Source organism: Eucyclogobius newberryi, unplaced genomic scaffold (genome assembly GCF_026437365.1).
Source record: "Eucyclogobius newberryi isolate DKJ021-1_F unplaced genomic scaffold, fEucNew1.0.hap1 SCAF_10, whole genome shotgun sequence".
Taxonomy (NCBI): Eukaryota; Metazoa; Chordata; class Actinopteri; order Gobiiformes; family Gobiidae; genus Eucyclogobius; species Eucyclogobius newberryi.
The window spans coordinates 16,087,700-16,231,878 of NW_027315724.1; the positions used below are offsets into that span (position 1 = coordinate 16,087,700).

A 144,179-nucleotide genomic window follows, 5' to 3' on the forward strand; every position below is an offset into this window, starting at 1 on the left:
GGTTCTCCTGTTTTTCTAATTCGAAATTAGTTTGGTGGTATAGAACCTGTGGTAAATATGGATCATACTTTTACATCCGTGAAGTTGCAGTTTGTGACGACGTTTAGAAAAATAAATGTTTAAAATGACTGGAAGTAGTGCTTAGTTCTAAACCGTAATCCCTCTGTGATGTCATCAATATGCGACGTGCCATTGAAAACAATTTGCACTTAACTAACACAATTTTTTGACAGTTCAAATGATTGTTCAATAAAATAAAGGTGCTATATGGTATTCTTGTTTTTCAAATCATAACTATTGTGTAATTTATATGGATTTTGGCTTTTGTTTTGGAATTTAGTTGTGGAATTACCTCAACCGGTATGTCATATTTGCTGCCCATGTTCAACCAGGGAGTACTATTATAAATGCTACAAAAATGGTCAAACTGGGGACAAATAAGCTGAATTTTAATTAAAATTTCATATAGTCAGTTCACTACATTTTAGTGAAATATGTAGTCTAACCTCTCATATGCACTTTAAGTTGATTTTTTCCAAAAATTGTACCTTTACGTTTACTTAAATAGCAAAATTGTCAGTACTACATTCAAAACTGAACTTAAGACAAGGCAACTTGTAGGAAGTGTACCATATATTTGCGCCCAATTTTCAAAAATGTCATTTCTTTGAACAAACTATATGCAATGCTGAGGTTGTGTTCCCTCTCTGTAAAACTTGCGGTGTTGGAGATGAATGGGGCGCAGGAGCAGGAGATGCGGAGGCTGCAGTGAAAGGCCGGGGAGGGACTCTGGCCGGTGCTATTGTCCCGTCTGTCAGTGGCTGCAGGGGGAACAAAGAGCTGCAGAGCTGTGCTGGATCACATGTCCGTCTGCTTCAGCCTGGCTCTCTCATTCTCTGTGTGGCTCTGCGGCATGAGTCCCTGCTTTTAACTTCTTCAACCCATTCACCCTCATTCTCTCTAAGCATGGCTGTTTTTCTCTGTCTGTATTTGCAGGCAACAACTGCTCTCACAATGTATAAATGTATCAATAGCAACAATTGTATTTAGTTCATACCATCTGTAATTGATGTTGAAATAATTTGTAATATGTTTAGGTTTAGGTATGGATTTTATGATGTTTTTGATGTTGTGTTTATGCTGCCTGCCGGTCTGTGCTGTTAAATTTGAAATTGAAATGATCTATATTTTAGTTCAGTGTTTCTCAAACTGCGCTATGTGTACCACCGGTGTTACGCATCTGGTGGTATGCCAGGTCTGATTTTAATTTAGTTCAGAAATTAATCTTTGTATAATTCTGTCCTACTTTGGTTTAAATGTGGTTTAAAACTATGTCACTTATGTTTTAGACTTGGATTAGCCTTAGTTAAGGTTTAGTATTGTTCTTTTATTGTGCTTTTTGAAAATTATAGAGGAACTTTGTGTGAAACAATTGAGAGCCACTACTGATTCCTAGTTAATGCGTTAATAAGAAAAAACAGCTTAACGAAACATTGGTTAAATCTAATAGGTAATGATGAATTGTGCTCAAATGCAGGTGGGGATTTGGCAGTTGGTTGATGGAAAGAGAACAGTGAGCACCTGGAGGTAGAGGAGGTCGCTGTGAGGCCAATCCACCCCACACCTGTCCCATAATGCCAGGGAGGAGGCCTAATTGAATGCAGATATGCCGAGTGGCACACCTGTCCCCCAGGGAAGAGACCACTGCTGCAGTAAGGGAGGCAGAGCGGAGATGGTGAGGATGGAGGAACATAAATGTGACCTCTGAACTTTAAGGTAGCTACTATGTGTAATTAGATCTAGACTCAAATAAAGAGCTTACTACTGGAGGTGATAGAGTGCATATCTGTAACATAATATGTACCATAATTTAAGCTTTATACCTCAAATAAATCTATATTTGAGCACTGGTTGCCATCTCACTGGTGAAAGCCCCTTGGACTCAGTATATGCATAAGAGATTACAAAGTAGTATTAAAGTATTTTCCTGTAACTTGGCCAATGCTGGGAATTGAACGCTGCATGATGCATATGTTGCCCCTCTTTCCATCTGGATCGTACCAGCTGTAAACTCACAAACTGTAATGTAAATACTCCCAAATGATGTGCTATCACTCAATGTCACTTTTAATTATTTTTAAGATGTGTTGCAGTTTAAACCTCTTGCAAATAAATACCATAAACTATAGTTTGCCTTTTGTAAACAATATAGACAAACATTCCTCTGGAGTGTGGCTACCTCCTAAAAACCCACTTGAACCCTTTGGTCTGAACTGGATCTGTTTAACGCACTCTTTGTTATTGTGACTAATTACTCCTTGGTGACCAAGGATTTCATCTATTACGCATGTCCTTTGTCTTTAGTAGCACTCTTAGGAATGAACCGGACTTTATGTGGAAATCCCCTCAAAGGTTAGCCCGACACATTCATGGTTTAAAGGTTAGAAACCGGTCTCTTCTTTGGTTGTGCTAAACTCCATTAAATTCTTTGTGGGAACATTTTCCCCTGTAAAGTTGAGGAAACATTTGTTGCTTCCAGAAACAGTCCAATAAAAGCAGACCTCTGCCTCGCAATCTGTCATCTCTTCCCCGTGCTTTCTTCTTCACTTTCCCCCTCTGTCTCTCCGGCTCATTTTGTATTATCTTACAGTTGCTTTGGCTTTTACAGCTTGTCATCACTTTATACAGAGCAGAGCAATTTACCCATGTCCAGAGTGAGCCAAAGTGCCTCAAGATAGGGACGTCCAAAAGGAAAAGTTTGGGATGGGACTCGCACCAAAGGCACGTTTCAACTGGCCCTGGTACCCTGACTGGTTTCCCTTGGGGTGTTTTTGCACACTTTGGACCTCACCAACGGCCTGGTTCACAGCTGGTTTACTGAAACAGTTGTCTTTTGGACCGCACCTATTCAAAGCAAATCAATGGAAACAAGGCTAAAATGCACTGGGAACACACATAATTCTAGGAAGAGTAGACCTTTTGTATTGTATTGTATTGATTATTATGAAAATAGTTGCCCGGTGATCGAGTGGTTGGGTCGTAGAGCACGCATGTGCAGCCGGCCGCGGTATAGTGGGTTCTGCTTCTGACTCCCAACAATCTCATTCCCTATCTCACCCTGTCCTCTCCTGTCTAGTAAAGCGTACGGGCAACAAATAAAAAAAAAAAAAAACTAAAATAACATCAAGTTTATCACCTACAATACAAAAAACGACTTTAAATGTATTCTTTCAATAGAGACTGGAGACACACTTAATTATCCTCATAGATAATCCTCTGCATTTGACCTGCATCCTTCAATGCATCTGAGGCCACCGCTCAGGAACAGTGTTCAACAGATTTCCAGATGTTGAAAGAGGCTTGGTCAGGACTACGTCAGGACTACCTAGCTTGATCATTCACCTATTGTGGATGTTTTAGGTTGATGGGGAAACCAAAGTCCACAGAGGAAGCCCTTCCAGACAAAGGGAGATCATGCAGCTCCACATTGGGACGCACCACACGGCCTGGGTATCAAACTCGGGACCTTCTTGCTATGAGGTGCAGGGCTAGTCACTCAGCTACAGAGCATTGATGATGACGGACACAAAAGTTATAGATTCAACACATTTTGCTCGTGTCGAAATCCAAACATGCTGGAAACATGTTGTGTATGCAGTGGAGGATTACTACTCTCTCATATCTGGTCTGTCTTTGAGGATCAGAGCAGTTCTTTGTCATCTTTGTCATGTAAATCCATTGATTCCTGGCACTCTATTACCGGGCTGGATCAGTCCCTAACCAGACACTACTTCCAACTTGATTAGTTAAGCCTCTTGTTTAGCCTGTATTGGACATGTGTTTGATGCAAGATCTCCGCGTTGTGCAAAGAGAGAGAGAGTGCAAGCCCTCTTGTGGTTGGAGCTTGATTTTCACTCTCTTATTCATTACACACCAATTAAATATAATTGGCCATGCAGTTAAATACCATCTACCCCCATCTAAATGCTTATTTTGTTTCTTGTTTAAGCAAAATATCTGCCTACAATGTTTATTTAGTTATAGTGGCTTTACCAAATGTAGTTAGCAAAATTATTTTTGCCCCAATACAGATTTATTGTAAAAGTAATGGGTCAAAATGAGACCGCTGTGTGCTGTCTGCATCTAATCATAAGACAAAACTCTGCTTTGGCCTGAATAATGCTTAAAGGTCTTACTCTTGAAGGTATAGGAGGCTGAAAGTGTGTTTTGAAAGCGAGAAATATGTTTGGACCGCTGCAGTTTAAAATGAGTGTTTTGGGTTTTTTTCACATATTTAATTGGTGTTAATTTTCAAACAGATAAAGTATGTATATCTTTGCAATGTACATACATACTCCCATACTAAAGCCGTAATAGATTCTCTGTGTCGCTTCCTATTTGTATTGTGTTTTTAAGGCATGCATGGATATGTTTCTTAATTCCAGTTTGAATCACACTTCTACGCAAATCCTGTTGTTTTCAGCCAGTCACGTCTCTGGCGCATACATCTCCTAAGTAGCTGAAACAAGACATTTTGAAGAATTCCTATGGCACATGTACAACGTTTTGCATGTGTAACTTATAAAGCCCACCCAGACTCCGCTCGGTCTGGTCAGCTGCCATAGGAACCATGGCTTTGGTTACGTTTCTGAGTGCAGGAATGGCTACATTTGCCTTTTGGGTGCTGGTGCTAGCTCATATTTAAACACCTTGGGGTTGAACTTTGACCTCTGGAATGGTCCGATCTGCCAACTCTGGTTCGAATGACGCCATGGAGCCTGTGGCTGATTTACAAACTGTTATATTGTATTTTGCCCATTTATTTTCATACTCATTAAATCGCAATTTGGTGGCTGAAAGGTAACATAATTGGGCTGTTTTCCTTCGCACACCCAGTCTCTGTAGAGTTTAGTTAGTGTACATTGCTTTTGGAAATGGGTGCGTGGAATCTGATCTGGTGATTTATCAGTTTGTTGTGAATAGGCAGGAAGCAGGTTGGGTGGTGGATGGAACACTAAACCTAAGGCCGCCTCTGGAGACACTGACGTTATATTTAACTTGAGGCCTTATGTTCTTGGTTTAAAGGAAGGAAGTTGTTTAGATGGGGAAAGCCCAAACAAACTCAAATGTGTGGTTATATGTTGAGGTGGTGACTCAAAATAACATGTCAACCTAAACCTCCATTTAACCATATTGATCCAACATTCAGATTGTCATGTTGCCATTTACAATTTTCCATTGCGCTTAAAAGTTGCTCCTCATCTGGAACCAATCAATTTCCCTGTTTAATCACTGTGTGGCAGTAGCCCAGTGGTTAGAGGTCAGCTTGATCCCGCTCAGACCACGTTTAATGTTTTTGTGTCCATGGGCAAGACATTTCACCCACTTGCCTGAACCTCTAGCTGGGGAGAAAAGCAACTTTGAGCATCTGGCAAAGCACTAAATACAGGTAATTAAATAGGTCATTATTTACTAAATAATAATCTTTATTTTACATTTTGTAAATTGTTAACCACAATACTGGTCTAAAATGGCTTCAAATAGAAATGGGTCCATTGACGTCCTGATCAAAACTGCAAAACATCATGATAAACCCTGCCTCTTCTTCTAAAATCTAATTGTATCAAGCATCACATTTTATTTACCGGAGTTGTTTTTATTGTTAGAAATGGCTACGTGACCATTTTGAACACTACTTGTTTGACCTGTAATCTAAATTTTAGTAGGAAGGTACAGAGGAGTGGGCGGGATAAGGGGCTAGGTGAAGACAGAACTTTCCTGAGCACTCAAACCTCAAAGGCAGAAAAGTTAATTTTACATAATATGTCCTCTTTAATATCATTAGTTATAGTAATCTGTTACGGTTGGTAACCCTAATGCTATTTGGCCTGTCCTATTTGTGTAGTTATTTTTGCCACTCATTGTAGACAGCAGTTAATTATTTAATAGCCTGATCAGTCAAAAACATTAACATACGAGCTTCATATAGAATACCTGCTAACATCATCTTTGGAGTGACTTTTTAACAGTTAGAATATTAGAAAAAAAATGAAGTAAAAAAAGACGACATCCATTTGATTTGAAAGGCAAAACTGAAATAGAATCGACCCAATGTACAGGGTTAGGTTGCCTTCACCTTATTTATGTGAGCGGGTGTGTGGGCTGTGCCAGAATGCAATGCCCCAATGCGGGAGTGCATTATAACATTCAAATCACTGTGTATATCTGTACCGGGTTTAATTTATCTTGCAAAAGTTATTTCTGGCATGGAACAATTAAGCAGCTATTGAGACTACAGGAATCTCGAGGTCATAGGGCATTCCTCCTTATTTTTTTGGCTTATACGCACACTTGCAAACATTCCTTCAGCCAATAACTCAGAGTTTGTCCCTCCAACTACAAATACTCGCCGCTACTCTTGAAATCTAAGAAAAACAAAGGAAAACGAGACACGAGAATAGCTTCTGTTGCCATAGTGACTAATCCTCCAGCCTCTGTAGTGGGAGTATGCGGTCAGCAATGGGGTCAAAGGGCTGGTCAGGGGGGCACAGTTCTGTTTGTAGTGATGCTGGGGGTGAATGAGTGAAGAGCCGAAATTGAGGGAACGTAAGACAAAAACGCAGAGGGATATCAAGCAACACATGAGATGGAGGGAAAGATTATCAGTGCTCTCAACTGTACCTCCTGCAGTGATGACAAAATACTGATACTTTTGGAAGAGGGGAGACAGGCCCAAATAAGAAACCAAGAAAGGATTAGTGAGCAGAGAAGGATGTGACAGTGGATCAAACATGTCCTACTCAAAGGCTGGGGAGGTAGAATGGGAGAGATTACAACATTAGCTGTCAGCACACAGCTTTCATCACTGTCTTGTTTTGTATCAATACATTCGGCTCAGATAATCAAATAAAGGTGGATAGGGAATAGCTAACCAGTTTAGGACCAACAGTATTTGTTGTAACTGCAGGGGTAAATGCTTTCTACCAGACACTTCTTGTCATAAATAGCAAACATAGCTTTCGAAACCTTCAATAATAGTGGGCATATCCATTGTTTAACAAATATTTCTTACATTATTATTATTATTATTTTTTTTTTCAATTTTAGATTGTTTTTTCTGTTTTAATGAATAGTAATTGTGTTGATTTTGTGTAATTGTGCTGTATTGTTTTTTTATCTTGATTTGCACTGCCCCAACATAATGAAATAAACAGTTGTTTTAAGGACTAATTCTATTGTGTTCTTACAGCAGAAAGTGATGGCTCTCACATGCTATGTTATGGTTGTACTGGGAACAGAGTTGCATTGTGCAACGTTAAAATTACACAATTACTGTGCTGTTAGAGACTAGTCAATGCAGCCTCTATGGAAACTACTTTAACAGTTGTGACTAGGAAACAGTGGAGTCAAACATTGTGTTTGAGAAGTTAATTATATCTTTCCCACTTTATCTGCTGACAGATGTCATGTCGACTGAGGCCACAGTGACTGTCCAAGTGTTGATGCATCATGCTGTCATTCTTTTCTAGACATGCACACTCCTTGTTTCCTGGAACAATAAAAATATATTGTTAATGGCCATGCATTACTATTTGAACATGTATTTGACAGGTAGTACTCCCATCAAGTCATACTTAGGTAAGTAGTCCACTTCACACAAAACTATTTTTGCCATACTCTATTACTCCTAAATTACAAAGCTATGCTTAATGGTGGGGCAACAGTGGGTCAGTAGTTATATCGCTCAACATAACATAAGGGTCAACAGTTTGAATCCGGCTCAGACCAGTGCTTATTGTAATTGAGTCCTTTGGCAAGACACTTCACCCACCTTGTCTGTGTATGCTACTACCAAGAATGAAGTAAATGAATAAGACATGAAATTGTAAAGTGACTTTGATGTGCCTGGGAGGGTGCTACTTATGCATTATTGTTGCCTTCCTTATTTATTTTATATTTCTTATGCTACAGTATAATTACTAACAGTTCAATTGAATATTACAATAAAATACATACTATTACAGCATAGAATGTGAGTAGATTCTTTGAGGTTCTGAGGTTCATCCTGTTTAGCAGCTGCTAAAGTCTTTCAGGAAGGCGGAGAAAAACTGTGTTTATTTGATTGACAATAATCCCATAAAGTAGATGTTTGTTATACTAATGCCCAGGCTTAGCTTTTAATCAGATAACTTGAATATTCAAACAGTGTGGTTGTGTATTTATTTAACCGCTAACAGCCCATGCTTTGATTTAGGCTCAGGTCACATATGCGCCGCCTTAGCTGGGATCACAGAGGATATCTTTGTTTGTGCTGATATTAAAATATCAGATTTTGGCACCTTCCATCTCTATTCAGCTTTTGTATGGCTTCCCCTGGTTTAAATCATGATGATGTGTGCGCGGAGTGAGAGGACAAAAGAAGTGTGAACGTGCACCCGGAGGATTCAAAAGAGCCAGGGTTTTGAAATGATAACTTGGTTTGTTTAGCACACGGGACGACTGTTACTAGGATTCAGATTCATACACTGACAGCAACTGGATGCAGCCCAGAGACATAGTAAACAAATGAATGAGTAAATAAGAGATGGGATAGGCTATTTCAGGTCACATACAATTCAATAACAGTCTTTTAGGATTGCACATGTAGCAATTATGTCCACTTGATTTTAAAAGCGGCTGTAACCAACCTCATATGTAAAAAGGAACAGCGCAAAATGTCAAAAAACACACCTGTACCGGTACTTTGTCTCAGAAATAGATATTATGCACTTACAAAAGTCTGGTCACCGACTTCACCTCCCCGAGCTCAGATGGATATGATTGACCAGTGGATTAGCCAATCAGGGCTATGCATGGTCTGTCCATCTATACAACTATATCTTACAAGAAAAAAGGAAGGAATTAGAAAATATCACAGGCAGACCTAAAAACATCACAGATTTATGCCGACTCAATGAGCAGAGCACTAACCGATTATCTGTGGGAAGAGAAGTTTGATGAATTTGTTGAAAATGATACATAGACGACCACTGAGCGTCTCCGTTTCCCATGTGTCAATGAAACAAACAAATAAACCGACTGCACGGTTCTATTACAATTTGGCTTAAGGTGGTGACCAGACTGAAATATTCTGAAAATATTATAAAGGGAGAATCAGTCTGGATCCCAGGCAAGCAAATAATAAGATGACCACTCAATTAGCTTCTGCACGAGACAGAAGGATAGTTAAGTTTTTGGCGCGCATGTGTGTGTACGTGTGTTTCTTTTTACTCTTACAGTACACAAGTATCACAAACATCAACACACCATAAACAGCAATTGGATAAACATAGAAGGTGGCTATTGTTGACATATTCTATTGTTCACTACTGTAAAAGAGTGAAGGAATGTGTTCCCGGCGTCTTTATGGTACGAGTTGTTAAGCAGTGAGGGCTGTGGAGCAGATTCTTTTTTAATTCTGCTTTGTGATTGGTTAAGCTCCTGGCCAAGGTGTCTGCTATGTAAGAAGATAAACTTTCATCGGATTAAATTTCAGATTAACAGATTAAGCAAGCGAACAAACACAATTAACATCAACAGTTTTTTGGCCAAGATACAAGTTACAGTAAACTCTGTGTAAATGTAAGTACAGTATTCTATAGCCTGAGGTGGTAGAATCGGAGGAGTACGAGAGCCTCCCACACACATCACCTGCAGGTAAATCTCCGCTGTCCCACTCCCATCCCCGTGTGTGCCTTGTGGCCGCTAGTGTCGTCCCAAATGTCACGTTAGAATAGGGGGGATAGAGAAGGCGTAATGCAATACATGAAAGTTAATACAGGTCTGGGTCATGGCAGTTTATCAAATGTCTGTCACAAAACAAACACTGGGCAACAGAGGCGAGAGAGAGAGAGAGAGAGAGAGAGAGAGAGAGAGAGAGAGAGAGAGAGAGAGAGAGAGAGAGAGAAAACTCAGGATTTATTATATAACAGCAGTAGTAAGATCTAATAAAAAAGTTATTTCAATCAAAGTTATAGGGTGTCTGCATTTAAAGGAGAACAACAGTATTATACTTTATCAGGTTAGTATTGAAATATCACGTCATAATTTTACAGTTTGTTCATTGTAAATTGCAATATCTTGATTTAAATGGCTCAGTAATAGACACAGATCTTCATAGTGGCATTTCACCTAAACAATTAGTGGATTTTTATTTTTTAAAAGTGTCTATGTGACTTGTGACATTTAGAACCCTACATGTGTCACTCAGAGTCTAAGTACCGGGATGTGGGCGGAGATAGGTGTAAACAGACATTATCTGAGCAGTCGAGCCAGGAGTAATGCATAAATCAATCGGAATATAACTATGAGCACACTGATGAAAACACCATAATACCTTTGCAACAAGGTTAAAAGCTCATTGAAGTTAATTTGCATAATGTGTCCACTTTCATTACCAAATTGTGTAAGTGTAACCACAGTTTGATAATAGCAAATATTTTTTGCCTTAGCTCATTCAACAGACTCTGCCTTTATCAAATGTTGGTCAAAATACAAATACCGGTACTCTTGTGCAGATCCCGTTCAATGTTTTGACATTAGGCAATATATTTGAAATTGTGTAATTTAAAACTTTGTTGTTCCCAGTTGCCAGACCGGTTTCACCCGGTCATGGTGGAAGAGATTCTCTTTTTCATGTTCTGCTCGGTTACATTGATCATTTCCATTGCGGTTCTGTTTGGGTGACAAGTAAAGTGGTGCACAAAAAGTCACGATAATATTTGTGTTGTTCTCCTGATCAACATATTCAGACAATATTATGGCAAGTGGCACATATCACGATATACTCTTCATTGTAAGATTATACTGCAAGTTTATGCTCTTTTATTTTTAATCAGAATTTTAATTATAGACAGATCTACTTAAAGGTGCATTGGGTAACCTTTTCTTGTGGGGAGTCTTTCAGTTTTGACCTTTTGATATATCTCCTCCTTCTGCAATAACAGTAAAAAAATGTCCAATACAAATCTACATACCATACTTTTGGGGCTATACAGCGCTCCTGAAGCAGCGCGCATGAAATTAATGAAGAAAATATAAATTATACATATATGGGCCACACCTGTCAATAAACCGCAGGTGCCCACGTCGTAACATAAGATATTTACACATGCACTCCACAGTAGTGATGCGTCTTTTGAACCGAGAGTCTCAAGATACACCTGCAGTCCACTGCGCTGGGGGTCTAATTAGACCAATTTCTCAGTGAATATGAGTTGGATTGTAATAAAACACAGCATTTTGAAGCTTAACAAACAGAAAACACATCTGAGCTGTCCCTACTGTCCCTTCTGTCCTCGATTACTCTGTTTGAGCTGATTTACCTGTGTCTGTGTCTTCACATCTGGTTCATCTGCTCCTGAGCTTGTACTTGTACTTGAACTTGAGTGAGTGTTATGCTGTAACATGAAATATTTACACAGAAATATGTTCCACGGTAGTGATGCAGGGTTGTCTTGACCCATGGGTCAGGTCGGGCAAGAAAGTCTCATTTTAATGCGGCATGTTCTAAACTGCAGACCACATTCACTTCCTAATTATACTAATTTCTCCGTGAATATGAGTCTGATTGTAATAAAACACAGCATTTTGAAGCTGAACTGACATCTTGTTCTAAAGTGTGTCAAACGATTGCGCTTCCTGCTAGAGTGCCCCCTGGTGGCCGTTAGCCAGTAAAAATCTATAAATTAGATGCACTGTTGTAATAACTGCAGGGTTCAAAGCGTGGGAAAAAAGTAGCGGCTTAAAGTCCGAAAAGTACGGTACCACCTATATTTAGACACATTATCATAACCATTTAGTCACTGGCAGTTTTCCAGTGATGACGCTATGATTCAGAAACGTGCTTGCGGCTTCCCTGTGATCCACTGCTACTGCTGCACTTGCGCTGACTTAACATGGCTTTAAATTAATCGGCACGTCTGTTGACAATAAGAGACACAGAATAAGAATCGACTTGCGGCGGACCCCCTGCTTTGATCACCACGACAGAATACCTCGAGTGGCTGAACGTGCGGAATAAAGCTCGAAGAGGCTCGTAAACAAAGTCAGAGGAGGACAAGAAAGGAGCCAGTAGAATTAGGGAAAGACGAGAGGGCAATGCGCTGTGGTTCCCAGGGTTGAGAGAATGGGCTGCCTGCACTCACATGGCCTGTTACAGTGTGTGTGTGTGTGTGTGTGTGTATGTGTGTGTGTGTCACCCAAGTCCCCCAGAGCGCTGACACCAAAGGGGGCTCACCATGACACCTATTATCCCCCGAAATATGACACGCCACCAGGGAGGGTGCGCAGAACCGGACAGAGGAGGTGGAGCCCAAAGAGTTCTCTGTTTGGTGGCTGCTCTTCCTTGCACATGTGGTGTTGTTTCTGCATTTTGGAAAACTCCTCTCAAATTTGTTATTCAGTGATTCATCAACTAGACGTTCACTCACGAGCCAAGAAACTACAAACTAACACATTCCCCTCTAGTTGCGATTGGCGATATTGATATTAATCCCTCTGATCAGTTGTTTTTGTATTAGAAATGTGCCCAAATGCTTTCGGTATAGGCAGTCCGCTGACCTTCAGAACCATGTATATGTGGGTCATCAAAATCCTGCCGTGAATACAATAAATGGATACCTGGAGAATAGTTCTGGGAGCAGGAAAGAAGGCCATTATAAAAACATGACTGGCACAAACTGAACCAGCAATGAAGGACTGGACACAAAATATACCGGACATTCTCAAAATGGAAAAATCACCTTTGGATTCAAGGTGAAAATGGACCTCTTTATCAGTCTTTGGACTAAATGGCACAAGTACATGCTACAGTTTGTGCCTTAAACTTTTTCAGATGTCTAAGATTTGTTTATTTGTTGTTGTCTATTTGTTCATGTTCTGGTTATTTGTTTTCTGTTTTGTTTTGTAATTTACATGTTTATATTTTTGAAAAGTGTCTACGAGACAATAACTGCAGTACAGGGGATGTGGGCGGGGATAGGAGGTAGGTGAAAACAGGAATTTTCTGAGCACTCAAGCCTCAGTTGCAGGCCAATACAGAATTACTCAAACGCAGGAATAAATCAAAATGCAAGAAAAAATTAGAGATCTCTGTGTGAAAAGCTCAAGTTTATTTGTCCCCTTTAAAATAAAATAATTGCTAATTTTCTTTTTCATATACGTATTATAGTTATAGGTTGTTGCTTTTTTTAAATACAGGCACAATCAGAATTACAATTTTGCATATTGTCAATATCTTAAAGTCTCTCAACAAGTCGCAATACAGGACAGTTGCTTGTTCTTTGCTCGCTTAACTCAGTTTTGAGTTTTTGATTCATTTATGTCTTAATTTTTAGAGCAATTATTAATGGATGCTTTTAGTTAGTTCAATTATTTCGGTCACATGTATAGATTTCGATACTACTCCAGATACGAAAACACTTGATATGCAAAAAGACCGACAATGTGTAGGTTGAAGCTTATGTTTATTAGACATTTTTGACCATTTCCAGCCAAACATTTCTCTAGGATCTTATGATACTGCTTCATCTTCCTTTACGTCTGTTTGCAGCCTGTTTTAGGCATGCACACGTGTATATATAGTGCGCCTGGCTGTGTGAAAATCTATGATCTCCTGAGTGCGTATTTGTGTAGTAGAAGGTGAAATGTAGCAGATTGCGCTCCGTGCCAGGTGTTTGCCTTGGCCACACTTCTGAGAGGCTGACGCACATTTTACACAGTCCAGAGGGAAATAGTGTAAGAGGCTTGGGAGCAGTGAGAGCCGTTTAATGCAGGAGGCCACAGTCTGAACCCTGAATTTAAATCTTCTCTTCATGATTGTCCTTAAGTCGCGGAGCTGTTGTAAGTGCAGAAAGCAACTGAACTTTTACTCCGATTGCACCTGATACTGGCAATGTAGATAATCCAGGAATGAAACTGAATTCTATTATTGCACAAGAGCAAATACTTTCCACATAAGTCCTATGTTTGTGTGATTCATTGGGAAAGGGCAGAAATAAGAAAACAGACTGACTGCTACTGCATGGGAAACTAGATCTCGAACATCTAAAATCGACTGTATAAGTTGGATTGCCATTGATTTTCACTCACATGATAGGATTATTAATTCATTATCAATTAATTTCACAAGTTAAGTAATAAACAGAAAGTCATCAAATCTAATTTTGTAAAAATCAAAATACGTGCTACATAGGATGAGTAAAGGTTATCATACGGTAAAATGTTGTTAAAATAATTTATAGAAACAATTGGGTTGTTCCAAAAGCCCAAACAGAACCCTACCACTGTTTACTGAAGAATATTATTTGTTGTCATTAATATTTTTAAAAAGAAAACCTTTATTTGTTCACCAATGAGGAGATTGGATTCTAAGTTGCAAAATAAAGAACAGTAGCAAGAGAAAAATGAGAATAATAAACAAAATAATGAAGATAGAGGGAACAAACCACAAGTTAAACCTAAAGCAACTGAAACCTAAATAAAAACAAACAAACACACACACACACACACACACACACACACACACACACACACACACACACACACACAATAAAGATATACATACAGTACATAAGCACACAGTGATTATATACATTGAGTGTAGGGAGTGACTACAGTTACAGTTGGTGGGATTATTCTCATTATAAATATTGAACAGCAGTGATTGTGGCAGAGATATTGCATTGGTGTTAACATATTGTAGTTGTTTTTTACATTTGGACGTAACTAAAAGACTCAGTGACATAAAATGAGATGACCAGTGGGTTGTTCATCACCAACTCAATATTCCTTTGCATTTTTCTACTCTAATGCAAAACAATACAAGTCACAACATATTTTTGTGCAAAGTTCCCCTTCACTGAGCCTTGGTATTCAGGTTTAGAAAACATCACCCCCCCTCCTCGGGTAGAATGCAGCAGAAGTTGATGGGTGCGGGACTGTTTGGAGGTGCTTGGGTGTCAGTATGCTGAAAGCCCAGTGGTGGGTGGGGCGGGGGGGACAAGTGTGTGTGTCCAAAAGAGGGGGGTACACTGGGTATAAGTGGAGGAGTGTTGCGCTGGTGAGGGGAGGGGGTCAACTCCAGACATTTTAAACCCAGCTACTTTCTATGGGCCTGCTCGGGTTTCCAAAAGGCTGCCAGCTATGAACCAATACACCACCGAGTCATGGGAGGGGCGCGCAGGGGGGGGGAAAGAGTACATTGAAGGTATAACGTGATAAAAAACATGGACAAAATGAAATCGGGATGAAGGAGTCCAAAAAGGGGGCCCTCAAAGTCAGCGCTGCAGTGTCTATTCTTTGCCTGCGAGCCGTCAAAATAATGGATTGTCACGCTAAATGGCCGGATACAAGAGGGCAGTGGGGCTGGCCGGGCGGGGGTGCAGCGAAGGGGGAGGGGTTTTTGAAGAGAGGTTTTGAGGGGTATTTAGTTAAATGGAAGTGCAATGAACAGATTGCCAGAAGGGGTCTGCTCCCAAGTCAATTTATTCCCCATTAAAAAGTACTAGCAAAGTCCTCAAAAAGCCTAATGTACTTTTCAATCAGATGGAGATTTTGGTTATTTCTTTCGTTAAGTTCTGGTTTGGTAAAATAACAGTAAAACAAAAAACTACATTGGATATATTTTTGATATTGAACAATGCATTTTTTGTGGTCGGCGTTGGCGGTGTAACATTACCATAAATTCAAATTCAAAGTTGAAGTTCGAAGCTGCCACGTTGTTCTTTTGAATAGAATTGATATATCTGTCATGTTTTTGCAAAATGTGTCTTGGCTGTTAGTTTGTTTTCAGTGAATTTTTCCTGGATCCTGGAGAAGTGGAATAATTTTGTGGATTTACAAAGATTTATGGAGGAACCTGAAGGCCTGAATTGAGACAATAATAGATGTGGTTGGGTTTGACAGGCAAAATGTTCAAATCATCAACTGTCTCATGCATTGACGCTTAAACAAATGCCATTTAAAAAGAAAAACTAGCATCAGTGCCAAGGTTCTTGCAATGGAAAGAGGCAGTGCTTTTATTGATATATTTTAATATAGTTTGAAAGTTTATTCAAGTTACCAAACCTCGTACAATAAAACATAACAATTTATTACAATTATAAGCCTAACCCAAACACATATTTTTGACCTTTTTAATTCTAAACCAAAACATGTCTAGCACAAAAGTTTCAGCATGATAGAAAATGATAAATACATGAAACGTGCCCTCTAAAACCATAGTCCATCCTTTGGGGGTTTATTTTCTTGTATTTCCCTTGGTTTTTCCTTTCTCTTCAAGGCGTTTCTGGCTTTGATGTATATTTAATACATCTCAACCTCCAAACTTACAAATATCTTTATTCCTATTCCTTCTGACATTACCCAATCAATAACTGACAACAAATGGATTTCTCGAGGAGAGAAAAATGCCTCTGGTGAGTCAGTGAACTCTTGAGGGAGGTGAAATGGATCGAGCCGCGGTGCATTTGCGTCATAATATCCACGATATAGATGAAGAATAATTTAATATAGATTTATTATTAGATTTAGTGGAACAGTATGTAGACTTTTTAAGTTTTAAACGCCTTCCAAAAGAGACAAAAGGGGAGATTTATTTTGCAAAGTACTTTATCATTTTATATCCAGACACTCGGCAGCTGTATTGTGAAAGAAACATCAAAAATGTGGCCGTATTGATTGACAAAGATATTCCCCAAATCCTTATTAAAAATGCTTTCTTCGCTCTGCAATGTTAAAATCTTTCCTCCGGGCATCTAATCTTCCCTGGTATGTTTGCATATAACATGATTCCAATTGATTTTGATTCACACCCAAGTCTTTGTTTGTCGGTTTGTTTATTCTCTTGACCGAATGCGTCTGCTAGATTTCAGATCCTGCTTGTGAACAGGAAGCGGAGCCCCAGTGCGTCCTATGGCTACACACTTTTTTTTTAACATGTATTCCACCTTCCAGTGCTTTGTCTCCGCGGACCTGTCGAGAAAGCCGGCCAAACATGCACGGCCTCCCTCCCCTGAGTTTGGATGTGAGAAAGATGAGATGCTGCAATACTTTTATAATGGATTGTTGTTAGTGCCTTTGGGCCTCCCAGGGTTTTTGAAATGCAACCAAACATTGGCTCTTTTTCTCTTCAAAGTTTCAAATCAAGAAAGAAGATTCTGGGCATTTATTCAAGAAAGCATTGAGAATGCAGCAGAGGATAGTCGTCATCTCATGGAACTTAGATCCATGTTTGGATGAAAACCAGTGTGAAACGGAGAACATGAATCTCATAAATTGTTCCCCTGTTGTATTGGAAAACACCTGGTTACTTGTCTTGTTTTTATACCAAAGATAATGGATTTCTGTAGCATACTTCATGGGTTTATCAGCACCTCACGGATACAGTTACTTAAATCAAATAGGGCTTAAATTGATTTATCCTCTGCTTTGTAGTGTTATTGTTTCCTTCATCTTGAATTGGTTCATAAATCAGTCTGGCATTGCTTTTTACATCGTTCTGCGCACAAATCTCTCCACTCACCTGGACTTGAGATGCGCACAGGAGTTACACCTCCTTTTGACCGTTCATTGCAGAATTGAGCTTAAACATAATTATTTTCTTATATAATTATAGCCATTTTAAGCAAACAATTCAGATGCTCAGAGCTACTAGGACCCACAATCAGGCTAAAGTAATTTACTGAACTCAAAACAGGCTCATGCTGCAAATACTCTATATATAATAGAGCTAACCAAGTCTAACTAAAGACCAGGAGATGGATCCTGAATCCACTGCAACTGACCTTAACTCAACGGTGCAGTAACTTTCCGGTAAATGCCTCTCCATGAAGATTTTATTGCTTTGCCTGGAAAGCAGTATGGGTTTATATTTATTTATCTAAATGGAGTCAAGAAAGTGATGCCACCAGTCTTAGTTACAGGTCAGATCTGGGGTGAATACATACTTTTAAAGATAGTTTGTTTGGCCCCTGTAATTTAATAAATGCAAGATAGCGATGTATAAAAACACTGTGGAACTTTCCAGACAAAGCTATAATATCTCCATGGAGACAAGCAGGTGGCGTTAGTGCACGTTAACTTTGACGTCCTCAAAGATTGTCACGTCACAAATTACATGCATATATTTAAAAATGTTTGTCAGCAACACATATTTAGCTTTTCTTAATTTGATGTTTTACCCATTCTTGCTTCTGAAAAGTCAAAGATGGCCGCATGCTGTAGATCTGGGATTATGAATCATAGTAGTTAGGCAGGGGCCCTCAAACTGCATTTTGCGTTTGGCCCCAAGAAAGCTCGAAACGGCCCTGAAAATCTCCATAAACCTCCCTGTGTCTCAATACATCAGCCCATTTCAGATAAACCCCATGAAGAAGAGCAGCTCACACAACTGCATCAACGCAGTCATGCAAACCTGAGCTTGAGCACTATATAAACAGAACCGGATTGGCTGTCGGTGTCTTTTTCCTGGACGCTCACACTTACCCAAACACAGAGGGAGGTGGGAGGCTGCCAGCTCTGTGTCCTCCCAGGGTCTATTTCGGAGGCGACGAGAAAATGATCAAAGCCCAGTGCCCACAATCCAGGAATGACCTTCTAGATGTCTCAGATGTCTCCCGTTACATTCAAATATACTGGCTCGTCTTCTGCACCCACGCGTATAGGGGTACAGGCACTCTGGAGATGTGCGCATTGGAAACAACCCTATGTCGGTTTGTCCTATAAGTGTTCAAGTGCCTAGTCTTTCCATTGGCCACTTAACATGTGTGAGATGCATTTCAACTCTGATTCTTTTAGGGAGCACAGGTGGTAAGGTATGATAATTGTGAGCTTAGTTTTTGCCGGTCTTAGAAGTCAATAGTTACACCAGTGTGCTACAACAAATGAGCAGGTGCACATATCCTTAATACACGCACGGGTATTTTTGGATTATGCCCACAGCTTTATTTAGTTTTCACAACAACATTTTGGCAAAGGAAGAATCAGTCTTGATTTATTGTGATTTCAAAAGTAAAAATGCATAGTTCAGACAATGCTAACTCATACGTACAGTACAGTAGGGTAAGGATATGTTTGTCTCAAATGGAATTTATTGTCATAGATAGTTGGTGGTCACATTAGAATGCTTCATTTAATGGTGTTTCCAAGATGTCTACCATGTCTGGATTCCCATCGAACTCCCAATGAAAAAATACACATAAACAAGCAAACATATTGGTTTGGTTTCGTTTTAAATGTCTTACACTGTTAACGTTCCGGAATTTGATGATGCCATAATTTCAGATCACGTGTAAAGGTCCATGTACTCTGGGTTATTTTTTAAAACAAATATCCATACTTATGAGCCACAAATGTTGAAGCTTATCATTGTTTCTTAGGGTTTTGTTCCACAGACTACTTCCACAAATAACAATTACGTCTTTTTAGTTGAATAATGCAAAACATTCTGAAACTGATGAGAAAAAAAAGTGTTTCCCTTTTGTTTATCTTTTTACCAGAGAAGGCATTGAACTTTGTGCCAGGTTTTGTTTCATGTGCCCAGTGTATATTAACAATAAACCAGGTCAACAATCTGTAATCTGACAGTTCAAACCTTCTGAGCCCCAAGAAGTCAGAACAAATTACACCATAAGCAAAAGGGATTCTAGAAATGTGTGACGAACGCAACCTTTTACTCATAAATAACTCTACTTGCTTAATATATCCTTCCCTTTTGGCCTCAGCGCTCTATGTTCACAGCCCCAATCCTGGAGAGGCTAAGGAAGGAGTCAAGATCTTCAATATTACACCAAAGAGCTACTTCACTCTGCATGTCGCTGCACTGGGAGGCTGGCTAATCAGGGAAATGTGAAAATAATATTTAATACAATTTAAAAATGTTTTAAATAAAATGTTTTTATTTATTTATTATGATAGTATAATAATGCAGTATGGCCATTTGATCAGAAAATTTACATCATTTTCATAATACTATTTCTATTTAGTTCCTGAAAAAATGATATTTATTTGCTTATGTCTTTATTTGCATCATTTTTGAAGTCCTAGATTGACATACCATGACTACTTTAATACATTAATCTCTCCTTAAACCCATGTAATACTGGTGTTACTTTTCAGATACCCATTGACGTTTAGTTGCACTGGTCACCTCAGGCCTTCATCCGTTCCTTTACATCCTTTGTGTTCGATTCTTTACTGGTGTTAGGGCCGGGGTCAGGGGTCAGAAAACAGAGGGGTGATAAATGCTTCCAGGTCAGCTCTCTTGTCTCGGGGAGATGGGTCGAGACTTGACAGCCACAACATGGTCAGTGAGCTGGAGAGGCAGGACTGACTGCTCCACCAGACTCTTTCTCCTCATATGCCACACATGAGGAGCACAGCTGCTACAGGCCTCTTCATATGCACAAAAGGGACACATCAAAGAAAACTAGTGGTCTATCTGGGAGGAAAGGTTGTTCTGGGATGAGAAATTAGCAAGTGTAATGAACCAATCCCAATATTGACTCTTTTGACTCTTTTTGTATGTATTTCAAAATCACTTTTATTAAAGCTTCAATTAGATTAGAACACTTGCATAGATAGAATTTCCCTGCTCAACACACTTTAGCGGACAACAGCTTTGAAGAATGATATGACACACAGTTTTGGCATCTATTGATTTATGTTATTCAATTCTGTTTTATTCGGATACCATAAAATGATAATACAACTACACCCCACAGAGCAAAAACATTGACCAAAAGACTAAAACACGTGAACAATCTGATTAAGATCCAGGGTCAAGAGTTGGAGAAGGGTCCTTGTGTTGCAGTTTCCCACCCCTCTGGACAGGTTTCCATCAGCACTGATTGAACACTTGTCCAAAACATGAAATCAGCCAAAGTGAAAACGTATTTAAGTATATAAGTGAATTAAAGGAAACATATTATGTAAATTGAATTTTTCGAGCGTTTAACCATATTATAACATTGTTCCCTCATCAAAAACATACCTAGATTTGTATTCAGCTTCATTCACACTTGATGGATAAAACCTGTTTATGGCAATTCCAATACAAATAGTGCATAATATCTGTCCATTAAAGTTGCACCACATAGTCTTTTACTTTTTATAGCCTACAATGTTCCACAATATGGCATTGCACTTCTAGCATTCATTTAATTACACGTTTTTATTGCTCAAAAATATCTTTAAAAACATGCATTCCTACTGTGAGTGGGGTCACCTCTCCACAGAGCTGACCCATAACTCTGCCTGTCTCCATGGACGGAGAGATGTTTAATGCCACGACGAATCCTTGAAAAATACTATAGCAATTAATAATATTATTCAAAAATACAAATGTCTGCACGTACCTTGGAAACACAAACTGTCCGTTCTCTAACTGGGAAATATTAGAGGATTTTGTCATTTGGTCAAAATAATAACATGTGCATGAATAGAGCAGTTAAATGATGAAGTATGTGTATTTATGTGAGGTCGCAGTGGCCCGCTGGCTCTCCCCCTCACACTGTGCTGAGCCTACATCTCCTGCTGGGCTCCTGTGCCTTGTGCTCGGGCTCCCCCATGCTAAAACTAATCAATCTGACTTTCATAACTAGTTTAATCTGATTATCATTCCCGCCGGTATGAACGCCACACAGAACAGAGTGGCAGAGGTCACACACCACAGGCTGAGAAATACCTCCGCACACAAACACTTCTATTAACAAGACCATTAGCAAAAGTCTTTATCTCATTTTTCTAAATTAGCATTTGCGTACTGTGTGTAGAGGCAATGAAAACTATAAAGACATTTTAAATTTTTTACAAACTTTTGTGCCAACTGCTTCCTTATTATTGTGAGATAGACATTTTTTGATAATGAGTAAGAACAGTCATCCCTGAACCCTTTTTCTCAGTATTTGTGTATCAAAACAGAAATGATCCATAATCTTTCTCATGAATTTAGTGATGTATTTAACTTTTTCAGTTTCCTACCACAGCCCTTGTCTTTTCCAGGATGCCTCGTCCTCTGATTGGATAATGTTTATGTTGTGCGTGTGCCTGACATGTGGAGCGTTCCTCCCACACAGCAGAGGAAAGACCGGCCTGGTTTGTTTGGGTTAGACTTAGGCAGTGGAGAAAGGACAGGGAAAAATGTGAATTTGAAGAGGGTCAATGAAGCAAAAGACACTCATTTGAATAGTTTGAGTTTACACCAAAAGAGCCAAAGATGACACATTTTTCATTACAAACTTAACCATACTTCCTGGTCGATAGCTTTTTTTTTTTTTTACTGTTTAGTAACTTGATTTACCTTTGATTCGTCCCATGCCCATATAGATATAGTTAAATAAAAATCCATAGGCGGGTAACAAAGAATGACCATTACAAGTGGCCACATTTATTTTATTTATTTATTTATTACATTTATTGCATGCATAATAGTTAAATAAAACACAACATATATCATTTGCTGCTGCACAAATGCTACCAGACAGAATATGAATATGGTCAAGTTAAAGCTGTACAATTTTGAAGTCCAAAGTGTGAGATGGAGTTGAAGAGAGGTGGTCCAGGAAGAGGGCAGGGACACAGGGGTCACATTCCTGCAGTGCATCCAGCCTGGTGCTGCTGGACTGTCCAGTGTAAACACAGCACAGAGGTAGACGGACGGCCTGTCATAGCACTTATACTGAAGACCAGAGCAACCAGGCAGGAGGCAGGACACTTGGCAGTCAACCTCCTTTTCAATTTGTTTGCCAATATGTTTTTGTTTCTCACTCTCTTTGTCATTATAAACGCACATAATTGTTTTGCTTTTTTTTTTTTTTTTTTTACAATGCAAAAAACTTGTTCTTAAGGTGAGACCCTGCAAGTGAATGACAAAAAAAAAATGGAAATCTTCTCAAAAATGAAAGAAAATAAATAAATAATTCAACTTCTCATGCAGTTTAGTCATATACATGTAAAAGAAAAAAAAGGAACAAATGAGAAAATAGTTAAAGTTTTTCATATAGAAATAAGGAATTTAAAAAGAAGGAAAGAAAGAAAGAAAGAAATAAGGCATTTTATGTGCAAAAACCACCAAGATTTCACATATTTGGGACATTTCAATCTGATAAATGAACAGAGCCAGGTTTAAATTTTGTTTCTGGACAGACTCTGCACAGCTGACTGGGTGACAGATCCGTGGGAGGAAAAACACTTAGCTGGAGATGTAAGCACAAATGAAAGCACTAAATAGCTATTTCCTCTGAGGAAATGTATGTCAGCCATGGAGCTAGTCTGACCTCTGCTGGCTAATAACAGTCAAAGCAGCTGTTCAAACAGGCAGTAAAAGAGTATGACTACAAATGAATATGTAAATTAACACATATTTTATCATTATGTTATATGATAGGATACGAACAAAAACAATCAAAACATGACATTATTCAAAGGTGTAACTTGGAGATGTTCTTGCTTTGAATGGAAGTTAATCCATATGACTTTTATAAACGTATATACAAAATTAATTTATTTTAAAACTTTGCATTATTGTGAACGCCTTTTCACAGATCTGACCTGTATCTTGGCTTGGCGGCGTCACCAGCTTAAGTACGTTTAATGCCTTGCTGTGGAACATTCCAGACAAAGTTATAACATCTACTAACCGAAACCTACAAAGAGCCTGGTTTCTGACTTTAAACAGAACTGTGGCCATAGAATAAACAAAGTGCCAAATATGCAATGTAAATTTATGCAAACTGTACGTCATTCACATTGTAACATACTTTTTAGTTATTTTTGTGGAACATATGAAGTCACGGAGGTCGTCTTGTAGGGAATGCAAATGAGTTCATATCATACCGTTGTTTTCTGCATTAGTACCACATCGCTCCCTGAAAAGTAAATTCAGACGTTAGTAAATTTAAACTGAAATATCAATAATAGTATACAAGTATTTACCTGAAGAATTGTTTTATGTTATTTTTAAATTTACACAAAACCAGCAGAATGATGATGAGCATGATTGCAACGACCACTGCTATGATTTTTACCGTTTTTTGATTCTCTGGAGCATTTTCGTGTTGACCTGTTAAAGAAAAGAAAGTTATACTAAATGATACAAAATAGAACACGTCAATCACAGTCTTAACCACTTGAGAGAATGAACTTAGTCAAAAGCTTTTCCAAGATCACTTTTCTTTTGCAATTCAGTGGTAAAAGAAAAAAACATTCACTTGTGGTTGAACGGTTAATACAAACGTGTGTAGGAAGTAAAGGCAGTGGATGAGTAAAGTAAAGCCAGAGAGGATTGTGACAGTGAATAATTTGCATTTGTTTCTCTGGTTTGAATATTTGAGTTGTTTTTGTCATCCTACTTCAAACTGAGAAAAAGTGAATACTTATAGTAAAGTATCATTGTTAGGCATTGTGGGACGCATAAAGATATGTTTTTATTTGACACTTATAAGACAAGGTAATTACAGATTTTGATATTTACCCGTCACTTTTCATAACATTGTGTTCTCTATTGAATTGTATGGGTTTTAGATGACTTCACTACATTCTATAGGACTTCATTGTTTGAAAAAGAGAGAAAAGGGGCAGGTAAAATGAATATTGTGTGTAAAAATGGAAACAAAAATATTCTCTGTATGTTCTCAAAATGACATGAGGAAAAATGAGGAAAAGGTGTAACTCACAGATGGAGAGAACAGTGGAGACGCCGCCCACAGAACAGCTGATGTTCTGCTGCTGTCCAGTGGAACAGTCAAAGGATGCCATACTGGAGACGTTGAATAACAGTGTGTTTTTGTCTTCTGTAACATTTCTCCACATCATGGCACTGGGACGCCCCTCCAATGCAGTTTCATTCCATATTATTTCATTTTTGGGATAGCCGCCATGTGAAGAGCACAGCACCAGACATGGACCCTTTTGGTCAGTACAGTTCTTGGGATGCACTGACGGTTTGCTGTAGTTGGCTGTTAAACAAATAAAGTAATCTTAAGAATAAATTGTGCTTCGTAAAGTGTGTAAAACTCTATTTTATTACTATTTTATACGGTTTCTAAAATTTGCCCATTCATATAGTTGTTTGTATTACAGTAAGGAAAATGGAATAACACTTTTTTAAAATAAATATATGGTGGAGATATAATAAATGGAAGATTGGTAGTCTAAATCTATATACTATATATACTGTCTCCTCTTCTCTCTTTGGACAACATACCTGTCATGATCAGCTCTATGTGTTTTTCCTCACTTGATCCGTCATTGAACTTGATGTAACAGGTGTACACTCCGGAGTGGGAAATGTTCAGTTTAGAGATGTAGATAACACTCTGGTTGTGGTCCACTCTGCTGTTTGGCCATGTAGAGAAGTTGCTCATGTTTTTACCTTTATAGTAGCCATTGACATAAACGTTTGCCTTTTGTAAATACAGCATGTTTAATTCCTTATATTGCTTAGCAGAGCAATTGAAAGCCACTTCTCTGCCAACTTGTCCTTGGAGCTGGATAGCCTCTTTGCACTCTGGAATAAGAGCCAAGTCATGGTGAAAAAGAAATATGAAGTACTAAATGTGTCTGCCACATCAATACGTAGGACAGGAAAGCATTTCTCTACCATTTAACCAATGTACCAACATCTTTGTGAAATATTTGTTGCACAGACACCACAGGCTCCTTGATGTAATTCAATTTGTGCTCTTTGCAGATTAAAATGCAACAAAAAATGCACCTCACTCACCCGTGACAGCAATGAAGTATGACAAAGTCAATATGGAGAGCCATACTCGGTGATGATGACCTGTCTTTTGGCTGTAATGACAATTGCAATAGCACAAAATGGTAAACCTAAATGTTCAATATTAACTTTCACGTTTGTATTTCAACACAAACTTTAGTACATGTTTTGAGGGCAGCTTTGTCAGCATCTCAATACCAGTTTTGTTTAGTTTTAACTGTTTGTAAAAGAGGACTGTGGTTACACTTACACAATGTCTTGTGGCACGCATGTCAGGGCCTGTTGAACAACAAAAAGAACGCCTTTGATTCGAATGATTTGAACAGGCCAGGTCAGTCCACTATTTAGTGTTTACTGTCTTTGGTCAAGCATGTCAATGCCAGTCTCACCCAGAGGTCACATGATCAAAAAGTGATACCAGGGTAAGTAAGTTGGGGATGGTTCACCAACTTAATCACACTTTTTTGTTACTTTTCCCACATAAAGATGACTCATCAGACATCCTCTTTGATGTGTTTCCATGTGAACCAACTTTACTGTGACTGATCCCATAATGCGTCATCTTTAGTTATTGACAATCTCATCAGGATTGTCCAATTTAGTTCATGTTTAAATGAACTCAAGTACTCAAGCATCTACTTTGCAAAGCTGATATACTTTAAAATGCATTAAATTCCATTCAGTATTTTTTTTTAACTATTCCTACCAATTTAAACATTCAAATATTTATTTTTGTTGAATCAGAATTAGAATAGTTTTACAAAATTCACACAAGACTATGCTAAAATAAGCGCACAAATAAAATGTGTAAATAGGCTTCAATAAAAAATATAGCAAGTTAAGAACAACAGTGCAAACTAACAATATATAATAAATTGTAAGTGATAAGTGATAAGTGATAGGGGTGTTGTAAAATGTTCATAGTCCAATGGCTGTAGGAAAGATTTGTTCTTGTGTGTTTAGCATAGACAAATCCGTGACATATTTTGTTAATTTTTGTATTTTTAACTCTACTTACCTATTTTTAATACCCGTTATTTATTGTCCATTGTTTTTGTATTTATTGTTCAGTGTTTGATGTTTGTGTTGCACCGAACCGCCAGGACAAGTTCCTATGTCCGTAAATCCTGTTCATTGACAAATGGCAATAATCTTTATTCTGATTCTGATTCTAATTCAATTGTAGTTTTATTTAAAGTTTATTTAAAGGATTCAAGTTCTTCCAGTATTACAAACATTGTGCAAACACCTGAAACCATTTGTATAGCCAAGCCAACGCATAACTTTCATTCATTCACTATAAACAGTGCCATTCACACTACTGTAACAATTACTCTATCCAGCACAATAGAATGAAATAAAAACAATGAATGAATAAACAAAAGACAGACAAATAAAGAAGGGAGGTTGCTTACCATGTTGCTATCCTGACGAACATAGCAAAAAGTAACTTCCTCAATGAAGTTTATCTGGGTGGAGCATAGATTCTGTTTGAAACAATTATATCATTGCTGTCACCACAGTAACAGAGTTACTATGCGCAATGCCTACTATGCAGCTACAGGCTCTTCAACAAACTGTTCATGTCACATTCATACTTAATGACGTTAATACTTGCTCCCTGACATGCAAATGTTCGATGTACCTTGGCAGGCAAATGTCTGGCTGGAGCAGAAGGCTTTAGCCTCTAAATGTGTCGAAGGAAAGTACAAGTTGATAGGCTATTGCGTCCTTACCCTAAATTAATCTTAATTCATGAGCCAAGTACAAAGTGAAAGTATGTGAGTGTGGGCGACATTTGCTCTTCTGCTAAATGTATTCTGCTTATGTGGCTCATTCGCAAAGAGCTTACACAGCCTCTTGTCCAAAGTTTGAATACATTTCTATATTTTATTTATATAAGAAGAAATTATACTGGTGGAAATGTTATCGTAAATTATTTTTGTCAAAAGAACTATCTTATAGGCATTGCTTACTTTTAAATGTCTAAGCCAGTGTTCCTCAGACTGGGGTACAGGGAGGGGGATTATTGTTAATAATAAAAAGCTATTAAAAACAGAAAAAAGTACATTTTCCAAAAGGGCCCAGGGTTCAGCAAGAGGGCCTGGGTTGGGGCTGATTATCAAATAAATAAAACCTAATGTGACACTGGTGTGCAGCAAATCCTTATTCTTTTAACTGGTTCACAGTTTAAACCTTACAGTCCTTGAAACAGTTAAGACCTCAGTCCTAGATACATGTAAGTGTAATCCCTCAGACAAGATGTACAGATACAGATTAGACCTCATACAGTCCCTAATGCATCATAGTGCAGGTTATGTATTGTTTTCTCGCAACTTTTTTGTAATTCCATTGTTTCTCATATCTTGGACTGTATGAAGTTCTTATTGGTATATTAGTGTGGTATATTATATGATTATTTAACGTAAATAACATTTAAAGGCACTTTTTTTGCACATTTGTGATGGATTGTCAAAGTATTGTCAGAGTATATCGTCAAGACTGATATTCTGAAGGCAAGTCCAGACGAATCCAGACCAGACAAGAGCGTCGAGACTCCGTGCGTAAATTGCGTACATTTTTGTCGTAGGAACCAGGTCAAATCTTGTCACGTGGTACGCTGTTTCGCAGTTGCTATGTAGCAACCACGCAAGCATAATCTTTGGGGTTACGCGAGCAACTGCTTGTGGTGGGATACATTCATGTTTCACCACAAATACACAACCCAACTCTTCACACAAGTAAGTTACGAGACAAACGTTTCTGTAGTTGTCCCGAGTAGCAGCAGTGTGGCCGAGAAGCATGTTACGGCCAGGTACGTTTGAGGGAGCTAACTATGCTAACAGCTAGCGTCATAAGAGCGAAGGCTGCAAAACCAAAACATGACGGGGTTCAGAGAAGCGTGTTGCATCTCATTTAAAACGCTCAATATTGTTCACATATTTTTAAAAAGCATTGAATTGCAAAAAAAACATGACATGTGTTGCACTCACGTAACGTTAATGATACATTTTTAAATGAAAATGGTTAATAATACAAATCCTCCTATTTTGTAGCATTGCGATAAACCTTGAAGATGCGTCACAGTTCAGAGGATGTGCGAAAGACATTTATTATAACAACAACCAGCAACTTCTTTCTACTGAAGCCTCCCTCTTCGCTGGAGAACAGCACAGAGCTCAACAGCTTCTTAGATGATGGAAATGAATTTGTACTCTCTGTCTACCAAAATGAGAATACAATTCACATGTCAAACACGGTAAACATAAATATTTGACCACTATTTGTTCCTAAGATGTTCATAAGTACTTTATTTGTATTTTTTATTTAATATTTTGCAGATTGAAGGATTGGGGAACAGCAAACAAAAAGTGTTGGTGTTCTTTAAATTGCAACCAACTGTGATCACAGAAGAAAACCTTCACCAGAGCCTCTTGGTGTCATCCATGTTGGACTCTCCCATCAATACCCTGTACCAGGCAGTTAAACAGATCTTTGCACCTGTGCTACTGAAGGTTAGATTCATAATATGAGAAAATGTTTTATAGGAAAATCTAAATGTCAATGTGGCTTTATGTTTCTAACTTATTTAAGGATGAGCACTGGCGGGCAGCCTTCGATCCAAAACTTGCAGATCTTCTGAGTGAACTTGAGCAGGGACTGGGCTCAGTGATCCGCCATCATGGAGTGCACCCTTCCTCAAAGAAGGACTGTAAGGAGGAGGATGTATTAGGTATGAATACAAGACATTTCATTTTATTCCAACATTATTTAAAAAATAATAATATTCTATCTTTCAACGAAGGTATTCTGACTCCCAATGACGAGTTTCAGTACTGGATAGATCTATCTGACAATGCAGAAAAAATCACTGTGCGAGAAAGGGCTGCACATATTGAAGAGCAGTTCAAACCTATACAAAAGGTAGATTACTGTAATAGTTAAGTTAAACAACTACCTTGTTGAACAAAATGGTGCACGTCTTGTCTTTCTGTAGGAGTATGCAGGACTAGAAGGCTTGTCTATGACAGAAGTTGGAGATTTGTTGGAGATAAGCAAGGACACATTAGATGATGTTTGGCGCCAAACTGATTATGATCCTTATCCGGAGCCACGTATGAGTCGCCTCATGGATGTTATTGGTTAGTTATCTAAAGACACACTCAACAATTACCTGTATATATACTAATATAATTATGTACTAGTATTAAATACCCCCGCGACCCGGCCCCGGATAAAGCGGCAGAAGAAGATGGATGGAGTATTAAATACCTATATCAATTTATGTTTGTGTTTGAAACATTTAGCTGGTGCTCTGGGAAGATATGTCCAAAAGAAACTGAGTTGTCATAAAATATTTGAGGAGCCATTCACTTCAGTGAGGGAAAACCTCAAAACAGGAATTTCAATCTGTGAGCAGTGGGTGCTGGCCTGTGAGCATCTGACTGGCCAGGTAAAACTATAGATATATAGTTTATTTAGGTAGATCTGTAGAATATAGATTATAGGTTCCCACAAAATATTTTACAATGTTTGTTTTTTTAATATACTTTTTAGGTGTGGAAAAGACATTCTCTTCACCCATGGAAGGGAAACAAGCACTGTCCACAAGTTTTACAAAACCTTTCAAAACGATTAGATGAAGTATGATTTGTTTTACGATCAAAGGTATTTTATCTTATTTGATGTTGTGAAAAATATGTGTAACTTTAATAATTTGTGTGTTTAAAAGGTAATAACTTTGCGCATGGTTCATGAAAAACTGTTGCGTTTGCTCTCAGGGGCAAAACAGCAGGCTCTATCTTCAGATGTCGTGTTTGAGCCCTTCTCTGGACTCAACCCCTTGCATTACAACCCCTACACTGAGGTCAGGTTATAACCATGTACTGTATCGAGCTCAACAATGATTGTTCACTTCGAAGCCTGCTCTAGTTCTGGAAGGAATTTTCTCATTCATTTTTAAACTTTAGATCACAGACATACTTAAAAATCCAATATTTTAGTTTAAAGGCACAACAAAGGCTAACCAGCAAGTAATCATTATACCATTTTAAAAGAAAGAAGGTAGATACAATTCTTTCAGTCATATGCACAGTTTAAACAGAAAAATATGGATGAGAAATGTACTTCTGGAGCTGGGGTAGACTTCGAAGTGGGCAGTCACCCTTGAGCTTCGTTAACCATAAACTGAATGGTCATATTTAGTTGTTGACATAGTAGTTATGTTTCTGTCGTCAGCCTCTTTGGAGAGCAGCAGTGGCTCAGTTTGAGCGTTTAATCACACCATCGGAACAAGAAGTTGCAGGCCGACTAAAGAACTACATTGCAGATGTGCAGGACAATCCTCAGCAGGTTAAGATATATACAGAATGATAATCTGATTGGTTGCAGTAAAGTAATGCATGTGAACGTCTCTTTGTAGTTGTTACATGTGTTCCAAAAACACAAAGAGTTAATCCAACGGCCCAGCATCAGTAAAGAGCTGCAATCAGAGAGAGAAATCTTACTGGCCAGACTCCTGGACTACAACAAAGGTACAATTTATATTTATCATATTATACAAAGAATCCTGTGAAATGTACGATAAATACTAAGTTTATGATTGTAGGACTCAAGACTGACTTTGAAACCCGTTGTCATGGGGGTCCCGGAGATAAGTCTGGACCTCTCATTGGCAGAAATCTACCTGAAGTGGTCAACAAAATAGTCTGGGTCCGACAGCTTATACATAAGGTCATTATCATTTAGGCTGATTCTGGCACACATAGATATCCACGTGCTGTAACATGCCTTATTTGCATCTTTTTTGGCTGTTGTAACAGCTTGAAGATTTGTCTCGCATATCCGAGGCTCTACTCTCAGATCTATCTGGGTTTAAAGCGTTTCTGCAGTTTTCTGATGACCTTCTAGATGTGTTAAGAGCGTATGAGCTGGAGCAATTTGAAGACTGGTCCAGAGATATTCTATCTGGAGTGGCTGATCCCAAATCAGGAATTAGGTTTTGACATAATTTATTCTATTTCATTTATAATCATATATTTTATATTTTGTAACCATCTGCTGATCTTACTGTAAACGTCCTCTTCTAGTCTACAAGCCAGCAGCCGTGTGATGGACCTGGACCATGTGGATGGTAGACTTCAGATCCAGTACTCAGATAGACTGGTCAGTCTGCTCAGAGAGGTCAGGCAGCTGTCCGCTTTAGGTTTTCCCATTCCAGCTAAGATACAACAGGCGGCTAATACTGCAGACAAGTTCTACAGACAGGCTGTTGTCCTAAAACAGGTCGGTAACATATTTATTAGACCATGGCTTGAAATAAGCTTGAAACAAGCTTGATAATGTTTTATTTCACTTCACCTCTTCTGTTTTAGGTAGCACATTTCTACAACACCATTGACCAGCAGATGATTCCCTCTCAGAAACCTATGATGCTTGGTCTGGCCTTAGCTTTTGAACAGGTCATCAAGGTATTGCTTGCAAATATTTGGTTTCTTGTAATGTAATTGCAAATGTGTAACTATACAAGCTCTTTGTTTTATTTTTTAGAACCCTCGTTCTATTTCTAAGGATTCAGGTGAAAAACTCCAGATTACCTGGGACAATCCCAAAGAATTAGAGGTCTATATTACCAAGCTTCAAACTGCTGCTGAAAAACTGTCAACTGAGAACAGGAAGTTACGAAAATGGCACACAGATTTTATTGACAAGGTATAGTTTAGTTTCACTGCTTTTTTTTTTTTTTAGAAATGCTTTGTAACGTAACAATAGCAAAAACCTTGATTGTTGTGTCTCAAAATAAGAATGGAATGTCATTGTTCTTTTTACACTGCTTGTTTTTAGGTGGTTACGCTAATGAATGTAGACCTACTAAGGCATCAGCAGCGGTGGAAGGAGGGACTTCAGGACCTTCGTACTGGCTTTGCTGCACTGGAGGCTCAAGTAAGTTTCAAGCAAAAGTATCTATGACTAAATGGCTTTTAGTTAAGTCTATTGCATATTTTGTGTAGGGTTTCAGGTCTGGTGACATGCATGCTTGGAGACAGCACTGGAATCATCAGCTCTACAAGGCTCTTGAACATCAGTATCAAATGGGACTGGAAGCTCTAAACAAGAATCTGCCTGAAATAAACATCGATCTTATTTTCAGGCAAGCATAAAACAATACACAAGAAACAAAGTCACAAATTATCTTGTGTATTCCGTTAATATCTTTAAACAAATGCCTCCTTACTCAGACAGGGCCGTTTACAGTTTCGTCCTCCATTTGAGGAAGTCCGAGCTCGATATTTCAAAGAAATGAAACGGTTCATCTCAATCCCCAACCAGTTCAAAGGGGTCAGCGCCCAAGGAGAGGAGCTCATCTTCAGCATTATGATTGACAGGAATGCTTCTGGGTTTCTCACCATTTTCACGAAAGCCGAGGATTTGTTCAGCCGCCTTCAAGCTATACAACACAAATTTAAGGTGATGGGTTGAAGCAGAATAAAAAAAATAAAGTTACCGGTACTTTTCCTGACAGAGTTGTTTGCCTTGTAGGACTGGGTAGTGCTCGGTCAGGTGGATTTGGAGAACTTAGTGGAAAAAAAATTGATCTTGATGCAGGACTGGGAAAAAAACTTTAAGGCCCTTAAAGCCAAAGGAAAGGAATCAGAACGTCTTCCAAGGTACAGTTAGATATCAATACATTCCATACTACTAATTGGATAAAAGTATATTTTTAAAGAATCATATTAACCATAGGTAATAATAATAATAATAATACTACAATGTCTTCTCTCCTTTGTCTTTCAGCCAGGAGAAAGTGGACTGTATTACTGTAAATTGTGAACCAGTTAAAGCAGCAATTGATGACCTCATTCAAAGGCTATTTGATATGCTCCTTATGTCACTCAGAAAATCCATACAAAGTAAAGCATAACTTCCTGATTTTACCTTTATGTTTTGTTTTCTGTTTGACTTGATTTTTCTTTTTTTTAGGCCACACACAAGCCATAGAGAGTTTTGTATCTGAGTCAACAGAGGCTCTGTCCGTTCGACCAGAAAGCATGGAGGAAATCAGTGCTACTCGAGGGCAATATAACCAAATACTGTCCAGAAAGCCAGAAGTAAGGTCAACTGTGAATTTAGATGAGATAATATTTGCAAAACAGCAGATGGCTTTAAAACTGAACTCCTCTGCGCACAGATCCTACAGCAGTTTCAGAGTGCTGAGGAGAAGAACCGCTTGCTGCGATCTGTTGCTGGAGCTGGTTTAGACTCTATGACTGCTCTAAAGGGAAGATGGGATAAACTAGAGCTAATTATGGAAAGCCACCAGCTCATGATAAAAGAGCAGGTAACACAAAAGAAGGCATTGGACAACACATGAAACCTACAGCAATATTATTTTTATTTATTTATCTTTTTAGGACCTCCTTCAGAAATAATTAATGACAATTCACAATCATTCCATTATTTTTTTAATTTAATTAAATTGTATTTTTAGTTTGTCAAGCTCTCTGGTTCTGCTTCTTGTTTTTATTGTATATATTTTCAAAAGGTTCATAGCATGCATTTTCCTGTTTAAATAATTATTTTAGATGCTAGTTTTATTTTCTACATAACTCTTACTATTTAAATATGTTTTCTTAAAGGTCGAGGTAATGCGTAGTAAAGTGGCCAGTCACATGGACACCTACAGAGCAGATTTGGAACGGTTTAAAGCCCGCTGGGACCAGCTCAGGCCCAAAGAAGATATTTTAGAGACTGGGGATCACGCTGCCTTGCTTGGATGCCTTAAGACCATCAAAGATAAACAACAAGAGTTCCAAGAATTAGAACTTGTCAGACACAAATTGCTGTAAGTGTTAAATAATACCTTTTAAATGTTTGTGATTAATGGTAATGGTATTTTGCTTTTCTTTTTTATTAGTGAAGACTGTACATATTTCAACCTGGAATGCCCAGATTTTTCATTGGCTGAAGAGACTAAACGAGACATGGAAGAATACAGTCAGATGTGGGGTTTGTATGAAGAGTGGCAGGAGGGCTTCATGGAGAAGGCTCGAGAGGACTGGATAACATTCAGGTGTGTTTTTATATTTCAATTTGAAGAATGCTCTTGAAAACTCTGAAATACTTTTGGCACTAACACTTTTTTGTTCCAGGAGTAAAACATATCTTTTTGAGGAGTTCCTCTTTAATTGGCAGGAAAGGCTTCGGAAGTTGGAACAGGCCACTGCAATGTCTGTTAAACTACAAGCAGAAGTGGATAAATACAAGGTAGTATAGTTACAGTGTGGGCATGGCAAGTTTCTGATTTAATTTGATTATTTTTACACAAATCTGTGTCTCTAGAATATGGTGCCAGTGCTGAAGTATGTACGTGGTGAACATCTGTCCCAGGACCACTGGTTGGACATGTTCAGATTGTTGAGTCTACCAAAAGGCACCACATTGGAGAGACTCACATTCCAAGATCTACTCAATGTGGCAAATACCATTGTAGAAAAAGCTTTTGAATTGAAGGTAATCCCTTACAGCCTATAATGACAGAAATCACTTATTGCATTCTATAAAGTTAGGGACACTAGAGGGCAGTAGCAGACTTGTGGCAGGTTATACAGTATTTTTTGGCATTATTTTGCTGTTTTGAAGATGGATAACTTGCTTTTGCAGGATTTGAACAGCCGTGCCCAGGCTGAAGTGACAATCAGAGAAGCACTGAGGGAGCTGGATGTGTGGGGAGCATCTGCCACATTTAATCTGACTGAGTACACAGACAGCAATGGTCGCAGTCTGTCCCTGATCAAAGACTGGAAGGACATCGTCAGTCAGGTTTGATATTTGTCACTCTGGTCAAAGAAAACACAGTGCAGAGTAGATGAGTAGAGTAAAAAACGTTTTCAAGGTTTCCCCAGATTTAACATTAATTCACATGTCTCGAATCTTTTTTGTGTTAAATTGTTCCTAGTTTTCTCAAAATAGTGATTAGTGATTTGAATGATTTGTCTATGTTTTGTCTAATGAAGGTTGGAGACAGTCGCTGTCTTTTGCAGTCTCTGAAAGATTCTCCGTACTACAGTAGTTTCCAAGACAAGGTTAGTTTAAATGAATAACTTTCATATCCAAAATATCCTTGTACATTTAGTATTATATATACAGTATATAAGACATTTAAATACAGTGGCCTACATGTTTCTAGGTCAGTCTTTGGGAGGTTCGTCTGTCAGACCTTGATGAGTATCTACAAAGTCTTAATGCGATCCAGAGACAGTGGGTTTATTTAGAACCAATTTTTGGACGTGGTGCATTACCACGGGAAGAAGCTCGCTTTAAAAGAGTGGATGAAGATTTCAGGTTATTCTTTTTCATCCTTGTATGTGGCATGATACACAGTTTTTATTCTAAATTTAAAATTTTCAATTTGGATACAGATCTATAATGTCAGACATTAAAAGAGACAACAGAGTGGTGTCACTGAGCTCCAGAGCTGGCATCAGAAACTCTCTGGTTACTATACGGGATCAGCTGCAGCGCTGCCAGAAATCACTCAACGAGTTCTTAGAGGTAAATCTGTTTTCATATCGTGTCAGCAGCAATCAGTGAATCGTGTTTTTTATGATGCAGGAGAAGCGCTCAGCCTTCCCTCGCTTTTATTTCATTGGAGACGAGGATCTTCTGGAGATTCTCGGTCAGGCAACTAACCCCACTGTCATCCAATCACACCTCAAGAAACTATTTGCAGGTCAGAAAATCAGTGTGACATCAGCAAGGCACGTGCTTGCTGCTTAGTCCTGTTGTAACATGTGAATATACGTGTATTTTTACCAGGCATCCATAGTGTTGTATTTGATGAACAGTGCCAGCACATTGTAGCCATGTGTTCTTTAGAGGGAGAAACTGTGCCATTGCAAAATCTGATACGTATCTCAAGCCTTGTAGAGGTAAGATTACCGTATATTGATTTTTATATGTTTTCCTCTCTACACCTGTTTTACTCAAATAATTTCACTACAGAATAAATAAATAAATAAAGCATCTTATGTATGTTTTGTGTATTGTTCCAAGGGTTGGTTAAGTCAACTGTCCACTGAAATGAAGGAGACTCTGAAGCAGCTCTTATACGAGTGCGTCTTGGCAGGGAAAAATGGAGCGTTAGATCCATCACGCTATCCATCGCAGGTAAACACACGTGCTACAAATAATGATGACATTTCAATGGATTTTTTTTTTCTTGACTTGATTTCTATCAACTAAAATGTGTTCTACAGATTCTGTGTTTGGCTGAACAAATCCAGTTTACGGAAGATGCGGAAAAAGCTATTAAAGAGCAAATTCTGCAAAGACTGGAGCTGGAGCTTAATGCTAAACTAGAACATTACACAGCAATAGACACCAGTTCAATGGACGCTTCAAACACAGGTATAGTGCACACACATTGGTATTTTCTCATTATATTATTGCAACATTTTAGTTACTCAAGTCTTATAACGATAATGCTTTAACTTGACTCAAGTTTGTCTTTTTCAAGTAAACCTTTTCTTGCAGATTTCTGCCAATGTATTATTGTGTCTACTGTGTATTTAGTATTCAGTTTGGCCTTGTTGTGAGGAAACATAGCGGTATGATGTCAAATGGTGTAATTGCTGCAGTCATTTACACCTTCTATATATTTTTTACTACTCTACTTTTTTGAGGAATAACAAAGCTAATGGGAACAAGCATTAGAAAATGAATTAATGAACAAACGTGTTATCTGGCTTTTTACACATCTTTCTCCGCAGATGTCAGTGTATTGCAGTTGAAGCTAAAGGCTTTGATCCTGGACATCATTCACAACATAAGTGTTGTGAAGCAGCTCATCCAGGAGGGCGTTACCAGTACAAGTGCCTGGATATGGAAGAAACAGCTACGATTTTACATGGCTTCAGATAAATGCTGCCACATGCAGATGGTGGATGCTCAATTCAACTATACTTACGAATACCAGGTGTGTGGGATCTGAATACAACATTGCACTTGTTTTCTGTTACCACTTGGGGGCACTGTTTAAATGTCACAGCCACACAATCTCTTAGTGTTGGTGCAATAGAACATTTCAAACTCATTTTCAGTGCTAAGGAAACGGCTTGAAACTCAATACCGCAAATTCAAAAAAGAGAAGCACACTTTGTTTTCCATGTTACTGTTTTTTTCTTGTTTTACTCATGTTTATGGAGAAAATGGGGTACAGTTTATGTACCCCATAAATACATGTGTGTGTATATATATATATATATATATATATATATATATATATATATCAGCCAGAACGCCAAAGAAAAAATAAATAAATATCAAAACCAAGGTGATAGGCAGTAATAGAACTTTTGAGGGGCAGTTTTATTAAATTATGATTATAACTTGTGGAAGCATGATAGTACTTACATAAGTGCAATGGCATATTTAGAGCTGTAAGATATTCATGTGATTTGTAAATCTAAAATAATCTCTGGTAAAAGATTATTCTTAATGGATCAGATCTGACGAATTTGTAAGAGCAGTTCACACTCGGTTGACAATGTTCCTGTTGTGTTTTACATTTAGCTGTTTTTTATTTTTAAGAATAGCTGTTTTCTTGGTATTTTAATATAGTAAAAAAATTTGGAAATGTAAACTTTTAGGTCTTTTTTTTTGCAGTATCAATACCTGCTCAAAACTATCTTTTGATATAAATTTTAGTATGCTTTTGGCTTCTTGTCCATTGGCTTGCTGTCCAGCTATGTTTATGTACCGTAACTTAATTTAAATGTATACATCTTTTCATATTCTGTTTCTTAGGGGAATGCTGCAAAGTTAGTGCACACTCCACTGACAGATAAGTGCTACCTGACTCTGACTCAAGCCATGAAAATGGGGCTTGGAGGTAATCCCTACGGGCCTGCTGGAACCGGCAAAACTGAGTCTGTCAAAGCCTTGGGGGGGCTTTTTGGGAGGCAGGTGCTGGTGTTCAACTGTGATGAGGTATGGTAGGGTCATAGAAAAGAAGAAAGCACATTTTTTTCCTTTTACACACCAGTTTTAGACATTAAAATACTGTGTTTCATGTTTAGGGTATTGATGTTATGTCAATGGGCAGAATCTTTGTGGGCTTGGTGAAGTGTGGTGCATGGGGCTGCTTTGATGAGTTTAACCGATTGGAAGAGGCAGTGCTATCAGCAGTTTCTATGCAAATCCAGGCCATTCAGGATTCTCTTAAACATCACAAGCAAATATGTGAACTACTTGGAAAAGAGGTAGATTTGAACATTTACTTTTATTGTAATGGCCTTTTTAAAAAACGTTATCATTGTCTTCTCAATTTGACTTGGCAGCCGAACAGTTGATTCACTTAATGCATTATGATACATCACATCATAACAAAGCTAAATAAAAATCCTCTTGTTTGAACTCAAGGTGGACTTAGACCCAAACTCGGGTGTGTTCATCACAATGAACCCAGCAGGAAAAGGCTATGGGGGCAGACAGAAGCTTCCGGACAATCTGAAACAGTTGTTCAGGCCTGTGGCAATGAGCAAACCGGACAATGAGCTCATCGCTGAGGTCATACTCTACTCGGAGGGGTTCAAAAACGGAGAGGTTCTGGGACGGAAACTGGTGGCAATCTTCCACCTCGCAAAGTAAGCTTTTTGTTTAAAGGAAGTAATTAATATTCTCAAGAGCACAATTTTAATTCTCTTTCCCTCTTCTCTCAGGGAGCTATTGACTCCTCAGCAGCACTATGACTGGGGACTGCGCGCTCTAAAGACTGTGCTTAAAGCTTGTGGCAGCCTTCTACAGCATCAGAGAAAGAGCAAAGACAAGGATAAGCGTAATATAATAAAAAAAAACTTTCTTATTATATCACTTTGTATATTTCACACTTCTACCTAAGAGTTGGTGTAAGCAAGCAAATGAGTCACAGTGAATTCGAAAAATTTCCATCCATCCATCCATCTTCTGCCGCTTTATCCGGGGCCGGGTCGCGGGGGCAGCAGTCTGAGCAGGGACTCCCAGACTTCCTTCTCCCCAGACACTTCCTCTAACTCCTCCGGGGGGATCCCGAGGCGTTCCCAGGTCAGCCAAGAGACATAGTCTCTCCAGCGTGTCCTGGGTCTTCCCCGGGGCCTCTTCCCGGTGGGACATGCCTGAAACACCTCTCGAGGGAGGCGCCCAGGAGGCATCCGGAACAGATGCCCGAGCCACCTCAGCTGGCTCCTCTCGACGTGGAGGAGCAGCGGCTCTACTCCGAGCTCCCCCCGTGTGGCCGAGCTCCTCACCTTATCTCTAAGGGAGCGCCCAGCCACACGGCGGAGGAAACTCATTTCGACCGCTTGTATCCGCGATCTTGTTCTTTCGGTCACTACCCAAAGCTCATGACCATAGGTGAGGGTAGGAACGTAGACAGCCGGTAAATCGAGAGCTTTGCCTTTCGACTCAGCTCCCTCTTCACCACAACGGTCCGATGCAGCGACTGCATCACTGCAGCCGCTGCACCGATCCGCCTGTCGATCTCACGCTCCATCCTTCCCTCACTCGTGAACAAGACCCCGAGATACTTGAACTCCTCCACTTGGGGCAAGGACACCCCACTCACCTGGAGAGGGCAAGCCACCCTTTTCCGGTCGAGAACCATGGCCTCGGATTTGGAGGTGCTGATTCTCATCCCAGCCGCTTCACACTCGGCTGCAAACCGTCCCAGTGCATGTTGCAGGTCCGGGTTTGATGGAGCCATCAGGACAACATCGTCTGCAAACAGCAGAGATGAGATCCTGTGGTCCCCAAACCGGACACCCTTCGACCCCTGACTGCGCCTAGAAATTCTGTCCATAAAAATTATGAACAGAAATGAATGAACATTCGAAAAATTTGATCTCCAAAAAGCATTCACTGATTTGCTTCAGTCGTGCAATGAATTCAAGGAGACAAGAGACAATGGAGTCAAGTAGCTTTTGGCACGTAGCAGCTCTTGTCCCCTAAATCTTCTAATACACCCCATCAAGTGACATTTAGACCGAATTGTCCACTGCAAAACTTTTTCCTCCTTCTGGCTTTTAACTTGTGTGTGTACTTTTGTCCTTCTCAGTTCTCTCATTTTCCGATACTAGACTGCCAAAGATCTGTTGTTTACTGCACTTTAGCCACAGCTTTCCCCTCCTCCTGACCTCAGCCTCTGCCTCGCTCTGATACCTGGTTGTCGATGCTCCTCTCATCCTTCCATTTTCACTCGGTGCCCTCTATTTCCCGCCTTCATCTCCCCCTCATGTCAGCTTTGCAAACTCCCGGTGTCTCGCTGCAGTTTGTGCTCCATATCTATCTCAAAAGTGTCTTCTCTTTCACGCGCTTGCAGACCAGCTACACACACACCAGCTCTGTCGATGAGTCCCTTAGGTTTTCTAGTGTCTGTCTGTGTAAAGTCGGGCCAAGTGTTTCTCTGTTGTAAAAAATCTTGCTGCAGGGAAGACCAGAACGTTTGAAGGAGAGAACAAAAGTATTGACCCAGTGATCATGATATGCTTTGTTAATTTGTGCATTTGAATAGAGCTCTCACAAAAGCAAAGCAACAATTGAAAGCATAAATTAATGAGGAGCACTTAGGAAGTACAGACCATTCTCAAGGCACTTGCTTTACCCTGCGACGGAAAATAATGATGTTGCCAAGCTAACTTATGTTTTCTTTCTGTTGCAGTTCAGGAGAGTAGTCTGGTGGTGCAAGCTTTACGTCTGAACACCATGTCGAAGCTAACTTTCGCTGACAGCTCTCGATTCGATGCCCTCGTTCGAGATGTCTTCACTGGAGTTAATTTCAGTGATGTTGAAGATCAAGTCTTGATGCAAGCACTCGAACAGGTTTATAAAGAAGCGAGACTAGAAGTTATACAAAGCCAGGTAGGTTTTAAATGGGGCTACTCGTCACAATTCAGACTGATAAAAAGCTTTTTCTTCTGTGTAGTTAAAGAAGGCGTTGGAATTGAATGAGCAGCTAAGACAACGTATGGGTGTGGTGATTGTGGGACCAAGTGGAGCTGGAAAGTCTACACTGTGGAAGGTGCTTCAGGCAGCTCTTAAAAAGACGGGCAAAGTGGTGAGCCCTGTTACAACTCTTATTATCGGTGGTGCAGCACTGTAATGACTTTATGACAGTTGAGGTGACTAAGCTGAATCTCCTCATCGTGACAACTTCATAATGTTAAATTCTGTGTTCTGAAATGTGTCTGGATTTCTGTGGATGATCATAACACTATGTCTGGTTGATGTATGTTTTGTTTACTGCATTTATCCAGTAATGTTTTGCAACTTGTCTTTTTGTAGGTGAAATATTACACAATGAATCCAAAAGCTATGCCCAGACAGCAGCTCGTGGGTCACATAGACAGGGACACCAGAGAATGGGCAGATGGGGTTCTTACACACAGTGCCAGAAGTGTGGTGAAAGAACCACAGGGTAAGCAAGTGATCATTCAACACTGACAATTCTATCACTGATTATACAAAAATTAAATGGATCTAAAATTGTACCATGATTTTTGTGTGGAGCAGAGGTGAGCTCCTGGATTGTGTGTGATAGTGACATTGACCCAGAGTGGATTGAAAGTCTCAACTCTGTCCTTGATGATAACCGGCTGTTGACTTTGCCAAATGGAGAGCGAATACAGTTTGGACCCAACGTCAACTTTCTTTTTGAGACTCATGACTTAAGCTATGCTTCGCCTGCAACCATCTCTCGCATGGGCATGATATTTCTGAGGTTGGTCCGTGCTTGTGTTTAAGATGCGATTGGATGTATCATGTCCTTTTAAATCTAACCTTTGATGTTTAGTGATGAGGATGTCGATGTAAATGCTTTGGTTAAGTCTTGGTTGCAAAATCAGCCAGAAGAGTGCCGCAGTAACCTTGAAAACTGGCTTGAGGACTACTTCCACCGAGCCCTCGAGTGGGTTTCTAAACAGGTATCAAGTGTTCTCCACACCAAAGCTGTGAATTAGATGCACTTGTTTTTATCACATAATGAAAAAACAAACGTTACGATTATACATGCTCAACAAATGACAACAAAATCTGGTAAATGGTTCTATATTTTTCCTCAGGACGGCTTCGTGGTAGAGACCAGTCTAGTGGGGATTGTGCTCAATGGCCTCTCACACCTCAATGCAGTGACAGAGAGAGGTCAATTTATCATCTGTCTTCTGAGGGGTCTTGGAGGAAACCTACACCTAAAAACACGACAGGAATTTGCCAAAGAGGTTTAGTTTTACGCTCTTATTTGTTTTAATCTTATTTTGTTTAGTTTGAATATTGATTTATTATTTAATTGTTCCCTATTACATTATATTTTTTATAAACGCTACAACAAGGCAGAATTATACTGTAGTAAGACAGTGTCCATTTCTTTTGTGTATTTCTTGTAGTTGCTCAGCTGGGCTAGAGAAAATCCTCCAAACGTCAAAAAGCCCCTCGACACATTCTACGACCCCGGCACCGGCCATCTTTCTGCTTATGAGCTCCATCGTCCCGACGGCCTCACACTGGAGCAGCTGGCTAACACACAGAGGCTTCCTGTGATTGAAACCACAGATATGCAGAGGAGCCTGCACTGCTTCTCGCCGTGGCTCACTGCTCAGCAGCGACAGCCTTTCATGGTGGTGGGGCCCGAGGGCTGTGGCAAAGGGTAATTAAACCGTTATACAATGAGTCTTAAAGGTGCTCCATGTAACTTTTCTGGTGAGTGGTCTGCCACATGATTGTGCCTTGTGCCTTCCTTTGCCTAGAATGTTCTACAGTGGCATTTAACTTATTTCTTGTGCATTTATGCATCACTTGTGTTTTTATTGCTAAAACCCTTTTCCGAAAGTGCTGCACCCTCTCCATGGATGGTTCCTGCAATTTGACCTGGTGGCATCATCTGCTAGATATTTCAGTTTAATGCCAATAACATCTCAAACGGGTAGCAGACCATTCGCACAGTTACGCAGTGCACCTTCAATAAGTTACTTTGATAGGAATAAAAATGCATAGTATAAACAAATTAGTTTACTGTGACTGTGTTTTTAAATTGCGGCCTGTGATCCTTTGTCTCAACGTAATTGCTTCTAGCCTCAGGGGGTTTTGAGAACGTGGGGTCACTTGGTATGCCTTTTACACTCCAGTTGAGCCACGCTGTTTCTCTCTCTTCCGTCTTTTTGTCTTGCATCACTTTGTCTGAAAGGTCACTGTGTCAGTACAGCCCTGGGTCTGTCTGCTCTTTTTTCCACTATGTCTAATTATTTCTCACATATTTACTGCAGTAGACTGAATACACATGCACACTCCGGTAACTTTCCAATTATATTCTGTTTGCGACCTCACAAATGTCTGTCTTTGCCATTGGGCTTTTCCAAACAAACAACTGGATAAAACTGCTAAAAATAACTCTCTTGTTTGCTGCAACTTTTACAGCTTTATAGGAAAAAACATAATAGACATTCTCCATGTTGAATGCACTGTGAAGATTAAAAACACGTTTACTTTACATTTTTCATTTAAGTATACCGTTTCCTTCTCCTAGCATGCTCCTGCGCCACGCCTTCGCCCAGCTGCGCTCCACTCAAGTAGCTGTGGTCCACTGCAGCGCCCAGACGTCCTCTCGCCATGTTCTGCAGAAGCTTGGTCAAACCTGTCTGTTACTGAGCTCAAACACCGGCCGGGTTTTCAGACCTAAAGACTGTGAAAACCTTGTCTTGTACCTTAAAGACATCAACCTACCAAAACCTGACAAATATGGCACCAGCAATCTCATTGCCTTTCTTCAACAGGTACACAAAATTACAAAAGGAGGTACAGTACACACTGAAAGATTACTAAGCCTTATTTTTCATTTAGGTGTTGACTTACAAAGGGTTTTATGATGAAAACCTGGAGTGGGTCAGTCTTGAAAACATCCAGGTTGTAGCCTCTATGTCAACAGGAAGTGCTGTTGGGAGCCATTCTCTCACCTCACGCTTTTCCTCTATTGTACGCATCTGCACCATAGAGTAAGTCTGCCTTTATTATCCATTTCAATATACAGTCCTTCACTTGTCCTTTTCAAACTTTTTGTATTGACTTTAGCTATCCAGATAGAGAACAGCTACAAACAATCTACTCAGCGTATTTACAGCCAGTTCTCCAGCATAGCCTGGGTAGCCAGGCAGAGTGGGCCAGCACTGGGAAAGTACACCAGCTGGCCGGTTCCTTAGTGCAGCTTTATGAACAGGTACACATTCAGCAAAAGAATGAATCACTGTTTGTTATGAGGCAATAAAAGCTTTATTTGTGTTTTGTTTTTTCAGGTTAAAGTAAAATTCACAGTTGATGACCACAGCCACTATCTCTTCACACCCTGCATCCTCACAGAGTGGGTCCTCAGCCTTCTGCGATATGACCTGACTGCAGGTAATCACAATGAAGACGCACTGCTAGAAGTTATTTATAGATTTGTTGTGTTGTATGTATGGTTAATGTAAACCTCCATATTTATTTTCCGCTTATTCCTTCTTGAATGTTATTATAGAGGGACCCCAATGTAGACGTCAATGAATGAAAACTTGGTGCATGGTTCAGACGGATTTTGCTTTTCATGAGGAACAATAATTTCTTGTAAATTTCACAGCCAGAGTCAACAAGGCCGCTCCAGATGGCGGATTTCCTTTACTCAAGACCATTCTAATTCTCACCTTTCTCTTGTGTCTCCTCCGGGTCTCACATTGTGCGTGTCACTGTCTCTTCCTCTTTCATCCTCCTGTCCCTCTGCTGTCCTTTCAACTCTCCCTCTGCCACACTTTCTGTTTGCAATGTGTTCCTGCTGTGATAGGGAGTCCAGTCATATATTTTAATTAAACACGTCAGTGGATCGTCTGCTTTTTCCCATGCTCATCATTTTAACTTGTGCTTACGGTAATCATTATTTATCTCCTTTTGCTTGCTGCTTACCCTTTTCTTGGTATGTAAAATCAATCTTCTGATCTCTATTTCATTACTTGTGCTAATTTATTAGAGAGATTATCTTGCTTTCTGATTGTCATTCTAACATTACACCAAGAATGCAGTCCACTGTAGTGTTACAATCAACATGTTTACTTTATCTCCTTTTCTCCCAGCTCAATCTAACCTAACAGACAGCGTCATGGAGGTGGTGGCATATGAGGCGAGGAGGCTTTTCAGAGACAGACTCGTTTCCACCAAAGATCTTCACACCTTTGATAATATTCTGTCCTCCATACGGGGAGACTGGGGCTCTGATGCAATTGAGAACATGACAGGTAGAAAGCTTTCAACTTTCTTTGTACTATTTGTTTTGTTTTTTCCACTGTGTCTTTGGATACTTTGTTACAGCATACAGACAACTCCCAGAAGTTTGCTTTCTATTAAACTGTTGCATACAACCGCATTATTGATCTAAAGCAGCTTAGTAATAGAAACGGGTCCATCGACTTCCTGTTCCAAACGGAACAACTGATGAGCAAGCAGCTGATTTTCTTTTACTAACCTTATGTGTATCAGTCAGAGTCTTAATTTTGTTCCAAATAATTGTACTGAGCAGTGTGCCGGGATAGGGGGTATGTCAATGACAATACAGGATTACTCAAACATGCATCAAGCAAAATAAAACTGAAAACACCATTTTAAAAGCTCATAAAAGCTGATTTCATATAATATGTCCCCTTAAAATAATCTGCTCACTTTGAGATAAGAATAACTATCAAGAACAAAATAATGTGCCTGCCAAAAAGCAATAGATCTACTAGTAAAACTCAGTCCTTGAAGCTGCAAAACAAAGAAAGCTTGACTAAAGGGATAGAGCGGAGAGTCAGAGGCCTAATGTGTGCTTTTATAATGTGTTTGATCTCAAGGCCTTTCAACACTTTATTATAGCAATGATACACTGTTATTACTTTAATATCATTCAGAATTTAGATTTTAAAAATAGAATGAATATTGAAGATAACCTCTGGTATTATTTCAAGTGTATGTGCTAATATAAGTCAGTATGCATCTAAGAGCTATAACAACTGTGTTTTTCATTTCACCATCCATAGTACTTTAAATCTATACATATGTAATTTATATGGACTCATTTTTATAAATAACCATTTGAATGTGTTCCTTCTCCAGATGGTTTCTATGTGACATGGGGTGCATCTGAGGGGTCTGTGACCGCTCCAGGCCAGTCTCTGCCGCCTCATGGTAAACAACTGGGACGCCTGACTTCTGCAGATTTGAAACAAGTCATACAAAAGGTAGGATAAAAGACAATTAATTAAGCATAGAATACAATTAATATGAATTCATATGAAACCTATATTTGTTCATATCACAGAGTAAGAAAAGTAAAGTAAATGGCCATAGACCTCAACTATTAAAGACCCAAATGTTACAAGGTTGATCGGAAAAACCTAGTATTTAAGCATATAAAACCTAACCTGTCTTTCTTTCAATTTGTTGGTGACAATGGCAATGCTTTCAGCTTCACCTGTGTGTCTGTCCCCTCTTCCCTCCAGGGAGTGGTGCTGTACAGTCGAGATAACAGAGAGCTGGATCTGCTGCTCTTCAGGGAGGTGTGTGACTTTGTGTCCAGAGTTGAACGTGTCCTGAGTCGACCCGGTGGCTCTTTGCTCCTGGCAGGAAGGAGCGGTGTGGGCCGACACACAGCTACATGCCTTGTGTCGCACATGCACGGGTACACACTCTTCACCCCCAAAATCACCCGTGGTTATTCTCTCAAGCAGTTCAACAATGATCTTAAGACTGTAAGTCTAGTTTCTGTGCTTGTTGTACATTGTATACAGTGTGTGAACATTGACAATCAATACTTTTACTACCCAGGTGATGCAGCTGGCAGGTCTTGATGGGCAACAAGTTGTTCTGTTGCTTGAAGACTATCAGTTTGTCCTCCCAGCATTTCTAGAGATGGTGAATAGCCTCCTGTCGTCAGGTGTGTGCTTTCATATGAATATAGCCATATCCATTTCCATAACAGAACATTTGTTGTTCATTGTATAGATTTAGGTTTTGTAATGTATTCATAATCAAAATCCCAGCATGCACTGTGGTGGTAAAAAATATTTGGATTTTATAGTCTGTCTCCAAACAGCTCTGTGTGTACTCCATATAAGAGTATTCTTTTGCAACCCCAACATTCTCCCACTGCTGAATGACACTCATGGACAGATTAATTAGCTTTTTCAAATCGTCCAAACTTATTGGATGTAAAGTCCATGGCTGTCTGTTCTATATAATGGGAACATGATTCTTCATTTACATACATGCTCAATAGTTAGAATTGTTTAGTATTCCCATTTTTCTAACGTCAAATATTGTGTCATTCTTTAGGGGAAGTTCCAGGTCTTTACACACCAGAAGAACTGGAGCCTCTTCTCTCTCCCCTCAAAGATGCTGCTTCTCAGGAAGGATTCACTGGACCACTTTACAACTACTTTTCCTACAGTCTGTCAATCCTTCTGAATCAAAATCCTGCTACAATATTCATACCCCAAATACTGTTAGTGGCACTATCCTGTCTTATTGTCTGGTTTGTATCTCTCTCTCTCCACTTTTACACCCACTAGAAATCCAACAAAACCTCCATATTGTTCTCATCATGGACTGTTCCAACCACGACTTCACCATCAGCTGTGAAAGTAACCCAGCCTTTTATCGCAAGTGTTCTGTGCAGTGGATGGAAGGATGGTCTGATAGCAGCATGAGGAAGGTAACTCACAACATGGCTCTGCTTAGATACAAACTGAAGGAACACATCGCTTTTCTATTCATCTTATCATCACAATACCTTTGCTGTTGTAGATTCCTGAACTGTTGTTGACAAAAACCAAAGAAGGAGCAGAAAAGCTTGGAGGAGAAAAGGAAACCAAAGGCTCCAGTAGGATTACATTTATTATAAGTGCAATTTTATTATCTGCATTTACCAGACAAACACTACTATTTATTCTTCTAACAGAGTCGACCCACACAGATCTTAGCCATTTGTTTGTTATGATCCATGAATCCTGCAAAGAAAATGGAGCCACCCCAAGCCAATATATGTCATTTTTGAAAGTCTACACTACATTGTTCAGTCGCAAACAGAGCCAGCTCACAACACGACAACAGCATCTGCAGGTAGAAATATTAAGCTATTTCAAATATTTACTGTGATAAGATAATGAACTTCTAATGTGTTGTTTTGTCTCTAGGCAGGTGTTTCCAAACTCAATGAAGCTAAGGCGCTGGTTGATGAATTAAAAAGACGTGCGGCTGAGCAGAGTGCTTTGCTGAAGACTAAACAACAGGAGGCAGATTCAGCCCTGCAGGAGATCACTACCTCTATGCAGGTACAGAATGAGTGCATGTGTGTATTGTATAACACTGACTCTTAGAGGCAGACAGGCTCAAGGATGCCAACTCTGCTCCCAACCTTTTTGTCTTTACTTATAACCACAGTCTTTTAACTTTCCGTTCTTCTCGTTTCTTTCACTTTTCTTAACTCCTTCTAAGCCTAGTGTTATGTCAGTGTTTCCACTGAATGTGCATCCCCGCTGTGAAGTCATTGTTGATTTACTTTTGTGTTTCTTTTGTGCATTTGTTTATTTTGTGGAGCACATCTAATGATGATACATGCTTCAATTCTGTTTCTCTCACCAAAAAAAGAACAGAAGAGGCAACAAAAGAATATACAAAAATGAAATGGGAGTTAGTCTTTCAGAGTTTAATTAACAGCGACTATCTTCCCTCAAGGCTGAAACAACCAAGAGTCTCGTTGAGAGGGAGACAGCAGGGCCAGACTGGTGGGATGAAGGAAAAATGAATGATGGGATATGGACATAGTAGATGCTTGTTAATGCTTGAAACAGCAGACAGAGAGTGTTTCATGTTTATCTAATTCTAAAAGGCCGTTTACAAAATAATTTAACATTATCAAATACATTTGACATAAGAAATCATTAACATATTTTATTGCTGGCTGTATGTTTATTACCGGATGTTCTGGATTTTAAGTCGCACCAGCCAAAAAATGCATAGTAGAGAAGAAAAAAACATACATAAGTTGCACCGGAGTATGAAATGCGGTTGCAAATGTGAAAATAACAAATAATATCACATATAAGTCGCTCTGGAGTATAAGTAAGTATAAGTATATAAGTATCGATATAAGTAGAAGTCGCACCCCGGCCAAAACTATGAAAAAAGGTGTGACTTATAGTCTGGAAAATATGGTATTGTATGACAATATTAAGAATTCTGTTTTTCCCAAGAATGCTGGTGACCAAAAGACTGAAATGGAAAAAATAAAAGGGAAAATGGCTCAGGAGGTATCGAAGATTGAGGAACGAAAAGCAAAAATTGATGATGAGCTGAAGGAGGTTCAGGTATGTTCTGTTTGCACAAGTTATGACTTACGGTGGCCAGCAGTGTTTCTATATCATGACTGTTTCCCTTCAGCCCTTGGTAGAGGAGGCAAAGCGTGCAGTGGGCAACATCAAGCCTGAAGCTCTGTCTGAGATCCGCTCGCTCCGCATGCCCCCTGATGTCATCAGAGACATCTTAGAGGGAGTACTCAGGCTAATGGGTATATTTGACACATCCTGGGTCAGCATGAAAAGGTGTGAGCTTTGAACTATTCTGAACAAGAAGTAACTAAGTAAATTACATTTATAAAATGTCAGTTAATTTTAACAAAAATGGCGTATACTTAATTTGTAATATTTGTTCTTTTGATATTTATGGTGTTTCTTAAGCTTTTTAGCCAAACGTGGGGTGAGAGAAGACATAACAACGCTTGAGGCGAGGAACATAACTCCTGCGATTCGTCAGAGTGTAGAAGAACTGCTCAAGAGAAACTATGCTTCCTTTGACCCCAAGGTTGGCTGTCATTATAGCTAAATGTGCAGATGCATATCTTGTCTATGCTATGTATGATACGGCATGTAAAACATGGCTTTCATTTAGTAATCGTCATGATGTCTTATTTTGGTCAGAATGCAAAGCGGGCTAGTGCAGCAGCTGCGCCTCTGGCTGCTTGGGTCACAGCCAATGTCCAGTACTCCCATGTCTTGGAGAAAATAGAGCCTCTGGAGAGAGAACAGGCTGGACTACTGGAGTAGGGGCACAAAACATTTCTTCACTAATATTTATTTACCTGTGTTAAACTGTCACTGCCTTATGGTTTGATGAAAACATTATAAATGATCAAATTTAACTTTTGGGTTGTTTTAGAAACCTGAGAAAAACTGAAAACAGGAAAAATAAACTTGAAGATATGCTCAACTCTGTTGGAGCCAGAGTCAGTGAGCTCAAAGAGAAGTATGCTAGTTTTTCAAATCCTTTCTCCAACAGTGTAAGTATTCAAGTTCTCTTACTTTTTTTTGGATCTATCTCTAAGGTTCCAGTGTCACACTGCTGAGGCTGCTAAACTCGAAGCAGAAGTGACAAAAGCTCAGGACACCATCACTGCTGCTGAGAAGCTCATTTCACAACTGGACGGAGAGCACACACGCTGGAACGTACAGGTGCTTTGATGTATAGATCTGCTGCTGTGTGAAGCGTAGTGGGAGCTTCTACACATTTAGGGAGATGGAGGCTCATTTAACATCTAAAAGCAACAGGAAGAATGTGCGTGCGTGTGCGTTGTGAGTGTGCGTGTGTGTATGTGTCACAGGACGATGGTTCCTGCTGTCTTGGGTCCCTTCTGGCTGTTTTTAGTCCTCTCCAACGCATCTGTCTCCTCCTTAATTAAAACACTCAATCTCCTCCTGATACACACACACACACACTCAAATCCTCACAACCTCCTCTGGCCCTCATCCAAAGCCTTTAAACTTTCTCCTCACGTATTTCCATATATTTACAATTACTGACTTCTACATACACACTTGTCTTCAATGCTTCTTGGGCGCTGTAGTAGCACCGCTCTGCTATACATTAAGCCCTGCAGCTGTTGTGTTCTCTAATAGGGTCTGAAGTTACTGGTGCAGAAATTCATACACGGCACACATTTAAAGGTTGCGGAATTCCACACACTTCATTACTTTTCATTTTATGTGTCGACAGAAGAATTTTGTTGTGATTGTTGTTAGATTGTGGCTTAAAATGAATAGAGAAGCACACTAGTAACACTGAGGACATTCACATTAGACTGGCTTGATAATTGCTGACCTTCCTCTTGCTTTTTCTTCCTACAGATGTCTGAGATAAAGGAGGATTTGGAAACCCTGCCTATCAGAGCCATGCTAGCAGCTGCCTTCATCACCTATCTATCGGCAGCTCCTGAAGGCCGCAGAAGGCACTGTCTGGAGACGTGGATGGCTCAGTCTGGACTGCAAAGTATTAACAGCATATGTTACTGTATTTTGTACCCTTTACTGCTTCACTTCTAGCAACAAAATATCATGGATTGTGTTAAAGGAGTTATTACTACTACCACACAAGGATTTCAATAGTAATAGTAATGATATAAAACATAATGCCCTATTTCTGAAATCTATTCTAATTGTATGCCAGCAAATCAGCTCCAACAGAATATTCTAAACCAGTCTTTTGGTAACGCTTTAAAATAAGGTTCCTTTAAACCTTATTTATTATTTATATACAGTATATATATTAGTCATTTGTTTATTTTTTTATATATATGTTAATACAGTACATATAAGAATAAGATGTTTGTAAGAGCCTAAATAATCTGGTTATTAATTTGTTTTAAATAACCAAGTGATAAATAGCAGTAAATATTTTATAAGTGAATATAAACAAATTGCAATTGCTTATTAATGCATCATAAATAGTTTATTAAGAAAGTGTTACCCATCTTCTTGGTATACCCAGTGTATTTTAGACTTTTTTCCAACCATAAATTTGTAGAATGTAGACATAGTTTGGCTCTTGATATGTATGTGCTTACTTCTGAATAATTAATTTGTTTCAGAATTTGATTTACGATCTTTCCTTTGCACTGAGAGTGAGCAGTTGATCTGGAAGAGTGAGGGGCTGCCATCTGACGACCTCTCTATGGAGAATGCACTAGTCATACTCCAGGTTAGGTTTCACAATATTAGTCATTTTCTTACACTACCACCAGTCAAAATCAGACCATGAGCTTTATCCCACAGAATCCCTAATATACTGTATGACCCCATTCATGCTCTGTCTGCCATTCATCTGTCCTACAATTGTGTTGCTTTTGTCTTTGCTGCCACCAGATCAATGAGTTCAAGGTAAGAATGAAAATGTGTTCTTTCATTTAGCTTTTAGCAGTGGTGGAAGAAGTACTCAATTTAGTTACTTAAGATTGTACCTTTTTAGAGTAAACATTTTTGGAAGGTTTAAAGAGTCATATGTTGTGACCCTGATAAAGAAGTGACTGAATCTATTTCTTAATATTTTTGTCTGCTCAAAAACCTCCAAGTCTTCAGGCAAGATGTTCCCATAAATATGCTGAAAAAGAACCCCTCAGACAGTTTACAAATACTTCCAGTTTCTTCCAGTTAAGAAAATGTAGTGGAATAGATACTTGCTCTCCAATGTAGTGAAGTAAAAGTAAAAAGTGTTGAATGTAAAACACAGATACCTAAAAATGACAGTACTTTTACTTTTGTACTTTCCACCACTGTCTTTTACTCACCCTTGTCCTCTCCACTTGGCCTTTTCCTGTCTGTCTTTTTCTGCATTTCCATTGCAGCTGAACTTCTCTTACTATTTACTGATTTACACAAAACATCCTTCTAGCTGAGCCCCACAGCTTACTCGGTTATTATCAACTTCTCAAAAGATCAGACGTATTAAAAATCCAATGGCACACTCCCACACACTACACACAAGCGATTTTTTACTCTTGTGACAGATTAAGAAAATCCAGTGGAAAATAAACTGACATATGAACAGGTTCGAAGGAGATGGGTTGAGATTGGGAATTCTTGAGCAAGAGACCATGAAATAGGGTAGCGCAGGATGAAAACAGGGGGGGTCGAGTGACTAGTGGTCGATAAGCATGGCAGCAGTTAAGACAGCAATGAGCACATACACAAAGAAGATCCTTACAAAACAGTCTCTTGAATCTCTTTTTCCAATCAGAGCGTGGCCTGCCCCTTCTTGATTGACCCGTCATCGCGAGCTACGGAGTGGCTATGTACACATCTGAAACAGCACAGGTTGGAGGTCATTAATCAACAGGTACGTGTAAACTTATTAATATGCGCCAATAAATAGTGGTTGGGAGTTAGTGTATGTAATGCCTGATGTAGTCTGTAGATTGAACTTAAAATGAAGAAAGTCCATGCATTTCTGCTCCATGCATGTGTTTGTCAGCATCAGCAGCACACCTAGTCCTGTGTCTAGTCTTCTTTGAGTAATTGAGTGTAGTTTTGTAATTCTACTGTATATTATGTTGTTCCTTCCTACAGGATGGTAATTTCATGACGTCACTGGAGTTGGCAGTAAGATTTGGAAAGACCTTAGTGATACAAGAAATGGACAAAGTTGAACCTGTTCTCTATCCACTGCTGAGAAGAGAACTCATTGCACAAGGTAGTAGATACACTTACATTACAATTAATAGAAACGTCACCCCTAACCCTACTTATACATATATATTTTAATATAAGAAAGTACCATAGTGGTTACTGGTGAAAATTGTACTTTGGATACTTTACAAGTGGTATAAATCAATTGTCAAGTTGTCAATTTTACCAAACATTCATTTGAATATAATATAAATGATTCAGTTTAGCATACCGGTAAATCAATCTGCAATGTATCAATTATCCTGCTGCTTTAGAAGTCTGGAGGTTGGAATCATACCTAGACAAACAGTGCTGGCAGTGCAAGTGAGGATAAATTATCCACTTAAAAGTGCTGTTGAACAAGAAAAGTGGTGAAGCACAGAGATGGCACTACCGCATTGCAGAGTTTTTAAAGTCTGGGATCAGGAAGTTTGTTGCCACTTGTTTGTCAGATAACGTTTTCCATAATTTACACTTTCAGGTCCTAGATATGTGGTTCAAATCGGAGACAAACTCATTGACTATAATGAAGATTTTCATCTCTATTTGGCAACCCGAAATCCAAACCCATTAATCCCTCCACATGCAGCTTCGGTTGTCACCGAGGTGAATTTTACAACTACGAGAGCCGGTCTCAGAGGACAGGTAACTTGTGTGCAAAAGTTTACTCTATGGACAAATCAGATATTGCACTATGCTAAATTACCTTGCCCTATCAGTCAATGGTCATAATGTCATACCTTACTCAAGCCATTACTTATTCTCTAACTGTTTAATAATGTTTGAGATTCTGAGTTAGCATTATGTTTTTTTTTTTCTGTAGCTTTTGGCCTTAACCATTCAGCAAGAAAAGCCTGAATTGGAGACTGAGAAGACCAGGCTACTACAACAAGAAGAAGAGAAGAAAATACAGCTTGCCACTTTAGAAGAATCGCTGTTAGAGGTAAATCCTTAAGGTTAAGGTACATTTAACTGTCCCCGTAGGGATATTTATCCTCTGCATTAGACCCACACTCCGGTGCCACTGGGGCATCATCTCCGGAGCAGAGAAATGCCCGGGAGTCCAACCCGTAACCTTGCTGTGAGGCGGGAATCCTAACATCTACTCCAAACAACAAAGTGCCTCACTGTAGACATTTTTTACTCAACAAGCTTTGAGAAACTAAAAATGTAATCAGACATTTGAGTTTAAATCAATATTTCCACGCTTTCTCATTTTCTTTAGTTCAGATGAAGTATATTAGATTGAAAGCATTTATTCATTATTAACTTATACATCAAAACAACAAACAAATGCATCATTCATCCTTGTTGAGAGCTATTGCTGTTGGATTATTGAATACTACTTCGACGACACTCCACTATACCGTGTGTCAGCCTTAACCTTAACTTTATTTCTATCCATCTCTCTTTTGTAGACTCTGGCTACGGCTCAGGGTAATATTCTGGAGAACAGAGAGCTGATCGACAGTCTGAACCAGACCAAGGCCAGCAGTGCTCTCATCCAGGAATCACTGTTGGAATCCCACAGACTGCAGGACTCTTTGGATCAGGTACAAAAGCCAAAGCCCACACAGGCACATGCAGGATATCAGGCACGCGTCGGTTAAAACACACTTACATAAGCAGCCTTTAGGGAGCAGTGTTGCGCTAATCTAATTCCAACACTGATTTGCATACCGTCTTGTTTGTCTTCTGAATCTCATCCCACAGCTTTTTTTCCTCTAAATAATACATTGATCTAATGTTTTTTTATTATCTGGCTTTTTTGCCCTTGAACTGTGCTTATGCCATCTCTAAATCTGCTTTCTTTTGGATTTAATTTTAGGAGCGTGATGCGTACCTGCCACTTGCCGAAAGTGCCAGCAAAATGTTTTTTGTCATCACTGATCTGTCAAGGATCAACAACATGTACCGTTTCAGCCTGGCATCTTTCCTGCGTCTGTTCCAGAGAGCTTTGCAGGCTAAGAAGGTAAAAATGTATACTAGATCATTGGCCAGTATTTGAGTTTGTAATCTAAATATAAAATTGTAACGCTGGGACAACCAAAACTATCATCTTTCAAAGTGTGAGATATGGCACCAAGGACACAAACTGATGCCACACTCCCACAAAATCTCATGCTACAGGACTCCATATGTTACGGTGTTGGATTCAGATGAAGAAGAGCAAAAAAACGGAAAGCAATGATTTCATACAAAAAAGCTTCACATGATTCAAGGTTGCTACGGTGAACCAGACGGCTAGTGAATAAGACCGCTTTATATTCTGCATTTCTTTTCTGAAGCAATGTGTCTGAAGTTCCACTATTTATATAACATGTTCTTTGCGTAATTGGCATTTGATGTATGTATTGCTAATATATTTGTTTTCTATGGCAATTGGAGCTTTAGCGTCCTTCTGGGGTTTGATTTATTTTGTTCATTTGTTTGGCTGTTTATGTTTATCGCTCTTTGACCTGTGCAGCTGGACAGAATCATTCTCTGTCTGTCTCTGCTGTGCCCTATCTGAGCCGCTAACACTGCCTGATAACCACAGCACACACACACACACACACACACACACACACAGATGTACACTGAGCGATTGAACACTAATTCCTCCAAATCCTTTGTGGGTTGTTACAGCCACTGCTGTTATCCAGGAATGTCACCCGACAGCAGCTGGTCAACTCTGAGTCTGTGTGAAAGTGTGGTATTTCTGAGGGCTCATTCACTAAGAGCACTGCATTGATTTACAGACTCAACCCTCTGTTCTCTTATTGGCTGTTTATTGAACTCGGTGGTGCTGCGTGCAAAATGTTCAGTGACTTTTCTTTATTTATAGTGAAGGATAATAGAGGCATTAAGGAGACATTTTATCATTACAGCGGTGATTATATAGTGTCGTAAAATCTCAAGGGCATGTCAAATCTCTGCTGAATTGAAAAAGCTTAACAAATACATTTTAACCTTAAGAAACTGAATGATTGACCACCGCGATGTAGTGTTGACACCTAACATTCACTACTTATTAATGCACGTTATTTTTTGTTTTGATTTTAGGACGTGGAGACAACTGAAGCCAGAATTGCTGCTCTGGAGACCCAACTTAAAAACATGGTGTATGAATATGTCTGTCGATCACTTTTCAAGGTATTTTACAATTATCCTTTCATTACCAGCACTGCAAAATATGACTATTTTCGTAGCCGACTATTCAGCGATTAAAAAATAAATTATATTTCTATTGTACATAATTTTTCATACATTTTTGACAAGATTAAGGTAAAAGTATGCTAAATATGTCTTGTTAGAGAATAATTATTAATACATGTTATTAATGATGAGAAAAATCACTAAGTGCCATTTTGATTTCATAACATCACTGTCCATGTAATAAAAAAATAAATAAGCATGAGGAAAATGTACGTTTTCCCAATATTTTGTGAGGTGCTGTCATGGCAACTCTGTCCCATTGTTTCACATATTACATAAAAAAGATAGCCAAAAACATACTCTATGTCACTCTCTATTAGTGGACTTTGCAAATGCTCAGTCGCTCTTCACACAAATTTGGTCCGACGTCACAGCTGCAGCTCGGGCCTAATATTTTATACTAGAATGTAATCACAGTTCTAAAATTTAATTCCTGAGCATCCTTAGCCAGATCATAATATGATTTCATGGGTAGTCATCTGGACACTATTTTTGATGAGTACTGTTGAAACCTGTTCTACCATAGACCACTCCTGCTGGACAAATGAGGGATTACACCAACATGCCAAGTATCAAGTGTTCCTTCGGCTTTGGTTTAGTTCAAATCGCAGAAAGACGTGTACACATTTAACGATCAAATCACATCAACAAACACAGTAATGAAGTGTCAAATATTGACCAATGCAGCAATCAGTGCATTGATTAGGCTATAAATGGTTAATACAGTTTCTTTCCCCGTCGTGTGGTGATGTGGGTGTGTTGTCTGCATGGTAATGGTGCACCAGCCCCAGGCAATGTCATGGTGGCCGTTAGATGTTGATCTCGTCAGTCCCTTATAGGTTATCTTGCATACATTAGTTAAAAGCTCTGTTAATAGCAGATACGAAACGATGAACTATATTATCAGTATTCTTGTCACCAGCATTAACCATGCTCTTTAGAGATAACTCCAGTGTCGGGAAACGATAACGCTAGATAATTAAACTCATAGGATGCACCATTTACTGATAAAGAAAAGGCGGCTCTATGTGTATTTATTAGAATGTTATATTAACTCAAATTTGAATGTGCAATTTTATGTTGGCAAATCTCTGCATAATGTCTTCTAAAACAGATAAAACGAAATAAGATATTGATCCAGTCTAACAGCACATACTAGAGGCTCTCATAAAATATTAGTGCTAGAAAAAGTGAGCCCCAACTGCTGATCAATTCCAGGTCCATCTTGCCAAGCTTGTGTCAACTACATTTATACATGTTTACTCAAGAAAACAAACGCATAAATACTGGAACGACAAGAGAAGGCAGGTTTTGCCCGGCAGTGATAACTGAAAATATTGCAAATACCCGGGCTAATTTAATTACTACAGTGTTTAACTTACAATATCTTTTAAGAAGAGACTAGTGGTGGAAGAGGTATTCTTAGTAAGAGCAAACATTTGACTGAAGTCAAATATTACATATGCAAATCTACATAAGTATTCAAGTACATATTTTGAAATTTCAAACAGATGAAAGGGTGAAATGCTACAAAATAATCCCTCTGTTACATATAATAAAAGCAAAAATACTTATCTACTGTAAAACTGACTTAAGTAAAGTACAGATACCTGAAATTGTATTAGTACTGCATATTACTTTACCCCACTAGCGCAGACTGGATTGTGTGATTTTTGTGTTAGGAAAATACAAAATATAAATGAACAAAATACACTCACATCTGGTCAAAGCAGTTTGAAATTCAAATAAAATACACAAAAGTTTGAAATACGCAATCCTTCTTTTCCTGTACAGGCCGATCAGCTGATGTTCGCCATGCACTTTGTCAAAGGAATGCACCCTGAGCTTTTTCAGGAAAATGTAAGTTGTTGCTTTGAGACAATCTGCACTATTTACACAACACACAATAAAATTTATTCATGTGTTTGCAGGAGTGGGATGTATTAATTGGATCAATTGTTGGAGAAGTGTTTAAACAAGAGGTAAGTTTTGTGTTTCAGTTTGCCATGTCGACATTTTATGCCATGCGTTTTTGATCTCTTGATAGGATTTCCCATCCTGGATCGATCAGGAAAGACACGCAGTAGCGGCAGTTCTAAAAGTAACTGCCCAAAACAAACCTAGCAATTTACAAAATATATGATGTGTTTCTGATTTTGTTTTGTTTTGTCTTGTCCTGAACAGACGACATTCCCTGCCCTCTATCAGTCTCTGTGTTTGAAAGATGCAGATCTTTGGCTGTCCTTCTCTAGAAGTTCTCACTGTGAACAGGAAATGCCCTCGTCCATTGTGAAGAAGATTACTCCTTTCCAACAGGTCAGCTTTGATAGTAATAATGATGATGCTTTGGATTTATATAGCTTCTTTCAAGTCAAACCAAAGTAGAAAATATGTGCTTTTAAACACAATTGAAAGGTCTTTCAGTTGCTTACAAAATAACACAAATAAATGTGTATATTCTGCTTTATTTCCAGCTTCTGTTGGTCCAAGCAATCAGACCTGACAGACTACAGAGTGCCATGGTCGCCTTTGCCTCTCAAGCGCTGTGTAAGTTTCTTAAACAAACACGGTTAAAAGCAAGATTAGATCTGGAGGTTAAAATGTAATCTCCCTTTCTCTTTTCCTGTCATGTAACTGTACAGGGCGTTGAATATTTTAGTTTTCTTGTTTTACACTTCTCCTCTGGTGTTGATGGGGATTTCTTGGTTTCATTGTGGTTAATGAGGCCATTCATTTAGTCCAGATAATCCTAATTGTGTGTTGGCTTTTGACTGCCCTATCTGCTACACTTCTAATTGGTGTCAGGGGGAACTAATATACAGGGTTGACTGATGTGGATATTTGTCAAACAGGACAAGTTGAAGTATTTTGGTCGTCTTTAAAATGTTCTGGAAATTCTAACAAGTCTTTATGTTCTCTGACACAACATTGAATTGGAACAGAGTCGAGAACTTCGATTGAAATGAACGCTGTCACTGCTTTGCAAAGCTCTATTGATTCAAACGAAGTGTCAGCTGTTGTGCAGCTGTTACAAGAGGCTAATAATAATCCTTTTGTGCTCGGCTCTTCAACTTGAATGTGTCTTTTTCACCTGGATGCCGCAGAGGACATACTGGACTTTATGGTTTTCCATCAACTTTGCTCTTTGACTTTCCCTAACCGACATCAAAATGAGCGTACTCTCTGAAGTACCGTACTATTATTGTACAATTAATAAACACAAGCTCGCATATAAATAATTATATCCCAGACATAATCTTTATCCCCCTTTTAACGACTGGTTGTGTTCAAGTGTAAAGAATTTTAGAGAGTTTGTTTTATGAGAAAGCGATAGAAAAAAAACCTATATAGAGAATATTTTGTGAGTATGTTTTTGGCAGTAAATCAGTATGCTAATGAGGCATGGTCTGTAATCCTTTTACAGCTAATCTCACTCTCTCCCCGTCCATGCCTGGGCCACACTCACATGCACACGCCTGCCTGAACCTGCCCGGATATACACTTTTTCAGCTCACCACTTGCATGTGTCTCAGCTTTGCAATGAATGTTACTTTGTGATCGGGCTGTGCAATTAATCGCATTTTAATGAGTGAGATTCAGTCATCTGTAATCGTCAATGATATGCTTGAGTCTTTTTAATGACCAGGCCTCTGCCAATTATAAAAATGTGGTTTGGAGCAGAGTTGAGAGTTGAGAGGAAAGAGTTTGACTTTTTTATTTTTATTTTATTTTATGTCAATTTATAAAAGTTTGCCTTGTTTATGTTTAAAAAATAATGTTGAAAGCTATTGTTTATATAATAAGGCTAAATAAAATAAATTGTGATGAATCAAGATGACAAAAACAATCTTTAGGAATTTCTTGTCATACTAAATTGTCAAAGTCTGATCTCATAAGATCTGACGCTAAGCAGAGATCGGCCAGGTTAGTACTTGGATGGAAATGCCAGGTGCAACAGGGAGGCGGAAGTGCACTCTGTCGTTGTGTTCTTTGGCAAGATACTTCACCCTCCTTGCCTCTAGTGTCCATGTATGCTGGTTGCCTGACTAGCCAGACCCTTGCGGACCATTGGGGGGCGTCAAAAAAAAACTCTCCAAGCATGGACCGGTCCAACCACCGCCGCCAATTTGTGTCACGTGTCTCAAATGCGGAAGACTTTGTATCACGTGTCCCTCAAATGCGGAAGACATCTCTCAAATATTTTCAGAACATTCAGAACAAAATATATAACTTAATTTACCTCAGATTTACAGAGTTTAGTGCGTCACTTGTTGACTCAGCAGAAGTTGGCAACGTTTCTCAGTCTGTTATTTTCATTCTTTCCTCGTAAGTCACTATGTTTGTTTAGACATGAACGGACAATGCGTTTGTCTGATTGGTTAATAACCCCCTTTGGAAATTGGATCAACTGGTTTGGATCCCAGACCCTTCTGCATTTGAACATAATGTAGGAGGGACTGGCTGGTCAGGCAAGTATGCTGGTGTATGAATGAGAGTGTGTTTGTGAGAGTAGATTAACATGCTCTGTCCCTACCAAATAAATAATCATATATTAGTATTGCCTCGCCTTTGTGTGCTTAGTATTGATACCTACTCTATATGATACACATCTGATTTAAGTGCTGTTTAAAATGTTATTGCTTTTATGATCCCTTCAGTCTGATTGTGTCCTCAGTCCAAGGTGAGCGCAGAGGTGAAGTCGGTTCGCCTCATGAATGCTGATGGTCAAACAGAGTCAGAGGTGTATGTGCACACTGCACACGATCTGCAAATAGCCCGTGTTTTGAAGCCAGACATCACAAGGCATGTGTTCAAACCACTGTGTTTCTTAGTGTTGCTATGGCGATGGGAGAAAAGGTTGCTCTGAGAGGTCTGTACTGGGACCTTGTGTGAGCGCATGGACTGTATGTGTTCTTGAGTGCAGCAGATTGCATTTGGCAAGCGAGCACTAAAAGAGTTCTGAGCCAGACAGAGCTGTGTGCGGATGTGGCCGTGGAGTGGGCAGTGGCAAAATCAGCATCCAAGTAGATATTTGGGCATTGACAATTCTGTTTTGGAGCTCCATGACTATTTGTGTAGTATTAATGCTTATCTGATGTGCAAATTACAGAAAGATCAAAATGTAATCCTCGATAAGCTCACACAAAAGGGATAGATTTGTGACTTGTAGAGTTGATTTAGTGTGAGCAATATTGACAAAAATGAATATCTCAATATATTTGTTGAGGTTTAATTGACAGACAAATGTGAAATGTCTGTCAATGTATTAATAAAAGTGCAGAAATATCACCTTATACCCCCATTTGTTCATTTTTTTATTGGGAATCACCTCTTTTTGTTGCATTTTTTACTCTACAATGCACTTGATATTAAATTTTTTGTCGACTGATGAAGTCCTTGAGAGACTTGAGACATGCTTTGTGCATCGATATATAAACTAAAAGGGTATTTGCAGTGGCGCTGGCAAAAGCTCTCAAAATGATTAGAATTTCACCAAATCGTGCGCGTCAGTGGTGTGGCGGTTGGGGGTGTCGCGTGGGCGTGGTTGCTCCCCTGCGGCGCCATGTGTCCAGTTCCGTGCCTTGACCATTTGTGTGTCCATACCCTCTCTCTCCCCATTTCACGCTGCAGCTGTCCTGTCCAGTAAAGCTTTCAGGCCTGAAAAATCAAAGACAATCAAAGAAAATAATCTTACCAAAAGCAAGAAGTATAAGGAAACAGCATCTTTGTTATAGTCAGATTAAAGCATCCAGTCGCTCCCAAACTCTCTCCTTTTTCCTCTTTGTTATGGTTTATACAAATCCTTACAATCTTAATGAAATAATTAGTTTTAATCGACTTAAGAACTACTGCCCTATTGAACTGACTGAAGAGTAGGGGTGAGCAATATTGACAAAAATGAATATTAAATAATAGTTTTAAAATACATCCCAACCCGTGTGTGTATGTTGTTTCATGTTCTAGTATTGAGTACAAATGTGAAACGAACCTTTTGTTCACCATGAGCGGCCTATTTTTGCAGCTTTACATCACTTAACTCTTCCGACAAGTTAATTCTACTCTTGACGATAAGGTTTTCACAAGCTTTGTTACTTTTTCCCTAACCTTTTTTTTGTCTTTGCACTTCTGCGGTAACTCATTCGGCTGATTATTCCCTGTGTGTGATTTGTGCACAGGTATGAAGGAGCTCTCCCCTCCTCCTTTGAACCTTCGGCGGCTTTACGCTGAGACTTTGGAAGGAGAGCCGGTGTTGATCATCATCTCTCCGGGGGCAGATCCCTCGCAGGAGCTGGCTGAGCTTGCCGCAGAGACTGTGGGAAGGGAGAACTATCATGAGGTAACCAGATTAAAAGATTACACCTGGAGACGGAGAGCCCATTCTTGAGGATAAAACATTTGATTCTACTGTAAAAAGTAATGCCAAGTTCCTCCAATTCAATTCGGATCATGCTAAACTTGTGGAAGGGCGTCCCTCTGTGGCGAGACCTTCCAAGTGGTCGTATCAATCTTTACTTATTGGTGTCTGAGTGTCGATGTGATTGATGTATGAACTGACAATGTGGGAAATTACATTATAAAAACTGTCTTTGCAAGCATTTTTCAGTCCATGTCACTGAATATAGGAGAATTATAATACAGAATCAAATGGTCTGCCCTCGACTTTTTGAAATTACAATGGAGAATCAAATTTTCCATCCGGCTGCCCCTGTTTCTCACCCTGTGCCCTGCTTGATGTCTGTCTAGGTTTCCATGGGTCAGGGCCAGGCTGATGTGGCCTTAGCTGCTCTCAGAGAATGCTCGCGAAATGGAGACTGGCTTTGCCTGAAAAACCTTCACCTCGTCACTGCATGGCTTCAACTGCTAGAAAAAGTAAGTCAAGTGTCCGTCTGTAGTTCTGTCATGTGTTTGGATACCAATTTTAGTTTGAACCAATATATCTTCACAAATGTTGTCTCTAATATTATGATAGTTCACATTCTAGAATGTGATAGATAGATCATTATTGGTTTGCAGTGTTGGGAAAGTTCACTTTCTACATGAACTAGTTCAGTTCATAGTTCACAAATTTTAAAATGAACTAGTTCAGTTCATAGTTCATCCAATTCAAAATCTTTAACTAAGTTCACAGCTCCAAAAAATTAACTAGTTCAGTTATTTTTTCAATATTATGCTATAATGTTCCTAATTTATTTCCACAGCCCATATACAACAACCAATTTTTTTATTAGTTTAATGCTGAAACTATGTGTCAGATTTCATCTTCATATCCAATTTTGAATCCTTACCCAGGATTTACATTCACACTGAAGGGACTTCCCCAGAGGCAAAGTTTGCACAGAAATGCAGATTGTTCTCACCGACCTTATCATAAAACTCATGTAACTGGTCGTAGGGCGACTCCTTGCTGCTCTGTTGCTGTCGCGTCAATGCTGCTTTGTGTTTTGATGCGCATGCGCAGTGCGGTGCGACACGCGAAATCTATGTCTGCGCTATCATCCTCTACAACTCTGGAGCTCTCACACTTGCTAGACATTGGCTCTTTTTCGCCTGGAAGTCTCTAGAAATCTGACACTTTATTGAACAAAATTAAAAAGAATGAACATGCCGTTCACAGACACCAGAATGAACGTGTTCACATTATCGTTCTTCAGCAGTAATACAGTGCGTTCAGTTCACGTTCACCAAAATTATGAACGCGTTCATGAACTTTTGTTCAATGAACGCGTTCAGGCACAACACTGTTGGTTAGGGATTGGCTCCACAACCCTGCAACACTAATCTCATGTCTTCATGTCCTTTTAACTGACCACAATCACGTCTTTGCAGTTGAATAATGGCTACTTTTGAGAGGCTTATTTCACTTTTGTTTATTCATACTGACAGTGAAGACGTTGAACTTTGGGCCAGTCAAATAAATCAAGCAGTGTTAAAACATGTATGCATTTTAATTACTACTAATGTTTTTTTTGGAACGTCTATGTATTTAATTTTACAAGTGGTTTTGAATTATAGACTATTTATTGTTCTTATACAAATATATTTATCCCATCTAGTAATTGAACTCCTTCATTGTGCAGTTGTATCTTTTGTAGAATGGGTGGAGTTCTGAGTGAAAAAGGTCAGTTGATAATAGTGCCTTGGGGGGTGTTCTTTTCTTAAAGCCTGTGTATACGGTAATTTCTTATCACAGTCAGTGACTTACACCACACACTGCAGCATTTCTAAAGTTGTCTAAAAATTGTTCTTTGTCTTCACATACACTAGTGTTTTCCTAATGTCAGCTTCTGTTGGTCATTGTGCTGTTTGTGTGCTCATGCTGTGACGGGGATTTGCGAGTCTCTGAAATTCAAACCTAAAAGTGTATGTTTTGGTGTCATAGACCAATTTACTCTTTGCGCACAGTATGTTCGGATAAATAAGCTGCTTCAGAAAGGTAATGTGGTGCGTGGAAGCAAATCACTGCATGATTGTAAAATAATACAGCTGAACTAGAAAAGACCAGTGTGACCAGTGTGACCTTAAATAGACTGCGCTATGGGGAAAATCTGTTTGTTTGGTTTCCCTATAAAGCCAGATCATACTGCAGGCGACAGGTCATACAAATTACAGGTACTGTTGCACCTCACCTCCATTTGTCAAGAGTATCCACACACTACGACAATCGTCTGAAGAGCAATTGTCTTACATTGTGTTTTTCTACGTAATTGAAGCTCACAGCCGCCTCCTGTCTCTGTGTCTCGGCCCTTACCCTCCATCCGATGAAGATGAGCTCTCTGCAGTCATGCTTGAAATGGAAAAAGCAGCACAGCCAAGGGAACAAATGGAGGCAGGAAGCTAAAGGAATGAAGACAGCCCATGTGAAATGTGTAAAGATTAGCATAGCTTCAGCGGACAGGTGGAAACGCCAGCTTTGTCTTACAAGCTTCCCCATTTTTACAGCTACCTTGTCCATCTGTTCAAATGTACTATATGCTGTACATTTCCAGCAAACAACCCCAAATTCATCTGATTCTTCTATTGAAATCTGGAATGTTCACATTTTCTCAAGCAGCTAGAGCCATGTTATTCAATGATGAGTGATCTTCCATGAGAATAGTCCCCAAATGATGCAGAAATACATTGATTACAGCAGTGTGTCGAAGTACCCAATCAGATGTCTCAAGACCCCAAGGTGCCAGGCAGCTATTTTTAACTATGGGTCTCAGGGGAAATAGTGGAGGGAAGAAGAATTACAAGAAATGTAAAAGAAACAAAATGCTTCTCTACATTTAAATTTTTTGCAGAAAATTAAGAACAGAACTAAAATGTAAAGAAGGAAAGTGAAGATATTCTTGAGCTTTATCTTGTTTTATAGTGTTTTTTTTAATGAAAGAAATAATGTTGAGATTTTCTTTCTTTCATAATGTTGTTGGGTGCACGGTGGCAAAGGCGGTTAGCGCTCTTGCCTCCCAAGAAGGAGATCATGGGTTCGATTCCCGGACCAGACCAACATCACATGATCTCTCTGGGTGGAGTCTGCATGTTCTCCCCGTGTTACCGTGGGTTCTCTCCGGGTTCTCCGGCACCTCCCACCGTCCAAAGACATGCATGTGTTAGGTAAAATTGGTGACTCTAAATTGGCCCTAGTGAATGAATGTGAGCGTGAACTGTCTGTAATGTCTATGTCTCTGTGTTGGCCCTGCGACAAGTTGGCCACTGTCCAGGGTGTACCCCGCCTAAGGCCCGAAGTCACTGGGATAGGCTACAGTCACCCGTGACCCCCAAATGGACCAAGCGGTAGAAAATGGATGGATGGATGGATAATGTTGAGAGATATATTAATGCTGAATTAGGGAAAATTGTGATTTTGAAAAAAACAAAACTTTGTAATTGCCTACTGTTTACTTGTTGATTTCACTTAGTGTTTTTCCTAATTTTCCATATTGTTTATCCAAACTATATTATGGAAAAGACCGATCACATCATCAAAACTCAATACTGTTTGCTGAACATTAATGAGCTGAAGTCTCTCTAATACACCAGGAAATCTATATATCTAGCATGCCATTACATTTTCATTTTTTGTACATTTGATAATTGAGTACATTAGTAGATCTGAAAATATTACCAAACTACCTTATCCTCACAGCGCCAGTAATGCAATTTTTAGCAATTTTTTGCCATTGGGACAGAATAGACTTGGTGTCTTATGTTATTTTGTCATTTTCACACAGGAACTAAATGCACTGCTACCTAAACCGGGCTTCCGTCTTTGGTTGACAGCAGAAGTTCATCCCAGGTTTCCTCCAATGCTGCTTCAGTCCAGCCTCAAGATCACCTATGAAGTATGCACACATGTTCACACATGTTCACATATATTCACACATATTCACTCGTCCCAACACACCCTAACACACCCCAACACACCCTAACACACCCTAACACACCCTGACACACCCTAACACACCCTGACACACCCTGACACACCCTAACACACCCTGACACACCCCGACACACCCTAACACACCCCAACACACCCTAACACACCCTAACACACCCTGACACACCCTGACACACCCTGACACACCCTAACACACCCTGACACACCCTGACACACCCTGACACACCCTAACACACCCTGACACACCCTGACACACCCTGACACATAATAACAGATTATATATAACAATAACATATCCTAACGCACAGTTACAGCAGGCCCTTGGTACCGTGGCTGTTGTTGAACTCCCTTTACACGCAGAGATCTTAAAAGAGTATCCAGACAGTCAGTGATGCTTTAAGACTCACGGTTCATGGGTTTGCTGCTTCTTCAGTCAAGAAACTGCTATATTCACACGGTTTTGCATATGTACTTACACATGCTTAAATATCCTCAGTAGTTTATTGACTGGAGGTAATGACAAAACTGTAAAGTTTTTGCCAGGGCAGTTTATTAGAAGATTTACTGCACTGTAGTAAATAAACTGTGATTTTAATTTGTCGCTGTGACATTTATAGAGCTGGCTGAAATAAAGATAAGATAATATTATTTATTGCCACTGCCTATAACAATATATACACAGGTACTATTCACAAGCTCTGGGTAATGAAATATTATTAATTAAAGTGATTATAAGGGATTACACCCTCATTCATCCAGGAGTGTTCCTTCATTGAAAAGGAATCTGTTGAAGTCAATCTGATTGAATGACTTTCGGATGAAAGATGAAACGTCTTGATTTGTAAAACAGTGTCCACATGACTACAACTGAATCCATTCTATGATTATTCATTAAAGTTAGGTACTTCTAAATTGAAAAGTCCCCATGCACTTAGGGACTAGTTATCCTTATCCATGCGTTATCAAGCTTTTATGACCATATTTTTAGTGCATGTAGAGGAAAGTGGGCTTACCAGAAGATAAGGATTAAATACGAGACAGCTCTTACAGACCACTCTTTCAACTTTTTCTCCTTATAAAAATAAAGCAAAAGCTTATCTTTGAAGTAGGCGCTATGTCAGTCTAGGGCTTGTTGTTTTCAGTATTAGAATATATTGCCAAACAAAATATGTTCTTACAGAGCACGAAAAGGCTGTCACTTGGCTGTGTACTCTTAAAAGAGGATATTCTTAACAGTGGCTCCGCAACATCTCACTCCCCGCGTGGAGGCTTGCCTTGCATTACAGACCAAAAGATTTTCTGCATCCCTTTCTTCCCTCCTCTAGGCTCCACCTGGCTTAAAGAAGAATCTTTTAAGAACATATGAATCCTGGACTCCTGAACAGATCAGTAGAGGTCTTTTTATTTATATATATATATATTTTTTTTACAGTTTTACTAAATTCCAATATTCACATTTGTATCATTTTAATTTTGTTTAATTTTTTTGCACAGGGGGAGTTCTATCTAGAGCTCAAAGTCTGTTCTGCCTGGCCTGGTTCCATGCTGTGTGTCAGGAGAGGCGCAACTACATTCCACAGGTAAAACACCAGATGTTGCTAAACCACGCCCTAACCCTTTTTGTCTCTTTAAATTCAAATGTTAAGTGTGACAGTGCATAATGGATTTGTGCTTCTGCCTGAATTACTTAAAGGCGCAATGGATGATTTTTCGGTGATTTGAGAACGCAGGCGGAAGTGCGCATGCGCACTCCCCCGTGCGGACTGATACAACACACACGTGTGTTTGTTTATTAGCGCAACGGAGCGCATCACATCGCTCGTCTCCCGTAGATTTCTGTCCACTTCTGCGTCAGCTCGAACTGTCTTTCTCCGTCTTCATTTTGCCCCGTACACTGAGGGAACTATATTATGATAGATCCATGCGCTTAGGCACGCGGAAACGTGGGGACGAACCGCACTCGGCTGCAGGTGAGCGATAGGTGCGTTTTATAATTGATACGTGGCAGGACAAATGATTTATCCACACCACGAGGAAATATGATACAAAATTTGCTGAAAAAAATCGGCCATTCCACCTTTAAATTATTCTTTGTGTTTTGAGTCGAATATTTTTTTAGAAATATAATTGTAGTGTTACAGCGTAAAAAGAATCCTCGAACAAAATGCACACCTTCAGATCGGACACTCTTCCAATGTTGCAGTCAAGAATTCCTTTCCACAACAATATTAAAACTAAAAATACAGTACAAATAATAAAAAATTAAACACTACCTGCTGAGAATATTCAAACAATGTGTTTTTAGATCAGTTGTCTCATGATGCAGCTTGTGTATTTTATACCAAATCGTTTTTTTAAATGCAACTGCACTACATTTATGTAACACATGTATAAATAAATTATAAGTATAAATATTCATATTTCCATTATTCATTGTGTTTTGACAACTGTGACTTATATATTGTTTTATATTTTAGAAAAGCAAATACTGCAATATTTAACCAAAGTAATAGAATTATAATTAAAACAACAGATGGCTTTGAGGGAATGTTTTCTGAAATTGTCATTTTGAAAAACAGTGGCACCTCGAGCAACACGATTGCTCATTGCAGTTTTTGTTTATGTTTTCTTTAGCTTGTCAGGTTTATAAAGCACAGTCGATCTTGTCGCAGTGGGACTAATTTGTCTCCTTGCTTGCTGCTCTGATGTGTTGTAGTTTATTGGGAACAATCTCATTTTGTGTTGCTTAGCCAGCAGAGACTCCACACTACTACGGGAAAGGACATGTTCTTGTAATTACTTGCCTCAACTTTATCCCCCTGTATCCACTTCTCACCACTCACTGTTTTTAGACTTTTCCCAGGTGACCGTTTTAAACATCCTCACCTTTTCTGCCTCATTTGAGAAAATACACATTGATTGTACTTAAGGATATGCAGTGCAAGAGCAGGCTTATCTTTGTTTTCCCCTTCAGCCATTAGATCTTTTACACAAGCTTGCAGTGCTGTTCTATTATTTCTTTCACCCACTTTTTATTTATTCTTGGCTCAGTCAAGGCTGACACGGATATCTCTTATTTATCCATCATGAATGATGGGATGGGTAATTTACCAGTGTTACTAGACGTACATGAAGTAAATTCCACTTCCATGTACAGTACTTTCTGTATTGACAAGACCTATATCTGTGCAAGTTGAATATTCTCACTTTCATAAATCCCTCTGAATTATACCTCTACAATATCTTTTATTAATTTTAAACATCATATTTCAGTACCATTATGTATGCTCATTACGTAATGTGCTCATCACAAAAAATGGATTATTGTAAAATAACTGTGCATCTCTTTTTTCAGGGTTGGACAAAATTCTACGAGTTTTCTCTATCGGACCTCCGGGCTGGTTTTGAGATCATTGACAGACTTTTTGAAGGTTAGTTCTTAAAATTCCTTCCGGATTTAAGATAAGATAAGATAAGATAATCCTTTATTGTCCACACATGGGGAAATTTCATTGATTTCAGGTTTTTTAATTAGTAACTGCCATTTCCATTCCTTTTTTCCCCATAGGCTTGCCAAAAAAAGAAATAATGTTAAACGTTTGCCAACTTGCTCGGGACTTATCAGCTATGTAGCAACTAATGAGCATAATTCTATTTAAAATCAGTTTATTTAAAAAACGCTATGTTATTAAAGCATTTTGTTATGGACATTAGTTGGAACATAACTGGTTAGCCTCTCTTGTGCCTTTTAAACTCTTCATATTTGAATCTTTCTAAAACCCTATGGTAAAAAAACCCACGACAAACATCGAAGTGGGTGGAACTGTTGAGTTAATTTCATTGCTTTGGACTGTGCTATGTTTCCTTTCGCCAGCTAATCTTTTCATAGACAATTTCAGCATTTCTTTGTGTTTTAAGGTGGTAAAGCTTTTGAGTGGGAGTTCATCCATGGCTTGTTTGAATATGCCATTTACGGTGGGCGAATCGACAACCCGTCTGACCTGCGCATCCTCCGCTCGTACTTGGAGCAGTTCTTCTCGGCCCGCCTGCTCTCCTCTTCAGCTGGACAGAGGAGGAGCAGAGGAGGGGCGCGGGGCTTCCCTGCTCAAATCACTCTGCCAAACTCCTGTTCAATTTTGGTAGGTGAAAAACATAAGCACAAATGTCTCTTGTCTCTGGACATATCAGTCTAATAAGGTCATGACCATTATCAACCTATCGTTCAGTATATGAAAGCAGGAACAAAATGTCTTATCGTGACAGGCCTTTGTCTAATTTAGTACATGGTTTTGTGAAGGTTTCATAGTGTTCTTTCATTTGTTAAATAAGCAGTTCTTTTAGGGCATAAATACTGAAAAGCTAACATTGTCTTTCTTTTTCTATTTCGAGAACACATATTCAAAATTGAAAAGCCATGTTATGACATTGTTCCCTCATCACAAACATGCCTGTTGTTCCAATTAGCTTCTTTCAGTTCTGCTCAGTATTCTCTCTCTTCCTGTGACCCTTACAAAACACAAAATGTTCCAGTTTTGTGATGTCATAGGTAGAGCTTTCGGAGGTCTCCCGTGCTGTTTTTAAGCGCATAAATAATCGCCAGACTTGCTCTGAGCAGTTTTGCCGTCAAGTCATGTTCATTATAACTGAATTAGCATGTCAGGTGCAAGCTAGGTTTGTTTATCTAGCCTTTGTGATTCCCTCTGCTTTCAGTAGATGGAGCTCTCACTCAATTCCTGATGTGGGATTTGTCTGACTCAGAGAATGTTATATTACATGTGGTTTTAGAAGACATTATTTTAAGTTCCAAAACAGGAGATGCCAAAGCATGCTCCAGCGCATGTTTAAAGGACAATAACAACAAAACAAAACAAAAATGTCATGCAATATTAAAATAAAGTCAAGGCTCACAAATGGTTATGTCTTATACAATATCTAAAAAAATCTACAAGGTATATTTGAGAAACACTTGTCACAGCTTTGTAAGTGAGAAGGATAGTGAATTTTGTCATAGGTGTTGCTTTGAATTTCTCTTGAACGGTTTTACTCTAAGGCTGAGCAAAATAATATGTCTGTTTGCCGTAACCTTACCGACCCGGTATATAACTAGCCGACTGAAACACAAATATCAGCATTTTGTTGAAAAAACACCAAATTCTTTTATTTTTCAAATATTTCGCAGACTCACTGACCGTACTTTCCTAAACTGCCGTGTAGAATAATTTTATAGCGCTAGTAAACCTATCTTTCATCCCAAGGGACAAATAATGCATTGCGCAACACATATGCGTCTTCATTTTCAGTCCTCCATATGCTTTGGAAATTTACATTGTCTTTTACTTGTTGGCTCTGTCAGCGGCCACCACTCATGCCTCCGTCATGGTGTGGCTTCATTTAAATTTGACTTGCGCTATGCATTCTGGGAGGGAAACACGCCCAGCAGCGGCATCACAACAAACATGACGGTGTCCCCCGCATGTTCCCCCGCTCGCCTTCGCTACCAAAATAAAGGATAACGGCGTACAAAAGGTCGATTGAAATATCTTAAAATCGGAAAACGTCTCGATCAACCCGATCGGGAGATTTAGTCTCCCGATCGGGTTGATCGAGACGTTTTCCGTCATTGACTGTTGAAGCCTGACCCTGGAAGTCACTCCGAGTAAAAAAATTGCTAAATTTTGATCTTTTTTTTTGCCTTCAAAGTAAAATAAATAAGAATTTACCTACCGGCCCACTTGAAAAATGTTGGGCCGTGTTACAGCAAACAGACAATTTATTTGGGGCAGCCTAACCTGCAAAACTCTGGAGCTCAGCCGTATGTGAATGATGCTGCATTGTTGTGGTTGACCTGTGGATGTGTTTGTTCCCAGGACTATCGCAGTGTGATCGAGAATCTCCCAGAGGACGACAGGCCAGCATTTTTTGGTCTGCCAGCCAACATTGAGAGGTCGTCCCAGCGGATTGTCAGCTCTCAGGTACACTCACACACATGCTCCTGCTCTGATGCACAAATACAATGACATGGGCTGGTCCTTATTTCCACCTCATTCATGCTTACAAAAGAAGGATGCACATGTTGGACAGACCTCGGTTAAGGCATGCAATGTCCAAGCAAAACTGTGACCATACTTTTTCACAGCTTTGTTCGTAATCTTACTACAAAAGGATATGTTAAAATAGCCTGCACTAATTTTTCTCTTTATTTTTTGCACCTAATATATCAAAAATCACCTCGTATTTTAGCTCATAAATGGATGTTATCAATCAAAAGAACCACTGGAGTTGAAGTTGTTAAACAAAAAATGCGTGTAAACTCCTTCTTGACCACGACAATACAAAGGTTTCAACTGGGACAAAACGAATAAACAAACATTGCGGAAGTTGGTAATTGAATGTAGATTACATTGTCGGTGGGTCAATTTTGCCTGTATTGTACAGTTGTTTTGAGCATTAAATGTAAAATGGACAATAACGCATCTGTTTTGGTCAGTGAAGATTCTGATGTAACTCAAAGCAACACATTGACGTCTGATCAAATATTTTTTTGATACTCAAGCTCAAATCAAAACAGAGCTTTTGCAGTTGTAAAATAACAACATGTACCCAATTAAATCTAATTAGTATTTACTGTCACCAGGCATTTTTTTTTTTTTTAACACAAACACTAAGCACATCCACGACAGAATCACACATTCTATAAATAATCTGCAAACACATTTCACTAGCTTGAGGATAACAAATATAATGATAAATAAATATATAAGCTCAATTAAACCCATTAAATGTGCTATTGTGTCCTTGAACTACTCTGCAACTTAGTCTGCATGTGATTGGTGGTGGTCAGAGGCAGCCACATCCCTGTCAGTTATTCCCATGGCAGCCATTGCTATATAAAACTTTCTTACCACTAATGTGACACGATAATGAATATGAATTATTACTGTAATTAAATTCAGATGGAAGTGTGTTTTCCCCTTATTCTTACCTACTTCAGAGCTATTACTAATGCTGTTGCTTCAAATGCATTCATTCATAGTTTGTGTGTGTGTTCCGCGATCGCAGAAACCACCCACCATGTGAACTCCCTGAAGGCCTGTGGTGTGAGTGCAGAGCGCGCTGCTGTCTGCTGCCCACCGATCTCTGCTTTTAGTATCATTCATCACTGTCACATTCAGGCTTTCGTTCTCTCTGTGTGTCATTGTCCCTCTAATGTATTCTCCTGTCTCTCCCTCAAGACCCCTGTCACTTACACACAGCTTTAACTGAGCTCAGCAGACGAACGCTGTTTTTGCGAGATGAGATCGTGCTCTTTTTTAAAAATAATCAATAAAATCTGTACCGATGGCCTGACGGATCAAGCTCATGGAAAGGTGTGCGCTGTCATTGAGTTGTATAGTGCAAATGGAAACATATGGGGTTTGTAGACCTTAGTTTAAGGGTCTGCTCTATCATAAATGTTATAAAGATGTTCTATTGGCTAATCCTCCAGCTATGTACTTCTAACCGTTAAACAAGAGCTTAATCTGGAGAATAGTCCCGAGGTGCGGCGCTACTAACACAATCAATAGCTTTTCACACTCGGGAAGAAAAGAAAAATGTGACTTTTGAGTTCCCTACGTCGTACATGACAAGATCAGAGGTTTCACGTGAACCAAAATCTCCTCCCACTGGTGTTGTCATAAGGACAATTTGAGCTCTTTATAAACTTACTGGAGTCTGATATGGATCCTGTTTCTTTTCAAACAAGTTGATGATTTTTTTTATTCAGAAACCAATGGCAATTTTAATTTTTTCACCTCAGGACAAAGTAATACTTACTCCATTACTGTTATACCCTTCTTCTTAAAAAACGCAGCGACTGGCGGTCGTCATCTTAATATATTTAAATCGCTCTATGTAACTTTGAGCCCCAATATCTGTGAACTCCTCATCCTGGGCTGCCCTCGTTTTCACTGCTGTCAGGTGAAGTTTGAGATTAGCAATCTGTTTTTTATCTTCTCCTCCCACGTGCCCCCACACTCTCTTTCTCTTACTCTCTCTTTCTCTCTCTCTCCACCTCTTTCTCTCTCTCTCTCTCTCTTACACTCTCCCTCTCTCTTCCTATAGCACACACCTCCACTTTTCCTCCTGAGCAGAGAAGATAAAGCAGGTGTTAGTAAAGAGTTCTCTTGGACCAAATGAAAGCCATTTATCAGACACTTTGCCTTCCTCCCAGCACCGTATACTGTTACACACACACACGCACACACACACCTGACCAGTACGCAGGCAGCACGGGTAAAAGCACTATCCATGCCTGAAGCGTGCTTGATTAGGTGTGTAAGGAGCTGTTGGCACAAGCATTTGGGCTTTTCTCATTTGTAATATTAGCAAACTAAAAGTGTGTAGCCAAGAGAGATCTGTGATTTATGGTTTCACAAAGATGAGCTACTTTGGTATTGCAATTAGTGTAGCAGATACATTGCAGATATTTTGTCCACTTTTGTTTAGAAGAAAATGCTACTTTGATTGAGCCAAACTAACTCAAGAGTTAAAAAAATAAAAATAAAATAAAGCTTGTCATTGAATTTAGTAAAACAATTGAAACAAAGCAATATTCAATTTTGAACTCACATATACGTTTTGCAACAACAAATTATTTTAAATTGTGTTTTTGCACATCACCAATCCCCCAAAATAACAATCGTTGGCATTCACAACCCCAGATATAATAAGTAGGCGACCCGCAAAGTAGCCTCATGTCTAATGATTGATTTTAATTTGAAGATTTACACCTAGATAAATGACTTTGTTAGACACTACAAATACTAATCTACACGACTGCATTTGAATGTATCAATTTTACTTCTTTCTGTCATCTAGGAACCCCCTGAAATTCTTTCATGACCCCCAGTTTGCTCAGCAGATTCAACCTTCATGTAGTGTAAAACTATAACTCAGCAATTTATAAGGAATTAACATTGTTTAAAAGTACGATACGCTTGGACACACGTACTGCCAAGAATCCATCACAGCATATTGGCTTATTGATATTTTGAGTGCATCCTTAGTAGTACACCCACATCACTTTAATATATTGTTTTGATCTGCCTTTGGTCGTAGGTTATTTCCCAGCTGCGTCTGCTCAGCCGCTCAGTGGCTACAGGGTCAAAGTTCAACAGGGAGCTGTGGTCCACTGGGCTTTCACCAATCCTCAACTTGTGGAAGAAACTCAACCAGGTCAGTTATGTCTCTATTGTTTTACACAGCTCTATTAAGGGATATTTCCATAACCCAGCTCATTTGAATTAATTTAAATGTAAAGCTAAATTGAAATTAGCTGTGTAATTGAGCATGGTAGGAAATGGCCCCTGGCTTGGTGATTGTACAGCAACGCTCTGTGCAGACCAACTTCTTTTCAAATCACCTCCACTTTTAATAATTTAGGCTCTGTACTGTAAATCTGTTTTCTCGCGCTGTCAGCTTTTAGTAAATTGTGCTGTGACATGTTGGTGTATACGTCTCTCTTAAGAAGGATTTTTTTGTTTTCATTAACCTGCACATTGACCGAATGAACCGATAAATGCCGACCATTTTAATCTTGTTTTGTCTGCAGCTTCTTTTGTTGAACTGTAGTGTGGACTGGATGTAGTAGTCCAGCCATTGCAGATAAAATAGTTTTCTTGTTTTAGCTTAACTGCAGATCAGTTGAGAAGTATTCACACGTTGTTTTCTTTCTTGTTGAATCATTTGTCTCAATTTGTCTGCGTTGCTCTGGCTGTTGTTTTTCTTGGAAATGTTTAATAAAAGAAAAGGCTTGTTGTATAATGCTTCACACCAGATAGAAGGAATTTTAAAACTTCAATAAATCTTTAATTTAAAGTTTATCCAAAATATATTCTAAATTGTATCAAATTAATACCGGAGTGAATAATTACATACCAGGTTAATGGTAACTATGGAATTGTACAACTGATTGTATAGTCATATTGATTGAAGTCTGCATTAACCCAAGTGCATTTTACTGTCTGTGCCTTCCAGGGTTCTTCTCTGATCCACCAGAAAGTGGCTCCACCAGCAGAAGGTCAGGGCTCTCCGGTCATGTCATTCATCGCCTTAGAGGAGTTCAATGCCATCTGCTTGGTTCAGGTTCGGCACATTTGGCACATTTGCCACTTTACTGAGGTGGAAAACTGTTTGTGTGTAACATTTGCTCTCAGAACATGCTGTCCCAACATTAGAGGCATTGACTTGTGTGCCAATATTGATAAGCCTAATCAGTGGCCTGGAAAGTTATTTCACATAATGTGAATAAGGCACAAATATTCCAATGAAATAAATAAGATGGAAAGAGAAAGGAAATGCAATACAATACATGACTATGTTTTAAAAGTAGAACATACCATTGTTAACAATACAGTTACAATAATCGTGGTTCAATTCCAAGCATCAGAAAATGTATTTGAGCTCTTGGAACACCGCTTTTCCATTAGCCCTGGTCCCCCGAACTGGTTCACTTCGGAGCGTCTCGGGCCGCTTCTGTTAATGGTGGATTGGTTTTCCATGGCAAAAGCTCGTCTCGCAGGGTTCTGCTATGTGAGCAGCTGACATAACCAACATAACCAATGTTTTCTTATAAGTAAATCAAAGTCAAACCTGAATTAATCTTCATCTTCATATGGCTGATCTTAGTGATGCACAAAAAGTCGTTTAGTGATTAGTAAACGTTTGTGAAGCTGAGGCGTGGCTAAAGCGACAGTTAACAATTTATTTCACTTCTCTGCGCCTCTACACCACATTTTCATGACTCTTTATGTGATGCGTTGGATTTGGATAGTATTTTGCATTATGCACTAGAAATATAATATTTTGGGTCTTGGCTTGAACTACTGTGCGAGTGCTGTGCCTTAAACAGGAAACAGCGGATGCTAGCATGCACTAGCTTTGTTTTGCTAAGTCTATCGGCTCAACAAATAAAGTTATCATCACTGGAAATATGGCAGTCTGTCACCAGATCAAGTCAGCATTTGGTGAGGACTGATTATTTTCTGTTTATATCAGTCTTTGCCATTTAGTTTTCACCGAAGTCTCTCTCTTGTCCAATCATCTTGCGTTAAACCGCTCCATGTACTTAAAGCGAACCCCTGGAAACCTTGTACCTTTCAGTACGTCTAGAATGTCTGCTCACCAACTGTTTGTTGTCAATGCAGTTCAAATGTAATGTTTTTTTATGTTATCATTCATAAAATAATCAATTACAGGATTCAAATGTCTTCAAAGGGTGCTGCCCAGTGTTTGAGTGGTCCAACAATTTACTGCATGTCCTCCCTTCTCTCTCATATCCCATTTCATGCTGTCTTTCCTGTCTAATTAAGCCTACGGACAAAACAATCCTCAGATGTCTTCAAAGGACACAGATTATGACAAATTGACTTTTTTGGTTTTAACTTTGTCCCCTCATTGAAAATATACCTTGAGTTGTATTTAGTTGCATTAATTTAACCTTTTGATCCTGAGCACTTGTTTTCAAATGTCCCTGTTTTGTGACATCATAGGTAGAGGTCCATAAATCACAGCCAGACTCGCTCTGAGCAGTTCTGCCATCAAATAGTTTCCATTACAACTGTGTGCTTATATTAGCAGGTTGGGGGCAAGCTAGGTTGTTTATTTCCTCTTTGTAATTCTCTCTGCTGCCAGTAGATGGAGCTTTAACTCAAGTCCTAATAAGGAATTTCTGACTGATAGAAATTCATCTATGCTTTTAGTTGAGACAATATTTTAAGTTATATAAAGCAGTAGTACTAATTTACAAATAATGCATAATATTTGTTGTTTGAATTTTGTTCTTCACTTCTTTACAGAGTATCCATCAGTCGCTGGCTGCGTTGAGTAAAGTCATCCGAGGAACACAGCTGCTGAATCCAGAAGTTCAAAAACTGGCCACGGCTCTCCTCAATCATGAGGTAACTGACCATTACGTCTGTGAAACTCTATAATACCACACTTAAGTGGCACATTGTTAATTGCCTCCTATAGCGGGGGAGTGGTTTAATTCTCATAAATTGTTGTGTGTTCGATAAATAATTATAGTGATTGTGAGAAAGATTAGAGGCTCTGAAAAACAGTGACTATTTGTTTGTGTTGTAACTTCTGGGCATGTTGACAACTCATAAACCCACACATTTTTCCAGTCATTACCTCCCACTAATGTGTATTCATAATTGTAAGCACAATAATAACAATGTCGTATTGTGCAACTTTTCTCATTTTTCATTTAAATTTGTAATTCAATCAAATGAAGGACAAGCAAAAGAGTGATGTGTTAAATCATTCAATAATTCATTTATTCTTGTAATAAATGAAAATTGGTAGTTGTTGCATATTAAGCTTTATTGTCATTCATCTTGGCTGTGACGAACAGCAGTTAGCGAAGAGACAAATATTTAGTCTGTTAATCAAACATTTTTACAAGATTCACTTAATCTTGTATCCAGTTAATATCAATTGTTTCAGTATAATTCATCTTACCTTTCATGCCTGTGTTTCAGTGTCCTCTAACATGGCAGAGTAACTGGGAAGGACCAGAGGAGCCAATGCAGTATCTCAGAGCGGTTGTAGCACGTGCCCTAGCCCTACAGGTAACGTAATGCATATCATATAATGCAGGGTTCAGATTAAGGATTTTCACTTGTATAGCGGTGCTGCTAAACAATCCGTTCATTTTTTCAAATTTGTATAGCAATTTGATAATTGCATAGCAAAACACGAAAGTGACTAACAATCAATATTTTCCATTGATGTAACAAGATTATTTATTTCAAATGTATTTGTAAACATTCTATTTAAAACATACTATTTAAAACTCCTAACAAATTAACTTTTAAACACTTTTTAAACATTAAAAAAAAAAAAAAAGAAAACTTGCAAATAAAATTAGTTGTTGAACAAATTAATTAACACCAAGTTAGATTAACTTATTTACAACTTTCTTCCATATCATACTCAATCAGATGACTATTTGCAGGAGTCTCATTTACATATTAATTGTCTTTACACTCACAAAAAAACGCTCTATTTGACGTTCCATTCCAGCTAAAAAATGTTTCCATTTTTCGTTTTGCTATTTGCTACTTCGTCTCGGCTCCCGCTGCACATTTGATGACGGTCCCTAAGCACTCGTCTCTGCTCCGGCTGCGCATTCGGATCAGTGTAATTCGCTGCGCCCCAAAATACGCATCTGATTGTTAAAAACAAGGCTGTAGTCACTTGGCAGTATAAATATGAGTATTATGGCATCTGAATGATCTGCAAAGACTTTTGCGTTTAGGAGCTATTGACCTCGGAAGTCCGAATCTGTGACACTAACTTTACCGCATGTGGCTCCTCCCACTTTCAGACTCGCGCTCTGAGACAGCAGCGGGACTCGTCATGTCAACACGATCGATTGATGAGTGATCAGTACTTTTAGGCACTTTGGTTATACAATTGAACACACATTTTTGTATCGCAAAAGCTGCGATTCAAAAGCCCTTTTTTCTGACGAACGCATCGCATTTGAGAGAAATTGCGTTGCATTTTGCGATGCGATACCGCTTATTCTGAACACTAATGGTATACAATCATTTAGTTTCACAATGTCTTTAAGATTTGAGTGATTGGCCTTGTTAATTCCAGTTAAGATAAGATAAGATATTCCTTTATTGTCCCACATGGGGAAATTTCATTGATGCAACGCAGGTAGATACAGAGGTAGATACAGAAGAAAAGAACAGAAAACTCCCATAGACAAAACCTCCCATTATCCAACAAGGGATGGAGGGGAAAAAAAAATAATAAAGATAAAAATAGATAAATAAATACATAAATACCATTGCATGTGATCGCGACAGTAATTGCACATGAATATGTGTCACGACGGCACATGGATTGCACGTGAATTTCACAGTAATTGCACATGAATCACGACAGTAATTGCACATAATAACGAGTCAAAGTGAGCAATTCTGTATCTGCTTTGACATAAATATTCCCAACGCATTTATCAGAAAGAGTTGATGATGGTTAAATTGTATGTATGTGAAGCTTTTTTATCATTGCAGCCTTTGGGATCTGTGTCTAATGCTCCAAATCTGTGACTGGGAGCACAATCTTATACGAATAAACAAGGAATATCTTATCTTATCTTATCTTAAAAAGCTGGAAAAGCTTACTTTGCTAAACGTTCTATGAATCTTGCCTGTTCCAGTCCCTCATGCTTTCTATTTGAATGCAGATGGGTCTGGAGCCATCACAGTTACTAATCTGTAGCACGTGCCTCTCAGATGCAGAAGACCTCTCCTCTCAAAAAATCTATAACTTCTTTTAGAATTCAATTTGATGATTTGGCAGAAAATTGCGTTTTTTCTCAGTGCTCTGTTTCTCAGTCCTTTATATTCATAAGCCGCCATGTTTGCGTTAACATGAGCGTACCAATGCACTTCTTTGATCAATTAATTCATCAATCACGCCCATCAGAAATCAGGCGATACAGGATACAGCTCCAGATCTTACGTCTTTGTTAAGTATTGAAAAAATTGGTTGTTCTGGCTGGTCAAGCAACTTCATATCATACCTTTATAAGTCCTGAATGTCCTTGAGTTCTTCTTTGCGCTACACCCCCCAAAACAAAAAATAAATGAACAATTCCAGATAACGGCTTGTGGGTCATAATAAAAAGTTATGGCTATTGTTTGAAAAGCACCTAATAGAGGGATATTTTTTCCCCTTCCTCGTAGCCAGAAAATGAAGGTCGTGGCTAGAAACCACTTTTTGCGCCGTCTGAAGGTCGCGGACGCCTACAAATACAATACCGTCTGAAAGGCACCCATGCAAACGTTTTGAAATGATGTATTTTTATGCGAGTTCGAAGCATTTCATTATTGGTATGGGCGAGCCTCCCCTTTGCCTGCGTTCGGCTGTGATTGCCCGGCCTGGCTGCTCGACCCATCTGTTTGTGTGTGCGCCTGCCATCTCTCATTACCCTCCATCTACCTGCCCGGACCTCATCTGTCTCCATGCTTGTCTATCTGGATGCCTCGCTGTCCTTCTCTTTCTTTTGGAACCATCAGAAGTGAGTGATGCGTCTGTTAGCCAAGTGTCAGTGTTTTTCAGGAATAATCTGTTTAATAAGGCCAGGACGGCCCAAAGCTGCCGCTGCTGCCACTGTGTGTAGAGACATGCAACAATAGAAGCTAACAGCCCAAACGACCTTGAAAACCCGCTGTGATAAAGCACACACACACCTGCGCTCACTGGCTTCTCGTCTTGTTATCGTTTCATACTCTCCAATGTCCAAGCGCTTTTTTCTCGACCTACTGCTCTTCCAAATGTATCTCTGGATGCTGCGTTTGTAATGACTCCATTTATAATCAAGATGGAATCAAATGTTTCCCTGTTGTTGTGTTTTTGTCATCAGCGATTTCGTCCAGCTGACCTCCAGAGCTGTAGTTTCTATGGTAATTTGGAGGAAAAGTGCCTATGTGTTTAAAAAAAGGCTGAATAAATAAATTAACACTTCAGGCTAAGGTGTGCTCATGCAATATAATCTGTCTCGGCTCCAGACAGGCTCATATCTTGATAAGCTCTGATGTGTGGGTAAAGGCACAGTGAAGTGAACCCACTGACTTCTTTTAAAACCGGAAAAAATACATCAAGCCATCATAGCTGAGTTAGGCACACACGTGCGTGTGTGCGTGCGTGTGTGTTCTATTCATTATTACTTTAATGAAAAAATGATGTTTGTCAGTGACAAACTAGAAGCTTGTGCTGTACAATTATTCCTAATCAAAACTGCACTTTGAGTTCCCACAATTATCAAATCGTAAAGGCTTCATTGATTTAGATACTAGAAATGTCCTAGTAGGTAGCTCATAATACACCTTTATGTTATTGTGATGTAAATGCTTTCTTTTACCCTTATGGGCATCACAAATGCATGGCTTCTCTGCAGTGTGTGACTGTGGCTTAGTTGGTGAACATCAAGGTTGGCAGCTTTATGGCTGTTATTGACAAAACATATGGCCTAGCGCCAATTTTCTGTAAAACGATGTTAAAGTTACTGTGTCTTGATGGTTGGTGAGGACTATAAGGTATTTTTGTGGTGCTAAACATAGCATTACTGTACATTATTGGATAAAGCCACTCCTGAGTTGTGTTGCTTGAACACCAACGAATAAACTTACATGAAATAAACAAAAGAACAGAACAGAAACCCAGGCAAACTAAACTGAAACTGATTTTCTACTGACCAAAATGAATAGAACACTTTTCAAATGAATACACTGTCTGACCTTTGCCCTCTTCTTTGTGTACAACACAGTCCTTGTAGTTCACAATGGCTGTTTACAAGCGCCAACCAAAGCCGTGGACAAAACTCATAAAAACTCAAATGTTCAATTTTTCTATGTGAATTTAGACAAAAGCCTTTTTATATGTTGTGTTTCTGATGACTCCCATCCTTGCACTCTTTTTTGTTATGCAATGTGATAGATATTAAGGCACATAAGGGTTCTGCATAAGCAAAAAGGTGCAAGATATATCTGTACCGTGGGGGTCAAAGTGAGACGAAGGAGGCATTATATTAACAATTCTCTTTTCGTCTAACAATGCCGATGTATTTTCATTATCGTGCATTGATCCATTAAATAGTTTGTGTGATTCATGTGCGAGGCTGATTTTCTGCTTGAGTAATGTATTATCTCAAAGTGCTCCTCATTTGTTATATTTGGGGTGATGAATGTGCAGTGTGTTTGTGTTTAGAGCTGGGTGGAGCGCGCTGGCAGACAGGCCCTTCTATCTGACACACTGGATCTCTCTGAGCTGTTTCATCCTGACACTTTCCTCAACGCTCTCAGACAAGAAACCGCCAGGTAAAACTTTCAAAATAAACTGAACTGAGCTTCTTCTGCTAAAAAATGTGGACTCTAACAAATGGATTTTTCTGTTATTCAAGGTCTACGGAATGCTCCATGGATAGTTTGGGTTTTGCAACATCGTGGAAGACACACATTGTGCAGGCCAAGCTACAAGTCAAGGTGAAATCACAGGACACAATCAGCACCCAAAACATGTGCAGAAGCAAGAATAGAATAGAAGAATAGATTTCTGTAGAGCTAAATGTGTATTGTGCTTAAAGCTAACAAACTAGATTCACTTGACTCACTTATTAACATTTTATTTTTCTGGCTGCAAGCACAGAATAAATTTGTGAAAATACAGCAAAAATATAATAATCAAATTATATTACGTCAATACAACATCAGCAGTCAAAGACTGCTTCGTAACTATACAAACTTCAAAATGAGTTTGGATCGTTAGCCATTTTTAGCATTTATCATTCGAGAGAAATGAAAAATAAATCATAATTAACAAAGCGCACATACAATACAAATTTGGATCAGCCACGCAACAATCTGCGCAACACGTACACAGATTTTAAAACCTTGCAATCAGACTATAAGCCTCATTTGAATTTCTTTATACAAACATATTAAAGTCAGTGTAATCCCTCATTTGTCCAGGAGTCTTCCATTGTATCATCTGGACTCTTGTTTTTAGAAAGACAAAACGCTTCGACCCCCATCCAAGAGTCATTCTCAATCTGCAAATCAAGTCTGGGAACTCAGGTTATATAAAACACTATTATATACAACCTCCTGGTTGTGTATAATAGTGTTTTGAAACCCTGGAGTGGTACACCCCCGGGGAATTCTGACTCCAATCAGGTACTCAGTGAGGAGTGAGCCAAAGTCAGGTTACAATAGGATGTTGATAGCCCATTAGAGAGCGAAAGTGAAACCAAAAACTCCCTTTATCAGGAGGTCCCGCCCGGAGGGCAGGGCTAACACAGAGTAGGATATAAAACCTGAGTTCCCAGACTTGTCTCGCAGATTGAGAATGACTCTTGGATGAGAGTTGAAATGTGTTGTTTTTCAGAGTCCAAATTATTCAATAGAAATTTTTCTACAACATAAACATATTAACTGTCACACACTTGCATGCACCAGACACAGGACAGAGACACAACAGATGCCACGTCACACTGAGCCTCCAAAGGCAGTCTCAGATGACGAGTGATTAGAAAATAATGGACAACATAAAGCAGTGCCAGAATACTAATGCGAAAACTGTTCTCAGCATAAACAAGAGACGTCTGCTGCTGACAGCGATATCCATTTGTAATCGCTTTTAGATCTGTGCAAGAAGTTGTTCAGTGCATTAAACAACACAAATATTCTTCAGAGAGCCTCCCTTTTCTATCTTTTCCTTTAAGCTTCATTTAACAGGGGCCTTTCTATGGAGTGGAGTGGAGAGCAGGTACAGACCCCAGGTGTCACTCAACTCAACAATTTTACTTGTAATATTTGACCAGATTATAGAGTTAATAGACATACATGGCTCTTCTTATTTATTCACTAAATATATGGCATTAAATACTTATGTATGTATCACTTATTCAGTGATATTGTAGAAAATTATTCAGTTGTAGGCATCTGGAAAAAACAAAGGGTTTCGACTCTCATCCAAGAGTCATTGTCAATCTGCGAATCGAGTCCGGGAACTCGGATATTCTACTCTGAGTATGACCTGTCCACCGGGCGAGACCTCCTGATAAAGGGTGTTTTTGGTTTCACTTGCTTTAACTTTTTTCTAGAATGGAACACTCCTGGACGAATGAGGGAGATATCTTGGTCCCATTGGGCCTGATCCAGCTACAGATAACAGCTTCAACTCTATCAACTTAATGGAGACATATAATGCTTTTGTAGATCATAGTAGAAATAGGTCCAATGACTTCCTTCCTCCATTTCACTTTAGCAAGCATCAGATTTAGTTTACCTGTTTATATTTTTTAAAAGTGCCATTGAAATTTGATGAAGTTGCAGGACAATACAAGATTACTCTTACAGGCATGAATTAATGAAAATACAACTTTGAATAAACTAATGATGTGGAAACACTGATGTAAAAGGTTAAAACACATTCAAGTTGATTTTGCATCATATGTCCCCTTTAAGTGCAACAGCACCACTTTGAATCAGCCATAATGTTTGTACCAAATTTGACTATTTTATTTAAAATAGATAGTATTCCTGCCTCACACCTCGATGGGCCCAGTTTGGTTTGAAAGCCGAATACAAAGACGGCACTCTAATAATCCAGCTGTGATGTTAAACCGCATAAAAGGAGGTACGAGAATATGGGCAGAAAGTGAAAACAGAGGCATTTTGTTACGTACAAATGAGCGCCACGCACACACAGATTACAGCTGTGTGTGATGCCAGGCCTGTCTTTATTGTGCGGCCTAGTGAGGAAATCCCTGAGTCATTGTGCTATAATTCCCTCATGTATACACTCCCTCTTATGTACTCTGTGGCTGACATGCTTGTTAATCCTGGTGCCCTACTTTTCCCTTTATAGATCATTGCCTCCGTTAGTCTTTGGCTGAATGGGTATTGACCTGACAAGTATTGGTATTGCTAATGGCGTCTTCAGTAACACATTTACGTCTTGTTTCGGCAGGTGGGGGGTCTGCAGTTAGAAGGCTGTAGTTTCGACGGAGCTCATCTGAGTGAGAACCAGCACGACTCTCCCAGCGTGTCAGCCGTGCCTCCCTGTTACATGGCCTGGGTCCCACAGGTATTTGTCTGTTCTGCTGAATGATCGCGTCAGCTGTGCTTGAGCAGTTTGGTTAGGCCTTCAACGGGTCTCTACAGTCTCAGTCTCGGTCTCTTCCTGTGATTTCGAATTGGTTGGATTTTTCACACTGATCATGTCATGTTTCTGAAAGGTAACATTTGGTAATCTCTAAATTCTGAATGATAATCAGAAGAAACAATCCTGGCCTGAGGCTGGTACCAATGAATTAAAATGCACTTAGCTTTCTAAAATAAAATAAAAACATATTTGGCGTTGTCAAAGGTGAATTGTTGAACTTCAGACATTGTTTAACCTGAATGTCCATGGGAATGTTTTTGCTTAGTCCAGAATGTTCCACAGAATGACATTAAACTGATTTATTTACATGGGGACAAACGGTTGACGCCACCAGCCAAGTTACAGCTCAGATCTATGTAGAGGCTTGTCCGCTCTCTAAGAATGCATGTTTCCATCCATCCATCCATCCATTTTCTACCGCTTGTTCCTTTTCGGGGTCGCGGGTGACTGGAGCCTTTTTTTAAATGTATTTCTATTTCAACGAAATAAGGCTGCAACAATTAATTGACTCTTTGTGACTAATTGACTACAAAAGATAATCATAGTCATATTTTTATCATCGTAATATTTATCTGGCGTCAGACTTTTAAACACACACAGAAAGTCCTTTAATAACAAAGACGATGGCAAAAATGTCAAAAGAGAATCAGTTATTTCCGATTTTCTTCAATAATACACTTTATCAGTAAATCTTCTCTCTCTAGAAGCCTTTTGTCGCCGTATTGTAACCTTTAATTGGTTTATAATTCATTTTAAAATATGTATTTATCAGTCTACAATAGAAATAATTGTTTGAGTAGTCGACAGCCCTACAATAAAACAAATATAACTGAATAAATGCAAGATATACACGTTTTACGCCACACTGTATAATATTACAGCTAAAATGTGGCTGCTACAAGGGCTGTAATTGGGATTTTTCTTTTTATATTTTCATGCTATTATTGTCAATCTCAATCTTTAAACCCCATAATTTTCTTTCTATCCATCTATTACATGTTATTGATCTGCTGGCATTGCTCGCTGTAGTTAAACGCTGTGTTTTCCTGGTTGCAGAAGTCGGCCGCTGACCTGGGCTCCTCTGAGGACAGGATCTGGCTGCCTCTGTACACCACGTCTGAGCGGCTGAAGGTGGTCACACACATCTGCCTGCCCTGTGGAGCCAACCCCAGCCAGTGGATCCAGACGGGGGCGGCCTTCTTCCTCAAGCAACAATGAGAACCGCGGCAGGTCGGTGAAAGGTCAGCACAACCAGACGAGCAAGGAAGTGGCCCTCGCCTGTGGGAAAATAACCTTTGTATTTAGACATAATGGTGTACAATCGACTGGCAAATACAAAAACGTAGATATCTCGGGCGGCAATCGCAATTCTGGTTTTAGGGAGACATGGAGTTTGGTTAAATCGTTCAACCAGTCAAAAGTACAAAGAAATAACTCACACAAAATGAGTCAAATCTACCTCGTATAAGCAAAAGATCACCTCAATCTTATGGAATGATGGACAAAATTGGACTAAATAGTAGTCTATAATAATTAATAATAATAATAAGTAGTCTAGATAATTACACTACAATTAGCGTGTGGAATTTGTAAATAATTACTTTGATTTGTCAATTAAATATAACTAGAATATCTATTGTTTCCAAATATTATTTTCCTGAAAATGCACATGAATGATTGTAACGTTGGCACAAAAGAGAAAGGATCCCCGCTTTTAAAGTCTTGCAAAGCTCTTTTTGTTTCGTGTCCTCTGTGTATTTTTGTATTTATTCTTTTCAAAATAAAGGACCTTATTATGTTATTATAATTGCTTTATTGTTGCTATTGTGTCGGCTGTTGTGTCTTCCGAGACCATTTTTTACAACACAAAGAGTGCTGCATGCGGCTTATGTGTGTCACTCGCTCACACGTACACAACACACACGTACACAACACACACGTACACAACACACACGTACACTACACACACGTACACTACACACACGTACACAACACACACGTACACAACACACACGTACACAACACACACGTACACAACACACACGTACACAACACACACGTACACAACACACACGTACACTACACACACGTACACTACACACACGTACACAACACACACGTACACAACACACACGTACACAACACACACGTACACTACACACACGTACACTACACACACGTACACAACACACACGTACACAACACACACGTACACAACACACACGTACACAACACACACGTACACAACACACACGTACACTACACACACGTACACAACACACACGTACACAACACACACGTACACTACACACACGTACACTACACACACGTACACAACACACACGTACACAACACACACGTACACAACACACACGTACACAACACACACGTACACAACACACACGTACACAACACACACGTACACAACACACACGTACACTACACACACGTACACTACACACACGTACACTACACACACGTACACTACACACACACTATCAGTCTTCCAAAGCGGTAAACAATACAGATCGTAGTTGGGTTTGCACGCTCTGCTTCACACCCGAATCGCCTCCAAACTATCAAATGCACTCGCGCTTTAAAATCAAGCAGTTATTCCCTGAGCACTGTTAGATTGGTTGAAGTAGAGATTGTGTGTAGTAGTGATGGATTGCCTCTAAGGAACACAAGTGCCAAGAAAACTAGGCTATGTATGGTCTGTATGTAATATGATGTATTAGAATTGCCCCTTGAGTCAAAACTACATTTTGATTAGCTTTTCATTCTGGTATTACTCATCCTACTTCTGCTACTATTACCTCTACAACTGATACTGATACTATAACTACTACTACTGATACATTTACTTCTGTTACTTACTTGTAGCACTACTGGGAATATATACAATTTACACAACTACCGCCATTGCTTCTGCTGCTAATACTGCTTGTACCATTACCTTTTCTACGACTGCCACCATTTTACTGCTACTTCACTTTACTTTTCCTTCTATTTATATTACAATATATGTAATTTACTACTTAAAAGATGCACTATGTTATCACTTGCATGTGTTGGGTCTTATTTATAAAACGTGGTCGAGGTCTAGAAAAAGATAACTTGACGCGAAAATTAGTGGTTCGATCCCAGAAACGATTAGTAACGTCTCCACATAAAGTTTTATAAATGAGAGGCAAGGCTGATGTGTATGAATAAATGCAAGATAGACACATAATAAAGTCATATTGTGGAACATTCCAGGCAAAACAATCTCTTTTGAACTTGAATAACCAGTTTTGGGAATATAAAAAGAAGACCAAATTAATGTTTTTGATGGTGACGAACCCCCAGCAGAAAATGTATAAAGTGAACCTTTAAAATCTGATTTATTCTCAAATCTATTCCTCCAACTTTGGTTTAACAAAATCTTAAGGAGCAGCCCATATTGACTAAGGCGTGTTTGGATTTTTCCACTTCAGAACACATGTCCAGCAGAGCATCAAATTCGACTGATGGTTTAATAATGCTGTCTTCAGAATTGTCCTTGATTTCGTTTCAGTTTCTGTTGAGATGTTTGCGTTTTGTGGAGACTAGTGTGACTGAATACAGCAAAGAGGAGGAGCAGGGGCATTGTATGCAGCGTGCTGTGACAAAACGCTTGTGAAATGGAACAGCAGGTTTAGAAAAAGGCAGGAGGATTGGATTTGGGCGAAACTCAGGCCCCCGGGTCAGTGAGAGAAAGAGCTGGAGAGAGAGAGAGATGATGATGCGGGGAGCAGAGAGGAGCTGGAAAAATAGCTCGAAAACCTGCAGGAAAAATAACAGGGGAAACGTATAAATGAGGAGAGTTCAGGTGATGCGGTGCAGAGGAGTTCAGGTTAGGTTTACATGGTTTCTAATGATTGCTTTGTTTAGTGGGATAGTGGTCAATACTTATGAAGTCAGTTTGGGAAGAAGAATCAGTGGGAGCAGTCAATGGGTTTGGACAAACATGCAGCAGGCACATGGTGAATCCGGTTTGTACTGACACATTTTTGGATTAAATGTCACCTATTGTCTCTACTGATAAAAAAAAAAAAAAAGCACTGATTACATATTAAAATAGAGTGACCAGATGCCCCTATTTACCTGGGACAGTCCCAGTTTTGAGCCCTGTGTGCCATGTCCCAACAGATGTATCCAAAACCATTGATCTGTCCCTCCAACTGTAAAGAGAGGAATATATTGTTGTTTATTTAGAGAAATAGAGAAAATCTGGTTTTAGACTAACCTGAACACAAAAAATGTGACAGACAGAAGTCTCTCTGATTACAGTATATACTGACTCAAGTGAGCCGTGAAAGAGCTGTGAAGGAGCCATGAATCAGTGCAGAAAATGTACCTACATACTCATTCTTTTTACAATTTTATTATCACCTCCCATCCCAACCTGGTTTTGACCTAGTTTTTAATTTGGAGAATCTGGTCACCCTAAATTAAAGGTACTGGTCCTGAATTTTACTGTCTAGAACGTAACACTTACCTAATCCCGAGTATTGTATGTAACTATTCAATGAGCGCTTTTCACAACTTTCAAAGACGATCATAATGTTTCAAATTTGATCTTAAAATAAAAAAAACTAGAAATAATATTCACAGGTTATTTTTCATTAAAATTTTACATATTTATTCTTCCTGTCTTTATTTTTATTCTATAAAGCTGCTGCATACCTAATTAATGGTTTTAGTCTGTTTGTACTCCAGGTAAGGAAATTAAATATCAATATCAATATGGTCTATCAGTCTTTAGTCATGATTATTCTAATAAATCTTTGCAGCTCTACACTTGGGAGTTTAGTAATGTAATCAACACAGCTGGATGAACAAGAAAGTAAAATAATACAAATATACTACCGGTATATTATGTATTAAGTTAAAGCGTATCATCTCAGTTGTGTTGACTGTGGGGAAACGGTCAGTGTAGCTCTTCAGAATGGCACTCACAGAGAAAAGAGAAGCAGAAACAGCAAAAGGTCAATGGAGTCAAAAAGGGGAGGCTCGTGTTGTCCAGATCTAAGCGGCAGCCTGTAGATTTTGTGCAGTGCGATACATACCCAAGCAGCTCTAGCACAGTGCCACATTATGTAAAACAGACCGATCCTGTCCTGGCCCCGCGCTGGAGCACCAAACTAAAAACAAGAAGATGTGGTGTAAGCCCCAACACACAGATATTGACTGGAGAAACGGGTGTACCACTTACACAGTCGCACACCTCAAGACTTTCGCACGGGGAATTTTTTTTACTCGTCAGAAATGTTTGTAAAAGTCTGCTGTGGGAACATTTTCTGTTAAAAAAAAAAAAAAAAAAGAGTCTTTCTATGGTCTTTCCTGTGCTCTACAAACCTCCAGTGGCAGACATACACACATTTTTCCTATGAGATCAAGTACATTTTACAAAGTAGCCTAAACAATAACTAAATAGCCCTTTGTTTTTGAATGTTATGTGTACCGTAATCGCTCCATCTTTGAATAGAGTCGGGTTCATTCATAAACACACTGGGCATTTATTGTTTAAGCACAGGACTACGCCTCTATGTACATGTAACTGAGGTGGTTCTAGTTAAGACTTCACATTTCATTTGGAACTGAAATGTTATCCATGCTTGCATCTCCTGTAACGCCTTGTTAAACAATTGTGCCATCTCTACGTAATGGTCCGATGGAATTCCAGCATGACATAATTGAGTGGCATTTTATCTTTATTTGAATCATCTTACAGTCTACATGAAAGACAAACATAGATTGGTGAACCGTTTGTATCACAGCCGACATACATTGTTGCCCTTGTTCTTGGGCAAACAACCTTTATATTTGGACTAACTGGGAAGGATTAGCTATTATTTTTCCTCATTGACTTTTATAGTCAATGGCTCCATCTGTAGTGAATACACCAAACGCTTCTGAGTCCTATAGTCGCTGGTCCAAACTAGACTCTGTCACGACAACACACGGTCGCATTGTATCTAGTTCTGACCGATATTAAGCATGGACATGGTTTTGCTCATGTTTAATTCATGTTTAACTGGAGGATAAGCTACTGTCCATACCGCTTCTGTCTATGGTGGTAACAGCGTGGGCCATTCAGGATCTGTAGAGGCCTCCTCAAAGCCTGCGGGCGACAGTTTGCTTTTGTGTAAATAACTTGTGGTGTTTGCTGGTGCAGCTCAGGGTGATCCCTCTGCTCCTCCAGCTCAGGGCTCCTGCTGCGATGTGTTCTCCTCACTCCGCGCCAACACTTGGCTGATACAACACGAGACGTCGTGTCGTTGAGTTTTAGGGTGGGAAGTGAAGCGCGCTCTGCAGGGGAGCTCAAAGGAGGAGGAGGTGTTCACGGAAACCAAGAGTCCGCCCACAACACTCCTGACATGCTGCATGGCAGAACATTGTTACTAGGAATGTAAGTTACTACTAAATTAACACATTTTTATTTTTGTATAGGGAAAAATACAACATGAATTCATCCCCTCTATTTCTGTGCAAGACTTTAAGCATAATAAAGATGTTTTCCCAAAGTTTTCTGCAAACTTTAAAACGATGCTGCACCGCTGCGCCTGACGTAACATCTGTGTCCTCATTTTTCTAAGCAGGAATCGATCGGTGCGTTTCTGAGCGGCCCGACACCACTTAGACCAGCCCTGGGCCTTCATCCTGAAATGGAATCATCTTCACCACAGCCAAGAAGAGAATTTAGATTTTAATATCCCTTTATATGACTGGTCAGCCTCTTCTGCACCTCACCGCAATTTAGCATCTCCAGTGAGCATTAAGGTAATGGCGGCGCCCTGGGATGAAGATGAAAGAGCCAAATGAATGAGGACATCACATTTGTCTGAGTGACTTGCCAGGCCGGTTTCAAAACACCTCAATCATCATCGAAAATATACACCTTGATTCTGGAGCTCATCCTTTTTTCATGCCAGACTTTTTGCTGCTTGGAAGTATTAGAAAATCTGAGACATAATGAATACTACTGCAGGATGTTCATGATTTGTCTTTGTTCAGCCAGCATCCAGTTTTCCATCCTGACTATCTCTTTTTTTATTCTTATTTAAGCTGAAATATCCATCTTTTTTCCATCTTTGTCGACAATCAGGTCACTACACACTGTCTTCATCGAATTAGAAAACATTTAATCAATACAAACTTGTAAAAAAGAGCCATGTGAGGGACCATATTAAGTATTTAGTGGAAAGAAGTGAAGAATAGAAATAGAATAGACAAATCTAGTCGAAACTTGACGTGATTCTAGATTGCTAACCAACATGCTATTGTGATGACCCTGAGAGTGCATTTGAACTCTTTCTAACAAATTATCTGAATATCTGATGTTTGTAGTTGCTCGCTCATCTTATGCATTATCTTGTACCGTATTGTCTGTCAATGAACGGCCTATTTTCGATAATTTTTCATATATAAATCAGTTCAGTCAGTCAGTTGAACTTTATTAATGCAGTACACGTGGAAAGTGGCCAGCTTTTTTTCGTTGTCTTTTGGTAGTTGCTGCGAGACATTAATTAATGCATATATAAGGCTATATTATAGTCCGGAAATCTAATCTAATCTTGGAAATCTCACCCCTGCGCTGTTGAAAACAAGTAAACTGACAATTTAAAAAAATATCGCTGACCTCTCAACAAACTCCTGATTCTCCCCACCAGATCTGGAACCACTGACATGTCCTCTGTAATCCTGTGATCTTTTGCCAGTATAAGAGATTACAGTATTAGTGATAGGATTACTTTATTTTACCTGTCTGTCAGCAACATTTACGTTCAAAAAGTGTATACGCAGTCTCAAAAGTGGACATTCAATTTGCTGCTCCCCCCCAACATTTCATTGAACAATAGAGCCGCGTGGGATGAATCAGCTGGCAGACTGAATAGTTTGAAGGTGAAGAGGATAGCATTTTGCTGTAGTGGGCGTGCTTGTGTCTTTGTGCATGGTTTTGACCTTTGCATTTGTTAAGAGCAAATCGCAGCTAAAGTTCTTTGAACAAAACTTGACATGTCAGGGACGGTAGCTATTTTTTATAGCGGCACATTTTTCTTCCCATTCATATTGGAAAATTTAAAAGTCGATATTTTTTCACAAGTAACATTCGATTTGCCCCTTTACACTGCATTTCATTATAAAGGTAGAGTGATGGTTGTCGTCTGCAGAACTCTGTGCTGTTAGCGTGCTAGATGCTGTTAGCGTGCTAGATGCTGTTAGCGTGCTAGATGCTGTTAGCGTACTAGATGCTGTTAGCGTGCTAGATGCTGTTAGCTTGCTAGATGCTGTTAGCGTACTAGATGCTGTTAGCGTGCTAGATGCTGTTAGCGTACTAGATGCTGTTAGCGTGCTAGATGCTGTTAGCGTGCTAGATGCTGTTAGCGTACTAGATGCTGTTAGCGTGCTAGATGCTGTTAGCGTGCTAGATGCTGTTAGCGTACTAGATGCTGTTAGCGTGCTAGATGCTGTTAGCGTACTAGATGCTGTTAGCGTGCTAGATGCTGTTAGCGTATTAGATGCTGTTAGCGTGCTAGATGCTGTTAGCAGAAGTGTGATGCCCAAACTCTGCTCAGAAAACTCACTTATAAACTCACTGCGGTGAATCAATTTGTTTATACGTTTGGACTGCAACAAATTAATTTTGAAGGCAGTAAAATTGATGTTGTTGCTTGCATAAATTGTTCTGTATTGATGTTCATGAGCCAATTTTGAAAAATGTGTAATTTTTATTTATCGCTATCAATTAGGAACTATTTTAAAATATGTAACTAATATTTATTTAATAAAAAACATACATATTTAATTGAAGATTCAAAGAGACATATTTTGCTAAATTAACTTTTTAGAGTTTTTAACTATGTTATATTGCCGTATTTAGAGTGATTCATGCTTGAGCATTGTATTATATATACATATATATATATATATATACATATATATATATATATATATATATGTATATATATATATATATATATATATATATATATGTATATATACATATATATATATATATATATATATATGTATATATACATATATATATATATATATATATATATATATGTATATATATATATATATATATACATATATATATATATATATATATATATATATGTATATATATATATATATATATATATATATGTATATATATATATATATATATGTATATATACATATATATATATATATATGTATATATATATATATATGTATATATACATATATATATATATATGTATATATATGTGTATATATATATATATATATTATACTGGGATACTGTGGGAACCATTGTCACAGATTATTTATAAAGCAGACAAAATCATCATAAACCTTCTTTAAACCTGAATGCAATGGGAACCCTTTACTTTAATGGTTTTAATACATTTATATTTCTTGAAAGTCTATCTGAGGAGTATTTAATAATCCAAACATTTGAAAATGCATTTTAGCCTCTTACCCCAAGTTGAATTTTAGTGCCTGTAACACCTGTAGAGCTCATCTTTAACGGCATTTCACAAATATTTGGTGAGAGGTCCCAGCCTTTTGCTCTGCTCCTCAGAGTCAGCAGTTTGGGCGAGTTGTTGACTAAAGTGGCAGAAATGCTGTAAGTGCATAAGCATTTCACTGGGAGCAGATCTCAACAGATGCTCAGCCCGATGCAGAGCATGGGCCGCTCTGAATACACTTTATGCCAGCAGCAGAAATGCAGATGCAGGCAGGAACGGCCTTTTGCAGCCCGAGCTATTTTTCTGGAGGAGTTTCCTTTGAGGAGATGGTGATAAACTGGCATCTTTTAGGTTTGGTCAATTTGATAAAGCGGAAATTTGGGGAACAGTCATTATCTTTTATGCTTGCATTCCATATGTGGACAATTTTGCTGTTTTTTCAAAAGACCTGGACCGTTTGAACACGATCGCCTTCATCCAAGTATGTATGGATCTCGTCTTCTCTTATTTAACACGGCCTTGCATCTGCAGCAGTCAGTGTGTGACCTACAGGTGCGCTGACTTCAAGTACTCATGGCCCTTTTAAGACCCCAGTCACTATCACAAGGAGAATAATAGTATCAGAACCTCAACCTGTCAACACCCCATGGCCCCTATTCAAATGGAAAAGGAATCTGCTGATGAGAACAAGCCTCATATTTGTGGAGTGAATAATAAATGTCTCAGAGTAAAATAGATTGGCAAAACAACAAATTATATTTAATCAACATTAAGCCTACTAAAAGTCTGCCCGTGGCAAATACTCAATTAGATAATGTTCAAAACACTGATTTAAATATATCAATATTTAAATATATCAATATTTAAATCAAGTCAAGGTCTTAGACTTATCCACATGAATGTGCAAAGTGTTCAATCAAAAATAGAATTTATTATAGTGTGGGCAAGACAAGATAATCCTGATATATTCATATTCTCTTATTATGTATTTCATTGTGATAGACACAGCTAAAGAGTTGGAGTAGCATATTCAACATATTTACAGTCTCCAAGTCAAAGACCTTTGAATTTATAGCCATTGAGGTGAGTATTTTTAAAAATAATACAGGAAGAATAATAGCAGTAGGTTTCTATCGTCCTCCTTCTGACCTTGTGTGCTTGAAGACTTCTTTAACTTCCTTTCCACATGTGATAATTCTGAGTTACTTGTTTCAGGTGACATGATCTCAATTGGTTGTCCAAAACGTCTGACAGGCTAAAAAACTATTGTAATGAGTTAAACCTCAGACAGATTATTAAAGCAACATTACTGCACATTATCTTAAGCAAAAAGCCTCAGAAATACCAACATAGTCGTGTCTTTCCTCTTGATTTAGTGACTACTGTCCTCTTGGGTGTGGGCAGAACACAAAATGTATTCAAATTCACACAAAATCTAGCACAGCGTTTCTCAAACTGTGGTACATGTGCCACTGGTGGTGCACGAGGTCCTTTAGGTGGTACACAGACACATCTTCAGATAGTGTTTTTGTCATTTTAAGTCATTTTCACCCCATTTTATTGCTTCCTTGAGTAATTTATTACTTTCTTAAAACTACTGTGGTGTATTCCTAACTAAGACCTGGTGTAGGCCCAATTTAGCCTTGAAATAGTCATGTTATAGACCTGATTTAGCTCTGTACTGTCTGTACTTGGTGAGAACCACTGATCTAGCACAATGAGCACTCTTGTGGTCAGACTGAGGCGTGACCTTTGTTTGACGGCAACGCAATCTTCCTTCAAGAAACACTTAATTGGTGAGGCGCAGATCAGGCTGTACTTTGCTAAATTAATGGTATATCCTTTGAAATTTAAACCATTCATTCTTTTTTTTTTAATAAGAATGTTATATTTATGTTATAATACATTTTCATAGTGACAATATACATAGTACCTGGGATACTTTTGGATACTTTGTGTTGGCCTGGCCAGTCAGACTACTTGTTTTTACTATACTATGGAGAGATGGGTCTGAGACCCAATCTTATATCTCTTCAGCCCCATTCACATAGTTCCCAGTAAATTGCCATGTGCAGATATCCAGAACATTCTCTCCCAATCACACATTGTTGCTGCTGTTCACACTTAACCTTCTATCATCATCGCAATGTGCAAAAATGCAGGGAAATCGGTTCTGGCTTTATAATTCACACATGTCCCTGCCCTGGCAAAATGCAAGGCAAATTCCCAGGTTAACCTGTATGTGTGAATGGGCCTCTAGTGTTTGAATAGGTGATTGTGATTGACAGGTGGATTAGCCAATCAAAACAAACATGGATTTAAAACGCATAGCAGAATACTCTGGGTAAATGTCCCATTGTTAATATGTTATATATGGCTCTTGCTTGTACTATTTGGCTCATTTTCTCTTGCTTTTTCTCTTGCTCTTTCTCTTGCCTTCTCGGACAATCTCACGCAGTGTACAAATCTATTGGAGAAGGAGAGTTTCATCAGAGAGTCCAGCTGCCTCGCTCCACGTTTTGCCGCGCTGGATCGATGTCGCCGAGACTAGCCACACATGCCATCTCCGCTCTTTTCTCCTCATTGATTTCACATCAGGTCTGTGGGCCCGATCAATCACAGTCCAACATGTGGCTGTAAATGGTGTCATCCTGGCTGCCCTAGCACATACACACACGTGTTGGGTTTCCAAGCCACTGGGGAACATTACATTGACTTACAGTCATCTCCTGGAGGCTGATCCTAACCTTATCCTTGGTTACTAATTAACCTTAACCTAAACCCTAAAGTTAACCCATTTCAACTCATATCTGAACTTTAAATCATGGTGACCCAAAATGTGATAAATATCCGCCCACGCACCTGTCATATTAGGGAGTCTCTACAGAGCCGTGGCGCGCAGCCGAAACTGCGTGGGTTTTTTGTGCCGCGGCTCCTGAAACTGCTGGGCTATTTGACCGCGCCGCGGCTCTGCATATTATGTACATTATTTTTGTTGATCTTGCATCTGGTAGAATGGAGAAGTGCACGTAGATGTATATTTGATATTCAATATATTTGATTGGTTGGTGTTATTGATTAAATCTTGTCTTGGGAAAGCCTTTTGCACACTTCATCTATTCATCAATTCAGTTACTTGATTCACTCTACAATAGAGATGGAGAAATGCCATACTAAGTAAAGAAGGTGATTGACTTTCTTTAGTTATTCTTCAAGCAATATTTAGGTGTACAAAGTACCTAAATGTTTTAAAAACTTGTCTATTTGTAAATTTATTTACAAAAGAGAGCTGTAATTCTCTGATAGTCTTATAGTGAGGTTTTTATTGCTCTATCTAGTTTATTATTTCATTTTCTCTTTATTTTCTGTCAATCACTGTCTGATTAAAGGTCACAAGTAAAAATGTTACAATACAAGAAAGATGAAGCGCAGACATTTGTTTTAGTTAAAGTTGAAAGACACAATTAATTTTAATCTGGTCCCCGTCTCATAGCTTCTCCAAAAGTCCGTGAGGTGCAATAACCCTCATGAGGACAGCACCATGGACAGCGACGCGGCTTTAGCGGATCCAGTTGGGCCCCAGTGATTCTCTGTGCACTCCATCTAATGTTGAAGAATGTTCCAGATTAAATAGCTGACAGCGTCTAACTGACCACCTGCAAGGACCCCTCCCCTCTGCCGTCACGGCCAATGGAGCGGCGGAGATTTATGACCCCTCGAGCGCTTGGCCAATCGCAGAGGAGCGATCGCATCTCCGGCCCGGGGATGCCCTTGAGCAAACCCACATTTTCACACATAGCGGAAAAAAAGCACACTCACCACTTAATCCACCAACCTCTCTCTTCCTTTCTTTTCTTCCCCTCTTTTTCCTCCTCTCTCCCTGTCATTCCCCTTCCCATCTTTCCTCTCTTTCGCTCTCTTTCCCCCTCTGCTGCTCGCTCTCAGCTCATGTTTATGGTTTCTCTGAACCTGCAAATCACCGTGGTTACGGCTGGTCAAATTTATGAACGCAGGCCTGTCCCGCAGACCTTAGACAAACCCTGGACCCACTGCCAAAACACACCCATGCAGTTTGGAGTATAATACAGCGCGCTCAATGGTGCGTGTCCTCTATTTTAACACAACAAAGTGCAAACCAGGACGGCGCTCACACTGGCAAAACTTAAACATGACAAACAGGAAATAACTGCATTGATTTTCTTGGCTTTGTTTGTGTACATAAATTGGCATTATCAGTCAATTTAAAGCAACAGTATGTAACGTTCTGGAGATAGCACATGACCTGCATGGAAATAGGAAGTTAAAATCATACTTCTGAACATTTGCCATGGATATAGTTATGTTTTTGGCCATACTGTGGAATATCATAGCTGAAGGAACAACATTTCCATGGAGACGAGGTGTTTCAGGCTCCTCCAGACCAGTATGAGTCAGGTACGTGGCGCTGCATTGCTGCTCACAATAAGGTTGCTTGTTCTATATTTTTCAGTGCGATTAAAAGATCCACAATGACAAAGCTAAAAAGTTGTGTCTGTTGCTTTAATAAAACTTCACTTTCTCTTCTCTGCCCTGAAGAGGAACAGAGGAGCTGTTATGGACAGTAATCAGAGGCAGGCCGTTCACTTTTGCTGACAAATGCACTGCTTTAATCCAGACCACATCTTGCTTATGAAAACTGTATATAATTACACAACATTTGCATTTTAACTACTGTGGAAATGATTGGATTGTGCTCATTTATTATTCACCAAGCATATACTTACTTATGTACATTGGGTACATAATAACGTATTTCTTTTGTGTCTGCTACTTTGTCATCCTAAATCTTGCTTAAGCTTAATTGTCTTGAATAAGAGTCCAAACTATGCATGGGTATATGCAGTATCTGTGAATCTGATCTGGTTTAGAGAGGGGTGTCTTTCCCGAGTATCGTCAGTGTTGCATCAGCGCAGTACTGTAGTATTATCAGGAGCACATTCTTACAGGACTACTTTGAGGAACATCAGCAGCCTGTCTCCAAGGCTCACACATGACTGCACTCTGCCTCCGTCTCATTACAATTTGATATGGGAGAAGAGAAGATGAAAAGCCTATATGCGCCTAGGTTACATGGCATAGAAATTATACATCCAATACCTCTCTTCTGTATTTCACGGAAAAGCTGCAACTAAAGCAATTTGGTCACTGATTTAAAGGTGAGCTATGTAAGTGACTTTTATGGAAGAGCAGACTTTGGGTGTTCATTAATATTTAGTGGACAACATTTGCGCGTAAAAGTGAAAAAAACAATAAAAACTTAAATGTAAAGGTCAGTCTTGAACCACAATCTCCCATGTGAAGGGCAAACACCGATCTTACTAAGCTAAACCTCACCTGTTTAATTTTCTGGATGGATTCAATAGTCTCACTTCACCGATCGATTCATTATACAAACTAGCACACTACGTTATTAAAATACTTCCTGTATATGTATGTATGTAATATTTCCTACAAATTTCAAACAAAGAATCCCAGGGTAAAATCTGTGCTTACAACATGGAATGAGCTAATCAAAACATACAAATCTAAAATCTAGTCTGTTTATGACCAAGGTTTTGTACCAAATAGAACTGACCCGAGGTTCAATGTCTGTTTTACAAAAGCTATGAAGGTTTTCTACCAGACTGTAAAATAAAAACCCATGAAAAGTTGATGTTGAAATAATCTTTGACTTTGAGAAACAGGACTTTTTAAGGTATTTACCAATAAGGAGTCAACCAAGAAATCAAATTAAGCAATGACCACCATAACATTTTGACTGAATTTTTTTAAAAATCTTATAAAACAGATCTTTCAAGGGGAATAACATCTAAAGTACATACATGTATTAACAATTTGTGCAGCCCCTCTACCAATTACATTAAAAATAAATTGATAAGAGAGGGCAATTTTGTTTGACTGACAAAAAATGTAAAAAATATATATACATCAGTGTCTCACAGGTTTGGAGGTTTGTAAAAAAATGTTGGTATGTTTCTTCATAACACTATGTCAAATTGTTCACGATTCACAAGGAGATTCCAACTGCTAGAGAAAATGTGGTTGCCAGGAAGCCCACCATTAACTGTTAGTATCCGCTCTGCTGAGACTCTGTTTAGGCTTCATTCTTTAGGCTTTGATATGTCGTTGCACCTACTTCTCTGTGTGTTTAAGTTCAGTCTCCCCTTTGTCCCGTGTCTGTTCGTCATGTGATGTCTGTCCAAAAGACTGCTAGTATCTCCTGCCCTGCTCCTGCTTTGTTTTCCTGCCTGTCTATTCTGAACCTTTGTGCTTTGCCTTTGGATTTTGAACATTTGTTAAATAAATTTACTTTGCCTTTATCCGGATTGCTTTGGGGTTTTTGCCACCAGGATCATAACAGTAACATGTTTTTTGGACTGCCCTGTTGCTCAAAAAATATTGGACTGGGATCAGTAAAACGTTACAGACCGTCTTTGACACCACCATCCCACCTGATTTCAGAAGTATGAATCGGGGCCTCAAAACTCCTGCCATGGACACAGTAAATGGATACAGCAGTAAAAGCTGTTACAAAATAATGGATGGCTCAAACTGCACCGACAATCAATTATCTAGAAATTGGACAAATGTTACCAACTTTAGACCAATTGAGAGTTTGTGTGATTTTCTTTTGTCAGCTATTTTCTCTCTGGTCTTGCTCCGTTTCAATATATGTATTGAAAAAAAAGAATATATTAATTTTATATATTTGTATTTTTTTTTTTAAGTGTGGAAAGTGAATGAGCCAGTTTTCCCCACTGCGTCAAGTCCGGTCCGTCTGCGGGTCATGAGTGAGTCCGGGTAAATACAGCTTGTTTAACTTGACCCACACCGCTGCAGCATCCTTCAAAAATAGAACTGTGTATATTTTTAAGAAGAGCCACACACGGACTTTAAGCTCATTCACTTTTGACACATTCTATATCTTTGGGCAGGTGTGCGTTGGTATAAATGAGGGGTTAATTTGAATCCGTGACGCGTCTGATGTGATAGAGTTGGTATAAATCAGAGGGAACCTTAAGTGTGCGAGGGCTTTTTAGGGTTTTCTTGTGGCATTTTTATTGATAGCTGTATTTGGAAATATGAGTGTCTGAAGGACTAGGTCCCGGGGCCTCTGGTGTAAATGAGGGATTACCTTGCGTCCCAGCACTGATGTAGAGCATGTGCTGTGTTTCTTCTGTCACAAAACGTTTAATATTTGAGTCAAATCAGGTCAGCGAGGTTTAAGAAATATTATATCTACACATGTGACTCAGAAGAGAGCAAAAGATCAAGACACAGAAATCTCCCTTATGCCGATACTTGTTATTAATCGTTCATTATAGTAGCTAAATGATCCCGAAGATGGAGAGTCTTCAGGACAGAACATGGAGTAGGCTACTGGGTCACGATAGGTCTGAAATACTGTAAGTAGCCTACATGAAGCCCAATCACTTCATTTGAAAGCCGTCCTGCCTGTGCGCTAAAGTTGTGCGTCAGGGCTGCAATGTAAAGTAATGCTTATTCATGATTGCAATCTGGCGCCGTCTCCATCACACGGTGCCCCAGGCAACCGCTTACTAGGGCTTATCTGTGCTGCAGGTGAGACATTATTATTTTCAAATAGCAATTTTTACTAGTGATAGTGAGTTTGAAGCCTTGTGAATCAGTGAATAACTTTGAAAATTCAGCCTTGGACTTTGAAGCATGTGATTGAAATACATGAAATGAAGCCTCGTTTGTAGAGGTTTCATTCAAAGCACTCGCACGAACATTTCATCTTCAAAAGATCAAAACCTGTGTCGAGAAGTGGGTTCGAGCGTAACATCTGCAACTGTTGAACGCTAAGTGCTAATGACGCCAACTCTTGAAAGTGTTGTGAAACAACACTTTCACTTAGGCCCACTGGTTTAATTCATCTGAACTGTTTTATGAGTTTATCCTGAATCATTTAAAGTGACTTACCATTTCAATCTGTGAAATTTGAAGTTTTATGTGTATAATGCCTCTAAGTACGACAGCCAGGGCTGAATTAGCTTGGCGTTTGTGTCACTAGCATGCTTCATTAGTAAAGATGGAGTGGGCCAAGCAGGCAGATGGGCACAGTCTGACAAAACAGATGAACAAATTAAGTGTGGAGAGAGTAGACAGGTGGTGAACCCTGGGTACGATAGCCTTATACACGACATCTTTACCAATATTGAGTCATTCAAGAGGTTTCAATCTGTTTATGGACCTAGAACAGTCTTTTTTGCTAACTAGCTAGCTAGCTAGCAAGAAAAACAAATGTGTTTAGCTATGTGTGTTGTGGATAGAATTGTGACCTGTTTGAACAGCTGAGGAAACTAAACTGATTATGTGAATGTTAAAGTTTTTTTTAAATCTTACTGACTTTTTGCATTTTGCTTTATCTGTAACTATTCATTTGCAATTTGACGTAGACCTATGTTTATGATTGTGCCTAAAGGTAAATCTCCAACTCTATCAGAGATTTTGTGAGTTCATCATATTGCTTGTTTTGTGTATTATTTAGTATTTTATTAAGGACAATTACCCAAATATCCTTATAAATGTGTTAATGCAAGGAACAGTAACTTCAAACATGATAAAACTGCATAGAACACATTGGCCGCTTTACATTTAAGATTACATTTTGGTAAGTAGGTTTGAGCGGATCATTTCTTTCTTTCTCTGGACCACAGTCTCATGTGAGCAAATGCATAACACAAACATGTAATGCATGTCATGTTTGCATGTCAATCCCAGCTCTGACCAATGCAGCCACGTTTTTGTCAGTAGACTCAGGGCGGCTGTGGCTTCTGGAGTTGTAATTACATAATCACCTCGTTTAGAAGAATATAAATCAAAGTGTTGTTATGAATTAGACAGGGGAAAGATCTTAAATAATGACTACATTGACTTAGTACAGCTCAGCAAAATCCGCTCTTCAGTAGTTTCCCTCATAATGTTTCTACTTAAGCAAAGCCAGCAGCTGATTGCACAGTCCACCTCTTCAGCCGGACACATTTTGTGTACGCTCCAAATGTGCAAAAGTCATTATTAAGAATAACAGTTTGGAAACTGAATTAAGGAGTGAAAGCGCAGCGAAAGGCTTGGGGACTGTCAGACCAGAGAAAGACAAATGTATAGGGGAAGTCATTTTAGCAAGCCCAGAAAGAGGCTTAAGAGGAGATGAAGAAAGGGGAAGGAATATGGGACAGTAAGTGTGTGAACAGAGATAAGGAGCCTGGAGTCTCATTGGAGAGATACTGAACAAAGCAGCACCTACTGTAACCCAGAAATGGCGCGTGAACAAACAGCCCCAGAAGTCAGCCGACACACTGCAGAGGACAACATTAAGACAGTGATGGAAAGAAGATGGTTGTGTGACAATGCGAGTGGTAGAGCTGACTTGTTTATTACTCACACTTTTATACAGACGCAACAGCACCACTCTATTTTGTAAAGGACAGGGAACATTTTATTTGTACCCGGCTCAAGTAAGGTCACATATGGTTGATAATTCAAATTCAAACCATCAAATTTAGCAGCAAACCAATTTATTTCTATATTAATACGTTGATGTTGGCTCAGTTAAAATGCTAGTGTATCTGTAGTTTTACATAGTTCAAACACAGGTTTTCACATTGTCCATGCGTCCACAGCAAGTTGAGACTTCCTACACAAAAGTTTCATGTAGAATATGTCATCATAATGTCAGAGGCACGAGAAGGAGAGGCCAATTCTGCTGAAAATCTAATGCATTCTTCTCTTTTGATTATGACATGGTTATAGAGGAGGGAAATGTATAGAAACATATGTTCTATTGCAATTTTATTGTTGTGGAGATTTGCTAAATTAGAATTTTGAGTACTGGTGTATTGTCTTCAATAAAACTGTTTTAAAATGGCTGCATAAAGTATTTTTTCTGTTACACGGCAAGTCCATAATGATGCAGTGAGAAGAAATGTTAATAGCCAGAATTTATGCATATTAATAACCGTGGTGCGCACTTTCAGCCTTTAAATTCTGTTAAGAGGCAGAATAACACTGAATGTTGCCTTAATACATTTAAAACGACACACTTTTTATAATCAGCTGCCTATAATCTATTTCTTCTACATTACTATAATATATCTACAGTTATATCACCTATTGAAACCTCCAACCACCCTTTGTACCATATCAGAACTCCTGAGTCAACATCGGCCGGGCCCTCATTTTAGCAAAAGGAGAGCATTGTAATACATCTACATCTCCAGTCCAAATTGCATATGTGTGAATAAGTGATCCACGTGAAGACCCTCTGTACACCAATAGAAAAGAAGTGCTATAAACTTCGACTTAACCAGGCTCTAGCTGTTGAGCAGCGAGGTATAGCCTGAGGAACTACTTGTCGGCGCGAAAGAGGGAGGAGTGTTTGCACGCTTGACTCATCCCCCGTCTGCCGTCTTTTCACTCCTCCTTTTAGAGACACATCTAAAGCGCGCCAAAGAAGACACGGTGTCAGTCCGCTGCTTTTAAAGGGCCACAGCGAGAGGAAAATGGCGCTAATGGCTCCCAAATCCTTTTAACACTCCCACCCACTCACAAGTGCGAATCCTGTGCCTACTCCGCTCTGCTTTTGACGACGGCTGTGTAGGAAACGTGGGTTGATGGAAGAATAACAAAGTGACAGTCACCTATTCTGTGCGCAGCGAATGTAACCGCTAATTTTCTCACTGCTCTCACTGTACTCGACCAGATTTCAGTCCCATTGTTGGTCTGTGCCTGGTGGAGTGCACTTTGAGGTCACAGTGAGCATTAGACTGAGTGATGATGGCTGCTGGGAAGAAGGACTGGTCAAGTGTGCTCGAACTTTACTGTGGGCCAACTCTGCAGCATCTCATTAATTAGCAATCCATTCATTTGCAATTAGAGTCATTTTCTTATCGCTAATGTGTTCCAATGGTCTTTTAATTTGACATGAATCACAGTTGTGATGTTGGGTTAAATGGGTTGCGTGTCAGGGCTGCAAGTAATGATTTTATTGAGACCCACTTACATCCCTAGCTGAGACTTTAATACATTTTACACCAAATAAAGGTTGAAAGATCCTGGCTGAAGGCTTCCAAACAGATCTGTGTCTTGTCTCATCTAAGAATAAAGTGTTACATGCTCTGACACTCAAACCTTACGGTTCAAACCAGTATCTGTTTGTGCTAAATATGTTTAAGTATCAAGTTATTAAAAATATAAAGTGCTGCAGTATATAATAGGGCTTTGTAGGTCTGCAGAAAATGTATTTGATACTGTTGCACCTATAAATCTGAATAATAATCTCCTATTTTTCTGTGTGATGGATTAAATAATCAATCCTTGACATATCTGAGCAATGCCTCATTTCAAAGTGTCAGGAGTTGGTTCAAACGACCTATCAATTTCCCATTCCAAGTTCACTCAACTTTTTTTCACTAGCATTGATATATATTTGATCATTTTCATCAGTTTGAATTGGTGCAAACTGTATCTTAATCAAAGCCGGTAGTCGACAGGGTTGTCCTTTCTCCTCAAAGCTCTGGCAGTCTGTCGCAGTCGATTGCATCATAACAAATGGTGCGGAAGCTTCTGTCCGGTGCATCGAGAAACAGGTCGGACACTTTCAGACACTTACAGTAAATTATGACCCGGGAGTGTCAAGGGCAGACACGGTGAACTTTATTTACCGCGCATTAACCTTCCTCTTCTTTGTACTTGTCTGACTACTACAAGTTCAAATGCATTATCTATCTGTGTTTTGTTTGGGTGCTCCAGGAGTCTGTCTGGATTACATAACACTGTGAAACTGTGAAAACAGCTTGTGCACGCTTTCCCCTTCAACAGATGAACTCCTTAATTAATGCTCGTTTCTCCTCTGTCATATTGTCCTTGTCATCAAAGAGAATTTGCACAGTGTTTGCAAGTTCCCAATGTGACTTTGTCTCAATGCTAAAAACATGTTATTCTACTTATACCACAGTGTGTCATTTCCACTCTCTTTAGACAAAGTTCTGTGAGATGATTCCATTAGCACATCATATTTTGCATTATATTTATGTCCAAATTATTATTTTTTTCCTGTTGAATCTAACTTAGCATACTGAATAGGTTGCAGTTTATTTATGCTGTAACATGACGTAAACGTTTTTTTGTTCCAAAGAATAGATTAATTAAGACTCCCATGTTGTTTTAATTGTGTTTTAATTTGTGCCCTAATTGTATTACATCCCATAATGCAAAGCAGTGTGGACTTGCACTTGCCAAAAAAGATAAGATAAAATTATAATAATAGAGCCTCAGTCTTCAATCATTGGCTCATTTTAATGATGACCTAAACATATTGCACTTAAGCTTGATAAACGAGCGAGCTGGAGTGCACTAATGTGATCATAATGTATTTCTTTTTTGTTGCCATAGGCTTTATTAGACAGGAGAGTAAAGTGTGAAATGGGGGATGAAAGAGAGGGGAGGACATGCAGTAAAACTCAGAGTCTGGATTTGATCTCTCGACACTGCGCCCGGTTTTATTTAGAGTCAGGCACATGTGCTGTGCCTTAACCACTTGACCACCGGGCAAACGATCACGATGTGTTTCTATTACAGAGACGGCCCTTTTATGACACTGTGAGGCTCAGTTGGGTCAAGATACACTTTTTTTATAAACTTTTAAAAATACACATAGCAATTTGTACTTTTAAAACTTTATAAAAATAGTTTCAGCAACTTCTTTTTCCTATGTTTATTAAACCTTCTGGTCTTAGTTTGCAGCAGCTGATCATCTGACTCCTTCAGTGACTCCTGCTCTGCACATCTGAGGAGGGCAGATGTTTTCTCCTCCTCCGCTATGATTCAAAGGAGCGTCATCTCCTTGATTTTATTCTGGTGCTGTTGTCAGCCATAAAAGTCTTTGTCTGTGCATCCAAGTCCGGTAGGAGATGTTTGGTGTGATCCAGCTCCTGTTCATGTTTTTAGCCCTCTCAACCTGGGCTTATTGAGGGCAGACTTGGCCTTTCCCTCACTCTTGATTACTTACTATTAGAGAACAATAGGACATAATGACACAAAACCGGGTCGTAAGTAAAAACAGTTCAGTATAGAACTCGTCCCTTAGGGCAGTGCTAATCCAACTCAGGGCAGTATAAGGGCAGTTTGTACAGATTATCAGACTTCAGACGGAATATGACACAAAAATGCCACATTCTAATCCAAATAGTTGATATATGCCTAACTTGGTTCCTACTATCCATGGGTTTCAGAATGATGAGAAAGTAGGGCCATTACCATAGTGATTAGCAATTAAAAATACATTATATTTATGTGTATTATTGTTGAAAAAGCTTCAGTTGTGGTCATCTGGACTCAGTTAGAAAAAAATAGACGTTTCGACTCTCATCCAAGAATCATTGTCAATAAGAGAATTGGATGAGAGTCGAAACGTCAATTTTTTTCTAACTGAGTCCAGATGACTGAATATAACTGAAGCTTTTTTCTACAATGGAACACGCCTGGACGAATGAGGGATTACACCGACTTATGTGTATTATATATATTCTTTGCAGAACGTTGCGTATAATAGGACATTTGAATATAATAATACATGAATATACTCTTATGCACAACAAAAATAGTATATTATAAACCTTTAGCGAAACCACTTAAACTAATGGATAAAATGATGCTGGTGTTGTGATTGGTCAGACAAGCCTCAGCCTCGGCATTAGCAGCCTTTGTGTTGGATAGAGGAATATTTGAGTGCAGTGTAAACGTAAATACTAGTGACAGTGCTCTGTGGTGAAAGAGTATTTACGCTCTGTGGTGAATGTGGCTGCACCTCTAGGCTATTGCCATCATTCTTGGTAAAGAGGCATTGATCAACCGCCTCATTTCTATGCATTAACATTCATGAGCTGATTTGCATTGACCTTTTATGCTGTATTTATGCTGAATTTATGGCGTAGGGTGGGCTGTATCAGGGCTGCAGGTTTGCACTGCCGCTTCTTGCACTTTTGATTGTGATTTTGTGTATCCTGGACATGTCCCAAAACCGTATTCCTGTCATCGTGTTTAATTTGTGAGAAAGCATTTAAACCCCGGTGCAGATACTGTTGTGTTCCTGGGCGTGACTTGTCACCCCATTTCCAGCTCCAGTCACAGTAATGCAGCGTAGGAAACAAACTAAACCAAACCAAACAACCAAAACAAGACAACCAACCATCCAAGCACCCGACAAAACCAAACCACTGATAAAGGAAATGACAACCAATGGAACAACTAAACAAACAAACCACTGTATTTGGGGACATTCTTAGATATTTATCATTACGATTTGCCTAACCTTAACATAAATTAATCCGTAGCCTAACTTTAAATCATGTTGTTCATCTAATTCAATAGGCACGGGACAATATTAAACATCTGTGTCACAATTATGGTCAAAATAATTGCAAATATCATGGATAAAAAGCGTAAAAGAAAGTAATTAGATCTTTAGAGCAGCCGCTTTTTTTTTTTTTTAAGGATTTTTTGGGCTTTATTAGACAGGACAGTCTTACATGAAATGGGGATGAGAGAATGGAGGACATGCAGCAAATTGTCGAAGCTGGGATTCGAGCTCATGACACTGCGGCCGGCTGCACGTGGAGCCTGACATATGTGCTGCCGCCTTAACCACTCCACCACCTGTGACTATATTCAGATTCCAGTCCCCATAATGTGATAAATACCTGCTTAGACAAAGAACGTGCTTCATAGGTTCATTTTCCAAAACAACAGCTTTTAAGGTATTTCTTTTTTCACCAATGTAGTTTTTACAGTTGTTTTCTTTGTCGTTTAAGCATTTTTCATCAACAATTTATGACTTGTTCTTCTTCTGCAGACTCAGATCCACGACTAAATGTGGCTTCAACAAGAGCCACCATGTGTTTCCTGTTTTTGGACCTTTTTTGGCCTGACAAATGGCCGGGTCACTGGCATGCACGCACCACCCGTAGACAGAAAGTAGTTCATAATTTATACACAGGCAGCAGCGCACATACCTGCTCGCAGCGTTTGCGAGGTGAAATCTGTCAGGCTGGGATGTTGTTTTTGCACTAGCTGTTATTTCCTTTGTTCATGTTGTTTTAGGTCCGCAGTGTTCCCTCCATCTATTTTGAGACATGGCCAGCTTTAGTGGATCAGTCCAGTGGGTTTTTCTCTATTTTTCCCCCTTTGGTGACACGAGGAAGCCAGAAGTTATTTATCACAGGGGATTGGCAAAGCTTCATGTACAGGAATGAAGGACTCCAAAGATGACACCTTTTTATATTTCAGAGTAGACTTGGTTTGGGGTTTTCCCAGTTATGAGTCCAGTATAAGAACAATCGAGCTAATTTGGATTCACCACCATTACGTTTCTTCTTACTAGTAATTTTGTATCAGTATTTCGGATAAATGGATTGGCAACATATCGGTGCTATTATTGGTATATTAAAGTTTTGTTTTTTTGTTTTTTCCAGATATTGAAATTGTGTCATTCCCAGTTTGTCCTCAGTGCATCCAATTTATCTTTTTGAACAGACGATTACTCAAGGTAGTCCCATTAATTCAATATAATTTGTTTCATAGGGTAAAAGTTCTTTTGTGAATTTTACCTTTGATATAGAAAGCATACTATATTTTTTTCATTTTAGATGGTTTCATTGCACTAAATCTGTACAAAGCGTGTGTCCTTACTCACAGTAAGTACACATTCCGTACTGAGTTCTTCGCCACAAAACGTACTCTAACTTGGCCTTGGCCTTGGCTTGCTTCAATGGAAATGTTGTATCCACAGTGTGGCATAAACCTGATCTATCTGCATGGAGAATGTTCCTAAGTATGTTTTTTCTATTTCTCTTGAAATTGCTGGGTTCATACATACAACTGCAGTGCCCTGTTCATTTCAGTCCAATAGCATAATATCAGTCCCAAAACACGTTATGGTGGGTTGCATCCTGGCTGCCACAGTTTGTCCAACAGTTGCATTTCCCTGAGAATAATGAGCAATTTGACACAGTGTTATGAAAAAACATGGGTAATTTTTCCAGCAAAGTTCCCTCCAGACATGTGATTTTGTGGCGCGTTCACTGGGATTTACACACTTTCCCACTCCTTGTCCGTCAAAACAAGATTACTTTCTCTTTCCCATTTGTTTGTAATATATTTAGTAGAGTAGCTTTCCAGATTAGCAATGCATTGATATCATTTAGATATTATTCCCCTTGAAAGTTCTGATTTATAAGCCTTGATAAACATTTTGATCAGAGGGTTATAATGGTCATTACTCATTTCTTGGTTATATAATAACTCAACACTTTTATGTGATCATTTTTTACAATCTGGTGAAAAACCTTTATACATTTTGTTCTTCTCGTTATCTCGTTACTATCCTGGGCAAAAAGAGGGGCCTGGAGAGTCCATACTGGGATGGCTAGGTACAGCGGCGGGGGGCGGGCTTTCGGCAGCGCTGGGCTTGTTAGCCATGCTAGCCTCGTTAGCTTGTGAGGCGGTCTAGGCAAGGCAAGGCAAGGCAAGTTTATTTGTAGAGCACATTTCATACACAAGGCAATTCAAAGTGCTTCACACAGCAGGAAAAATGCATTCAAATCACAAATAAATTACAGAAATACTATAAAATTAACTGAATTAAAAATTATCAATCCAACTGATTTTCTAAACTAATAAAATCACAAACAAAAGAGAAGAGTGCAAAGATAAAAATTAACTACAATAAAATTAACTAAATTAAAAATTATCAATCCAACTGATTTTCTAAACTAATAAAATCACAAACAAAAGAGAAGAGTGCAAAGAAAAAATCCTTTCAGTCATATGCGCAGCTAAACAAAACTGTTTTTAGCTTAGATTTGAACATTGTCAGAGTAGAAGCCTGTCTCACATCTTCAGGAAGACTGTTCCAGATTTTAGCTGCATAAAACTGAAACGCAGATTCCCCATGTTTTGTCCTGACTCTGGGCACCAGCAGGAGGCCGGTCCCTGAGGTCCTCAGAGTCCGAGATGGTTCATATGGCACTAACATATCCAAGATGTACTTTGGTGTTAGGCCATGGAGAGACTTGTACACAAGCAGAGCTGCTTTAAAGTCTCTTATCTGAGCCACAGGAGCCAGTGCAGAGACCTGAGAACAGGACTAATGTGATCATACTTCCTGGTTCTAGTCAGGACCCGAGCAGCAGCGTTCTGGATGTACTGCAGCTGTTTTACAGCTCGTTTGGAGAGACCAGTGAGCAGGCCGTTACAGTAGTCTAATCTACTGGAGACAAACGCGTGGATAAGTCTCTCTAAATCTGGTTTTGACAGTATATTTTTGATTTTGGCAATGTTTTTTAGATGGTAAAAAGCTGCTGATGTTATTGATTTGACGTGGCTATTAAAGTTCAAGTCTGAGTCCATTATTACCCCAAGATTTCTAATTTGGTTTGTAGGTTTTAGAACGAGACTCTGGAGGTAACCGCTAACACTTTCTCTTTGTTTCTGTGGGCCAAAAACGATTATTTCAGTCTTGTCTGAGTTCAGCTGGAGAAAGTTGTTTTGCATCCACAAACTGATCAGTTGGATGCAGTGACAGAGTGAATCTACTGGTCCATATTCACCTGCCGACAGTGAAACATAGATCTGAGTGTCGTCTGCATAATTGTGATAGGACACATTTTCACTGCGTATCAACTGACCCAACGGCAGCATGTAGAGGTCGAACAGAAGGGGACCCAGGACTGACCCTTGGGGCACTCCACAGGTCAGGGTCATGTGGTCTGAGACACAGCTACCAATTTCAACAAAGTACTTCCTGTCTTCCAGATAGGACCTTAACCAGTTTAGGGCAGTGCCAGTGATGCCCACCCAGTCCTCTAGTCTCTGTAAGAGGATCCCATGATCGACAGTGTCAAAAGCAGCACTCAGATCTAACAGAATTAAGACTGAGGCTTTGCCCATGTCAGTGTTCAGGCGGATGTCATTTGTCACCTTGACAAGAGCAGTCTCAGTGCTGTGATGAGGTCTAAAACCTGACTGAAAAACATCAAATGAGTTGTTTATTAAGAGGAAATCTGTGAGCTGTTGGTAAACAACCTTTTCAAGGACTTTGCCCCAAAATGGTAGATTAGAGATGGGCCGGTAATGACTCTACTGCAGCATCAAGACTGCTCTTCTTTAGGAGAGGCTTTATGACCGCAGTTTTCAAAGACATTGGGAATGTTCCAGATTGAAGCGACATGTTAACTATGTGAGTGAATGGTGCTAACAAACTGTTCAGGACAGACTTTAGAAATTTGGTGGGTAACACATCAAGGCAGCATGTAGATGAACTCAGACTGGTGATGATCTCATGGACAGTTTTGTCAGTTACTGGTGCAAAGTGAGTTAGCTCTAAGTGTCTTGGTGGTTTTAGGGTAATTTTTTGCATTGTGGGATTTATAGCATTTTTAATGCCCTGAACTTTGTCATTAAAGAATAATGCAAACTCATTACACTTGGATGTGGAAATGAGTTCTAACGGCAGCTGAGCTGGAGGGTTTGTTTACTGTTTACTGTGGCAAACAGGACACGCGAGTTGTTACTGCAGCTTCCAATTATTTCAGAAAAATATCTTTCCCTAGTTCTACATAAGATTAGGTTGTACATGTTCAGCTTTTCTTTGTAAATCTCTTTTTGAACCTGGAACTTTGACTTGCGCCATTTCCGTTCGGCCCTGCGGCACTCCCTTTTCTGTGCCCTCATTTCTCCATGGCGCCTTCTGCTTATTTTTAACCATTTTAGCCTTTATAGGGGCGATGGTGTCCAGAACATTCAAAACACTAGATGTAACAGAGTTCAACAAATCATTTACATTAGAACATGAGACATTTTCAAAGTTTATCATTTCCATAAACAGTGCACCTGTGCCATCACTTATGTGTCTCCTCTGAACAACTGCAGGACCAACCGGAGGTTTGGGAGAAACAGACAGGTCAAAGAAGACACAGAAATGATCAGACAGAGCAACATCGATCACATTAACATTTGAAATATTTACCCCCTTTGTAATTATGAGATCTAGAGTGTGTCCTTTGCTGTGGGTGGGGCCTCTCACATGCTGAGTAAGACTGAAGGTTTCAAGGACAGCATCAAGCTCTTTAGCGTTTCTGTCACAAATATTATCAACATGCACATTGAAATCACCTGTAATGACCAAACCATCAAAGTCTGTGCATATGACTGAAAGCATCTCAGTAAAATCATCAATAAAACTTTGGCAGTGCTGGGGAGGCTTGTATAAAACAATGAAGAGAATGGATGGAGACCGTTTTAGCTCCATTTTAAAGGATACATACTCAAATGATGAAAACACCCCAAAAGACAACCTGCGGGTAATTATTTCATCTCTAAAGACAGCACAGACTACACCCCCTTTTTTGTTTTCTCGTGTTTCAGATTCAAACTTAAAGTTGGGTGGAGCAGATTCTATCAGAACTACATTTCCTGTGTTTTTGTCAAGCCATGTTTCAGTTAAAAACATATAAGAAGAAATAAAATTATTAATTAAGAGAGATTTGTTACATAAGGATCTGACATTTAGCACAGCAAGTTTCAGACTAGTTTCAGTGAGACTGGGCTTTATCTTTTCACAGGGAATATGAATCACATTTCTCAGATTGGGCCTGACTCGCATTTTGTTTTTCCATCTCTGTGATGATGTTACTACAGAAATAGCACTAGGGGGGGCTCTTTTTACATAGGGCCCCGGGTTGGTTTGATTTTTAATGTGACAATAAGTCCCGGCAACGCTGAGACCCAGTGCATCCTAGCTATGGGAGATACCAGGTGAAAGGCGAGGTTGGATGGGTGGTGGGGCTTTTGTAGCCAAGGAGAGTTTGGGACCAGGTGAGAGGCGAGGGGGGATGGGTGGTGGGGCTTTTGTTGGTGTAGTCGACTTGTGCAGGGAAGAGTTGATACGTATTGACATAGCCCTTGCTATATTGGGCGTGAGTGGAGCCATCTTAATGCCTGATTTGATCAGACTTTCAAAATGGCTGGGAAGGCCCATGGGTGAGAGTGGAGATGAGAAGGAGAATGATGAATCTTTAGTGGGAGTAGATGTTGCAGGGGGAACCCAGGGATGGTCTGAAGGCAGGGGCGATGACAGGGATGTTGTTGGGCTTGTCACAGATGGGTCCAAGGCCTTTGAAGATTGTTCCTTTGCTGGAGGCGGTGGAGGTGAATGCGGAGCAGCTGGAGCTGAATCCTTTGCTGGTGGTGGTGGAGCAGCTGCTGATGAATCCTTTGGTGGAGGCTGAGGTTGTGGTGCTTTTGATGTTGAAACATTGGCTCGGTCTCTGGCTGATGGAGCAGGAATTCTTCTCTCATTCCTCTCTTCTCTAACTATCTGCTCAGGACCCTGTCCAGGCCCCGTCCAATGCCTCAGAGCGTGGAGCAGGTTCTCTGTCAGCACCCTCACTCCACCTCTGCATAGGTGGGGGCCATTTCTCTTAAACAGGTCCTCTCGTTTCCAGAATAGATAGAAGTTCTCAATGTAGTGTAGTCCTCTCGGGGAACACTCTTTGGACAGCCATGTGTTCAGCTGAAGAAGCCGGCTAAACTTGTTTATCCTCCTGTCGATGTTTGGAAGAGGTCCACTTATGAATGTTTTGATTTCCATTTTATCAAGCACGTCGAATAACTTCAAGAAGTCTTTTTTCAAAACTTCAGTCTGTTCCCGCCACATGTCCACGGCACTCACGTGCACAATCAGCTGTTTAGCTCCTCCATGCTTAGCCATAATATTTGGAGTGACGTTATCTCAGAAACAGTGGCGCTTGGAAAAGAATGTGTGTTTATCTTTTCATGCGTCACGTGACTTATCGCGCCGTCCCCAACTAAAACAATCTTCGTGACCTTGGCTCCTGGCACAGATCCTCCTCGCTGTATTTTGGCCACGTCATCTTTCCTTTTTTCATTTAATTCCATCTCTGAAAGTGGTAAAAATCTGTTGGTGAGCTGTATTTTAGGCGACTTCACGTTATCTTTGTATCGTTTAGGCTTTGCTCCAAGTTTGTTCCAAGAAACAGCCTGGTCTTTCTGGTTTTTAGACAGTTTTGGAAACGACACAGAGTCACAGCGGTTTAGGTTGAAAGTATCAGTTTTTCTTGTAAAAAGTGTGCTCTTCTTACCGTCGGTTGACACAGGAATGGTATCGTGAAGAACTTTTTCAGATTCCAAAACAAATATCCGTGTTTTCAGCTCATTAATTTCTTGTTGATATTTCCGACAGCGTTCACAGTTCTCCCTTCTTCTCCCGGACATGTCGCTGGCGTCAGATATGTCGTTAAAACTGGAAAAATGTTCTTAAAATCCTTGGTTTACTTGAAAAAGTCTAAAGCAAAAATGTTTGGAAGACAAAACTGATTAAAAAGCAAAATAAATAAGGAAAACAGCGATAGCAAGCGGAGCGAGCAAAAAAGCGTGTGCACTCTTCGGAAGCAGAGGTAGTTTTTGGTCTACAACCCCTAACCCTTTTTGCATCTCTTTTTCCTTGTTTCTTGGGATTATGTTGGTGAAACTGATTTTTAAGGCAGATTTCGGCAGTAGCGGAGCGAGTACATGTCGTGGGAAGTTGCTGGTGACTTTCCATCTCTAGAAAGTTACATACTGTGCCGTTTAGCATACATTTGTCACGGCTTGCTATGGATTTTAAAGTTTCATAAGATATTGGTTATCAGCCACAGCAGACAGCCCGCTCAAAAAATTATATTATCTAAAAAGAAAGTTAATATCAGATCAGATTAGAAAGTAGAGTATTTATTATTTTTATCAATTTCTCATTCACCAATAATTTTCCTTTTTTTTTTATGTTTTTATTTCCTTCACTAGTTTGATCACCTTCGTGCCAACATCTTTCATTTCATTCTATGCGTGACTTCATTGTTCCCGATCATGATGACATCTTTAGTGTGGTGTGTCTGGTGTAGTCAGTTATACTGCAGTTCACTCTGATCCACAGTATGGAGTATTCACTGCGAGGGCTTGGCACGGCCCCTCAGCTCCGGTGCCAGCTCGGTTTGTTGGACCAGGAAGAAGCAGATGTATGCCTGGCAATACATCTGCATGTGCTGTCACTGTCACAATGATGTGTGCATTTGTCACTTCCATAAGTAATGAACTGAATATCTGAACTATTAGGAGCAACAATTATCATACAGAAATCAATTAAATCTGCATTACATTTGGTCACAAGTCTGGCAAGGATGCATGTTTTTCAAGGTATTTTCAGCAGTATAAACAGCTGCAAATAAATGCGTTTATGCAAATTTATGCTTGGAACATACTTTGATTGCTGCAGTGTTTTGACCAAGCGTGCCTTGCTCTTCACGGCTGACACCGGTTGAAATGGTTGTGTGAGCAGATAATCCAACTTTCAACCGAGAGCTCCAACAGACAGAACACACTTTTGAATCCTGGTCACTGGTTCAAGACCACACTAAGGCACTTTGAAATCGTCACTATGGGCAGTCATTGCACACTATCTACTGCAGTTTTAGCCTTTATGGTCAGAAATCATGCGCAATGGGGCTTTAACCTTAACTTTATTGTCACCGCAGTGAAAATTAGTTTGGTTTACTACTTTGATAACATTAAATCATTCAATCAAACTCAATAAATATGTATGTTCAAATCTTGATGGTATTCTTTTTGAGACTACTATTGCAACCCTAGCATCCACTCATTTGAATATTGAATCTGAAATGGACTGAGAGTTGGTAATCAGCAGTCATAGATAGATCCCTTTTAGATATGTACATGTGATATTCTATACATAAAAGAACGGATCCTTTAGTTTTGCAAACCCGATTAGAAAATGTCACTCTGAGGTAAAGCTTTTAATCTCATTTAAAAGCAACTCCAAGCTGTGTTCAGTGTGTCTTGTCGATGTCGGCAGTTTCATTTGGTAGCAGAATTAATGCATCTTTTGTGTGTGTGCCAGCGTCAGTCCGTCTGAGTACGAGTTGGTAAGCCCCTAAATCCTTGAAGCAGGTAGCTCAGGTAATTAAATAGGCTGTAAGAATTGAGTGTATAACTGTACTGCTGTGCTCAGAACAAACTCTACATCTAAAGCATGAGGCCAGAGCCAGCACTGAATCACTTCCATCGTATTAATGCGGCTGGATCCGCCCTAAGGACATGGCTTATTTCCTTTTCTCCTCATTTTATTTACCTGGTGATCACTCTCCACTGTTTACTGTATGATGGCCCATGGGAGGACTTCATACTATCAAATCAACATACAGTACGTCCATTAGCCCCTTAAATACAAATATATTGATTCTCTGCCCTTTTGTGGCTCAAGATGTTGTGCATGTGCCTCTGTCTCACAGGATCTGATCGTCTGATGTTTTCCTTGAGTTTCATCTGTTCTGTAATTACAGCCAATTCAAATATCGATAACATGAACAGTTTTTCAATTACTGCAAATATTTAAGGCTACGGTTGATAAGGATATTTTTACAACCTACAGTACACGTGCAACATGAGTCACTCACAGGTCTGTGGACACAACACTGACTTGGACTGAATTAAAGCAGATAGAGATGTTTTAACACACTTAAACCATAGTATAAAGTCGTCAAATCTGTTTACCCCAGTAACCCTGAGATCATTTCCATTTAAACTAGTTTCCCATCTCAGACAAAACAATTAATAATCCTGTCCATGTTAATATTTAACGTATAATCCATCTTGAATAAAACTTGTATGATTATTATTAGACCATAAAGTGTTTTACTCATATGTGATCAATATTGCAGAATTTTATATATATCATTTTATATTAATATAGTATATACTTACTATCTTATAAGATAGTGAATGAGTGCACTTAGGGGACCAGGGTGGACTTTTGGACTCAGCCCTAAACAGGACCATGATCGCTTGTGTCCATCACACACACTGAATAAATGCTGTTTAAATCCATTTTGTATATTTTCTGGATTTGTTTTATTCATTAGGCCGTGTTTGCTGCCTTATATGTAATGTCACTGAAAAGTATCAATAAGCTTTCTGATGATTATTAGCTGATGGTTGAAGAAGCACTAATTATTTGAACCAACCGTGACTTGAACTCATAAAACCCAACACAAGTTTCCCTCTCAAATCTTACATCTACGTTGCCAGACTGATTGCTTGTTGTAGCGTCTTCATTAGCGAGTTCACTCGGGGGTAAGAGGACTAACCTTGAGGCATAAACCTGCATTAGATGAGTCTGACACACCACGATGAGAGAGTAGCCACAGGACGTACATGCCCATTTCGGCTCGTATAAAAGAACAGGGGGCACTGTGCACTTTCCAGCTGGCACTTTAACACAATCATTTATTTAATGGAAGCGTTTGGACCCGAGAATGTCATTTTTATTGGACTATTCTGAATGTGGCGGTGAGGAGACACTGTTAGAGGCGCACGCACCCTTTTTCTCCCTATGTCGGCAGATTCCTCACACATACTGTCTCCCTGTATTATTCAAAGGAAATATATAATATTCATACCTAAATGAAAGCTGTTCCATAATGTAGAGTGAAAGAGGTGGGAGAGCAGGAAATTATGTCTTTGGAGGTCAAGAACGGCTCTGTGTGTGCGCTTAGATGTGGACGGACCAGAGACGCTAGATTCAAGGACAGAATTGGTCAATATATATATATATATATTTTTTTTTAATGTGGTTTGGTCAAAAACAAAACAAAAGGTGCTCAACATTCAAGCACAAAACTAAATTCGAGATACATTAATGTTTTTTGACCAGGTGTAGGCAGAAGCCAAAGCTTATTGTGCCTACCCTTCTCTCAAACGCTCAACATTGGTGGACATTTTATAGTTCATAAGCCACAGTTCATCAACAAAAACAACACTACATAATACTGGACAGTCTGCTCACAAGTATCCTCCACAAGCATTCAAGGTTTTATAACAAAGCTGCATTTTCATTCTGCTAAATATTTTTCTATGATTGTTTCCTTAAAGATCCTTTTAAACAGAAATAAAGAAATGGCATTTTTTAATTCATCGCAACAATTGTTCCATAATTTAACTCCTTTACTTGACAAACAATGTTCCCTCAGCGTTGTTCTCACATAAGGTCTGTCAAATATACACGTTCCCCTTAAATTATATTTACTTTCCCTCTGGGCAAACTTTATCCTCAATGATGTAGGGACTTGATTACATTTAACAAGATACATAAATTTAGCAGTATACAGGTCTACCAAATCATAACATTTTAAAAGCTTAGATTGAATGAACAAAGGGTGACTCGGCGAGTTATAAGATGCATGATTGATCAGTCTAATGGCCTTTTTTTGTAGAATGAAAATTGGTTTGGTTCTAGTTTTGTATGTGTTTCCCCAGATCTCAATACCATATGTTAAATATGGAGTAATGAGAGAACAGTAAAGTAAATATAAGGCATTTTTGTTCAAAATATACTGCAATTTGTATAAAATTGCAATAGTTTTTGACACTTTTTTCAGTACATTTTGTATATGTGTTTTCCATGAAATTTTGCAATCTATGATCACTCCAAGAAACTTAATATAATTGACTCTTTCAATTTCATAACTATTTATTTTGATTTTGATATCATTATCTACATGTTTGTTACTGAATACCATAAATTTTGTTTTATTTAAGTTCAATGATAATTTATTTAATGCAAACCAGTTGTTTAGTTTATGCAGTTCTCTCTCCATCACCTTCACCAACTCACTAAAATTATGACCTGAGCAGTAAACTGTGGTATCGTCTGCAAACAAGATAAAATTAAGAACATCAGATACTTTTTGGATATCATTAATATATAATAAAAATAATTTTGGGCCCAAAACAGAGCCTTGTGGCACCCCACAACTAATTCGCTGACAACTAGACTCTGCTCCCTTCAGATGAACATATTGGAATCGATCCGATAAGTAATTATTTAACCACGAATTTGCTTTTCCCCTAAAGCCATATTTTTCCAATTTTTGTAATAAGATTGTGTGGTCAATTGTATCAAATGCTTTCTGTAAATCCAAAAATAAACCTATTGTATGGAGTTTTTGATCTAATGATTGGGAAATATTTTCAACCAGATTAACTACTGCCATCGTTGTGGACCTGTGTGCTCTAAAACCAAACTGATACTCATTTAATATATTGTTGACTTCAACATAGTTATCTAATCTTTTAACAAACAATTTCTCTAATATTTTTGAAAATTGTGAAAGTAAAGAAATGGGTCGATAATTACAAGTCAAATGTTTGTCACCGCCTTTGTACAAGGGAATAACCTTTGCTATTTTCATTTGATTAGGAACAATTCCTGTTTTAAAAGATTGGTTACAGATGTGAGTAAATGGATTGACAATATGTTCCATGATATTTTTGACTAAAAACATATCGAACCCATTATTATCTGTTGATTTTTTGTTTTTACAGCTCTTCACAATTTCCAATATTTCATTTTCATTTGTTGGGTTTAGAAAAAATGAATTTACACCTTCATACGTGACCCCAATCTCCATGTCATTGTTTTGAGGGGGCACAATTTTTGTTGCCAATTTATGGCCAATGTTTACAAAGTAATCATTAAACTCATGAACAATTCCCTTAATATGACTTATTTTGTCATTGTCTTTGTTCAAATAATTAGGATAATTATTATTATTATTATTATTATGTCTCTTGTGTATTAAATCATTCATTATTTTCCATGTTCCCTGGATATTTTGTCTATGTTGCATTAATAATTTTGTATAATATTCTTTCTTGCAATTTCTGATTATATTAACTAATTTATTCTTGTATGCTTTATATTTAATTTCAGAAACCTGCGTTCTGGATTTTAGGAATTTCCTATATAGTTGATTTTTCTTTCTGCAAACCTTAATTATTCCTTTAGTAAACCAGGGTTTCAGCATCTGTTTTTTACAAATTATTGTCTTAAGTGGACAACAATTATTATAAATATCAAGTAATTTTGCTAAAAAGAGTTCATATGCTTCATTAGGATTTTCATACCTATAAATTTCATCCCAATTTTGTTTACTTAATTCCATTTTCAAAGTCTCAATTGCTTCAGGTGTTCTATGTCTCACTGTTCTTATGTCGCTAGTCTGATTACAAGGTGTTTTAAATACATTTTGAAGAATTGCAAAAACAGGAAGATGATCACTAATATCAGTCATTAAAAGACCTCCATCAATTTTACCAATTTCATTTGTAAATATGTTATCAATTAATGTTGCTGATTCTGTTGTTATTCTAGTTGGTTTTACTATTACTGGAAATAATGTACTGTTATAAAAAGTATTGATAAAGTCTGTGGTTTTCTTGTGTCCACCTGGGTTAAGCAGGTCAACATTAAAATCACCACAGACAATGTAAGACTTATTTCCAATTGAGTGAAACATATTAGATATAAAGTCATTAAAATGATCCAGAGAAGAACCAGGTGTTCTATATATGCAACAGACAGTTATTTTTTTTTGTTTCTCCATGTGAATCTCAACCGTGACACACTCTAACATATTATCAACTGTAGTAGACATGCTTTCTATACGATTACAATGCAGGTTAGAATCTACATAGAGAGCAACTCCACCTCCTCTCTTGTCTTTTCTATTCACTACAAACAGTTCATATCCTTCCAGTTCAACAGCTGAGACTTTATCCTCATCTAACCATGTTTCAGAAATAGCAACTACACTGAATTTTGGGAATAATCTTAAATAATCTTTAATAAATGGAAAATTGCTCCAAAGACTTCTACTATTAAAATGTATCACAGAGAAAGCATGTTCCATGTTCACTGTACTCTTAAACTGTTCTTCTGTGTAATATTGACAATTTGTCTGACTACAGTAAGTATCAGGATCTATATCCTTTTCAACATCATATTTACCATGTTTAACATTTAAATAATTTAAGTTATTGTAGAAATCAGTTGGATCATCTATATCATTAATGGTCTCATCATTTAAGTGTGTATTTTGTTCTACCATGGATCCAAGTTCTGGCATGTTGTAAGAAAAAAAAAAATATATATAAATAATAATAGTATCAATAACAAAAATAATGGCAAAATGTATGGAAAACTCCACTGGTCCAAACACAAGTTGTTCCATAATCCAAACGAAAGGTTCATCTTCATAGAGTTCATAGTCCATTAAATAAGAAAGTCTCATCCCTATAATCCAAAACAAACGATCATCTTCGTGAAGTTCATAAGTCATTTCAGTCAAAGAAAAGTCGTATTTAAATAGTATTTGCCTCATTTGTACTGTTCCAAGTCTTTGACGTCCCTTACCGTGATCACTCGTGCTTGTTCAGGCGTTCCATTTAGACGAATAAAAACACGACCATTCCTGGTCCATGTCGCTTGTATTTTCTTTTGTTTCCACAGAATTCGCGCATGTCTTGCAATATCTGCGTTCTTGCTGGTGAGGTGTTCATTAATGTACACCATGCTCCCCTTTAGCTTGCGTGCCTGGCGCAGCAGATCCACTTTGTGCTTTCTGTTCACAAAGCGAACCACTATCGCAGGTTTGGCATCGCTACGCTTCCGGGGAAGCAGGTGGCAGGCCGAAATCTCCTTCGGATCCACTTTGATGTCTTTAGTTGAGAGAAATGTAACTACTTGTTGCTCCAGTGTTAGCAACTCCTCCACCGGTGCGTCCGGTCCCACCATGGCACCGGCGCCAGCAGCTGCTCGTGCGTAATTGCGATGTTTTGTTTCTAGCCCATTAATAATTACGTCCTCCATTCGTGTGTATTGTTCAAGGTCATCAATACGTCTTTCCAATCCATTAATGACCCGATCTTTTTCCTCTAGACGTTCCCGTAGCTCTTTAACTTCATCCACCAGTGCCACTAGCTTCACTTGCTGCTGCGTCACGGTGGCGATATCTTTAGACAAGCCGTTTAGCGATGCCTTGATTTCGTCCAAGTCTTGGACAACTTCCATCAGAGGATCTGATTTCTTTGGTGGCATTATGGTTTTGATGATGTTTTCATTAAATGTCGTTAAATGCCCACATATACAACTCCTCTACAATTCCTCAAAATCAATTCCTCTACAACATTGAAGCTTTAACCCACTATTTGGGTATATAATGTCATTTGTCAGACCGCCCGGTAAAGGTGACAAATATAGAAGAAGAAATAAGGGAAATTATGTTGCAGCTTCAGATTCATAAGTTACTGTCACATTTCAATTGGGTTTTTCAAGTTGTGTAGCAGAAATTATTGTTGGTACTAGGGCCAAAAGATTTATCGCAAATCAAAGAGACAAGACATTATTTCCCACAATTGCAATGCCTGTTAGAAAAATGTAATTTGATATTTCTCCAAAATTGCTCAGCCTTTTGTACGCAGGCTACTTCTGGTGGGATGTGGGATTGTTCAATTTATTCATATTTTTGTCCCGTTTTTATCTTAGTTTATTCCTTTTTTTGCAACTCTAGAGTAATTTAGACTTATATCGACCTGGTTTACATCTGGACCCTAAAAATACAATATTTTATTGGGTGGTACTCAATGCGAAAGGTTTTAGGAATCATTGACCTGGACAGTCTATACATATCATTTTTTTTCATGTGCTCATTTTGAACTATAACATACTGTAGATCATCATTTTACATTTTGTTCATTGTAAACCGCACCCTTAGTGATTAGAAACGGGTTCACCGACTGTAACGAGCAGCGAATTGTCATTTATACATGTTTTGGTTTTTGAAAAGTGGCCACGAGACATTTTAGAACCACGTGTCACTTAATAATTATAACGATATACTGTAGGCGGTGGGTGAAAAAAGGCATTTTCTGAGGACACGAGCCTCAGTCGCAGGTATACAGGATTACTCAAACATGAAATCAATCAAAATACAATTTTGTGTAAACTAATGATGTGGAAACACTGTTGTAACAAGGTCAAAAGCTCATTAAAATTGATTTAGCATAATTCCTCTCCATTTTTATTCAGTTTGTGCTCACTGCTAAGTTGCTAAAGTTCCTGCTAAGTTGCTAAGTGCCTGGCTGTTCCAAAACATCCCAGTGTAATGCAATGTTTGAATAATACTTGGCTGAAGTTGACTGCCTAAAAATACGTGGTGAAGAGCACAAAACGATGTAAAGATTTGGGAGCATCTGAAGTGGACAAGTGGGAGTATTGGGACACACCACTAGTCTGTTATGTTTTGGCTTTTACGCATTGGTAAAGTCATGTGTTTATAGCCCACATGAAGTATCGAATCGGGCAGTTCCAACATGGTGTTTCAATTCTGGGTCACATTCTCGCAGTCTTCCACACGCCCCAGTGATTTAATCAGCTCTCCTCCGCCTCCTCATCATCTGGCTCTGTTTCTCCTGTCTTTGTAAATCACTCCTATCAAGTTTTATGTGGCCTTTTGGTGCCCGAAGGCTTTATTAGACAGGAAAGGTAAGCGCCAAATGGGGGTGAGAGAGAAGGGAGGACATGCAGTACACTGTTGGAGTGGGGATTCGAAAAACAATACGTGTGCTGTGCCCTAACCACTCCACCACAGGGCTTCAGTTTAGTTTCACCTTTAAAATGCACACGCTTTCTTTCTGAAGCGACTGCCTTTTTTTTTTTTTACCAGTTCTTCTGACAGACTGGCTTAATATAATTGTGCTCCACCCTAAATTACATCATATCATGCACTGCACTGTCTGAGAGTGCCAACTGTAGCAAATGGAAACCAGATCATTGTTCCAAAGTTGAGTTTAAGAGATTTTACTGCCTGGGAATGTGGATTTATCTAGCTCCAGACACCATCAATAACTTTTAGGGCTGGAACGAGAAACAATATCGCACAAAACGGGGCCTTATCTTTTTGGAACTAGAGCTTCTCATCATCCTTTTTTTTTCATAGCACATAGGGGAAAAATATCACCCGAGGATTTCTGGTTAATGAATCGACAAATGCCAAATGGATGGATTTCATGCCGATGAAAGAAGAGGGTGTGTGATGTTATAATTTTGCCTTGCTCTTAGAACTAATTCAGTTGGAAGTTGATTGGTTCCATTCTGGGGCAGTGTGTGCAATACATTTTTTATACTGTCCAATTTAGAGTCTGGTTCAGTGGTCAGCTGGATTGAAGTGGGAGATTGGCACTGCTTTATGTCACTTGGCTCTCATCTTACACGTCAGAGCAAGTCGTTGATGTTTTCGCCATTCCTCAAGAGTTTTCCGTCCAAGATTTTGAAGCGGAGATGTTACGCTGCCCCCCGTACCCCCCCCAAAGTCACCGAGATAGGCTCCAGTCACCCGCGACCACTAACGGAAACAAGAAAAGAGAATGAATGAGAGATGTTACACTGCTTTTTGGATCACATAGGTTACAAAACATGTTGCCCTTCTCTGAACTCCAGCGTATCCTTAAATCCTGGCGCAGTTTGAGATGAGATTTTGTCCCATCCCTAATAACTTCCATTGACACAAATAACGCACCTGAATGATTTCAATAGTGCCGTTATACACTGCCTGACCAAAAAAGAAGTCGCCACCTGGATTTGATTAAACAAATAGATCCGAGCCTCATTTGGATAACTGCTGCAGGTGATGATCTGTCAGCTGCAACACGGTATTTAAACCCGACTGATGCAGAGAGCGGCTTCTCTTTTCTGAAACAACCTCGTGGAAAGACAAATCCCGTGGTCATGGAAAATATGTTAGATCTGAACCCCAGTGAGAATGTTTGGGACGAGCTGGAGATCAACTAGAGCAGGGGTGTCCAAACTTTTTTCACCAAGGGCCGCATTTTGAAACTTAAACGGGGCAGAGGGCCACAAACAACTTGACGATGTTGAATTTGTTGAATGACAAAGTGAATCATTCGAAAATTTTGCATTTGACGTAATTGCGATGAGCCTCCACACCTTTAATTAGACCTAGAACATTAATATCCGGTTGGTATAACATCCATATGCCTGAATTTTCCCAATTTCCCAATAAAAAGTACTACTTTTTGTTGTTTGGGCCAACATAGCAGGAAGCTAGAGGGCCAACAAAAATTGGTCTGAGGGCCGCATTTGGCCCCCGCGCCCTAGTTTGGACATGCCTGAACTAGTGAAATATAATGCAACACCGGATGGAAATAAATCATTTAATGTTGCAGACGCTTATCGAAACTATGCCACAGTGATTAATATTCTTAGTGGTGGATTTTTATCGGAAGAAAAGGTTAAATAAAATGGTTACAACATGTAAAGTTTCGTCATTCTGGAGCGCCTGAGGTTGTAAAAAAACGAAGAATGCCAAAATGGACAGAGAGTGGAAGTCTGCCCTATGACTAACACGAAAATGGACAGTTCTCTTGCCACCTCTCCACCTCATCTGCGCTTAAACGAACAGCATTGTGGGAAGATTGGAAAAAATGACAAACGACCCGTATAACAACGCGCCGCTATATGGAGCAGACAGAGGAGACGTATTGACTTTTTGAATAACGGCCAGTTTGATGCGTTTACCCCGGTCTTTTAGGGTTTCATTTCCTGCTCTTGTATCACTTCATAGGGCGCTGATTTCTCCTGATACGATCGCCATAGGAACCGCAGTGGGAAGAGCGATGCTGCAGGAGACGACGATAAGAAAAAGGTGAAGACAATGAAGGTGTGATAATGGAAGTCTGCAGTATATAATCTTAAGGGAAAAGCAGAAAAGGATGGACTGGTGTCGGCTTTGAAAGAGGTCAGTCTCCGTGTCATTTATCCGTCTTTGGAGAGTCAACATGGATGTGTGTTTGTGTGTGGATATAGTTGAGAAGCGACTGACAGCCATAGCAGCCTTGCACCTGTGACTGCTTCAAACAAATAGTGCGTTCCCGCTTCGTCCGACCTTCCTTCACTCCAGCCTGTGCCCATTCACTCGGCTTTATATCGTTCTATTGAATTCCAATCACCGTTTCATAAAAAATGCCCTTCGATCTTTGTTGTCATGGAAGGCCACATAGTTCTTTGTGAAGGTGTCACACTGTAGTTTGAGATGGGCCGTCGTCTCGCTTCATCAGGGCAGTGTGTGGTTTGCCTTGGACTGAGGCAAAAGATTGATGATGATTTTAAATTCCGCGACAATCTCCATCGCGACCTTCCGCGAAAGACTCACATGTGCAATTGCGTATAGGGCTGAGTTTTCATACTTTGTTTACCAGTGTTTAATCAATAGCTAGTTTGATAGTACCTACACAACAAACAATAGGCTGCAATGAATGTTTCTTTCCTTTAGTGCGTGCGCAGTGACTGACTGTGCGGCTGAAGCCTTGCATTACAAGGTTTTCTCAATCATATTTTTCTATACCACATATTATGTAGCACAAGAATGTCTGTTATTTGTCTATTGAACTGTCCAAAGTTGTAAACGGTCTCCTGAGTCATTGTTTGAATAATTGTTAAGAGGAATATTTAAGCCAGTCCCTTATAGAGAACAGAACTGAAGAAGCTGGTGTTACTCATCAAATTTATTATGCTAATATTTAATTGTGATGGTACAATACACTGCTAAATTATTATTACTTTTGTGTGTTGGATTGTACATTTATCATGGAGCACTTGAATTAGGGTGCACGTCCATGAAAGGGGCTGTACCTGGACAGTGTGTGGAGTTAAAAGTAGGTCAGCCACGCCTTTTCATTGTGTTGAGTGTGGCCCAGGTGTGTTCTGGGTGTTGTAACCCTGCGTGCCTCAAATGTGTGTATTTTGAACCGTGGACTTATTAAAAGTTGCAAAACGGAATGTATCATCGTATCATTCGAGGGTGCAACACTAAAGGCAAAATGTGTTCAGTGACATTCAACCTTCTTTTGCTCTGAACCTGCCTGGAAGACATACACAGAGGTCACTTTTAACGGTACCTACTTGTTTCCAACTTCGTTTTAGAAGAAGCAAACTGCAAATGGTGTGATATATATGTGAGATTTTAGCCTTGTTTAAATACATTAACATTGTACAAAATTTGGACCACTTAATAATAACAACACCATAAATTTGCAACCAAGCCTGAACAAAGTTAATTCATAATGAACATATAGTTTATTAAGCATGATTTAGGCTTAGTAACTACTTAAACAAGGTTGGGAATAGGAATTAACTATATAAGTCTGTGTTCAACCTTCATTTAGGCAGGAATAAGTATTATAAAGTGCAATACTGGTTCAAAACACTTTGGTACGTTGCAGTTTCAGACATTTCGCTCGAGCTTCTATACTAACCTGGCGTCTGGCTCCATCATGTGTAGTTGAAGCCAGACAAACAGCTCGGTGACGGTCTGTATCTTGGAGCTCATCAGTGACACACAATGGATCTCCCAGGAGCCTCGTGATTGTGAAGAGCTATAATTACGTGACCTCCGCTCACCTGATTACTAATGCTTTGCTCTGGTGTTTTCTATAGTGACTGGTAGTTGACTCTTAGCCTATAGCTCCAAGTCAAATCCAGCCATTACCTGTAATCACACACACAGTGGAACAATGAAGGCTTCAGAAGGCAGCACTGCAAGAAATTCTTTTATCAAAAAACAACCAGCTGATAGTTTAACAACAAAAACAACAATGACAATAAATTATTAAAGGAAAGCATTTTGTCTTTCTCCCGGACACAGCACAAGCAGCGACAACAGTTTTATTTTTTTTTTCTTCTTTGGCTCTGACAAGCATCACAACTTTTCTTAAAAATAATAACTGATCAAAGCGCACACTTTCAAAGGACTGGAAGGAGTTTTACGGTCGGTTGGATCCTTTTTAAAGCGCCGGCGACAGGTTTAAATGAGCGGTGAAATGTATGCGGATGTGAAAAACAGAGCAGTTATGAGGAAAAGGAGGAATGTCACTTTGGGGCACACAACAGTGGAATGTGCTGATAACCGTAGCAACACAGGATATGCACGGTATAGTCAGAGTAATTCAACAATACAGGGGAAGAACATCATGTTAGAATGACATACACTGACCCAGTTTAAACAAGTTGCTGTGGTGTACACTTCTCTTTGCACACGTATCTGTAATTTACTTAACAAAATTGAGCACTTTGTCTACCACTTATCCCTATTGTTTAGTGTTTCACCCAATATAACTCACTTATGTTGTCTGTATAACACCAACAAAGAACTCTGTAGCTCTAAATGAACAAAATAAAAGGCATTTTTCAAGCTACAGATGAAAAGTTGCAGGACCGTCACAACCTGAGCCCGTGTGAAGGTGGGTAATGTCCATGACCCGCAGCGTCCACACGCACTGGGTGAAAGAGCACACGATCACGTTTCAGCGTGACCAAAGAATCATCTCTGTGTCAGGATCTTCCCTCTCGACTGTCTCTAGAACAAAAAGCTCCCATTTTTCACTGTAACATCTGTCTTTTTGCAGATAAGACGTGGGGGACACATGGGGAGGTGAGGACGGACAGAGGAAAGGCAGATGCTCTTATTTCTTGTTGCCTGCTCATGAGCGTGAAGATTTAAGATTGTTCAGTGTTGCCAGATTTAACTGACTGACCTTTTGAATCCAAAAAAAATACTGTTAACACTTTAAAATTAGCTTCCTAAGTAAAAAATGTATAAGGACTAGTTATTTTGAATGCACTTTTTAGGCCTTTTCTAGCATTTGTAAATTATATAAAACCTTCATAAGTGTTAATAAACCATGTACGAGATGTTTATAGGTGCCTTAATAAGCTGCACATTAAACTGTTTTCAATATCTAAGTGATAGATGCTTGGAAATGCCTTATACGTGCTTAGAAACAAATAACTAGTGCTTAGCAACGCCTTTATAAATGGTTTACTAATCAACCTTATTTTAAATCGTCACCCAAATCTTTGCTTTTAGGTTTATTCTATATTGGTTAGAATTAAAGGGCCTGAAATTTGTCCTGTAATAAAGTAAAATATTTTGCCCCGGTTCAGATATATAGTGTAAAATCATCTATTCAGGTGAAAATGAGCTTTCTCCGCATTTAATTATAGAGCGTTTGATTCTCAGCAAAGCAGGAAGTGCGCCGTTAGCATGCTAATGGGCTAATGGAAGTTGTTTACACGTACAAATCCGGTACTCTGTCTTTAAGTTTATGTTAATATTTCAAAGCTATATATACGTATTTATTTACCTAAACTTTGCATTGCAACTGCCAATTGTCTGACAAATCATTATTGCTTATCTTAATATCTTACTTTTGTGTCATTATTTTTGAGCACCATGTTTTTTATATTTGAACCAAAAACAAATTATGGTAAAAGGCCCTTTTCAGATCTCACAGCAGAGAGCGAGTAACGGAACAAAACCACTTACTTTTATAAACATATAGATGTCCCCAGGTGAAGTATTTACACTTTACGTAAAGGTCTTAACGTACTACTGCCTGTGATTATCCAGACGTAACTCACTCTCCACTTTGTGTTAATTCTTTATTTATTTTAGTGAGACTCTGCTAATTCCCCATAAGGAGTGAACGGAGCAGGAAGTGGAGCTCCGCAGTTTTAAGGCAACCGGAACAAGGGCCTATTATCTCTGGGAGCACTGGGTCTAACCACATGGAACAAAAACTGCCACGTTCAATGTCCCAATCGAACATAAACCATAGAATTAATGACACACAATACTGTAATTAGGCTCCAACACTTGTAAGCTTATCTTTGCCCTTTGCCTCACATTCCTCTCAACTGCAATAATAAACCCGAGTCATTACTTTAAGAAGCAGATGCAATCTTCATCCTGATGTATTTATTGCTCCCTCTTCTGTCATTTCCCACCTCTCCAGTGTGTTAGCAGCAGGATTCCCGTTAGGCCGGAATGCCTGGAACGCCAAGAGCCCATGGGCAGAGCAGCACGGCGGTCCTATCTGACACGAGCTTTGATGTATTAGAGAGTGAGAGGGGAGCCAGCCAAAAACTAACACAGGAGCTGAAAGACAAAAGGCTACAGAGAAGAGAGAGTGCAGTGGGAACGACTGGAATGTGAACAAAACAAAGAAGAGGGAGGAAAAACAAATGTCCACGTGTGTAGTTTTTAATGCTGTGAATGTTAAGGTCCTAATGTTGTATGGGTGAGATACATTACAGGGGAGCATCCTTTGAAGGACACATAATATGCAAGATTGACATATTATAACATTGTTCCCTCATTTAAAACATACCTAGAGTTGTGTTTAGTTTCATTCACACCAGTTAATTCACACTTCCCTCCAAGATTCAAAGCTATTCTGAATTTACCCGATGTGTGATGTCATATTCTAACATGGTTCTTGTTGTTTTTTAAGTCCATAAATCATCATCGCGCGAGTATTTCTGCTGTTAAATCACGGTTACATTATATTACAACGGCGTGGTTGCATTAGCATGTCGGAGGAAAGCTAGCGTTTGTTTCTCCCTCCTGTGTAATTCCCTCTGCAGCCAGTAGAAGGAGCCCAAAGGTCAGTTCTTAGCGTGAGAAAATCCAGAGCGACATCAGTTATTTGTTTTTTATTTTTGTTCTAAAACATGAGATGCCAAAGTAAAAGTACTCTCTCGACATGAAAGCTTTCACATGGAAGAAACAAAATTGTTCAAAGATGTTCCATTGATACTTTTAATGAACTTTTGGCCTGTGTCTCTTCAAATGCCGATTTCTCAGTATTTTTCTCCCATAGGGACGAAAAGATGAGCCTAAAGTAACACCTAGACACGCTAAACTTAATAAGCTATCAAACATTCCGTCTGTAATTTAAACCGGCTCTATTCTTTTTTCAAATGTATATGTCCCAAAATAGGTGCAATTTTTACAGATAAAATGCCATAATTTATGAAAACACAACACAAAAAAAATGTAACAATTCTCCAAATTCAAGATTTTTTCCTTTTCACTTCCAGTTTCTCACTTTTCACGGCCTTGCCTCCATTTCATGCATTTTCTGTGGCTGGTTCTCAACAACAGAATGATTTACCAAAGAGTCACTGTAAGTAGTTAGAATTATAGGTCTTGTTTAAAATATAATCAGTGTTGCCAGGCGGATCTCATTGACGGATTAGTATGTAGTTTAATTGATAAACCTAAACTTTATGAGAGGGAGAGAGAGACAGACAGAGACAAAGAGACCGAGAGAGGGACTTGCCTCGTGCACTGTGCAGATAATCACGTTTATTTGGCCATATATTGTCATAAAAATGGAAATGTTAACTGTATTTATTCACAAAATGTTTAACACTTTTAAAATCCCACCTGGTAAAGGCCAAAAGTAGTCTAAAAAATACACACCCGCCCAAAATATCGTTATTTTTGCAAAAAGAAAACCGCTCAATCTGGCAACACTGAACAAAATTGTCTCTTTGGCATCTAATGACGTGTTGCTGTGTTCATGATGTTGTGTTCATGTATTTGTGTTGTTTTAAACTCGTCCTGTAGTTCACTCACATAAATGTGCAAAAATTACTGTAAAATGGCCAAAATTGCACATATTGGGGGCATATAATGTCTTGTATTTTCTGCTGAAATATTTGAAGAAGGTTTTGGAAATCTTGTTTAGTATTATTAGATTTGACTGAAAACTGATTTAGAAATTAAAGTCAAATTAGAGTTAAATATGAACAAATCCTTCTTTAGCATCAAAATCTCGTTGAGTACAAGCCTTGAAATTTGCTGTGTGTAAGTGCTACTTTTAGGGCTGATGTTTATGTGCATTTTACAAAATCCCATATAAATCTATTGATGCAAGTGGATTAAATGAAATAATACAACATAAGTAGGTTCAGATTGGACAGTTTTGTTGTTTCCATGTGAAAGCTTTTATGTCGAGAACGCAAACTGACTAAAAAACAAATAATTGGAGGCAGAACTGGAGTTGGTATTGTTGAAAATGTTAAAGGTCTTAATAATGTTAATCATATTTGGAATGAGAATGAGCTGTTTGCTGTTTTGACGATTAGAATGAGATAGATTGGACATCGTTTACATGTGGGCAGATGAACGCTGAGATTCTCCAGTTTACATTTTACATATTTATTTGTTATAATTATTGTACTTTTTCATCCATCTTCCTGCATTATTTCTGTCTGAAAATAACTACATGAATCCTTGGCTGCTGAATATGGAAAGCTGCCAAAACAACATGGCAATAGTTTCAAAGTCGTGGCTTGTCTTTGCGTCTGGTTTGCTTGCATTACTGCTGTTCCAAAAGTCTGTGGCAGTAGAATACGCGAGGGGGAGTGTGAAGAGTCCGTCAGCGCGGCGGCTGATACGGACACGAGCACTCGCACTGTTCGTGATGCGTGAGGAAGATCTCTCCGATGACCCAGCGCACTCTCGACCGCTGATGGCGCTGGGACGACCTGTCTGGGGAGTATTTCAGCACCTGCAGGACACAGATGGGAAATCCGTTTCAGTAAATGGCAACAAGAGGGATAAACGTGCAATTCCGTTGTTCATTTTGTCTGAGAGAGTACATTTCCTCTAGGCATATGAAAAAATACACGTCGGGATCTGGTGAACTGCATAGAATATAATAGTGGTTCGCCTCCCTCACTCTCGGAAGTAAAAGTGGATTTAACCAATAGCTGCAGTTTTCTGAAGAAGCGGACTTATTATGCAAAATCAACTTTAATGAGTTTTTAACCTCGTTACAGTGGCCCTCATTATCTTACTCAAAGTTGTAATTTGATGGATCCATGCAGGTTTGAGCAAGACTGTATTGTGCTGAATCTGAGGCTCAGAAAATACCTGTTTTCACCTACCCCCTATCCCCGCCCACATCCCCTGTACTTCCTTGCGGTTATTTGAAAAGTGAAGACTCCGAGTGACACGTGTAGAGTTCACTTTTCTAAAATAAATACATGTAAATGACAATCTGCTGCTTGTTACGGTGAAATGTACCAGTAGTAATAAAAAAACATAGTCTATCTCCTTTAAAGTAACTGTAACTTCCTGGAGGTGGTATCATTATGTTCTCTGTGGAGATAGAGAATTTTCATGCCATACTGTGGAATATTATAGCCAAATAAACAACATTTCCATGGAGAGAAGCAGGTGATCACGGTGAGGAATTTGACTTGGATTTGTTGTCTGAAGACAGAATTAGTGGGTTTAAAAAAATTATTTATTTCTTATACTATTCAACGGATAGATTTACTTTTTGTCGCAAAGCATAAAGTTCTGTTCCACTTTAATTAAAGCCGTTTCTGACTGCCGATCTGGTCACACAGCTTTTGCCTGGGGCTGTTTAAATGATGATAACAATAGAAACTAGATAGTAATGATTGGAACATAAAAATGCTAAGAAAACCCGCAGGAAACAAATGCAGATTTCACAACAAGCCTTCAGCACTCCCCCAACCGGCACCATTTATCAATATTCCAACTTTGAGTCATTTTTGTGCAAATACAAGCTTTTGCAAATGCCCTACATGAGTACAAATTGTTGTAAAATGCATGTAGTGAACTCCTTCTCCTCCTTACTGCACATGATTTATGAGCGAGGAGAGTCCCAGCACTGAAACAATACCGTGCCAAATATAAGGCTCCTTTAGAAGTGATCCCAATCGCACAGAGCTGTTAACGCTATGGCTACGGCTGTCACACTGTCACACTTGCCAGCATTATAACCGCCTCCCGTTTATACTCCGGCTAAAATACGAGGTATTTGAGGCAGAATTACAATCCCAAATCCCGCTTTTGTCTCCAGACCCATTGTGCGACTTCTTAACAGACGACGAAAACACAAAGCTGATTTTTAATATCGAAGCCACGCTAGAACAAAAAAGGCATTGAGATACAAGGGGGGAAAGGACAAAGCGCTGAATGATGGGCTTAAAATGGTGCCGTGTAAGGGGATACGTTGGGAAATTGGGGTGGGAATGATGGACGGATAGGGACGAGTGGAGGAATTTTGGGAATAGCAGACGGAGGACAGAAAAGTGAGGGTTGGAGAGAGGCTGCCAGTGGTGCATTGCTGCTTCATTGTGAATGCAGGGGCTGGTTCTCGCACAGCCAATTTCCCCCCCGCTCCCCCGTCCGACTCCCCCGTCCGACTCCCCCGTCCACTCCCTAACTGACTGTCACAAACCATCTCCGAGTTCATGTCGGGTCAATGCAGCGCTGTCAATCTGGGATCATCAAATGGGGCTTTACAATGGGACTCGCAAAGTTTTCCCCGTTTTGAATTTCAGAGCTCTTCTGTACTTTTACTCTTTTGCCTCGTGGTAGAAATGGGAGGTATACTGAAAAATGAATAATATCGGGATTGTTGTTTTGGAGATGTGCGGGATTAGAATATTGAGGATGACAGAGAACATCAAATAACTGAAGCACTGATTAAACAGAAAAGAAATGTACTGAATATACTGCATTTTTGTGTTGAACTGTACAGTTTTCTAATCTTATATTCTCTCAATATGGTCATTGGGATGTTCATTTGAGTACATTTAGTGGTTTAATCGATCATTTGATGGTGTCTTGGTCGACCAAATTTGTATTCATCTTTGACTTGTTATTTTGTGGAAATTCTACTAGATTTATATTCACAAACGCAGAAAGGGGAAGACTCTAGTGAATCTGCCTTTTTACAGATGAATACACCGTTTGTGTATTCATCTGTGAATGTGTGTTTAGTCAACCAAGAATGTTCAACTTCAGCCCTAGTTTTTATTTAGGACTGTCACAAAAACACATTTTGAATTGGGATATGTTTCTACAGAAAAATAGTACAATAAACGATGATATTGAAAACATTTTATGCCATTGACTCAACAGTCCGAAAGCCAATCCCAGTGAACCATTTTCTGAATATATAACAAAATTTAAAGCAGCAACAAATCAATAGCAAAATGAAACACGTGAGTATTTATTTACTCTCTGCGAGTCAAATGTTGCAGTATAAAAAATAGCAATCCATGTACACACAATAAATACTGACGGTGACCCCCCCAAAAATATAGTTTTAACCATTATTTGATGAACAAGAAGTCATTATAGTCTAGTTTAGGCACAATATGCACTGTTGCCACTATGTTTTGTTTTTAATAGTCTGATTTATGGGGATGCTACATTTTTATTGTTGTATGTTTGAATTGTTTCTATCATTGTATCACATTATTACCCTGTACTGCAAGATCCATGTTTAAAACCTTGTGTACCACACAACTGACACAAATACAGTCAGTGCAGTATTTATACAGAAGAAACAACACATGAATTACTTCTAAAATCATCTTATGGTTTACTTCTTTCAGCCAGATCCATATATAAAGGCTATGTGATCTTCAGTTTGTGAAAAGTGAATTTTTATTTTACTGTGTTGGGCCATGAACCCCCATTTGTGAAAGAGTGCACATTCTACGTTTTATTACCCATGAAACACTGCTCTATGCCTTCTAAACTCGCTCCTAACTCTTGTCAGTTTCTTCTGGCATCTTAAACTCAGGAGACAGAAACCTCGGCCAAAAAGCCTTTTGACATTTTAAATTGGCCACAGAATATATGGCCTTCGCCTTCGCCTTTTGTGTCTGTCCTGGCACTTCAAAGAGTAAGAGTATCAGACCCTGTTTGAGGGCCCAATCGGACAGCACAATACATAGGAAGTGGACGGGATCACTTTCAGGGCTGTTATTGGGGGCCCTGTGCAAGTATCATCTTGGGGGCCATTAGTTTGCTACGAGACATTACTCATCTTTTATCAATTTTTAAGCCATATCTTATTTCATAACAAAATACAAAACCATTATAAAAAATGAAGCTAACTCATGGTGACTCCTGCTTGTATGTGTAAACTGTAAATCAGTTTGATGGCGATGTGGCCTCTTTTTTTTCTCTGGACAACACGACATTATCTTGCTTGTTTGTATAAAAGTGTAACGACATGGACTGATTGTTTAGTGCCAGGACATCACATGTTACATTCTGATCCTACAACAGCATCTCCTTGACACTATTTTTTCCCGGACACCAGATTTAGTAAACTGCTGATTTCAAAAGGGAGCAAAATTACACCAATCTATCTACTGTATCGGAACAAATTGGAAGAAATAACTTTGATACATCATCTAAAAGCAAATGATCTTTCACAGTGACGTTTCTGGCTTTCAACTTGGCCTTTCTGAGTGGAGTTTGCATGTTTCTCCTCGTGTCTATGTGAGTTTTCTCCAGTTTCTCGCATCAACTCCAAACATGCACAGTAGGTCAAATTCTCCTGCTGACCAAGTCCAGACCGGTTTCCTCATTAGCACTGGGTGAAGGATGGGCTAAATGCAATACTTTCAATTTAACCCAGTGTGTAGCTTACAGCGTAAATGAGCTGAATCTTGCATCTCCACAAACCTGGCTTTTACTTACTCTTATTTTCTAAGAGTGTTTTTTTTTTCTTCATTTTTGAGTATTATTGTAGTCTAAAAATCCAGCCTTTTCCTTCAATCGAGTTTGCATTTTTTGGCACACAAATTCTGGAAATGTGGTTCCTATAATAGTTCTTATGCCATAAATCTACACAGAGAAATTTCAGATTGTTTTTCACGCCATGTTCCACCTCCAGAAAGTTACATCCTGTTTGTTACTTTGCCTCAGAATATGTGTGTCTGTCTAAAAAAATCAATAGTACAATCCATCCGTGCATCCATTTTCTACCGCTTGTTCCTTTTTCGGGGTCGCGGGTGACTACTCCGGGAATCGAACCCATGATCTCCTTCTTGGGAGGCAAGAGTGCTAACTGCCTTTGCCACCGTGCACCCCAATAATAACATACTAAGAGGGTTCAACCAGGAAAGGTCCAAATTGGTCACATCTCTGTAATAATCATGTTCCATTCATTATCAATAATTGATCAAAACGAGTCTCTGGGCTTTGATTTTTTTGTGACGACCCAGAATCCCGCTCACCTCGTGCAGTTTTTGCGTGGACCTGGAGGGCTGACAGGTGCACCCGGTGTTCCAGTTGTCCGTCCCACATCCGCAGTTCCCTCCGCAGCGTTTGACCAGCAGACAGCGGGGGAAGAACACGGCGCTGGTCACTCGCAGCTCCTCCCGCAGATTCACAGAGAAGTTCCGAGGCGTGCAGCTGTAGCGCTTGACGTCGTCGTAGAGCCGGTTCAGATCAACTTTAGATGGACGAGAGAAAAGGAAAAAGGATTAATCGTTTTTTGCACAACTTTTAAAAAATATGCTCTATTGAGATTCGGACATGGGACGATTTGCATAGAAATTACTTTGTGCAATTCTTCTGTCCGTCAGCAAAAATCGGTGGCATATGCTGGAGCCCGAGTCGTTTAAGTGAAGAGGAAGAGGCAAATCACACAAAGTGGCTGCGATTCCAACCCAAAATATCTGTCTTATTGATTGACTAAATGACAAAAATGTGAGGGGACGATTGTAAAGTGGCAATTGATGTTAGATGGTTGGATAAGTGCGCAGGAAAAATGATCCTGAAATGCAGACGGGCACAAAAGGATAGAAAGGCTGCAGCATTGATTGAAGATTGACTTAAATGGCTGAAGCTATTCTCTGTGGGGGAAAGCACATCTCCCGTTGCTGCACTTAGCCTCCTAAATGTGACTCTGAGTGAAGGTTTAAAAATAATTTCACAAGCATTAAGGAGGAATAGACATAAAAAATGAAATAAATGGCTGTTTTTTTTTTTTTATGCAATGACACACTTCATCAAATAATATCTCCAAACTGTGTTAATTGGCGAACATAAATCCATTTGTACAAGCTACTGGAGAGACAAACATTTACTCTGAGGACCTCAGGGACCGGCCTCCTGCTGGTGCCAGAGTCAGGACTAAACATGGACCGGCCTCCTGCTGGTGCCAGAGTCAGGACTAAACATGGACCGGCCTCCTGCTGGTGCCAGAGTCAGGACTAAACATGGACCGGCCTCCTGCTGGTGCCAGAGTCAGGACTAAACATGGAGCGGCCTCCTGCTGGTGCCAGAGTCAGGACTAAACATGGACCGGCCTCCTGCTGGTGCCAGAGTCAGGACTAAACATGGACCGGCCTCCTGCTGGTGCCAGAGTCAGGACTAAACATGGACCGGCCTCCTGCTGGTGCCAGAGTCAGGACTAAACATGGACCGGCCTCCTGCTGGTGCCAGAGTCAGGACTAAACATGGACCGGCCTCCTGCTGGTGCCAGAGTCAGGACTAAACATGGACCGGCCTCCTGCTGGTGCCAGAGTCAGGACTAAACATGGACCGGCCTCCTGCTGGTGCCAGAGTCAGGACTAAACATGGACCTGCCTCCTGCTGGTGCCAGAGTCAGGACTAAACATGGACCGGCCTCCTGCTGGTGCCAGAGTCAGGACTAAACATGGACCTGCCTCCTGCTGGTGCCAGAGTCAGGACTAAACATGGACCGGCCTCCTGCTGGTGCCAGAGTCAGGACTAAACATGGAGCGGCCTCCTGCTGGTGCCAGAGTCAGGACTAAACATGGAGCGGCCTCCTGCTGGTGCCAGAGTCAGGACTAAACATGGACCGGCCTCCTGCTGGTGCCAGAGTCAGGACTAAACATGGACCTGCCTCCTGCTGGTGCCAGAGTCAGGACTAAACATGGACCGGCCTCCTGCTGGTGCCAGAGTCAGGACTAAACATGGACCTGCCTCCTGCTGGTGCCAGAGTCAGGACTAAACATGGAGCGGCCTCCTGCTGGTGCCAGAGTCAGGACTAAACATGGACCGGCCTCCTGCTGGTGCCAGAGTCAGGACTAAACATGGACCGGCCTCCTGCTGGTGCCAGAGTCAGGACTAAACTTGTGTTTCAGTTTGATGCAGTTCAAATCTGGAACAATCTTCCTGAAGATGTGAGACTGGCTTCTACTCTGACAATGTCGAAATGTTTTGAAAAGGTGCACCATAAAATGTATTTAGCTTCAATATCATAAATAAAATATGATTACAACATAACAAATCACAATTATGGACCACATAAACTTGCAGTAATATCACTTATCTAAATAGTTCTATTGTATTTGTATCTATTGCGTAAATATTTCAGCTAAAATCAGCATCATCTGGAGTAAGAACAAGAACTCAAAGCACAGGCTAAAGGAGAGGACACAAGAGGGCCAATCAGGAGACCTGGAGGGTCATCACAGAGTAATCATGCACTGTGTCCGGACCATGGGTGCCAATTACCACTGACCAGTGGGAACACGTTACTATTGATTTAGACTCCTTCCAATCATCCTCATTCATGCAGCTCTACACTGGAAACAGGATTTGGGATTAAATCAGGAAGGTGAAATATAAAAAAATGATACAAACACCAAATCATCAATCAAAAAGAGAATATATCCTGCAAAAGGAATTGAAATCAAATCAAACTCCCAATTTAAATGGTTGCAGTTTGTAAACCTTTAAGAGATGTGTGGTGCACTTTCTACTTCAAAATATCTGCTCTCCATTGAAAGTCTGCTAACCCTGATTTAAGGAGACATATTATGTAGACATTGTTTTCCCTGTTCAAATATACTTGATTTATGATTCTTGACTGATTCATGTATGTTTGAGTAATCTTAATTCTTCTGTGGACAACATCACACACCGACCTTAGATCAAACTCCCTCTCTACGTTCTTACGTTCACCTAAAAACATACTTTTCAATGTACCGTATTTTTATTGTATTGGTTTATTGTTTATTGAAGCATCTTTTTATTACTTTGTGAAGCACTTTGTGACTATATGTCTGAGAAAAGCGCTTTAAAAATGAAGTTTACTTACTTACCAATAAATACATTGCAGAAATCAATGGTCAACAAATCGAAGCACACATTTAGCAATGTTTCAGACACTGCCAATTAGGGTATGTTATTTTTCTAATTTAACATAAATAATGGTCAAAACTGCAATGGATTTCAGGAAAAAGTAAACATCACTATTTTCTCTTCACCTCACATGACGTCTGGATTAAAAAAAGTTTGCTAAACTCTGATTTTGTCTCTCTGATACATATAAACTAATATTAGTCATACATGTTTTAGTTAAGAGGAATCCCACTTTAAATACCATAATGGTCTGAACTATTCATCTTTTTTCCAGAGAGGGGAGAACTTAAGCTAAAATAAGCGGCTAACATTAGCAACTTTACA

The 144,179-nt window shown here is 39.2% G+C and overlaps 3 protein-coding genes across 4 annotated transcripts in view; 1 reads left to right on the plus strand and 2 right to left on the minus strand.

Moving 5' to 3' along the window:
* Positions 1–23,093: 23,093 nt before the first annotated feature.
* On the minus strand, positions 23,094–26,033 carry LOC140370719 (uncharacterized). Its single transcript, XM_072457932.1, has 6 exons — positions 26,010–26,033; positions 25,763–25,833; positions 25,244–25,546; positions 24,714–24,995; positions 23,974–24,100; positions 23,094–23,906 (listed from the first exon to the last, which is right to left on the minus strand). The coding sequence occupies exons 3-6, from the start codon at positions 25,458–25,460 to the stop codon at positions 23,864–23,866; spliced, it is 669 nt and encodes a 222-aa protein (XP_072314033.1). The 5' UTR covers positions 25,461–25,546; positions 25,763–25,833; positions 26,010–26,033; the 3' UTR covers positions 23,094–23,863.
* Positions 26,034–28,835: 2,802 nt separating this feature from the next.
* dync2h1 (dynein cytoplasmic 2 heavy chain 1) lies at positions 28,836–89,378 on the plus strand. Its single transcript, XM_072461860.1, has 96 exons — positions 28,836–29,018; positions 29,101–29,274; positions 29,354–29,492; positions 29,565–29,683; positions 29,757–29,901; positions 30,067–30,212; positions 30,317–30,403; positions 30,492–30,626; positions 30,998–31,111; positions 31,182–31,293; positions 31,368–31,492; positions 31,582–31,757; positions 31,849–32,044; positions 32,134–32,229; positions 32,309–32,470; positions 32,603–32,701; positions 32,770–32,909; positions 32,998–33,226; positions 33,299–33,426; positions 33,554–33,669; positions 33,740–33,867; positions 33,948–34,097; positions 34,396–34,601; positions 34,674–34,829; positions 34,909–35,023; positions 35,099–35,269; positions 35,420–35,578; positions 35,773–35,841; positions 35,946–36,100; positions 36,178–36,310; positions 36,371–36,488; positions 36,575–36,687; positions 36,812–36,925; positions 37,015–37,165; positions 37,528–37,733; positions 38,564–38,746; positions 38,836–39,018; positions 39,179–39,402; positions 39,478–39,593; positions 41,451–41,650; positions 41,715–41,846; positions 42,074–42,206; positions 42,302–42,509; positions 42,582–42,711; positions 42,850–43,005; positions 43,171–43,430; positions 44,307–44,553; positions 44,621–44,772; positions 44,849–44,993; positions 45,070–45,172; positions 45,877–46,038; positions 46,892–47,016; positions 47,278–47,526; positions 47,603–47,711; positions 48,110–48,223; positions 48,346–48,488; positions 48,581–48,656; positions 48,735–48,895; positions 48,970–49,107; positions 50,029–50,142; positions 50,216–50,376; positions 50,512–50,635; positions 50,752–50,873; positions 50,990–51,076; positions 51,156–51,282; positions 51,955–52,096; positions 52,695–52,804; positions 52,969–52,983; positions 53,840–53,938; positions 54,169–54,292; positions 54,749–54,912; positions 55,091–55,210; positions 55,686–55,820; positions 56,096–56,239; positions 57,313–57,402; positions 59,260–59,325; positions 59,397–59,447; positions 59,513–59,566; positions 59,650–59,781; positions 59,940–60,012; positions 63,642–63,802; positions 64,210–64,335; positions 67,680–67,790; positions 69,172–69,241; positions 69,341–69,426; positions 71,202–71,277; positions 71,765–71,985; positions 73,714–73,818; positions 76,946–77,062; positions 77,864–77,971; positions 79,684–79,785; positions 80,371–80,460; positions 84,620–84,729; positions 84,813–84,894; positions 87,383–87,499; positions 88,634–89,378. Exons 1-96 carry the CDS (start codon positions 28,836–28,838, stop codon positions 88,793–88,795), a joined length of 12,912 nt encoding a protein of 4,303 aa, XP_072317961.1. The 3' UTR covers positions 88,796–89,378.
* A 46,733-nt stretch (positions 89,379–136,111) lies between these two features.
* The window catches only part of pdgfd (platelet derived growth factor d), a 102,770-nt gene continuing 94,702 nt past the window's right edge, over positions 136,112–144,179 (minus strand). The window contains exons 6-7 of one of the 2 annotated variants that reach the window (XM_072461862.1): positions 140,975–141,192; positions 136,112–136,464 (exon numbers count right to left, since the gene is read on the minus strand). In XM_072461862.1, the coding sequence (XP_072317963.1) occupies positions 136,333–136,464; positions 140,975–141,192 (350 nt within the window). In that variant the 3' untranslated portion in view covers positions 136,112–136,332. The remainder of the gene's footprint in view (positions 136,465–140,974; positions 141,193–144,179) is intronic. The other variant, XM_072461866.1, reaches the window with a different exon arrangement.

Excerpts from the sequence above, each read along its gene's own strand:
- LOC140370719 (XM_072457932.1), bottom strand. The coding sequence starts at position 25,460 with ATGCTGTATTTACAAAAGGCAAACGTTTATGTCAATGGCTACTATAAA. Across the intron at positions 24,101-24,713 it reads CTCCACTGTTCTCTCCATCT|GTCAACACGAAAATGCTCCA; the intron begins GTGAGTTACACC and ends TTTCTTTAACAG. Across the intron at positions 23,907-23,973 it reads AACATAAAACAATTCTTCAG|GGAGCGATGTGGTACTAATG; the intron begins GTAAATACTTGT and ends TTTACTTTTCAG.
- dync2h1 (XM_072461860.1), top strand. The coding sequence starts at position 28,836 with ATGCGTCACAGTTCAGAGGATGTGCGAAAGACATTTATTATAACAACA. Across the intron at positions 47,017-47,277 it reads TGAAACAAGTCATACAAAAG|GGAGTGGTGCTGTACAGTCG; the intron begins GTAGGATAAAAG and ends TCTTCCCTCCAG. Across the intron at positions 48,224-48,345 it reads TTACAACTACTTTTCCTACA|AAATCCAACAAAACCTCCAT; the intron begins GTCTGTCAATCC and ends TACACCCACTAG.